This window comes from Zeus faber, assembly GCF_960531495.2.
Source record: "Zeus faber genome assembly, chromosome: 1".
Lineage (NCBI taxonomy): Eukaryota > Metazoa > Chordata > Actinopteri > Zeiformes > Zeidae > Zeus > Zeus faber.
The window spans coordinates 35,724,180-35,847,468 of record NC_137193.1 but is presented as its reverse complement, the minus strand read 5'-3'; the positions used below and the strand labels follow the sequence as shown (position 1 = coordinate 35,847,468).

The following is a 123,289-nucleotide window of genomic DNA, read 5'->3' as shown; positions in this document are numbered from 1 at the left end:
TTGTCACTGCACCATTTACAAAGTGTAGGGCAGTTCTGTTTTGACTAGACACACCTGCCCACACTGTAACTCCACCACCACCAAAGGCTCGTCTGGTGACAACAGTGGCTGATGCATAGCGCTCTCCTTGACGTGTCCAACATCGTTGGCGGTCATCATTTCTGATCAACGTGAATCGACTTTCATCAGAGAACAGCACTGAGGCCCACTGGTGCCTCATCCAGCGTATATGCTCCCTGGCCCGTGCAAGACGATGATGCCTGTGCCTGGTGGTGTGGTCAGGTACCCTTGCAGGTCGTCTATCATGCAGACCACACTGATGTAAACGGTTTTGAATGGTCTGGCGTGACACTTTGGTGCCTCTCACCTCCCTTAAATGTGCCTGGAGTTGAGTGGCATTCATCATCCGGTTCCTCAGGGCACTGTTCACAATGAAGCGGTCATCAGTGTGGGACGTGGCCAAAGGACGTCCACTTCTATGCCTTTCTGTGACTCTTCCAGTGTCTCTGTATCTGTGTTGCAACCTGCTAATGACACTCTGTGACACTAAGCTCAGTGGCCACTTCCCTCTGAGAACATCCTGTTTGAAGCCTCGCAATGTCGAGGTACTGTTGATCAATTGTTAGGTGTCATCTTGGTCTCATGATGTCAAAATGTGAACAGCATGATGAAGAGGACTGTTTAAATACCAATTCTAATTGAACAAGAATATTTATTGGTTGATTCAACACCCGTTGTGAATTTTGCCATTCAGCTCCTTGTTAGAGAACAGCAAGTTGTGCAAAAAGTACTGAAACATTGAACAGTTGGACATGTGCATTCAAAAGTTTAGTGAAGGTCAAATTAAGTTCACCTGTAAATGTTATAGTGCATTTAAGGTTCATCCTGAAATTTCACACGAAAGCCGAATATCCCTAACTTTTTGTGAGTAGTGTTTATATATATATATATATATATATATATATATATATATATATATATATATATATATATAATACCACATGCACCATCTTGTAGTCGGATGATCTACATTTATTTTTGTAACTGTATTTCTCAGACCGTTTGATAGTTTACATTTTAGCATCTCTGTCTGGATGAAGGATCGTCACCTCCAACTGAATCTCTCCAAGACAGAACTCCTCATCATCCCGGTAAGTCCAACCATTCAACACCACACAAATGTTCAGCTCGGCTCGTCATCATTGTCATCATAATCTGCTAGAAATCTTGGGGTAGTGATTGATAACCAGCTCACTTTTTCTCACCAAATTCCCTCTGTCTCCCGATCCTGCAGATTCATACTGTACAACATCAGGGAGATCAGACGGTATCTGTCGGAGCACTGCTGGACAAGCACTCCTTGTCCAGGTGCTTGTCATCTTACGACTAGACGACTGCAACGCATTACCGGCTGATCTACCAGCAGATTATTCAGAATGCAACAGTGCGCCTGGTTTTCAATAAGCCAAAGCGTGCACATGTCACGCCTCTCTTCATCTCTCTCCACTGGCTTCCTGTAGCTGCCCACATCAAATTCAAATCCTAGATGCTGGCCTACAGGGCAGTCACTGGATCTGCACCCACATACACTGCATCACTTATCAGGCCACACACCCCAACACGCTTTCTGAGGTCCACAAATAAGCAGGTGGTGGTGCCTCCACTGTATAGAATGAGTTCTCAATCCAGGCTCTTCTCATGCATGGTGCCCCAATGGAGGAACAAGTTACCCAGCTTGTTATGGTCTGCAGAGACACTCACAACCTTCAAGAAACACCTGAATACCTTCATATCTGATCCTATCTGAGCTAGGATTGACTGTTTCTGTATTTGTTAATGTCAACTTAATTTGTTTTTAAGTTGTTACTTATCATATTGCACTAACATTATATATATTATATATAGAAACAGGTGCTCAGGCACTTCAATTCCAGGTAACTCCTTAGTCGATGTGTGCTTGATTGTTCCTAGCCTTTCATGTAAATCTGCCTGGACAAAAGAATCTGATCAATATATATTAATGACAAATGTAAATGTAAATATATCTCTTCAGATTTTATGAATGTGTTTGATGTCCTTGCTATTAAATAAAACAAGTTATGGTGGACCTTAATTACTGTTGCTTTGTCCCAACGTTTTCTCTCTGTCCTGTGTGGGACCTAAACAGCACTTCCTGTTCGTAAAGACACAAATGAGGAATTATTTGAGCTGAGTTTCACCAACAGACTTTACACAGAGGTCTGGGTGTTCCTGGGATAGAGCTGCTGCTGGGGACACTGGGGCTTCACTGTGATCCAGGATCAGATCAGATCGTCTGTAAATATCTGATATTAGGAACTGCGGGTTCACGTGGGTTTCCTCTTGCTGCTGCGGTTTTCTCCCACATTAAAAGACAGTCCCCGTTGATGTCCCTAAGCAAGGCATTGGCTCTAGAACTGGCTGTCACTGTGTTCAACCACTTCCCCCAGGTTCCATCTTCTCCTGCTTTCACAGCCCTACCTGCAACGTCTCAAACCTCAAACCAGGTCACCTCAACCTCAGTATACTGGGATTCCTCAAAAATTCCTTTTTCACACAGGACTACTCTGTTTAGAGAAGGTGACATTCACTTTTTCAATTTACCAGGCAATGATGACCCATCAATGCATCCAATGTGTTGCTCAACTCACTCAGGGTGGAGCTGCACCACCTGCAGAAGTTCTGAACAGGTTCCACAAAGTCCGTAGCACTGAGTATTTTATGAAGTGATAGTTTCATGTCTACACACAGTGGATGAGGGAGAGCAGAAATGACTCAGTCATTTTAGAGAGTTAGAACCAGGGCCTGGTCCAGACCTGGAGAACCAAAAGAAAACTTAAACCTTCATTCTCCAGATGTCTCCACTGTCAGTCTATAAAGGAGCAAACTATGTGAACAACATCTTGTTACATGTACAATATATGCATAGTTATACTACAAAAATATACAGTGGTAGTATCTGTTGTTCCTGCTTATGTGTGTTGAACACCTGACCTTGAAGAGAACCTCCACAGAGGTGAGTGTTGACAACACAAACAACATTACATATATTTTTATAAATCCTTCACGTACATAAACACAACCAGAGAAATAATCTGCAATCACCAAATAAAAGAAAAAATAATTCAGGATTAATGGGCTTGAACAGTTTTCCATTTAGACAGTTACGAAACAGCACATGGCGACATCACCCTCCCCCAGCGCGCGTACGCGCGCGCACACACTCACACACACACACACACACACACACACACACACACACACACACACACACACACACACTGTTGGTTTCATTCAGCAGCCACAACGCACCACGTGACCTGGTTAAAAACAGCCAAACATTACATCAGCCCGGAAGTGGGCCATCAAAATACAACCCACGTCACGCTTAAAAGGAACAGTACATTTACGGGGTCGAGCAAGAAGCGTAGTAGTTTGTTTAAATATGATTTAAAAAACCCCATATGATAAAAAAAACAACATGGTAAAACCAAACAAAAACATAAACATAACAATTTAAAGAGAATTGAGATAAAAATATAAAAGAATAGTGAAAAATACAGACAAACAACCTTTGATTTTATTGTCTTATTTCTTATTTGAAAGAGAGAGCGAGAGAAAGAGGGAGCTCGAAAGAGTGTGTGTACGTGTGTATGTGTGTGTGCGTGTGTGCGCGCGCGCGTATAGAAGCGTGCGTGTGTGTTCTTCTTTCTCTCCGTTTAAAAGTGACATGTCCCTGTGGCTCGCTCTGATTGGTCCATGTGGAAATGGCGGGGCGTCATTCATAGTGACTTCGAGGAGCAACCGGGACTGTGATTGGCTGGCGGAGCCGGCACGTCACACTATAAAGCTATGTTAAAAATAGCACAGCTCTCATTCCAGTCCGCCGCTTACCGCTGGGAAGCCACGCGAGGGCCAACACCGCCATAACAAAGCGCAAAGCTGGCCGCGTTCCAGCCGCTTATCAGGAACCCACTGATTAATAAAACAAACAAACAAACAAACAAGCAGGATCTGAGAAAGAAACCCACACTGTGGATTACTTTCTGCTTCGGTGTGTGATCTCCCTGGGGTTCTCGGACGCGGAGCGGCATGGAGCAGCAGGCGGAGGCGCACCGCGTCATGGAGCGGCAGGCGGAGGCGCACCTCGTCACGGTGGAGCGCCAGGCGGAGGCGCACCGTATCATGGAGCAGCAGGCGGAGGCGCACCGTGTCATGAGCCTCTCCCTAGGGAAGATCTACCGCTCTCGGGTGCAGCGCGGCGGCATCAAGCTGCACAAAAACCTGCTGGTGTCCCTGGTGCTGCGCAGCGCGCGACAGGTCTACCTCAGCGAGTACTACAGCGCGCATGCCGCCGCGCACTGGATCGTCGACGGGGGGTGCGCCGATCCGGGTAAAGACAAGCAGTTTCCCGGAAGACCAGATAGCCGCGCCACCGACGTGGGGAGCGACAGGACAGAGAGCGACGAGCGGGCCGCGACGGAGCCGAGCGCGCCCGCGGCGCCGCAGCTCGGCGGCAGCGACGCGTTGTGTAGCGCGCGGCCGGCAGCGGAGGATGCGGGACACCCGGAGTCCGAGGCCCCGCAGAGCGCGGACAGGCGCACCCTGCTTTCTCTGGACGAGAACGGGGTTTTCTCGCTGGTTGAATCCGGCGTGGAACCTGAGGCTCCCGCCGCCTGCACCGCGGAGGCGGCGAAGGAGGATCCGCGGTGCAGCAGCAGGAAGCGCAGCGCAGAGGGCGCGGAGGGCGCGGAGGACGGAGTAGCCAAGAGGACAAAAGTGAACGGCTCGTGCTGCTCCGGTCCCGCGGAGACGAAGGACGGGGCCGAGGACATGGACACCGGGAACGTCACCAGCTTAATCACGATATTCGGGTCGAGTTTCTCCGGACTTCTTAGTAAAGACTCCGCTCAGAGCGAGGCGGAACCGGAGGATCCGGGTCCTGTCTGCTGCGAGCAGATGCTGAAAAGCCTAAGCACCTGGACCACCGCCATAGTGGCCTTCTAAGACTCAGGACCTTCCAAGACCAGGACTCTGGTCCGAGGATCCGGGAAGGAGGCCGCGGTGCCGGGGAACACTGCGGAGTCGGCGCGGGGAGCACATGGCCCCGGTAGGGAGACTCCCCGGAAGTCCCGTGGTGAGGCTGGCGGGACACCCCGCCGCCGGGTGGTGCTGCGCGGGTCCAGGACTGAGCCGGGGCCTGGGCCGGGACGAGGCCTGGTGACCTCAGCGGGACGGAATGTTTGCTGGCGTCACAAGGGACAGACTCTGTACATAGTGTTTTTACTGTTTGTTCATGACTACGTGTTGTGCGACAAAATAAACCGTTTTTGTACAAAAATCAACTTCTGCTGCTGTTCCTTCACTGTCGCCACAGGCGCTTAGTGGTGTAGAGCATAAACTGCAGTTTAATGGATCTGATTAGTGCTGGTTCTGAACCTGTTCCACATCCATTAGCCTCGGGTTGATCCATCTGATCAACCAACTGACAAAATGTTCAACTAGGAATCATTTTACTGGGGGCCCCCTAGAAGGACCCCTGTGGTTCCCAGGGCCTCAAGTTGAGAACTGTCTGACATTTATTTCTTCCTGAGGTTTGTGTGGTGTGAGCATGCTGTTAGTCTGGTTTGAAATCCGCTGTGCGCCAGGGCAAGGCAGCAGTCTGAGTAACGCTGGTTTTATGAATCACTGGACAGGAAGTGGAGCCCGCTGGTCAGCTAGAGTCACTGCATACTATATGTGTGGGTAGTACAGGCAGACCTTAGTATGCTTAGATAGTATATACAAAGTACCAGAATCATATAGTGTATCCATTATTGGATGTGAACAGGGCACGGTTGAGCTTATCCCACAATGCATTGTGAGAACAAGATACCAGTAACATGCAGTGTTGTCATGGCAACATCATGAGACCATAGTTATTCCTACTCATACTAAAGTACAAGGTGTAGTGCATAGTACACCGTTTGGGCCATGGGGCCAGTTTGGTTTCAGGTCACTAAATAGCAGTAGGACCCAACATGGTGGCTGTGTAGTGTTTAGTCTGGACAGGCCAGTTGCCCTGCCCACATTCCTCCAGGTGGCCACACCCACTGGTGCCTGCCCCCAGATGCAAAGCATGCTGGGAATGTGGGTCAGTCCCGCACAATGGGTTAATGGGAGGATTACAGCAGTGCCAATATAGGAGTATTACTGTGTACTGGATGTATAACAGTGGTAGTTTGTGAGTACTCCACTATGGTTGTACTGAGAATCTCCAGAACAACCTCCAGGATATTCAGGAGTTCGTCAGAAACACTTCCTTACACACACACGCAGTGTCCACATTCCCAACCCCCCCCCCAGCACGGAATGTGGGGCCCGCTACAGGGTCTTGTGGATCTGCCCCTGTAGTCCTGTCACATGACCCTCAGCATCACATGACCCCACCTGCCTGCAGCCTCCATTTCCTGCCTGCAGCCTTCACTTCTGCCTGCCTTACAGACACACCCAGAGGAAGAATGTTGTTCGGTCCCAGAGAGACAGTTACTCCGACGGTCAGAAAGACAGACGGAGAGACAGTCAGGTAGACAGCATGTCAGGACATGTCTCCCTGTGACCGACATGAAAACAACTGAACCTCATGTCTCACTTCCTCTCAATGGAGAGAGAAAACTCTCCTCTCCTTCCCCCTCTCATCGCCTTATGGGAACATTTCTTCTTTCTTTCTCATGAAGGGACAGCGTAGCCCTCCCCCTCTCTCTCTTTGTCCCTCTGTCGCTCTGATGGGGGGGGGGCAGACAGACTGGAGTCTTTGTTTATCCTGGGAAAGTGATGGGGGAGGGGCGCGCGCACACACACACACTCTGCATTAAATACAATGCACACGCTGTCTGTTTTTCTGTTTGCCTGCTTCATTGGATTACGTGACATTTTCTTAATGTATTTATAGCACGACAGAAAATGCAGTGACGACAAAAAAATAAATAGAAACACAAATAAGGATAAAACAACATGAATCTTGTGAATGAAAGGTCAGCGTGCAGGTGTGGGGGCGGCTGTCTGCTCCCATGATGCATTGCTGCACTCGCATTCCAAGACCAGGGGTCGGTGAGTTTACACCTCAATGGAACTCCCTCGCTCTCTCTCTCTCCCTCTCTGTGGTTTCCCTCCAGATGTTTACATCATCAGCCCAGTGGAATTATGGGAGCAGCAGACGTTTCCCTTGTTACCATGGCAACACAACAAGCAGGAACACACACAGACACACCCTCACCCGGTCGACATGACGACAACCAAACACACACATACACAGTTTGCCCTAGTGCCCTCCGCCGTGTGTGTGTGTGTGTCTGTGTGTGTGTGCAGTCTGGGAGGGGGAGGGGAGCCTGCCACCACGCTGGGTGTGTGTGCATAAATGTGTGTGTGTTTCATAAAACTGCAAAGTCACTGTGTTGTCCTTCCTGTTCTCTCTGTTTCTGCCCCTGCCTTGCTCAAGGGCATCAGCAGAGTGGGAAGCTGACATACAGTGACTCCGGACAGGTTCATACCCGCTTCCAGACGGTTGTGGGTATGAACCTGTTTAAATATATTACAATGAATATGAAAAAAAATACAATCGAAACACAAATATTTAGCATAATAATATATACAGATATATTATATATATACACTATATAATATAATATAATAATATAATATAATACTATATAATAATACTGTTGTTCTGCGTGTGTGTGTGTGTGTGTGTGTGTGTGTGTGTGTGTCACTCCAATCTACATTAACTGCTGCCGGACAGAGTGAGACAAGCAGTGAGACAGCAATAACAGTCATGTTTAAAATGTTATTTTTTTATTCCAGGAAACGACCAAAATTGTGTTTATATTTATATCTCACTGCAATATTTACAGTTTGCTGTTTTAATTTGACACTATATCTTTCTTTGTTTTCCATTTGCTTTGGCAACATAAACGTGCTTATGTTTTGAATTGAGAGACAGACAGTGAGACAGGCAGTGGATGTCTGTCTCTCTTCGCTATACAGCAGATATGAATGGAGTTTATTTAAATATTAAAGAACAGTTTTTGCCTGTCTGTCTCTCTGGTTGGAGTGGAGCAGTGAGACAGTGAAAACATGACGTCATCACGACAAGCAGGACGCACCCGAGGGGGATAGCGAGCTGCAGGGATGACGTACTGTTGTAGGCCAACCCGGAAGTTAGCATCGCCCTGGTTCTCACGACCAAGAGCCAATGAAATTAAATGTAAAAAAAAAAAAAAAAAATCCATTGGATTTTTGATTATTGCAGAAAATAAGTTCTGTGACAAACAAAAGTTTACAATACTTACATGTTCTGTTCAGCAATACCATCTTCACAAATGAACAGCACTTTTATGATTTTAAATACAATCGCCAGAAGTAAAAGGCGAACGTGACTATACTCGAACTACAACCCCAATATGGCGACCACGCAGACAAATCGGAAACGTGGTATCTACGTTTCTATGACTATTTATAACTATATATAACTCTCTCTTTCGCTCTCTCTCTCATATATATATATATATATATATATTAGACTAATGTATGTTCATTAACACATTCACATACATCCTCAAAGAGAGACAGAGGGTTGCAATGTTTTGATATTGCATTTTTTTTTTATCATTAGAGAGGAACAGGAGTTATGGATAATCTTGCATCTATTAAAATATTATGTTATATTATATTTTATAAACAAATATACATACATATAAAAAATAACCGTGTCACTTAAAAATAAATATATTCAAACAACATCTAAATAAATAAATGCAGCCATGTGCCCATGAAGTGATGAGTTGAACAGGAATGCCCACAAGCGACAGCGATCGCATCTGGTATGAGCTGCGGAATACCCCCCTCTGTCCACTCCCTGAAACGGTCTAATTCCTTTGAATTAGACTGTTTATTTTGGCAAAGCAAATGGAAAACAAAGAACATTTACATTTACATTTACATTTAGTCATTTAGCAGACGCTTTTATCCAAAGCGACTTACAAGGGAGAATAACATTCAGCTACATTGCGACAGAGAAAGAAAGAAAGAAATTAAAATAGTCAAATTACAACAGAAAATGTTTCGGTGATAAATGCATACACAGTATAATAATAATAATAATAATAATAATAATAATAATAAAAAATGTGGATACAAATGAGCTTCCTAGAATAAAAATCGAATATTTAAAATAAATAAAAATCCTTACAGATAAAAATGTTATCTCCTTCCCAGTGCGCTACTGAGATATGAAGGGTTCGCCCGGGCACCCCTCCCCTCCCCTCCCCCTCCGCGGAGTGGGGATGCATTACTCGGGAAATTGTTCTCACCACGGCCCGGCCCGGCCCACACGCACACGCACTGAGACTGTGTACTGGAACGACACTAACAGGAAGTGGTACTACTGGGTTTACCGGTTTGTTTAGCTCACACGCTTCCTGGTTCCAGTCTGGGAGAAGGGTTCCAACACACTCTATGCAGGGAGAGAACAATGTTTACATTTTTTTTCTGCTTTGGTTTATGCTTACCTCACTCTTGGTTTACGATGTGACTTTATTGCATCATTTTCGTTTTTTTTTCCCCCTCCTCACATTGTTTCCATGCTACGAAAGCGCGAATGGGGCGTGTCCTCCCGAGGCTCCGCCCTCTCCGCGTGGTTTCCTGTTCAGTCTTGTGATCAGACTGATGACGTGTTTACGGTCAGTAAACGTGTGAACAGGAAGTAGAAACCAGCCAGACGGAAAATGGTCGGTGGGGAGGTATCACCGCTCCCTTTTGACCTGATTTATATCACATTACGTTTTCAAATAGAATTAAATACATTTTGAGGTGGCAACTTTCATGTTAAATCCAACGTGAAATAAACTGTCTGTACTGCGGATGGATGCTGCCATCTGGTGTCCGCTCCGTGAAACTGCACCTGCAGGGCGCAATAAGCAGCAGCTGATCATTGCACAAAGGATAATTCATCATACAAATTCCTAGACGACGATTTAAAAAATGTATTTCATGTGTGATTATTATAGCTCAGACCTGATCAATTGGTCTGAAATGAAGCAATGAGAGGGCCGCCCAAATCAATTGCTCAAGTCTAGAGTCTGGACTGCAGCAGTTTGTGTTGAAACTGGAAAGAAGCAGATCAACTTTCACCTCCTGGTTCACTCTTCCATCTCTTATCTTGTTTTTATCTTGTGTGGTCAGTGATATGTGATAAAATAGATGAAACACATGGTGAAATAAAGGTTTAATATATAAAGCAAATGGAAATGTGATCCAGACCGTTTTCCTTTTGTGTTTTTGAACTTGTTTAAATAGGGCTGCAGATATTCCTCGATAATTCCATTCGGATTGTATGTTATATTATTTTTTTATATTAAAAAACGCTACGGACGGTTCCACAGCTCCGATCAATCAGAGGCCTCTTTTCTCCAAACAAAGCTACTTAAAAAAATCCATACGTATTTGATTCACTCTTTTTCCTGCTCCTGAAAAAATCTTGCACGTGTTTTCACGGACCGGTTGCCCAGCTGGTGTTTGGGAACCTCTGCACGAAAGGATATTCCGTCGGTGATGATCGGCTTTATTGCCACATCGGTGGAATTACTGGACATTCTCGTCGTAGACGCACTCTCCTTTGTACACTCAAACGCTGGAGGAAAGACGCTCGAGCGTCTCCCCCCACGCGGATTTTGCAGTTACCGGGAATGTTTCTCTTTAATGTGCGTTCATGTTGCAACAAACTGGAGGAACGTATATTTAACGTTATTGTGCATCCGTGTGAATTGATTCGCCAAAACATTTATAATCAATCACTCATAAAAAATAAACACCATCTAATCGCTGAAAACATGTGAAAACACGCTACAGTGTCGTACTGAATTGTGGAGTTTGTTTCTGATCCTCACCATTTTAGCTTTCTAGATATTTTGGGAGCGGACGTAGAGTGGTCGGTCATACTGGGCACGGCCCCTCCCCCGGCTCCGTGTAAAGAGAACCCCGGGAGCGCACGGAGCTGGGGGAGCCACCACGCCCCCCGCAACAAATATCCCTTTTTCGCATGTTCTATTTTTAAATCCATTATAAAATCAAAACAACGAAAAACAGCCCGTTATTGGTTTTAGAAATGGTACATGTATGTATTGGATCAGCGGTATTTGACACTTGAGAGGCTGCACCTCTCCCGCGATGGGGCATGGTTTCAGCACCTTTTTTTATTAACGATTTTGAAACCTAATTTGATATACTTTTATTTATTAATTTATTTGAATCATTGAAGTTTTGCTCGGTGGTTAATAACACTCGTCTGTGGCGTGACAAACTCAACACATTTATCATCGCTTTACAGGACTTCAACTTCCTTTTTCCAACAGAATGTGATTTTTTGATACACAGGTGCATTTGTTGTTGGTTTAATCAAATGAACCAAACAAGTTCCGATTATCAGTTCAAGTTTATTATTAGTTAATGTCTTAGGTCGACAGTCAACTCGCATTGTTCTTGTGAGAAATTCATAAAATAACTTTACGGTGGATGCAGATTGAAGAAGACGACAGCGTCCAATCAGAACAGTGTTTATTTGGCTGCTGAAAGGGCGCAGGGCTAAACAGCAGAAAGGTGAATTTACAACATTGTGTCTTGGCCAATCATAAGGAACCTCACAACCAGACAGGCATCAGAAATAAAATTACAAAGAAAAAACATGATCTCCATTAATAAAACGCAGCTGGCAGCAAACAGAACCTGGAGCTTATATACAACCCCCCCCCCCCAGGCATGGTGCCAGAACCCAGAACCATGCTAAACCCCCCAGTTCAGCTCATGGCTGCCTGCTGCTCAAAAACCCTCGGAATTCTGGGTAATAAATGCTCCAATTGAACCAAAACAAGGTTGTCACCCTTAACAGGGTGATGTCTTAACACGAAAAACGAAACATGTAAACTATGAAGCAAGCAGCAGGGGGCGGCTACTTGCCGTGGGCCTTGCTGGTCTTAAAGGAGACCTGCAGCGTCTTCTCACCCAGCCGGTAGCCGTCCAGGCCGCTGACCGCCATGGCCGCCTCCTCGTAGTTAAGCATGGTGACAAAGCCGAAACCTTTACACTTGTTGGTGTTGAAGTCTCGGATCACCTTGACGTTGGTGACGGCACCGAACGGCCCGAACAGCTGCCACAGGATCCCCTCATCGGCATCCTGGCCCAGGTTGTAGATGAAGATGCACCACCCCCCTGCGCTGCTCCCTGCCGCTGCTCCAACGCCCCCAACGCCACCCATGTGGTCCACACCCATGGGAGAGAACCTGCAGAGGAGAGGCAGCTGTTAGAACATGGAGGAAGAATCACATGATCCTTTTTCCTCCCTACGTTAACCCTTTCACAACTTTATAACCTATTAGGACTGTCGTAGCAGAACTATATTGCTACTACATTCTTTGTACAGGCAGTCCCCGGGTTATGAATGCTCATACTTATTAACCAACCTCCATAAAACATATTATAAAAACAAACAAATTATATATATATATATATATATATATATATATATATAAGAAATTGAGTTAAACATTTTACCCCCAGATTTCTTAAAGAGTACCCATTGCCCTGGATTCTTCCCTTTGTCAATTTTAATTTTTTTTTTTTTTTTAAACAGGCGACTCAACCCCTCATATAGCTGGGTTGGCCCAGGCTCATGGAGCCTGAGCTACCTGTCCCATCTCTAAGCGGCCACTGCTACCAAAATGCTGGCAAAGGTTGTTGCATCTCTCATCAAAATTGTTGAAGGTAATCATATCTTTGACTGTTTCCAATCCAGCTTCTGTAGGCAGCATAGCACTGACACTCATTGAAAAAATGTGGGTACGGTGGCACAGCAAGAAGGTCCCGGGTTCGATTCCCACCTGAGGCGCTGTTGGCACCACGCTCCAGCGGGTTATCTCCCAATAAGGGGCCTTCTGTGTGGAGTTTGCATGTTCTCCCCGTGCTCACATGGGGTTTCCTCCATGTAACAGTAAGGACCCCCACCAAAAACATGCACAACATCATCGTCTGACCAGCGATGGGCATTTGTAACTGGTCCCCGGGCACGTCGCTGTATGCTGCCCACTGGTCCTGGCTGCCCCCCCGGAGGAAGGACAAGCCAGGATGGGTCAAAAGCTAATTTCACCAGCCACCATTTGAAGCGTGCGTGTGTGTGTGTGTGTGTGTGTGTTGGTTGCCGTCGCTGCATGAGTGCATATGTGGAAAACAATCTTCTTCTGAATCAATGACTTTACAATAAATGGCTGCCACAACAAGACAAGACCAGTATTCGACGTATGTGCTTCTGACCCGAGCCCTGCCTTTTGACCCAATTAACCAAATTATTTTGTTAGAAAGGGTAGGCATTACTGATACTGGCCTTGATGGTTTACCTCATGTCCATCCAAAAGACGTTTTAGGGGGTCATCGGGGACAGAATCTAATTTTCTGCTCCACTGATGTGGAATCCCTCACAGGTCAATTCTTATACCCATATTGCTCTACTTGTACATTGTTGCTTTGGGATCTCTCATGACTGCTATGCAGACGATACACAGCTGTACTTATGTGTGTCTTCATGAGGTCAGTTTCTCCTAACCCTGCTTGAGTGATTGGTTACATTACATGATGACATTGATAAGACGCTTTTGTCCAAAGTAATGTAAATTAGTGCTGGGCGAAAAAGCGCTACGATAATTATCGCAATATTTTTTCCCCTCAAGGACAAAATAGTCTCAATAATTTTGACTGTTTCAGCAGATTTGTTAATTTATAAAAGTGCTAGGCAAGGGGCAACGAAAAGCTGATCAATTTGGATGATCTAAAGCGGACCTTCACCTCTAGCAATCATGTTTGTTGATATGGGACCATGAAATGTGTTGACTGTGGGGATTGCACCGTGGGGACCACAGCGAACAACCATACGACAGTCCTCTCCTGGAAATGGGAAAGGCATCAATTGCCTATTTTTAGTGGCTGCCCACTCTGATAAGGCCGAGCTGAGGGTAATATTCAGGAGACAGGGGTCTCCTGAAGTAGTTACTACTACTTGGAATAGGCTTATTAGCATGAAGGGCAGTAAGTTCTTCAGAGAAACACTAACTGGACTCTCTGCAGTAGATATTTCTGAGTCAGCATATCATTTATCTGGGTTTCAGTTGAGATCTGCCGTCCCATAAAGCGCATTCTTCGTTTCCATTATCAGATTATTCCAGCTAGGTTCTGATTTGATTGACTTACATGGGTTGGCTGGCCGTGGTCAGCATCTCTCAACCACTGCTGGAGGGCCTTGACTCCAGCGATGGTTGATAGAGCTGCAGCAGGGTTTTGCCTCGCATTATGTAATCGGCTGGATTATTGTTTGTGTCTACATATCTCCAGCTATTTGTGCTGTTCAATGTCTGAATCTTAGCTACACTTGTGGCCACAGACACCCTATAGTGATAGGAATCAGACTAACCAGGCTAGGACAGTTTTGGGGTCTGTCCAAAGAGTCACTGTCTCTATTGGCATAGTGAGTTCAGCAATAAGAAGTTTAGCCAGCTGGGCACCAGAGAGAGCTGCACATAATTCTAGGCAAGGCATTGATGGCTAACGTCTCGGGGGCTACACAAGACCTGGCCTTGATGAAGCTGCGCGAGTATCGGCATGTTCATTTTTGGTCAGAGGCATCACAGAAAACACGCATTTCTGACTGAAGTGGATGTATCAGCACAGGGGGGTACCTAGGAGCGAGGCATACAAATGCCAGGGAGAGCTTGCTAGTTCTGAGTCCCATTCCTTTAACAAGCCCTCTGGCTTTATGATGTCCCATCCACTCTCCTGCTTTCATAGATCCTGTACGAGGATTTTTATCGAGGATAGCTCAAGTCATGCTGGCTAGCAAGCAGTATGTATGTATACATTCCTCATGGTGGGTCCCTGGTATGAGATGAGCCTGTTTTTGTAGCCCATCATGTCCTTCAAGTAGTTCCACTGGAGGCCTAGTGTCAGCTCCTTCGGGTTGTCCCCTTTTCCTGAGAGCCACGTTTTAAGTTTAGACTATAACAGACTGTCAACCTGGCTCAGTGATTCTGCAGTACAGTGCCTCCTGCCAGTGTAAAACTCAAAAGCTAGGCTGTTGATGTAACACTCACTGCAGATCCAACATCTCACTGCTTTTATCATCTGTCAAGATATGTGCAATACACTTAGTACTATCTGGTTCCTATTTATGGTGATTTTTTTATTTTTATGTTTCTCTATTTTATATTGTTTATAGTGTGTATTTGATATGCTCTTTATTTTCTGCTGTCCCCTTTTTGCTGCTGGAACGATGTAACTTTCCCTGTTGAGGGACTAATAAAGGTTTATCTTATCTTATTTTTGATTGCTAGTTTTAGAATGGAAGTTAAGTAGTTTAAGATTGTTATTTTTCCTATTATTCTCATGGTTGTTCTTAAACTGCTGCATTTATTATATATTATTTTACACAATTGCCTTTGATCTGTGTCTTAGTTGTGTGAAGCATTTCAGACCCTTCGTGTTGACAAGTGCTATCTTAAGTTATTGTTTTAGGGCTTAATTTGCAGTGAAAGCATATGAAGGTCCAACTCAGTGCCCCACCTGAACCTCTGGGCCTGGTGGTGCACAGGGCCAGCGAAGCGTCTCGACTGGTTCTGGTACAGCTGGGACAGCAGCTGGCACTTCTTGATCTGGTTCGGGTTTGCAGCGAACTTCACTGTGATGGGCTCAGAGGATCCGGGAGGCACGTGGCCATTCAGGCTCTTAATGGCGTCCTCTGCCTCAGAGCGTTTGTCGAAGCGGATGAATGCCACGCCACGGGAGACGCCTGGCAAGCGCAGGAAAAAATCATTAGCAAGCAGTGTAGCAGCAAAACCATCTCAATCGAAACACACACACACACACCACACACCCACACACACACACAAAGTAAAACTGGATCTAAAACCTGCACTGAACTGTCCCGTACCCGAGGCCTGGTCCACCAGCACCCGGGAGTTGATGATGCGTCCATAGCGGGTGAACATCTCCTCTAGCTCCTGCTGGCCCAGCGTCTTGGGGAGGCCGCTGATGTACAGGTTGGCATCCTTGATGCTGTCAGAGCTGGGACGGGCGAACGACACCTGAATAGAGACAGCGTCAGAGGGAGCCAGATGCCCAAAACGACACGAAAAGTAACTCAACAAAAATGAAATACATACAACACGTTCTGTTGACATACACTCTTTAGGAAAATATAGGAGATTGCTGTAAATGTATAAAAAAAAAAAAAAAAAAAAAAAAAAAAAAAAGTAAAAGTCCCAGTCGCCATCCAGAAGTTTGTCACAGTACATGGAAAGAAAAATAAAATATAAAGAAATATAAAAATAATAATAATAAAAAAAAACAGTTTCAGATGAACAGAAAGTTCTGGAAATAAAAACATGGTAGAAAACAGAGAGGTGGCCTCAGAGCTTCGATTCGGCACAATGTCACACGGAGGCTGGGAACCAGTTGGAGCTCCAGTATAAATATGTGCCGAAGGGACAGCGTGTCACAACATTACAGGATTAGCTGCAGCAGACACCTTCATCTTTAAAAGAATAAAAATGACATTTTGCAGCAAATCAAAGAAATAAAAGCACCTTTTCACATTACCTTGATAGTTTTAGACTGTAGCCTCAGGCCATTGAGGGTACTGATTGCCCTCTCTGCATCACTAGGGTTAACAAAGTTAACAAAGCCGTAGCCTAAACTGTGGCCTAGAGAAACACAAAAACATAAAGAAAACAAGAAAACTGCAGCAGCTGCTCTCAGAGTACACACAGTACACTTTATGGACACCCTGGAAAATAATAAAAATACAGTACGTTTTGTTAAACAACTCCCATGTGATTGGCTTGTGTCACAGAAGACAAGGCAAAAAAACCCCCGCTGTGATTGTTAGTCAAGTAACTAAAATAAAACACAGTGTAAAATAAAAACCAAATAAAATTTTAATTACATAGAAAAAAGGCACATAAAAAAATGCAGATATAACTTTTAATACTGGAGCTAGATAGTTATAATATCTATCGATCTATATATATATATATCTATATCTCTCTCTCCCTCTCTCTCTCTACAATAATATTTAAAGAAAATTAAGCAGTTTGGAAACAGGAGTCACATGGAAACATCCAGAGTTTTTCCACACCAAACAATTTAGAAAGAAATCAAAATACATCTGGAGTAAAAGCAAACAACCAAAAAGGTTGGTGTGATGAAGAGGAGGACGAAGCAGCGACTTCCCACGCAGAGCTGCCATGGCCCAGCCGAAACTACTTCATTTGGCACAATCCTCAGCATTCCATAATAATAAAAAAACGTTTCCATCCGAATTAAAAAGGGGCATTTTAAGCAAAGAGAGAGTTGCAAAAAAAATTAAAAATAAAATAAAAAAATTAAAATGAATTTGCTACATTTCCATCAGTTGGGGGGGGATTTAAACCTCTACAGGGCTCCAGACTAACTTTTTCCCACGAGTAGCACTGGTGCTCCCCACTGAAATCAACATTCAACGCAACACATTCATATTTTTTCCATCTTAACTGTATAACTGATAAATGTTTTTGTAATAAATAGACAATTTAAAGAAAAAACAATGTGCTGTTTTAGTGTCAGTCACAAAGTGAAGTAGTGCTTTAACTGAAAAAATCATTAAGTGGTTAAGAGCTTTTTTCTTTTTTGTGGATCGGTGCTATTTTAGAGATTTTTTATGAACTAAACCCATTTGTCCTTCAATTACTTTTCACACACTTTTCACGTGTTGCATGTTAACAAATAACAGTTTGTATAAACCAGACATTATCGTAGTGAAATATTTTACCACCTGCCTCTTTTGTCTGATTGGCTAAGCGACCATAATGTGACATTGACTAAGCGTTACTGCTGTTTGGCTTCAGTCGCATGAGAGAGGAACGCGGCGGCGTGTCATACAGAGGATTTCAAGCCGGTACCGGGTTTCGGTACGAAACCAAACAGAATGTTTAAAAAGTGCCGTGCATGATCGTGTTTTGATTCAGAGTGTGCACGGAAAGGAGGGGCTATTCATAGACAGGTCCATTGTGTGTGTGTGTGTGAGAGAGAGATGCTCACAGCTCTACAATGAAATAAGATTTTACCCATTTTAAATCGTAAATAAAAATTCAATGCAGCACTTGATGTTGATATTGTGAACACTGCGAGAGCCTCAGCTCTCCAACACACACACACGCAAATTGCTGCTGGTCCTAGTTATGAATCTGAATTGCACCGTCTCTAAAAATGGTTGCAGTCTGGATCCCTGGTCTACCCAAAATGTGATCTTCCTGTTGACTGTTAATAAAAGTCTCTTCATCATAACCCTGCGATATTACACCGTGATAAGCTTGTACTGAGATAGTGGCATTAAATCACACAGACGACAATTTAATTGTTAATGGCAATTACTTATATGACAATTAACTCCCTCCCTAACTAGGACAAGTAGCTGTGCAGGAGTAGGACTGACAGCAGGATAATAGTATTTGAACCAGCAGTAGTTCTAGTAGTAGAACAGTAGTAGTAGAGCAGTAGTAGTAGAGCAGTACAGGTATGGTGGTAGTACCTGCTACTTTGTCCTTGATGAGCTTGGCCGACTCCAGCTCGCCGATACTGCTGAACAGGCTGTGCAGCTCCTCCTGGCTCATGTTCTGAGGAAGGTAGTTGACGATCAGGTTGGTTTTGGCGTCCGACGCCTCCTCGCACATCTGGTCGTCATAGCAACTGTCAAACACCTCGGGCTGCTGGGGGGAAAAAAACACACAGACTCAGAAACACAACACCTGTCTGGACCAACATGTGTGTGTGTGTGTGTGTGTGTGTACCTACCTTCATGCTGGCTCCTTTGCTGTGCTGGGACTCGCTTTGTGAAGACTGGACCTCACAAACCTGGAACATGACACATTTACATCCAATTCACTTGGAGCTATGGTTCTCAACGCGGGGCCCGGGGACCCCAAGGGGCCCCCAAGGGGCCCTTCCACAGCTTCCAGCGGATCCCCAGAGAAATGATCACTAGTTAGACATCACTGTTCTTTCATCTAAATTTTAAAATGTCCAGTGAAGAATGTCTCGATGTTGGTGTCACGGCTATCTCCCTGACTAGAGATGCTAAATCAGCTCTAATGATAAAAAATATATATAGATTTCAGTTTGAGTCCAGAGAATAAATCTGATCAAGCTGAGGCTCCTGGGTATGGAGAAGGTTAAAGATCACTGCTTTAAAGTGTTTTCATGGAGCTGGAGGGTCTGACCTTAAGATATCTGATGTGGCCTCGTCTCACAGCCATGAGGATCTTCCAACTGGATGGGCGATAATCTGCAGAAAGCACAAAGCAGCAGGAATGTTCAGCTTTTTACAGGATAACAGTCTGACATAGTAATTAACGCGACTCGCAGAAAACTCATCTATATTTATATATATATATATATATATATATATATAAATTAAACTTCATTCGTTCAACTTGGGGGTTTGTATTATTTAAGATATGTGACGTTTGAATCATGCCCGTGGTCGTGCTGCTCCCAGGCCGAGAAGCACAGGCCACACGGTGGTCCGCTCACACCGGGAGCAACCGCTTCTTAGCAGAAAAGGCTCCCCCACCCTGTTCCGCGGCTCAGAGGCAGCAGAACTTAGTATTCAAGCGCTGTATTCAAACAGTATTCAAACAGCATTTAGACGGTATTTAGACAGTGTTCTCCGCCACTCAGGCACATGCCGGACGCGTGCCGCTAGCTAGGCCACAATAACCAGAGCCAACGTGAAACAACTTAAACTACGCCAGTCGACAAACCGATGCGGGTTGAATTTTCCTGTGGGAAGAGTAGCGAATCAATGACCCGCTTTGTGGGATTAATTTGCGGATAACGGGACCCGCGCCGCGCGGTGCCGAGGGCGGGAACGGGAGCTAACGGCTAACAGCTAACCCCACGGATAGCTCCAGCTGTAGCCTCCCTAACCTGGCAGAGCGCGGCGCGGTCCTCGCGGTTCGGTCACTCACCGTGCGGTTCCGTGCGGTGCAGCAGATGGAGCTGGAACTGAAGCTTCGCCGCAAACAAAAGACCTGGAGCGAGGTCACAGCGGCACGGACACTTCCGGCCTCACTTCCGGTCCGAACATCACGTCATCGACAATCAAAAATACAAACTATAAATAATTTTAAGGATAAAATTAATAATATGTTTGTACCCTTGGATGATGACGTTTGAAAATGAAAATAGGAGTGACTTAATAAACGCTCTTTCTCTTAGATGTTGTGAAATTGCTCCAGATCACGGTGGGATACTTGTCCTTTTAGTTTCTCTTTATTTCTCGTCTCAATGGTTTGTTATTTTTTTATTTCAAACATTGAATATATGACATTTTAATATATTACATTTGTGATCTTTATTATTATTATTATTGTTGTTGTAACTATCAAAAATGTATTAAAATATTCATCAAATAACAGCAGCCTCATACTAATAACTGAGCAGCACATAAATTATCAGTTATATAAGATAAAAATAATAACATTTCAATAAATTGTTTCCGTATTCCATGATAAAAAGAGAATTTTTATGTTATTGCATTGCAGCGTAAGAACATTATTATAAAAAAAAAATCATCCAATAAAGTATCGGAAAAGCCAAGATTACTGATGTGTTTATGCACAGAACGGCCGCACGGTGGCGCACTGGAGAGCATGCAGCGGTGGGTTTTCGTCAAATAAACTGATAATGTTGTCAGGACAATGACTTCACGTCTTTATATTTCAAACGTCGCATACGTTATATACTTTATATAATGAAACCTCCCCAAATAAGAGAAGAGAAGGGGTGGGAAAACCTCATATCCATGATCAGCAACTCATTGTGTCTCTTAAACGTGTAAAATATTCAAATATCATAATGTTTCTTCTACCATAAGATCAAAGACATTAGGATCGCATGTAGAGGGCGAGGAAATGGAAGCTGCTTGTATTATTCATCGAGGACCAGATGGATCAGTACATACACTCATTTGCCGAGAAGCTTATTCACAAATGATTTATATTATTTATACTGCGGCTACATGAGAGCTGCAGCGCACAAACACACACACACACACACACACACACACACACACACACACACACACACACACACACACACTAAAACAGACTACGGTATAGAATACATTTGCATGTAGAAAGCTGTTGATTTCCGTATTAAAGCTAAACCGTAGGTCTGACATATATATCAATCACAAGAATGCCCATATGAAAATAATCGAATCAAGATCAAGAAGAAGACTAGTGTAATTCACATTCATTCACATTGGAAATACCCCCAAGATGTGAAACCTAAAACACAAAACCATCAGAAGTAATATTTTATTTAATAATAATAATAATAATAATAATAATAATAATAATAATAATAATAAAAACACTGTTTTCTTCGCACCATTCTGTGTTTATTCTCAGTACAAAGCAGCTGAACGTTTCGTCGCTGCAGCCAATCAGAGGCCAGGGTTCAGAGGGAACGACCCCAGCTCGAGCTCCTCCTCCAATCAAGAGCCGCCTCCAGCTGGCCGCCATTTTGTCTCTCTATAAGAAGCTGTTGTGCCGCTCGGCTTGTCGAACCTGTTGCGCCGCAGTTCCGCGTTGTGCGATGGACGGGTGAGTTCTGCTTTGCGGCTCCCAGGAAGCACCGGAGCTGGCTGTCTTTGTGCGGAGGGTGGGGAAATTCGGACGAAAATCGGCGACTTTCTGCTAGTGAGCAGCCCCGGGTGGACGCTGCTGCAGGGGGCAGAGATGTTGACGCGACGGACACCGAGCTAGTTAGGGGGTCGTTCCTGCTAGCCTCATGCTACTTCGGTGCGCCGCTAGTGTACCGCTGGCCCACCGCTTGTCCGCGGCTAGCTTGACGCTAGTGTGCCGCCAGCTTGCCGCTGCTAGCCCTTCCTTGTCGCGCTCTGCTGGCCAGCAGGCTCTGCAGGATGTGCGTGTTGTTTACAGCCTTTCAATGCATATTAAGACACCGTGGGTGGTAGGAGCTATTACCGATATATATATACACACACCCCCGATGTGTTTATATCCTGAACACATATGATAGCATTTTCCTACCCGTACGGCATGTCGGGCTCTTTACAGGCAGTGTGAAGTTTAGACCGAGCGATTTGTTGGTGGAAAAAGCGGACTGTCGGTAATTTATAAGTAGATCCGTTTAGTATACCAGGATATTTTAATGTATCAAACAGTGGCTGTGTTTCCCCAGTGCACAACCAGAAACCACACCCTGCTTAAGGAATTCCTCCACGAATGTAATCCACTGGTTCACTGTTAACCCAGTCCGATCCACTGGTTCGGTGTTAACCATTGCATGTCAATTCACATCTGAAGGGGTTGCAATGTATTCTTCGGGTTTTCGTGTGGTTTATTGTAATGGAGGTCCAGGACGATCCAGTGTCCCGGTGGAAGAATCCCAACCTGAGCATGGTGGAACTGTCACTATTACAGAATTTTCATCTTTTTTTTTTTTTTTTTTTTCTGTACCTTATTAATCCCAGTCGGTCTTCGGATTTCTCTGACTTCTATCTATTTTATTTAAATTGGGATTTAAGACCACGTTATAATTGCAATGCCTATAATGTTAATTGCTTGTATTTCCATCAGTTGATTGGCAAATTAACTGTATTAAATACGCAGTTCAATGTAAATGACAGAACTTAAGTTTGACTCTAAACCCCCACGAATGCAGAGCACTGCTTTGAGTTTATTTTTTTATGAAAGTGTGGATGTGTTTGCTTGATTTGAAGAATTTGTATCAGTGAACCAGGTCTGTGCAAGTTTCAATTGTGACTGTTTGCACAGTTCATAGCTGAGCATCTTAATGACAGTGTGACCCTCTATCCAAATCGACTCGTGCAGAGAGCTCGCCAACCCTATAAATGTCTGTGTATTGTTATATGATGATGAAGGCACACAATGAACCTGAAAGACAATTAAATATTTAATGGCAATTATTTCAAGACAAAATGTCCTGACTGTGACAGCTGTGAGAGGATGTTACATTAAAATACTTTGGAACTGGACCCTTGTGTGAACTGAAGTGTCCTGGACTTTGTGGTGGCCAGAGCAAACAAGGCTTGGTCGTCCACCATTTTGGACTTTGGAAGAGTCGGCTCGCCGCCCCCCCCCCCCCCCTTGGACAGATGTCACTAGGCGACTAGCGCCTCTGTGCTGTTACATCTAAGAAAAACTGAAACTGTCAGCTCTGAGTTGGATTTAAACGACATGATTGTAGTTTGGTTTGTTTAGGAATTGTTCGTAATGTCAAACATGGCCTTGTGTCTCTGGACCCCAGTTTTCTGTTGTAGCTCCTTACTGGTCCATCGTTCTTCTAGCTTCGCCATTCAAGCATCTCCAGCATCTAGTTTGGGGGTTTAGGAGGAAGGATTTCTGTATGGGATCAGTGGAGTGACTTCATGCCAGAGTTCAGGAACTAACTACTAATCCCTCTCATTCAGCTCCATCGCTTTATTTGGGTTTTCATGTTCTGTTGACGCGCTTTTTCTTTGCTTTTCAGCTGTTCATTTCTGTTTATTTTAATCCTGGTTTATTTTACTTTTCACTTTTTTTCCCCTGCTGCTTCTAACATGGCTGTCTTCTCTTCCCAGCAGTGTCCACCCCGATATTACAGTTGGTTCGAAGGTAGGCACCTCCATCTCCTCCCTCTGCTTTCATCCTCTCCCTCTGCAGGATGACAAATCACATGGAAGTAATGAGTTGATTAGCCAGTGGCTTCATTCGTCCGTAGGAGGGCATTCCTTCCTCTGATCTGTCGCTCTGTGAGGCCGCTGACAAACTAGTTGGTTTTGAACTGAGGACTGGCGTCGAGGGCTTGTGTTGATGCAGAACTGCTGTTTTCCTCTAACAAACCAATCAACCCCCCCCTTTTTTTTTTTCATTTTTTTCATTATGTTTCCCTTTAATTTCGCTTCCTCTTCTAAACCAATTTAAGATTCCCTGGCGCATTGTGCAGTGTATTCGATGCGACTAATCTGATGTAACGGATCAGTTTATTTCTGCTGTGATCAGAGGAATGTGTGCTGCCGCCGTAGAGAAATGGAAGGTGTTATTAAAGATGGTTTTCGGAGCGAATCCCTGGTGTCCTGGGGCAGGAACCAGTTGCTGTTGTGTTTCTGGAATGTTCTTCTCTGAGCTGCAGTTTGACTAAGAAGGACAAGTATAGAATGTGCTGAAAGACTAAATCTGTGCTTGGATGCAGGTAAATGCCATGTTTCCATGCAGTTTGCATACATGTTGCATGTAATGAAGTATAGGCTGTGGTTAACTGTAGTTTAGTTGATCTGCTCCCAGCACAGTGCCCTCAACACTTTAACTGCTCATCTGCTTGGCTCGTGGCTGTTGCTGTGGAAACGGTGATTATGGGGTGGCTTTGGTCCTTTTTGGAATGCTGCAAAGACATTCCAGGCCCGCAAAGTCTGGCACTGCTGTCTTTGTGTGTCTTTTCCCGTCAGCAGGCTCAGCTAGTTAATAGTTTAGTAGGACTGGACTAGATTACTTTCCAAACTCTGATGCTGGAGCCTCACTCTGTTCAGATTATTCTAGTGGAGGTCAAACACCAGCAGGGACATTAATTTATCATGTGCCCTGCCCCCTTTTTAAATGGCCCCTAGACTCAAGTGCATGCGGGGTCTGGTTCTGAACATTATGGAGGGTTTGTGTCCAAAGGGACAGGGTTGTCCTTGTGGCTTACTATATTATTTAAACAAAGTAATGGTAGGGTCACACTGCCGGCAACCAAGCAGCTCTCATTTGTCGCCGTACAATCATACCGCCGATGGCGGGGCTTCTGTCCCTTCGGCATTGGTGGGCGTGTCAGCTCAAAATCGACTGGCTGTTGTGGGTACGCCAAACATTTCAAACTTCTCCATTTCTGTATTTAATATACATTAGAGATGGTGCCATGTCTACTTATTTTTTATTAAAATGGTGTCGTTAATTGTCAAAATAACCTCTTGGAAAAATCACATTCTTGCCATCTGACCCTTAAAATAAAGAATTGTCCCTGTTGGTGAAACACAAAATGACATCTTCTTTATTTCATAGATAGTTTAAGTGACGTTTTTCCATTTCAAAAAAGATGTGTATGAGCAATGCAATGGTCCGAACATCTGTATTCCAAGTATCAGCGAGAGTATCTTCCCTCCTACTGGCTATCACATGGCACTGCTCATTTGCATAAAGTTAAAACCTGCTCGACTTTCCTGGTCACTGTGAGCTCGTTGTCACTCTGCCCCCTGCAGCTGGATGAAGTCAAGCTCTGTTTGAAATGCATTGCAGCCCCCCCCTGTTGCTGGTGGTGTGACCGTACCATAAGGCCAATGCAGGTTGTTTAACTGTAATACCAGAGCAAATCTGTCTCTATCAGAACGTCTGTAATGTGGATTCTGTTTCTGTACCGCCTGGATCTTCAGGAGAAGCTACAGATGCTTTCCACGTGAAGGCCGACAGACGGAGGTCCTACCTTGGGAAGGATGGTGTTTGTTCTGGGGTGCGTCCTCTAATTACTGTAACTCTCGGGCATGTTATTTAAAACCAACACGCTCAATGAGCTCCGCATCTCAGCAGCTAGGATTCTACAGATGCCGTTTAACAGTGTCTCGTGTTGACGCCAGATTAAGAGGTGATACTTCTGGAATGTGTTTTAATGCAACATTCCTCGTGGTGTTCTTTGAGGTATCTGTATTTAGGATAGGTATCTCTCATAAATGTGACTCTCTTTAAGCTGAACTTTAATTGCGCTGGGCCATACAGTTAAAATTTCATGTGATCTTTGTTTTCCAAGCAGTTTTACATTCTTAAATTTATTTTGTTAGAACTTTCTCTACTCCAGTTTTATACAACTCAGATTCTCATGATCAGTACCTTTTTTAGAAAGACAGGCTGTTCCTCCATGACAGCGGCAGCCATTTTACCTCTGGTCGGCCTGAGGGATGCTCTGGGGGAAGGGCTGCTTGCAAATGAAATTAGCTTCCTGGTCTGTTCAGTGCTGACGCTACACCAGGATTCACTGATTTGTGACTGAACCAGTATGTAACTGGTTGGAGCAGTCGGCTTACGGTGCAACATGAACCTGCGCAACAAGATCACGTCAAAACTTTATTTAAAATCTGAATGGGAAACAAGGTCAAGCAAACTATTTCCAGAATAGAAACTAATAGAACAAGAGGCAGCTGGGTATGGTTTTCCACTCAGCTCCTCTGACTAAACCTGACAGCCAACTAGCGTTTCATTATAAATGTAAAATGAATGTAAAGGTTTTCATTTATTTGAGATGAAGCTCGGGGTTTCCAGGCGACCGTATAGACGTGGCGTTACAGGACACCAACAGTGGCGTTTCTCCTCCATAATTAATGGATGGATCAGTAAGTTGAGCTGGCGGTTGTTCCTATTGCAAGAGGAACCTTCTGACTCCATATTATAATATTTAACTAAAGTCTTGTAGTACTGTAATTACAGTTTATTCACATTTCTCATGCTTTAAAACAGCACTCCGATCTAGAGTCAGATTCAGGTGGGCTCTAGGTTCACTTTCCATCTCCTGTGTTGTGAGTCGCTGTGGCTGTTGCATCATCTGTAGCAGTGGATTTCTGACCTGAATAATGTGATAAAGGTCAAATGCAGCTTCACTCCGTATTTGGCGTAGTGGTGCTTAAACAGTCGCTCGGACAATCATCTCTCTGTTGCTTCTGAGGACGTCCAGGTGTCTCACCTGGAGACTGGTGTTGACGTTGCCATGGCTAAGGAATGACATTCACAGCTGCCCCCGGCAACGGCCTCATTCTTCCATTGTCTTCGCTCTGGCCTTTTATCTGCCGGTTACAGGCAGAGTGCAGCGCCCCCTCCTGGTTGCAGCGAGTTCCACACCAACAGGGTAGTTGTCCAGTGGAGTAGTTAGAAAATCATCTATTTGGTCTGAAGATAAAAAATGTCAAACCGTAGTTTAGATCTAAAATTACAGTGTAGTTCAGTGTGAGCCTTAGCTGGATTCTTGAAATTACTCTTCTAGATCATGTCTTGGGTGAGGCTCAGTTCCCAAAGCTACAAACAAACGCTGTTTAAAACCGTTATTTTGCTGCAGTGAAGCTCCAGTGCAGATTGGTGCATATCATGGATCAAAACCTTTGTTCTTCTTGGACACACAGGCCCAGTACAGCCTGTTAGCATGTTAGCTGTGGACAAAGCCTGCTGTGTGTGTCTCTCAATGCTGTTACAGGCTGGTTAGAAACGCCACGGTGCTGTTAAACCGCCTCCCACATCTGGCTCTCATTGAATTCCCTGCAGAAGAATTCAGCTTGAAAGGAGGCGCTGAACCCCGCCCCCAGTCCTACCTGGTTAAAGGGGGGGGGTCTTACTTCGACAGGAGGCCTGGATACTACCTGAGTGGAGGGTGGGGGTTTTTATTTTTTTGTATAAATCACCTTGTAAGTGGCGCAATTGGAACTTGAGCATTTTGAAGGTGAAACTAGCACTCAGAGGCTTGTGCCCCCACCCCCACACAGCCTGCTTCTTTGATGAATAAGTCTATTTGCACCAGCGTAGTCTTCATGTTTCAGTTTGTTGCCAGTATTCAGAGTGTCCAAGGTCTTAGTTGCGCTGATATTTTAAAAGCTGTTATCTTATTGTGTCTGAGGTTTTGTTGAAATGCCTTTCGCTGTAAGAAATTGTCCTTGTCTTGCTGTTTAAACTTCACTGTGATGGAATAACTTATTTATTCCAGAGGTCATGGATGCAGATCTTTATGAAGCTGCTTTATTGTTTTCTTCTTTGTCTCTGCAGAGAGGGTCAGAAGAGCTTTTCTCCTGTGTTTCCAACAGTTCGTTTATCATGAGCACCCCAGGTCAGTGGTTTTTGCCCCCTGCTGCTGGATACACACTGAATGTTGAAATGTCAGATACTTGTAGTAGTAGTTTACATTAATCTGGGCCAAATGATGTGTTTTGCTTTACTGACTATCAGATTCATGCTTGGAATGTTGTGGTCTGGTTTGCTACACAGTGTTCATAACCTGCTTTCAATATTTAGTATGACTATTTATTTAAATTTGTCCTTTCATTTGCAGTAACATGTACATATTTGTAAAAATACTAAAGGTTAGCTGGGAGATGGTACAACGCTGTGTGTTCACTGTGATTTGTCCCACGTAGCAAATGGCAACGACAGCAAGAAGTTCAAAGGCGACCTAAGGTGCACTGGGACTCCCTCCAGGGTCCTCCACGTCAGGAAGCTCCCCAGCGACGTGACCGAGACAGAGGTCATCTCCCTGGGCCTTCCCTTTGGCACTGTCACCAACCTGCTGATGCTCAAAGCCAAAAACCAGGTGGGTTAACTACTTTATCTTTCTGTAATGTACGATTAGGGCTGTGACTATCTGCAGCACTACGGTATTGAGCTCATTACATTTTTTTATTTAATTTTTGCTGGTAAAAGTTGCAGGATATGAAATATATAAACACAATCATTTAGTTCTCATTAATGGTCTTCATCCTATGATCATGGGCTTCTGGAGAAACAAAGCTTTTCAGTTTCTCTGCTCATTTCAACTTTGCACACTTTTGTCAGATTATTTACTTGTAGGGCTGAACTGACTCAGAATTGTCCATAAAATCTGATTTGGCTCTTCAATGCAAATATTGTACTATTCAGCAGTCACAAATAAAAATGTATTTGATTTCCCCTTATTTCAAAATTCTTTGAAATTTTATCCTTGTGCATTTTGTCAGCTTCTGTTTTATCCTCTTATTGTAATGTTACCCCCCCGCAAGTCGGTAAACAGTTATACGTTGCATTTCACCACACTAATAACCATGCCCTGCTGTATGTCTTTGTAACTTGGACTGACAAAGTTTATGTCGGTGTTTGCAGGCCTTCATAGAGATGCACTCTGAGGAAGCTGCTCAGACTCTGCTCAACTGTTACTCCACGGTTCCACCAATGCTGAGGAACCAGCCGGTCTACGTCCAGTTCTCAACCCACAAGGAGCTTAAGACTGACAACTGTCCTAACCAGCTGGTACTGCATGCCAACACGTCTTATCACTCTGTGGAATACTGGAAATAGTGAATAGTTACTGCTAATGATGACTGTTGCCATGGGCAACCACTACATCTTAATGCTAGCTAGTGGTGCCCTCTTGTGATGCTACGTAGAAATTAAAGTGGAAGGCTCCAGCACAGGGGTGGGCAAACTTTTTGGCTCGAGGGCCACGTTTCGTTTTTAAAGCTGACCGGTGGGCCAGACCATTAGTAGATGAGGTGAAAAATGAGCAAGCATAAAGTGTAAAATATATTTGAAATCTTTTTCCTCTTATCCCATTTTTTTAATTCAATTCATTTTAAAATAAAAAATACAAAACTCCCCATTGATGGATTTAATGACAAGTGTTGCTGGTCGCTTTTTTTTTTTTTGCCAGCGTATCAAAACCTGGTGCCACTTTCGTTGTGGAATTTCGTAGGAGAGCGTTCAGGTGTTGATCAGTAAGCTGGGCTCTGTGGCGTGTTTAGTTTATGTTCATCACACTGAAAGTCTGTTCACACATATGTAGAGCCAAATAACGCCAGCATCATCTGTGCCAACTGTCGGATGTCAGTCAATTTTACCACAAAGGCTTTCACGTTTGAATACATGTCGTATACAAACTGATCTTTCCTTTGTAGCTTCAAGTTCAGCTCATTCATGTGTGCCAGTATTTCCACAGCCAACCCAAAATCAGTTGCAACTGTTTCTTGGCAAATCAGACACACAGCCTTTGATCGTAATTCAGAAAAATATTTTGCAATTCAATCTTTGTTGAAAACCTGACACTCGCTGTCAATTTTGCGCTTTTTTTTTTTTGCGCTTTCATTTTGTTGTGGACGACGCATACATGACGATCAGGTGAAGCGAAGAAGAGTGACTTGACATCAGAAGGCCCGGCATTGCACCGTCTGGTGGTATCATTACGAATTACAGAAAAATAACAGTGAAATGAATACTACAAATTTATAGGATTGTTGTTAATGTAAATGCATCCCTGCTCTAGCCCAACATCCCATTCTGCGTTGCATTTCACTGATAATTTAACAAACAGCGTAAATACCGAAAAGCCTGCACTGGCCCTTTAAGACTAAGACATCATCTCTGCTGTGCTCAGTCCGCACTGTAGTGTGAGGAGGCAGGGCACTTCAGTGTCCACTGTCAACTAGCAAAATTTATATTTTTGAAAACACTAGCTCTGTAAAACACCAACTAATACGGACGTTTTGTTTTTCGGCCTTGTGAGTGCAGGCATCAGCCAGTGACAATCTCAAAATGGCAGATATTGTCATGATTAATCGCTCGACCACTACTAGTTACAAAAATAGACTGTCTACTTTAAAGTTAGACTTAGAAGTGATAAAATAATTTCTGAGCAATATTATGTTATCCTTTACGTACCATGTGGTAATCTGGAAAATAATTGGAAGAAGTTATATTTGAACTACCAGCTGGTGAAATGCAAATTTAGACACAATTCAAGATCATGAAATATCTTCATCTTTTCTCTCTCGCAGAGGGCTCAGGCTGCTCTTCAGGCAGTTTCTTCCTCCCAGGTCGTCACACTTCCGATGGCCGTCGAGGCGCCCAATGCTGTTCTGAGGGTGGTGGTGGAGAACGCCTTCTACCCCGTCACGCTGGATGCCCTCCACCAGGTAACGCCACCCAAACTTATTCCCCCAAGTTCAACCAAGATATTGAAGCCTGAACCACTGTTCTGAGTTCTGACATCTGCTCCTCAGATCTTCTCCCGGTTCGGGACAGTTCTGAGGATCATCACTTTCACCAAGAACAACCAGTTCCAGGCTCTTCTTCAGTACACTGACGGCCTCACAGCGCAGCATGCTAAGCTGGTGAGTACTGCCACTGCAGGCCAAATGCAGCAGCAACCTGGCCGAACAGTTCTCAGCACAGTTGGTTACGGTAGTAACTACACACAGTTTGGCATGGAACGGTTCCTATTCCTGGATTTTCCCCCAATGGTAGAACATGCTTATTGATACGTCAAACAAACAGTGGGTAGCTGGTAATAAATGATACTTGCTGCATAGCTTTAACGGATGCTTCATACATAATTGAACAACAGCGATAAAGAATCCGAGAAACTGAGAACTGTTGCATGACATTGACCAACGTTGTCGCTGACACGTAGCGTCACTTGTTGTCGTCACTGTAGTTTTTCTTCAGGACTTCCTGGTGCTGATTCCAGCTCCGTTGCTGGTGGTATGCAAACCTTATCCGAGCACAAGAGGGCTAAACAGCACGACTCGGCTGGGTAGCACACTAGCCTCAGAACGGTCGTGGAAATGAGGCTTTTCATTTTGACTTGGCCGTTTTGTGAACAGTTTCTTCTGCTGTGAAGTCATTTCTAAATGTTTTGATCAGAGTGCTATTCTCCTGGGCTCGACTAATGGATGCCCTGCGCTGTTGTCAGCAAATTGTTATGATGTTATTGGGGGGGGGGGGACTTGTACTGTTTACCTCAGTCTGTTCAGGGAGACAGTCTGCATGTTTAAACTATTACTACAAACAGAATTGCCACGCCTTATGCGTAATTTACTAACATAGTAAAGTCACATTGTGTCTGTGGTCCTCCAGTCTCTGGATGGACAGAACATCTACAACGCCTGCTGCACTCTGCGCATCAGCTTCTCCAAACTCACCAGCCTCAACGTCAAGTACAACAACGACAAAAGCCGCGACTACACGCGACCGGACCTGCCCACCGGGGACAGCCAGCCAGGCCTGGAGCACGCCGCCATGGCAACGGCCTTCCGTAAGACCCAGCAGCCTCCACCCAGAGATACTGAACCAGGAAGATAGAGTAGAAAGCTGTGTGTTAGTCGGTGCTGGAGGGAAATGGACTACGTCACTTGTTATTCCCCCCCCCCCAGCTCCAGGTCTGATCTCAGCAACTCCATACGGTGCGGCAGCCCACACCTTCTCCCCCGCCTTCACCATCCAGCAGGCAGGTCAGTCCCATCGCACCATAGATCTAGAGACCTAGATCTACCAGACGTGCACACAATGCCCTGGTCTTGGCTCTTGGCTTGGTGTTTGTTCTGAGTCACTGAAATAATACGAATATTAAACATCATTCTGTATAAAATACCACAATGTGCAATCCTGTCTAGGTCTGTTGCGATAATTACATGTCACCTTATCGTACGATATATGGACATGACCTCGTAATTGCCTGTTGTGTTTACATGCGTGTTTGTTTACACAAGGGGGCCGGGGGCGTTCACAATGCCGGGGAGTGACGCCGCTACTCAAAGTATCAATATGACAAAACCTAAACGGTCCACTGAAAACTCAAAGATAAGAGCGGATCACGATTTCAGTGACCACAATCATAGTCCCTGCCTGAGTGTTATCTATGCTTAAATCCATGCAGTGACTTGCTGCCACTTTACAGATGCTGCTTTCTGCTGCTCATAGCGTCAATCATCTGTTTTCTTTTTTGTTTTATCCATAACTACTCTACTTATTGAACCAATGGAAATATATTTGGAAGTGGCTTTGAACAAAAGTGCCAGCTAAATTACATTTAGCAGACGCTTTTATCCAAACGACTTACAATTTGTTCAAACACCGGACGCAGCCATCAGGAGCAATTAGGGGTTAAGTGTCTTGCTTAAGGACACTAGATGCTAGCAGGAGGAGCCTGGGATCGAACCAGCAACCTTTAGATTACTAGACGATCAGCTCTACCGCCTGAGCTACCATCCCCTATAAATGATGTGATGAAGGCAAAATGTTGTACATTTCAAACTTAATAAAAACACGTTATGGAAAGAATTGTCACAATATACAAATGCACATAATGCAATAAAGATAAATACTACAGATCTTACGGTTAAAAAGAAAATCTGAGACAAACGTATTTCTTACATTGTGCAAACCATTTTACAAACGACTGAGCCGAATGAACCATAAACAACTAATTTCTGGGCTCGCTGTGTTGGCATTTCACCTTGGGTGGGGCTGGGGCAACTCACAGAACCAGGGGAAGATAACGTGTAACTTGAGCCTGAGAGTCCATTTTATTTGTTGGTTGTGTTTATTTAGAGATTATTACGATGTCTGAATATTCCTAATAATTAAACATTCATTGCTATTTGAAAGGGTGTACTTGTGTTATTATACTATCATATCAGTGGCTAAAATAGTCTTAAAATGACTCGTCCAACAAAAATCGACAGGCCTGACATTGTCCTACAGGAGCCAGTGCCAGATGGTGGCACTACTGACGAATCACGACAGGCACGTTGAAGTGGTAACAGTTGGCTCACACTGCTCTGTCACCCCCTGCAGGTCTGACGGTCCCCGCACTGCCGGGCACTTTGTCCCTCACACTGCCTGCGGCAGGACGCCTCCCCTTCTCCACCCTGACGCCCGCCAACAGCGTGCTGCTGGTTAGCAACCTGAACCCAGAGGTCAGTGTTTGTCTGTCGCCCTGTCTGTCTCTCTCATACCTGACTAGCATCACTAATCGTTTCACTTTCCCGTTTTTTAGTGGTGAAAGTGACCGATCAGAACCTGCAGCGCTTTAAAGCTCTCACTCGACTACTCCTCAGTACACGCTAGCATACGTCTTAGTGCATACTACTTAATACGCACTAGCATACTACTTGTTGCTACGATCAATATAACACTCCTTATTTGTCACTGTACATTTTGAGTTCTCTGCGCCCACCCCCTCCTTAATATATAACCCTTATCGCTTCTACTGTGTTGTTTTTTTCCCCCCCTGTTGCCATGGAAACGTCCTGGGCTGTGGATGTATGGTCGTCCCTTGCTGTGCTGCCCCCTCCCCCAGAGAGTCACTCCTCAGTGTCTGTTCATTCTTTTCGGTGAGCCGTTCATTAAGAGGGGATAATCAATCTGAGCAGACAGATGATCGATATGAACAGAGTGATGGTTGGTAACCATCAGTGTGTTCATATCGTTCCATCACTGTGTCGTTGTTCAGGCGTCTACGGTGATGTGATGAGAGTCAAGATTCTGTTCAACAAGAAGGAGAACGCTCTGGTGCAGATGGCCGACAGCACGCAGGCTCAGCTGGGTAAGGACCCTAGCACCACCTGAGCTGACAGTCAAACGGTGTGTTTTGGTTGGATGGAGTCTCTAAGCCCAGTAACGCCATGCTACACCTCCCTTCTCCTATCAGCCATGAGCCACCTGAACGGCCAGCGGCTGCATGGGAAGCCGCTACGGATCAGCATGTCCAAGCACTGCAGCGTGCAGCTGCCCCGTGAGGGCCACGAGGACCAGGGTCTGACCCGTGACTACAGCAGCTCCCCCCTGCACCGCTTTAAGAAGCCCGGCTCCAAGAACTACTCCAACATCTTCCCCCCGTCCGCCACCCTGCACCTCTCAAACATCCCGTGAGCCCCCACCCACCGTGCATCTGACCATATTATGTTTCTGTGAGATCCATTTTATTTTAGATTGTCTTATTACATTTGATTTTAAGTTTTCTGTCTTGTGTTGATGGACTGTCTGTCCTCCAGGCCGTCTGTTGTTGAGGAGGACCTGAAGATGCTCTTCTCCAGCTCAGGAGCGACAGTCAAGGCCTTCAAGTTCTTCCAGTGAGTTCCTCCTGGGGCTTCGCCCTTTAAAGCCTGCCCCAATCACCCTAACCCCACCCGCTTTTGTCAGACTGCACAGTTTCTTCTATAGGCCTGCCCTGCTTCTATAGAAACTCCCAGAAGCTAAATGCAGCTTTAACAATTGTTTCTATGACTGTAAATATATGGTTCTATAGCGATATATTGGGTTAGGGTTAGCCTAGCCTTAACCCTAACCCAAATTTTCAGTTTACCATTTCATCCTCGCTTTGTTCCTACCTACCTTTCATTATTCTATCCTTCTTTTCCTCAGTCCACGCTTCCTTTCCACAGCTGATGTGTATTTAAAAAAAAAAAAAAATTCCACAGATTAATTTGATCTAAAACAAATTAATTCCCTATCCATTGTGGTGCCCTAAGGAAGGACCACAAGATGGCGCTGATCCAGATGGATTCCGTGGACGAGGCCATCGATTCACTCATCGAGTTCCACAACCACGACCTGGGGGAGAACCACCACCTGAGGGTCTCCTTCTCCAAGTCCAACATCTGAGCTGCAGTCTGGCCGGACTGGCCTTGCCCCTGGCAGGCCCCGCCCACCGGCTGTCCTCGCCCCTGACTGGCTCCGCCTCCTGGATCTAAACTGCTCTCCACCATCTTCTCAGAGGAGCATAGGTTCTGGTCCGGCTCGGCCCAGACGCTCGCTGTGCCTTGGTTCTGGACCTGCATCATGTTTTAACTGGGAGGTTTCAGTGTTTTCTGAGGCTTCAGAAGTTTCAGGTGTTGTATCTTCTGGGTGTTTCGTGTTCTTTGGGTGATTGTAGTGTGAAGCCGATCGGGTGTTTTTAGGAACTTTGTTTTCATCTGCATTCCTTTTTAAACTTTATTTCCATGTATGCAATCATTATTTAAATCCAAACTGTAGCAAAACTTTTTAATCATTCCTGAACTTTTGTTTTCGAAGCTCCGCCTTTTCACAATCAGAGGAACGTGATTGGCGCTTCTCCTGCGGTGCCTCTGATTGGTCTATTTATCAGTTTGCTCCGTTTCAGCTAAAACCAAAAAGGCCTTGGGAGGCGTGGTCCGCCTCAGGTCTGGACTTGAACCATGAGTGCCTTCAACGCACAGCAGAGCCAGCACCAAGTTCTGACCAAATGTACTGCCAGTACACTATTGATTGTACTGTATTGCCAGTACAATACTTACTGTCTGTACTGCCTGTACACTATCTACTGTACTGCCAGTACACTACTTACTACCAGTACACAACTTAGTGATTGTACTGTATTCTGGTCCAAATTCTGCTCCAAACTGACGTTCACATGAAGCCCAGAACTCTTAAGTACCAGGATGTTCTCTCTGCCCCCTAAACATAGAGGGTGACCCCCCCCCCCCCCCCCCCCCCCCCCATTCTAAACATGGAGGGTGCATTGGCTGGTGACTGGACGGAGCCGGATTTCCCACTATGCATTTCAACAGTGACATGGTGACGAACTTCTTGTGGAAATTCTGGGAAACAGCACCACCTGCTGGATGGACAGAAGGACTGGACAGGAAGTGGAGGGAAGCCCTGCCCACTTCAGCATTCAGTTTGTCACATGCTGTATGGGGAGGGGGGGTGAACTGTATATAATAACTGTTTTTATACCATATTAGTTAAGTAGGAGAAATATTCGTTTTATATGAAAAACGTTTATTTTGAACATGGGACCAGCGCTGAGCCTTAGACTTTGTGTCACAAAAAGGAATTAAAGAACTTCCTGAAACTTGAGTTGTCACCTGTTTCTGACTTCATGTTTCAGTTGTACTTCAATTAGAGTTGGGTCATCGCCATGACAACCAGGGATGAACGGCAGATTCTCACCACCAGTGAGCGGGAGAAAGTACAAAGAGAAAGTTCTTCCTTATCCAACAGAATCTATAATACTTAAGGTATAAATGATGAGGCAGATCTGACTGTTTATAATAAAAGTAAACAGGAGTCCTAGCGATTAGCCAGTGACCGTTATCGATCAGCAGTTTGATTTTATAATGACTTCAAACTGTAGCGGAGCAAAGCGTTTTCACAACATCTACTTTAGTACCGTAACTAATGACTTGTGCTTTACTTTCCACTGTTAGTATTTTTTTTTTTTTTTTTTTTTTTTTTTTTTTTCCCTACTGACTCATGTGGGCGGCTGCTTGATCATACATTACTTTTGAACCTTTTTTAAAAAGCTAGAAATGTCCCTACTAAATGAGAAGCTGGAGCAGCTCCGGGTGGGACGCTAGGCGGCAGCAAAGGACATGATGTGCTCTCAGTTTGCTCAGAGGTGGAACGTTCATTTAAGGAATATTTGTCTCGGTAACTTGTGAGGACAATAAGCACGAGAACACAACGTAAACCCGCGTTCATTTGCTGGTGGGACTCCCAGTTTGAAGGTTGCCATGGGAACGCGGGGCATCGTTTGCTATCGGGTTTGATGCCGCTTCTTAAAGATTCAAGCAGGTGTAACTAAAATCCATAAAGTTTAACATTTTACTCCGACGTTTGGTTGAATTGCAGTTTGCGCCATTGAACATTTCAGTTCGCCATCGTTGATTATTGTCAATCTTTGGCGCAAACATTACACACGCACACTCCTGAGGATCGAAGTTTTCACATGATTCAGAAACGGAAAAGTGAGATCTATTTTATAGGATGATATAGGTTGTTCAGTTTATATTTCTGGCACGTTCTTGAATTAAACAGTTGTAACTTTTTTTTTAATTTTATAACCGCAAAAAAATAAGTTATTTTAATTTTCGGTTCTGTTCACATCCCTGTGTATATATTTTCACTGCAACACTTACATTTTTTCTGTTTTAATTGGAGGTTTTATTTTTCGTTGAGGCAGACAGACAGGCGGTGTAATATTAATGGGTGGTGCAGACGGTCACACAGAGTGTCAGCCACGTTACTTCCAGCTGAGAACTCTGAACCCTGTTCAACCCCACAAACGATTGTCTGTCTGTCTGGGAGGTTAAACAGTGTTCAGGGTGGAGAGCTGGGTGGAGTATGAGTTCAGGTGGAGCTTCAGTTTCCTGGTGGAGATGGAGACGTTCCGCCTCAGGAAAACCAGGAATCAAGCCGGCTCAATTACACCATGTAACCCCCAAACACCGTGATCTGACCCGGAGCTCCGATCCCGCACTGGAGCTGGGTTTTCCGCTCTTGGTCGGGGATGGGACCCCGACCAAGAGCGGGTTCTAACCCCAGAGTGGGACCCGAACCCGCGCTGTGCCCTGCTCTGCTCAAATCTTCACATTTAGTTCAAGTTTATGGATCATCGGGTCATTTTAACGATCGATGGACGTCGCTCGCGTTACGGCTGAGCGTCCAGGGGTCAGAGGTCAAACACTGAAGGGACGGAACCGGCCACTGCAGCGATGACACCAAAAGTAGAATCAAACTCAGAAACACACCATGTTCCACTTCCTGTTTCATTACGATGTCCAGGTCTATTTTGCGTCTTTTGTCCCAGACAGGAAGTGGTCGGGTGGACGTTTATTCCCCTGATTTTTCTAATAGCACCCCCACGGACGTTCCATGTGGAAGTCATTAACTGTGCAAGAGAGCTGCCCTTCAACCCCAAAGCTGTGGCTCTTCTACATAAAGTGGAAAAAACAAGAAAACCTTAAAGAAAAATGGTCAGGTTGAATGTTCTGAAATACAGACAGGAAGCTAACTGGTTAGCAGCATGCTAGTTTAAAAAAAAAAAAAACATTTTTAAATGTTTAACGCTTTAAAATCCGTCTCCGTCTTTTAGTGCCGTCTTGTGTCCTTTGGGCGCTAGATCCTTTTACGCTGATTCATGTTGCGTTGATTTAAACAGTTATTGTGTTTAAAACAGCGACACACACACACACACTTTGTAGCGTTTTCCTTCAAATCTGTCTGCTGAGGGGGTTTCTGCCCGACCTGGCGGTCCACACAGCCAACACACATCTGCTTGTACTTAACATCTGGATCAGAGCGATGGAGGAGTGGAGGAGGAGAGAGGAGAGAAGGGGGGAGGTGCTCCTGTTTTCCTTCCAGGTCCTGATCCCAGAGCAGTTTGTCAGTAACTCAGAGGAGTCGAGCGTCTCCCCGGGAAGAGTTGTTGTGTCGCACTTTGCCTTCACAACATAATTATGAAAAAAAAAAAAAAAGTATAAAACATTCTCTACCAAACACTTTCACTTTCTGACATTTCTCTGAAATATTTAACATTTCTCTTATTTTTCTGTTAATGTTTCAGAGTCGAGTGTAGAGTAGAAACTAGAGTATAAAGTAGAGTAGGAACTAGAGTAGAACCTAGGGTAGAGTGGAAACCAGAGTAGAGTAGCCACTAGAGTATAGTTTAAAATAGAGTAGGAACTACAGTCGAGTGAAAGCTAGAGTACAGTAGAAACTATAGTGGAGTGGAGAGTACAGTGGAAACCAGAGTAAAGTGGAAACGAGAGAGGTGTAGAAACGAGAGTAGAGTCAAAACTAGAGTAGAGTGGGAACTAGAGTACGAACTAGAGTAGAGTAGGGTTGAGACTAAAGTGGAGTAGAGTAGAAATTAGGAACTAGAGAAAAAACTGTAGTAGGGAGTAGAGTAGAGCGGAGACTAAAGTAGAAGCTAGAGTAGAGTGGAAACTAGGGTAGAGTGGAAACGAGAGTAGAGTCAAAACTAGAGTAGAGTGGGGTTGAAACTAAAGTGGAGACGAGTAGAAACTAGAGTGGAAACTAGAGTAGAGTATAAACTAGAATCGAGTAGAAAATAGAGTAGAGTAGGGTGGAAACTAGAGTCCAGTAGATACTAGAATAGGAACTAGACAAGAGTAGAGTGAAAACTATAGTAGAGTAGGGACTCGAGTAGAGCAAAAAAACTAGAGCAGGGTGAAGAGTAGAGTATAAACTAGAGTAGAAACTAGAGTAAGGTGGAAACTAGAGTAGAGTGGAAACTACAGTAGAGTAGAAACTAAAGTAGGGTGGAAACCAGAGTAGGACCGAGTGTTGGAACTAGAGTAGAGTAAAAACTAGAGTAGGTTAGAAACTAGAGTAGTGTATATATACAGTACACACCAATCAGCCATAAGGTGGAGGTACACTTAAAAAGAAGTAGAAGTTTTGGACCAAGACAACGTCTCCAGAACAAGATAAGAACGAATTGACACGGTGATCTGGCTTCTTGCTGTGCTCTTCAACCTCTCTTTCCAGGTCGTCCAACCTCTTTCCTTTCCTGGGTCAACAAGCATGTTTTATACAGTATATACACCATATTTCCTCAAATATAAACCGATACTCAAATGAGTCAGTGTGTGTGTTTTTTTTCTCCAGCACTGCACCAAGCTCCCTGCGTCCTGTTCAGTTCCTGTGTTTAAGTTTTACAGTGTTTTTTTCTTAGATCTTTCGTTAGTTTCTACTTGTATGACACAAACATTTTAAACCCAACTAGCATTAAAAACCACCGCTAATAACCACTAATATTGTGAAGCTGCCCCTCGTGCTGCTGAAACAGCTCTGACCCGTCGAGGCATGGACTCCACAAGACCTCTGAAGGTATCCTGTGGTATCTGGCACCAAGATGTTAGCAGCAGATCCTTTAAGTCCTGGAAGTTGTGAGGTGGGGCCCCCATGGATCGGGCTTATTGTCCCAGCACATCACACAGATGTTGAAGCGGATCGGACCCTAACCCCGGCCATCCACATGATGTAGGAGAAAACATGATTCATCAGACCAGGCCACCTTCTTCCATTGCTCCATCGTCCAGTTCTGACCCTCACCTGCCCACTGTAGGCGCTTTCAGCATTGGACAGAGGTCAGCAAGGACACTCTGACCGGTCTGTGGCTACACAGTCCTATACGCAGCAAGATGTGATGCACTGTGTGTTCTGACACCTTTCTATCATAGCCAGCATTAACATTTGCAGTAATTTATGCAAAAGTAGCTCTTCTGTGGGATTGGACCATATGAGCTAGACTTTGCTCCCCACGCGCATCAATGAACCACCGGTTGTCCTTCCTTGGACCACAATTGGTACGTACTAACTACTGCATACTGGGAACACCGTTTTATATATATATATATATATATATATATATATATATATATATATATATATATTGTAATACGATACAATTTTGGCTTTTTTGGCCCATTTAGATCCAGTCACCTGCTCACAGGCTTTATCACAACATATAGCAACTCAATTGTAAAGTGAATAAAATTAGCTTTAGGGTCTGAACACTCAGAGTCAAAGCCATTATTTTAAGTGGAAGTTTTATTTGTGGTGAAACTATTAAACACTGATTGAAACAGTTCATACATTGTCATCATATGAGTTCCCCGTTTGCATCTGATATGGTTTATGTCATGCAGCATGATGAACCTTGACCCCCTGCGGGTGCAGCTCATCAGGTTGGACCACCTCACCCCGCCCAGAAACCTGGAGCTAAATTCAGAAATTCAGTATTTAATGTTTTTTACAAGCGTTGATTTAGAAAATATATCATTAAAAAAAAAAAAGGTTTTTTTTCACATTTGTTGCGGTAAAAAAGCTGTTTGTCGGTTCTTTGAGGAGCTGTAAACATGAGCAGGAGCCTGGAGAATGTTGAGGCACCAGGAAGGAACTGCAGGCCCACGTGCACCAGAGGCGCTCGCTCACACTGTAACCGCATTCTGAGTGTGATATTATATATAAGTAAGATAAGAAGAAACTACAAGAGTATAAAATGGATCACATCATTCATCTATGTATTTTAACCATAATGTTAATTTACCGAAACCAAAGAATGAATGTTGACTGGCTGTCTCTTTGTGTTCTAAGGCTTCCCAAATCTTCAGAAACATTCAAATAAATTGACAAATGTCCTGGTTATGTGGACTGGAACTGGGTGGAGCTACTTCAGTTTGGGCTGAAGGAGGACACCTGAGGAGGCTCTGATTCTAAACATGAAACGTGATACTGGGAACGCAGTGGAGCACTTCTGATGCACGCTGACCTACAGACCTGCTGCAGACCTACTACAGACCTCCAGGCCGGCTACAGACCTGCTACAGAGAGGCTGCAGACCTGCTGTAGAACCTATAGAAACATACATACATACTGCAGATCAGGGGTATGTTGTGGTTGTTGTGACTGACTTGACGGTCCGTAAACATCTGTAGATTTGGTTCTGGGCGAACCCCCCCCCCCATCATGGATGCATTTCACTTTGTTTCTTCTTTTGCCAAAAACATTTTTCATCAAACCAAATCTTTTTCACTGCACATTAATTCAAATGAGATGAGCACCAACGTGACCTGCTGCAGACCTACTACCGCCCCATAAACCTGCTGCATAACTACTACAGACTCATAGACCTGCTGCCGACCCTACTACAGATCTATAGACCTGCTGCAGACCTACTACAGACCCATAGACCTGCTGCAGACCTACTACAGACCTATAGACCTGCTGCAGACCTACTACAGACCCATAGACCTGCTGCAGACCTACTACAGATATATAGACCTGCTACAGACCTCCTTCAGACCCATAGACCTACTGCAGACCTACTTCAGACCTATAGACCTGCTGCAGATGTACTTCAGACCCATAGATCTGCTGCAGACCCACTACAGACCCATAGACCTGCTGCAGACCTACTACAGACCTATAGACCTGCTGCAGATGTACTTCAGACCCACAGACCTGCTGCAGACCCACTACAGACCTATAGACCTGCTGCAGACCTACTACAGATCCATAAACCTGCTGCAGACCCACTACAGACCTGCTGCAGACCCACTACAGACCTATAGACCTGCTGCAGACCTTCTACAGACCCATAGACCTGCTTCAGACCTACCACAGACCTCGAGGCCGGCTACAGACCTGCTACAGAGAGGCTGCAGACCTGCTGTAGAACCTATAGAAACATACATACATACTGCAGATCAGGGGTATGTTGTGGTTGTTGTGACTGACTTGACGGTCCGTAAACGTCTGTAGATTTGGTTCAGGGCGAATCCCCCCCCATCATGGATGCATTTCACTTTGTTTCTTCTTTTGCCAAAAACATTTTTCATCAAACCAAATCTTTTTTACTGCACATTAATTCAAATGAGATGAGCACCAACGTGACCTGCTGCAGACCTACTACCGCCCCATAAACCTGCTGCAGAACTACTACAGACTCATAGACCTGCCGCAGACCCACTACAGACCCATAGACCTGCTGCAGACCTACTACAGATCTATAGACCTGCTGCAGACCTACTACAGACCTATAGACCTGCTGCAGACATACTACAGACCCATAGACTCCAGGCCGGCTACAGACCTGCTATAGACCCACTACAGAGCTATAAACCTGCTGGAGACCTACTACAGACCCATAGACCTGCTGCAGACCCACTACAGACCTATAGACCTGCTGCAGACCTACTACAGACCCATAGACCTGCTGCAGACCAACTACAGACCTATCGACCTGCTGCAGACATACTACAGACCCATAGACTCCAGGCCGGCTACAGACCTGCTACAGAGAGGCTGCAGACCTGCTGTAGAACCTATAGATACATACATACATACTGCAGATCGGGGGTATGTTGTGGTTGTTGTGACTGACTTGACGGTCCGTAAACGTCTGTAGATTTGGTTCGGGGAGAATACCCCCCCAACATGGATGCATTTCACTTTGTTTCTTCTTTTGCCAAAAACATTTTTCATCAAATCAAATCTTTTTCACTGCACATTAATTCAAATGAGATGAGCGCCAACATTAAGTCCACCATCAAAACAAGGAAACAACAAAAAGTCACAGAATTCACCGGGACACAAGGAGGAACAGCTACTGCTTCCGCAGGATCCACAACGTCACAACACGGAGAAAGAAAACTCAAGGTACATGTCCATTTCGCAGAATGCCTTGGGTCCCATCGGCCAACTCAGAGAAGCCCCGCCCCCTCTCAGGGAGCGATGGAGAGAGGTAAAGGAGAAAAATGCAATACGGAAAACACACGCCACCACCACATCACATCCTGGTTTTCCTGGCAACCGCACCATCTCACCAACCAGAGCTTTAGCACCAGAGGGAAAAAGGCAAGTTCTGATTGGTTTGTCTGGTTTGTGCACAACATTCTTTTTAGTTTGACAAAAAGATTATTTTTATTCTACATTTACTGCATGATGCACACACACACACACGCACGCACGCACGCACACACACACGCACACACGCACACACACACACACACACACACACACACACAGAATGCCCATTGAACATGAAGTCTTTGGCAGATGTACAGATTCAAGGCTCCTCTTGAGAGTTAGCATGGCTACCGCCAGGTGGGCAACAGACAGTGGGGGACAGGGAGAGGGGGAGAGAGATAGAATTTGAGTAGATAATAGTGCACGAGACAGACACGTGCACAGATCAACACCAACATGTGACCTGCTCCATGAAACACATCATGTCCTTTCACAGTTTGCCTTTACAGAGCAGGTCATGGTCCTCAGAAGGTCTGCAGGGTCCTCAGAGGGTCTGTGCAGCATCCTCAGGGGGTCTGCAGGGTCCTCAAGAGGTCTGCAGGGTACTCAGAGGGCCGTGCAGGGTCCTCACAAGGTCTTTGCAGGGTCCTTGTCCTGAGGCTGCTCAGAGTAGAGCATCTGGGTGAAGGTCAAAGGTTGGCTGGTGCACCATCTGATTCCTCTGTCCAGATGGCGGCTTTGAGCTGGAGCGCAAACCAGTCCGGAGCAGTCCAGACTGGTGTGTGTTCAGGGTATCTCCTCCGAGCACTGCTACGAGGAGGAGAAGAGGAGATAGAAGTGCTACAAGGAGGAGAGGGGGAGCTAGAAGTGTTACGAGGAGGAGAGGAGGAGCGTGAGGAAGAGGAGGGCGACCAGGGAGGCGCAGGGCAGACAGACGGATGCTCCTCCAGTGTTCTCATCTGTCAGGAACGGCTCTGGAGACTCATAGAGAGAGTCATCTGGCAGGGGGAGGGAGAGATAGAGCGGAAGCGAGAGAGAGAGAGAGAGAGAGAGGGAAAGAGAGAGAGAGGGACTCAGTGAGCACAGTCTGTGGAAAAGGGCTACCGCTACCCACCACCACCTGCAGCCCGACAGGTCAGACCTGGCAACCCAGAGATGCCAAGCCGTGCTCCTATTGCAGCCGAGGAGACGTGGAAACAGAGCTGCACTTTCTCACAAGCTGGCAAAAATATCAGAAAAGGAGGGAACTCACTTACAGTATACACCTACGTATATGTGATCTGTTCTTCACCTTTATTCTTCTTACATTTTTTGTCTTGGAGATTTCTGTCTATTTTTATTATTGTCGATTTCACTTATGATTTGGCCTGCTGGAACCTGTAACCTTATTTTTTTTCATCTGTTCAAAATGTACCTGAAAGGGATATTTTTAAAGTGTTTAATACTCTTGTCAACATGGTAGTAGACAAATATGCTTACTTTATGCAAATGTATGTCTATTAGAAATCAATTAAAAACACAAAGCAATGATAAATATAAAATATGCTCAAATCATATCATAACATCATAACATGGCAACCCCGAGCCCAACTCAATGTCTAAAATGTCTTGGTTTTCAACATTCATTACAAAATTGGCCCAGTTTTCACAACAATTAAAAATAATAATATACAGTGCTTACATAGATGTTTATCATGTTCTGCCCCCCCCACCCCTTATGTTAATACATGAACATACATGTTAATTCAAATGAATGGCGTTAAAACAAATTTGCGTTAACATTTTATTATCGCTTTAGCTTTGACAGCCCTAAAATTTATATTAGTACTTCAATATTAAGTAAAATAAGTACTTGGTAGTAAATAAGTAATGGTAGTCTACAATAAACTTTATATTGCATAGTCAAAGCCAGATTTCTTGCCATTAGAACAAGATTGTATTCCATTATAGACAATTAATTTGGTTATATATCTTGATCTCTTGGTCCCCTGACGTTGACTGGAAATTTGTCAGCCCTGACATACCTAAATACCCAATTGTAATTGTACGGCAGCCCCTTATTGTTAGTGTAAGAGGAAAAATGAGGGGAAATTATCAGAATTTTGAAGCCTTAAACTATCTGGAAATCCAACTTTGGCATAACAGACAAACACGGTTAATGTTTTGTTTGTCACAAAGACCTTGAAGTTTCATCCAAATTGATCCACATACGGAGCAGATATAAGTGAAAACCCAACCAAATCTTGAGCGATTTGACACAAACGTGCCAGTATGTCTAACGCCTAAATATACATAGCAGAAATTAGTGAAAAATCGAACTTTGACTGGAAATATTCAGGTGGTCTTGGTTAACTGTCAAACGTCTCATTCTAAAATGAATGAGATGAGATTTACACTAAGACGCTTTATGACATCATCATTTTATTTACTATAAATGTTTCCCATTCCGATTGAGAATGTCCAGTTACTCTGTAGTGTTTCGACGTGACCAAACCAAAAATGACTTTTGAGTGTCGCTCGAAAACACTGCAATGTGCGACTCTGTGATGAGTTCAAAATCCAAGGTGGCGTCGGAAAAATAGAAGTGGTGCAATGGTAATTACCCACAGTAATATCACAACGTTTGTCGTATTTCATGGAAACAGAACTTACTGAAAATGTAACCTAACTAAATAAATTAACCAAGCTTTACTAAAGAAATACATAAATTACACTGCTATCGTAAATCGATGTAAAATACGTCATAATTTACATATAGGACACACAACGTCTACCATCACAGAAACTCTGGATGCACTTCAGTGCAGCAAGATAAGCTACAACAACGACAACATATAGTTTAAAATAAGAAATAAAATACTTTATTGATAATAAATGTCATGTATAAACACTGTCCTCTAACTACACTTAAAAAAACTGTAATGAAATGGCAGAAACTCTTTTTGATCTTGATGAATTATTCAATAATATTTCTAACTGCAAATGAATGTTAAATTTACATAATGTTATCTTCCTTACAATATAGACAAATAATCTATTAAACTGAAAATCAAAGATAATAAAGAAGCCATTATCCAGAAATCCAGTCGTAAAGGTCAAGTTCAAGAGATTATCAGTCACAGGACAGTCACAATATAAAAAAAAAAATACTGAAGAAACTAGATGATCAACCAGGAGACGATAGACCGGGAGGATCCCATGCTGTGTTCAAGTAAAACTCGAAAAGAAATCATGCTACGATTCAGAGAACCCGGGAAAATGTTAAAAGCACCTAACACGACGAAACTGGACCCAGTGTATTGCTGCCTACAGCTACATCTGTTGTTGTTATTAATATGGGTATTTTTTATTCATAGATTTATAAATTTCATTACTGTCTTAAAATCTTTTCCTATATGTTGTGTTACATAATTGTTATAATTGTTATGAAATGTCTTTGGCTTCGGCAATTTAAGAATGCTTGACATGCCAATAGAGCTCATTTGAATTGAATTGAATTGAGGGAGGAGGTTCAGAGCAGTGCTTCAGTGATTCCAGACTCAGACCTGGTCTCTACTCACTGGAGAGTTTGATGTAGATCTTGAGCTTCAGGCAGGGCGGAGCAGGTGGAGCAGGGAGTGGAGGCTGGGAGGAGGCTGCAAGATAAAGATGAAATATCACCAAACTATAATTCTATTTGATGCAACATGTTAAATAATCAGATAGAGAGAAATATCAGATATGAAAACGGAAAACATCATTCTCATGTTTTAACAGTTTCTGTGTTTGTCAGAAAGTTACTTTAGAGTAAATGTTTGTTCGTTGCTAGTTTGATTCCAAGGCAGCGGCTCTGCATGGAAATAATATTTTAGAATCATAATCGATGGTCCAAGCGTAAAGACAAAGCTTTTATCTTGAAGCCTCATTCTGCCTCCTGTGACGATCAGCATCTGGACACTTTGAAATAGATTTTCATTTCTCTCAGCGCCTATTTCTTAAATGATTCTGGAAATACTACACACACACACAGACACAGACACAGACACAGACGCACACGCACACGCACACGCACACGCACACGCACACACACACACACACAGTCTGTCTGTCTGTCTGTCTATCTGGTGTTAACTCTCCGTTAAAAGGGCGATTAGAGGAAGCGTCCAAACATTCCAGCGCTGTCATTAAGACGGCGGGCGGCCCGTCTGCCACCCAGCAGGGGGCGTCAAGGGGCGTCAGGCTGCCCGTCACTGGTCCATTAGCAGGATCGGACCCCCCAGGAGGCTCGCTCCCTAGCCAACACTAATGGCTTCACGCTAGTGGCATTTCCAAAAAGGAACAGACCAATCAGCTGCCAGTCTGCCTCCAGCGGCCATCGCCAGCCTCCAATATGCTGCAGGCCTGTACAGCGCTGCAACATCAGAGACGAGCACATCCAAGGCTCTGCGTACAAACAGAGTGATCATGATCTACTGGTTCAGAAATGATCTACTGGTTTAACAGTGATCTTCTGGTTCAGCGGTGATCTACTGGTTTAACAGGGATCTACTGGTTCAGCGGTGATCGACTGGTTTAACAGTGATCTACTGGTTTCGCTGTGATCTACGAAAGTAAATCCTTCTTACAGCAGTATTAAAGATTCAGAAGTACTACAGCAGTACTCCAGCGGTACTCACAGATGTAGTAGTACTCGCGTCCTGGGCGGAACTCGAAGCCAAGGGAGAACGGTGTGAAGAGCTGGAACTTCTCTGAGAACTTGATGGGTCCATTGGGGCTGAGCGGCTGGTTGCACTCCCAGCGCTTGATGGCGGGTCCATTGGGGCTGAGTGGCTGGTTGCAATCCCAGCGCTTGATGGCTCCGCCCCCCGCGCGGCAACAGGTGGAGTAGATGTCATAGTTGACCATGAACAGGACGTAGCGCTCTAGCCGCTCTGACGGCTGCCCCGCCTCGTAGTGCGGGCAGTAGATGTCCAGGTAGTCGTTGATGGACACCTCCATCGTGTACTCCCCCTGCTGGAACCTGCAGACACAGCGGGGGGGGCTATAAGTTAATAAATTAATACAACAACATAAAATAACTGCATGGATTTGAGCCATGATGGTTGAGCCACGAATGTTGTTCTCATTGAACGCTTTCTAAGGGAGAAAGAGTCAGATCCAAACCCCTTCTGCCAACCCCCCTCCACACATACTGTATGCCCAGGCCCCAACTAGACACCTACGGGAGCCCCCCCATGTGACCTGAGCATACACCAGATGCTCAGTGCACTCTACTCCATCATGGTCCGGGTCTGAAACTATGGGATTACTACCAGAGACTATGAGGTACAAATATTTTACAAGAGACTTGGTACAGAGGAGGTGGTCCCACTGGCTACCCTCTAAACTACAGAGAGTACCATCCAACACACTGGTCAGAGACTTAGGAGGTATGCTCATTTGGTAAAAATCAGAATCCACTGATTTTCTCACTGCAATAAGTTATTTAAAACAGGGGCTTTTCACATCTGGTTCGAAATCAGGGGTGTCACGATTCCGATTTGAAATCGAAAATCGATCAAAATGAGCATTTGAATTTGAACGTCTAAATCACAAGCAGGTTCGCAATTCTCCCCGTATGGACGGTCAAGACAAAGGAAATGTAATCTCTGATGTCATGTTATAGGAAACTGCATACTGAATTGCTGAAGCGGAGCTTGGGGGGGGGGGTGGAGCACAAGCCAGAGTTCGCAGATATATTTTACAATATGTACACTTGATTTGTCAATTTGAGAGGGCAGAACAGAGACCGGCAGCTTGTAAATGCTTAGAAATAGTTCACTTTATGGATATGGTTTAGATTGTGATATCCAAGATGGGATAATAATGTTAAACGGAACATGATGCTGTCACATGAGGAATAGAATTAGGTTAAAAGTCAGACTAGAGAAGGATGCATGGAGCGGACACGGACGCAGTGGGCGGAGTAGAAGAGTCCTGTGCGCCACCTTCATCCCCCCAATGGAATCTCCATACGTCTCCAATCTCCATAAGTCTTAAAGACCACCAAACCACACACTATCAAAACATGCAACAGATGGAAGGAAAGTAGTGTAGAAATGCACCAAAATACTATGAGGCAACCATAAATCCACTCACTTTTAGACCACTTCCTGCTACATTCAAATGACGACAGGACAAAATAAAAAAACGCCAAAACAAGGAGGCCCGTGGTGTGCATGGCATCCTAAATGAAATGATGAAAAATACCGGCCTCAATTTCCAAGTGACCATACTGAAACTCTTTAACACCGTCCTTAGCTCCGGGACCCTCCCCCGTCTTCAGAACCAAAGACTGATAATCCCACTCCACAGAAGCGGAGACAAATTCGACCGCAACAACTACCATGGGATTGTAAATATAATATAGGAATAAATCCTCTACGATTACCAACCACAGACTGCTGCTCTTCCTCACGGAAAGTAGCGTCGTGAACAAAACCCCAAATTGGCTTTTTACCAGATTTTCAGACCATATTTCCACCCCCAGCACACTAACTGACAACCAAATAAACAATAACAAAAGGATATAATTCTCCTGCTTTGTCGATTCATAAAGAGCTTTCGACTCAATTTGGCACACGGTTCTTCTCTACAAACTGATGGAAAGTGGTGTCGGGGGGAAAACTTATGACATCATAAAGTCAGTGTATACAACAAATGTGCTGTTAAGATCTGAAAAAAGCACACTGAGTTGTTTCCCCAAAGCCGGGGCGTGTTGCAGGGATGCAGCCTGAGTCCCACCCTATTCAACATCTACACCAATGAGCTGGCGAGGGCTTTAGAACCGTCAGCTGCACCCAGCACCTCCCTGGCCCACGCCTAAGTCGAGCGTCTACTGTTCGCAGACGATCTGGTGAGAAGGGTTCCAGCGGCACCTTGATCTCCTGCACACTTTCTCCCCAACCTTGGGCTTGGCAGTTCATCTAAATAGGACAAACATCACGATATTCCAAAAAAAGGTCCAGTCTCCGGGATCACAAATATCAATTATTTCTAGATACGGTTAAAATAGAACACACTGTACCAAGCTGAACACCAGCTCAGCACCACAGGGTACATTTGGCTTAAGGGGGAAACATTTCAACCGGTTTGGGGCTTTTTTTTTTTAAATAAACTGCAAACATATATATTTTCCCTCCACTTTTTTATGTGCCTACGTTCGGAACTTCAACATGCGTCGCATCGCGCAGGTAAAGGGGCAAAAATTAGCGTGTCGACCCGGGTGTCCTGTTCACATCAGAGCCAATCGGAGGTGGAACCAATTAAAACCTGAGTTTAAACAGGGTCATTTGACCCGGGACTTAAACCTGTGTTTTACCTTTCCCACTGGTGACAAATGCCGGATGTTAGCGGGTGATACCGGTTCTCGCAGCACCAGATTAGCATCAGATTAGCACCAGATTAGCATCAGATTAGCATCAGATTAGCATCAGATTAGCATCAGGTTAGCATCTCGCTGATCATTTTCAGATTTAACCCAGTGGCTCCTCTGCTCAGTGTGGAGATTTCTCTCATATTTTCTTTTACTTTTTTACTCCAGTTTACATTTCCCTCTGTGTTCTGTATGCCCCCCTGTACTGGGTGGTTGTACTAACCCTCCCCTGTGTAATCTGACTCCATCTGAACAGTCGTCCTCTGTGTCGCTGGAACGCTGATACAAGCCGAGACACAAACATATCAGCTCCATCTGAGCTACACCCGGACCCCCCGGGGGCCGCATGGCATTCTGGGAAACACACACCCAACACACACACACAGTGCAGTACTATGTTGGTACTGCAGTACTGAGATTTCATGGTACTCGGTGTCAGACATCAGAACGTAGAGTCATCCATCATAACACCACACTGAACACCCTGAACAGACACACACGCACACACACGCGCACACACACACACGCACACACACACACACACACTGAACAAATACACACACACTGAACAAATACACACACCACACACACTGAACAGATACACACACAGACACACACACACACACGCAATAGGTCACCATAGTAACCAGAGACAGAATGGAGTCAGGTTACTAACATGTGTGTGTGTGTGTGTGTTCGATGTGTGTGTTCACTGTGTATGCGTGTGTGTGTGTGTGTTCAGTGTGTGTGTGCGTGTGTGAACATGATCTCTTGTAGATTGCATTGTTGAAGAGTTTTAGATCAACAGTGAAACCGTGGTAAGATTATATATCCGTCTGTCTGTCTGCCTGCCTGTCTCTCTGTCTGTCTGCCTGCCTATTCTGCCTGCCTGCCAGCCTGTACGTCTGTCTGTCTCTTTGCCTGTCTGTCGGTCAATCTGTCCGTCTGTATTTTTTGGTAGATTTGTCAGATTAAAATGCACAGTGTGTTGTATTAGTGTAGTACACCACACTGACGGCAGATCCACCTCCATTGTGAGTTTGTCTGAGAAGTTGAATGAGAAGCCCCGCCCCCTTGACCTCCCCAAAGACGCTCTATGACCCCCCTGTGGCCCCGGACCCTCCTTTGGATCCTTGCATTCTTAAGCCTGCTTCATATTCACCGCAGCTGTAGTGCTGTAGTGCGCATAAATGCACACTACAGCACTACGTATGCGGAAAATCGTATGCGGGTATACATCATTTACGCGCATACATAGTATGCGCGTAAATGACGTCATTGCGGTGCTCGCTACAGCACCGCATGGCAATTTGCTGCAAGGGCGCGCACCTCCTAATTTTTGGTACACCGGGCCGTGCACTTCAGGTAATTCAAGATGGATGCTTCCGAAGGAAGGTTGTGCGGAGGTCCACAGGTACAATCTGAACGATCCGTCCCTGCATGACCACAAAAATAACCAGATGGCGTTGAATTAATGGAGGGAGATAGCGCTGTCTCTGTCCAAAGATCTGGACTATTGTAATACCTCAGGGCTTATTTGTAATGTTTACACTGACAATTCAAACTAAAATCAAGACTAAATATATTAAATTAACCTGCACTAACTACAATAAATATACATACATTTAACACTTTCTATTTTAATTTTACTTCTCTTTTCTAGTTATTCCGATCGTTCCCTCAGGACTTCTTTCTAATGTTTACAGCCATTTTTTCAGGAGAACATCGCCACGACATCAACTATATGAGCTCGTGCTCTCTGGTAGTGGGCGCGCCATGAGCCGCATGGCTGGCTTGCAGCGACTACGAAGCAGGCTTGAGAGCTGTCACTCATCACCGAAACTACCCAGAATACATCTGGTGTTCACTCACAGCACAAATGTGGAGGAGAGGAGGAGCAGAGGAGAGAGGAGGAGAAGGAGGAGCAAGAGGGAGGGCCAAGAGAGCAAGTCAATAAACTTATCGGGTCTGATCGTCCAAACATTCGGACTGAAGCTCCAGATGGAGATGCGGCTTGTTAGCTCGTTAGCTGGTTAGCTCGGGGGCTTCTCCAGGAAATTTATTTTGGGAAAAAAGATCAAAGCTGCTGGCGGAGCAGAGTGAGGATTCAAACCCTCTCCAGGGAGGAAGATCGGCAAGATCTGCCTTTACATTCTGCTCCACGCATGGAAGCGTGGAAGCGAGCGTGGAGGAGCGCGGGTCACTCTGCCATTTGCTCCTCTTTAAACAGATGATTCCTTCTGCTCAGACTGAGGTCATTCACTGGTTCAGGTAATTCCAGCTTTTACTGTTTATTCTGAGCTCGCTCCATCCTTTTACGCCATTGCTCAATCCTTCTACGCCAGCACTCAATCCTTCTAAACCAGTGTGGTGGCTGTTCTTCTGGAGGGAACAATATGGTTGGAGCCAAGCCGAAGTCTCAAGAGCAAGAAGTATTCCAGAGAAACTGGAACGCTGGTGAGAAAGGGTTTTGGAAAGGCCATCACAGTCCCCACACTGAAGATCAGGGCAGGTCTCCAACACGGCGTCCATGCAGGAGGAGGACGTCTCCAAACTAGAAGAGTTCTGCTGGAAGAACAGAGAGAATCCCTCAAGGAAGAATAGAAAGACTTGCTAGAGGCTGTTTAAGGGCCCCACACTGTGGTGCTCTTCTTCGTGTAGCTTTATGACGGTGTCTGATCAGATCCAGCTCTACCTTCAGTTAAGCAGGAAATAAAGTTTAAACAGCGAACCAACATCCTCTCTCTGATTGGCCGTCAATGCTCATTTGCATACATTTAAACTCTGCTGAACTTTATCTGGTCGCCAAGGCTCCGCCCCGTCAGTGACCTCACCCCTGCCGTGACGCCGCCCTCTATGGGTCATTGGAATGGCTTTCAGTCGCTGGTGGTGTGAGCGTAGGATGAGGAGTGTACGTGTGTGAGTGTGTGTGTGTGTGTGTGTGTGTGTGTGTGTGTGTGTGTGTGTGCAGCGGTGGTGATTTATGGGGTCCTGGGGTCCTAAGAGGGCAGACTGCCTTTTGTTGTGCCTGACAATTAATTATCCCCCTGTTAATAATGAACTCTAACCTGCTGAGTGAGGGAGGCCCGGACAGGGAGTGTGTGTGTGTGCGTGCGTGCGTGCGTGCGTGCGTGCGTGCGTGTGTGTGTGTGTGTGTGTGTGTGTGTGTGTGTGTGTGTGTGTGTGTGTGTATGTGTGTGTGTGTGTGTGTGTGTGTGTGTGTGTGTGTGTGTGTGTGTGCGTGCGTGCATGTGCATACGTACATAGAATAAATTAATTTGTTTGAATGTTTCCGCTCCATATTGTGAATTCATGAACGTGTGAATTTATAAAACTACAACTACAGCTGCAAACTTTTATATTTAGTTCATTCATTCGAACTTTATTAACTTTTCCATTTTATTTATTTTTGTTGATTTTATTTATTTTATTTAGTTCATGTCCAAACACAATTTGCTCCATGGATCATTATGTTCAAACTCACACTGTGTGTGTTTCAGTGTGTGTGTTTAAGTGTGTGTGTGTGTTTCAGTGTGTATGTCAGTGTGGTCACACTCCACCAGTCACAGAAAACTGGGAAACAATACTGGTTGGAGTGAAGAGAACTGGGAGTGACAGGCGTGACACTCCAACCCCCCCCCCCACGCCAGACCATCTGCCTGCTGGACCAAAATGCAACACCAAGAGCCTGGTACAGTGTGGAGATGGGAAGCACCGCTGGACTCATCCAAGGTCAGAGGTCAGAGGTCACCCTGATCACCTTAGACCCCTCCACACTCAGATTGACATGTGAATGGGGTGGGGGGTGGGGTGGGGTCAGTGATTTGTTCGACCTTTAAAACTAAACTTAATGCCGCGAAGATGGAGAGAAATTTTTATTTGATATTGTAAAAAATACATTTATTTACAGCGAGCACTGCAGTTTGAAGCACAAGAACCACATTAAGCTACTTCTGTTCATGGAATATTTTCATGAAATGAAACTACGTTCCAGAAACGCTTCAGAAAACAACAGATGCACACACATGCATGCACGCTCAGGCACACAAACACACACACATTTGCTGATGCAATGACAGTAAAGAGGCTGGCCTCAGTGAACTGCAGTCAATGGGGCTTTCACTTTAGTCCCTCCGGGGATGAAAATATATCTAACACATGGACATTGTGACTGACCAGCAGAGCATGTAGACATGGACATGTTGGTAGGAGATGTTGGACATGATGGACTTGTTGGACATGATCCATCATGATGGACATGATGGACTTGTTGGACATGTGAGAGAAAAATGCATACGATCAACTATTTTGAATGAGGAAAAAGGCCTCTTCCTCCAGAGGGCGGGGGTTTAAAACATTTGTCTCTGTTTCCCTGGGAACCCCCCCAGAGTTTATGTAAGTAGAAATGTTTTTGCTCCCTACAATGTCAATTCTAACATGAAAGAATCAGATCACATTTGGCTCTGTTTACCTTCTATGGAGATGAGGAAACTCAACAGGGAAGCCTAGAGGTGCATTGTAAGGGATTGTAATCCGCATCTGCCAGGTCAAGTTTGCAAGTACCTGTAAATTTCCCTGTCGAGGGTGGCACCCAAGGAAACAGTTGGGGGGCACAGGCTTGTAAGTGACTTCTGACCCAAGCCACACCCTGTTTTTTTGTATAAAGCCTGCTGTCTTAAGAAATGATATCAGATTGATCAGAACGCTGCTTTGGAGCAGTACTGAATCTTTCTCTTTATTCTGCAGAAAAAATATCTTGAATATTCTCAGTTGTTGTTTTCATGTAGCGGGCAGATTAACCTCACTGATCTTTGTGGAAGAATTTCTTTCACAGACATGATCCATCATGATGGACATGATGGACATGTTGGACATGTTGGACATGATGGATATGGACTTTTTGGACATGGTGGATATGATGGTGTGGTGGACCAAGGAGCGTGGTCAAGCACTGGCTGCAGACGACAGTGCGGTTCCCTCTCCCGCGGCCGCCAGGCTACCTCGAATCGGCCAAATCAGCGCCCGCACTGCGCTGATTTGGTCCGACTCAAGGCAGGGAGCTTTCTTAATGTTTGTCTGTCCTGCAGAGGGGATCGGAACATGGGCTCGTCAGTGGACCAGGAGCCAGAGTGCGGAACACCATTCCTCCTGCGCCCGAAGTGATTATCATCATCATCATCATTATTTATTATTTATACTCGGGGCCAGCGAGCCTTTTGTTCATGATATAATAAAAACTCTCGCCCTGCTGGCAAACCACGGAAGAAAGGACTCCGTCTCCCTCCCTAAACCCCTACCTGTGGGCAGAGACTCCCACAGATGGACATGATGGATATAGACTTGTTGGACATTATGGACATGAAAGACATGAAAGACATGTTGGAAATGATGGACACGTTGGACATGATGGACATGATGGACATGATGGACATGATGGACATGATGGACTTGCTGGACATTATTGTGCGTTATCATCGGGTGTCATGACATTTCACTGCATATACTGTATGTATGACCGTATGTACAGTATATGTATGTGATAAATAACCTCTTGAACTTGAACTTGATGGACATGATGGACATGATGGACATGATGGACATGATGGACTTGTTGGACCTTATTGTCCGTTATCACCGGGTGTCATGACATTTCACTGCATATATGTATGACTGTATGTATATGTATGTGACAATAACCTCTTGAACTTGAACTTGAACTTGATGGACATAGATTTGTTGTACATTATGGACATAGACTTGTTGGACTTGATGGACATGATGGACATAGACTTGTTGAACATGTTGGACATAAGGGACTTGTTGGACATAATGGACATGATGGACATAAGGGACTTGTTGGACATGATGGACATGTTGTACATTATGGACACGATGGACATGTTGGACATGGTGGACTTGTTGGACATGATGGACATATTGGAAAAGATGAACATGATTAGGGCTGCCGCCTTAAAGTCGACGAGTTGAATCATCATTTGGAAACCCGTCAGTCAACTGAGATTCCTCAAATTGAGCAGTCGTTTTTTTTTTTTTCAATCAGTGTGCATTACAAAATGCACCTCGATCGCGCCCTCTCCATGCCCGCCTTGGTACGCTGCCCTAGGCGGCCGCCTGCTTTTTTCCGATTTGACTGACAAAATTCTGAGGCGGGTACAGCCGACATGATGGGAATGTTGCAGCCAGCGATGGTGTGGCTCTACAGGCACCAGTGAGTATTTATCATCAATATAATTCATACAACAGAGAAGACATTACATGAACGAAATAAAATGAAATAAACCGACTGATGGAGTTTTCACACGGTTGGATTCTGTTCTGTACCCAGCCAGCAGGGGGCTACAGCATGGGTCTGAAGATAATGCTCGTAATACCAAAAGCGCAACGAGAATTCCAACCTTTCAAAGATAAGAGTTTCTTTCTAGAGCAACGAGAGACTGGATTTCGGAAGAATGGAGAGAAAGTCCTTAAAAAGCAATAGACAATGGGGATAAAGAGAGAGAGAGAGGGAGAGAGAGACTGAGAAAGAGAGAGGGAGGGAGGGAGGGAGGGAGGGAGCTTACTTCCAGCTAATAAAACACTAATTGGTCACAGAGATGTTTCCGTGGCTCGGGCCAGACCTCGGCTCTCCACCAGAGAGGAAGCATCGGCACAACTACAAAGGGAAGAGAAGACAGGAGTTTGTTTTTAGACTGTTGAAAAGAAGGACGAGGAGGGGTAGAGGAGGTGCTCCGCTATCTGAATGAGCAAACTGTCAAACCCCAGAGGCTGGAGGTCTAGAAAGCACAGAATTTAAATGAGGAGAACAACAAAGTTGCAAACCTACACAGGCAAATATCATTTTTATTGGCAAGTACTCTAAAGAACGAGGAATTTAGGGAACGAGCATTCTAGGGGAATAAGGACTCTAGGGAACAAGACTTTGGGATCATGTGCTCTGGGGAACAAGGAATTTAGGCGACACAGAATCTGGGGAACAAGGACACTGGAGAAGAAGGGCCCTTGGGAACAAGGACTCTAAGGGTCATGTACTCTAGGGAGCAAGGAATCTAGGCAACAAGGGCCTCTAGCGATCATGTACTCACTGAAACCAGGACTCGAGAGGAACAAGGACTCCAGGCAACAAGTACTCTAAGGGTCATGTGCTCTAGGAAAAAAGGACACTAGGCAACAATAATCTAGCCATCATGTACTCAAGGAAACAAGGGCTCTAGGAAACAAGGACTCTAGGCAACAAGGACCTCTAGCGATCATGTACTCTCAGGAACAAGGACTCTAGGCAACAAGGACTCTAGGAAACAAGGACTCTATGCAACAAGTACTCATAGAGTCATGTACTCGAGGGAAAAAGGACCCGAGGAAACAAGGACTCTAGGAAACAAGGATTCTAGGGAACATGTACTCTAGGGATCGATGTGTTACAGTGTTTGCTGCACACTGTCCTTGCTTGGAAGAACTTTGAACTTCTCAAAGTCCTGAGTTAGTTTGGACCTTCAGGCTGGTTCAGTTCTGTCTGGATTGTACCTCGTCTACCCAGAGCTCAATGAACCGAGCAGGACTGTACCATTACATTCTGAGGGTGTACAGTCCATGCGGCCCCCGTGGCCCCCATTTACCCACAATCCCCTGCCACGCAGCGAGGGAGGCCCAGCCATGCGGTCCTGTGTGGAGTGACTTACTGCTTATTGAATGTAAATATAACACCCGTGCATGGCCATAAAACACGACACATAACGAGATGCAACATCTGGGGCTGATCCCACCGGAGGGGGGGGGGGGGGGGGGGTCTGTTAACATGAGGCTGTGACTGTCCCTTGAGGCGGGTGGGGGGCTACAGATCTGATGGAGTTATTCTGAGTAATGAGAGTTTAGGGTGTCTTCTAAGAGACAAGGCCTTGAAATGGATCCTCCTCAAGAACATCAATCCTCAGTCCGAGAAAGACTGGACCTCAAGTCATCTCTCTTTCTCTCACCCTCCCTCTCTCTCTTCTTGATCCAGGACTTTTCGGCTCGGGCCTCCTCGGTCGTATCGAATGCCGTTTGGCACATCGCCGCCTGGTGTGCTGGGGGTGGGGGTGGGGTGTGGGGGGTGTCGGAGCTTCGTGCAGTTTTGTGGTTGAGGCTGTGACTTGAAGTGATAAATGGTTCATACGCAACGTACTCAACATGCCTCTGACATGCAGAACAGCAGAACATATCTCGGGACGATGTGAAGACCAGCTTCGGCTTCAGATGTTCGTGTGAACAGATCAGGGATCAGCTTTCCGAGGCAATCCGTCTGAAGATCACCACGCCCACCCAGACTGTCCACCAGCTCCTCACCAAGCAACACAACATGGACTGCAGCGGACATGTTGACACACATGCTGTTTTCCAATCCTCAAGGAAAGAAAACTCCTGATTTAACCTAACCACTAGCAATGTCAGAACAGGAAATTAGATGCACTGTGTGTGTGTGTGTGTGTGTGTGTGTGTCTGTGTGTGTGTGTGTGTGTGTGTGTGTGTGTGTGTGTGTGTGTGTGTGTGTGTGTTTGTTGGGGGGGTGGGGTGGTGGGGGGGGGCTGTTTGCCTATGCATTGAACTTGAACTCGAAGCAGCAGTTAGGAGAGCTGCATGATGGGACACCATATCCTCTCCCTACTTCACAGCAGGGGCAAGCGAGAGATGGGCGGCCATCACACCCACTGTACCCACAATGCCCCTTGCGAGACGCTTCCCAAGCAGCGTGGGGCAGCATCCGCCCTGCGGCATGATGGGTAATAGAGAGCGGGACGCTGTATTGGAAGCAGGAAGTCCATTCATATTCATCGAATGAACATGAGGCTAAATACAACTGCACCACTACAACTACACAACCATAACTACACAGCTACACAACTACAACTGCACAACCACAACTACACAACTATAACTACACAACTCCACAGCTACACAACTATAACTACACAACTACAACCACACAGCTACAACTATACATCTACACAACTATGACTACACAACTACAACTACACAACAGCACAACCACAACTACACAACAACACAACTATAGTGACACAACAACAACCACATAACATTGCATTGTAGTGTTACGCTTCTTGTCGTACAGGAAGTGAGTCTTGTGTGGTCTTTTCTGATTGGTCGATCCAGCTAAATAATTCATAACGTTTACCTTGTGTCACACTAATGTGCATAATAACTGCTAGTGAGTCTGACACTCTCTCTCTTTCGCGCACGCACACACACACACACACACACACACACACACACACACACACACACACACACACACACACACACACACACACACACACACACACAGGCTTCACGTGCGCTCCCTTGTCCTCGACTAGAAACTAGAAACTTCTGTTTGTTGAACAAATCTCTGGAAAGTGTCTCAAGTCTCTGGAAAGACGATTTGGTCTGAAGTGGATAATGTACTGAACCCAAATCAGATTCCCGGTACGCTACACAACTTCAATTAATGTGTTTAATTAAATAGTAATACTCACTCTGAGGATACAAGGAATAAATATATGTATATATAACTTTCAAATATATAAGGAATATGTACAGATAACAACAACAACTTTAAGTGGATTAAACGGTTTTCTGTAAAAATCTAAAAAACATTACCAATAGTGAACCAATAATCACTCTATGTACTGTGTGCACTGTGTGTACTGTACTGTGTGTACTGTATGTACTGTGTGTAATGTATGTGCTGTGTGTATTGTATGTACTGTATGCAGTGTATTGTGTGCACTGTGTGTACTCTACTACGTGTACTTTGTGTACTGTGTGCACTGTACTTCTGTCAGTACTGAAATACTGAAGAACTCTGATGTTCTATCTCCACCCTAAACATGGAGGATGCATTAGTTGGTGGCTTGGCTGACTTGACTGACCCAGATATCCCAGCATGCATTTCAACACCAAGCACTGAGTTATTTCCTTGAGTGATTCTGGAGCCTGATGCTTTCTGTTTCTCTGAAAAGCATTTTCTTTGGCCAAGAAGCTTGCAGGACAACAAGGAGCTGCTCTCCAGATGTTCCACCAGGAACAGAAGGACCTCCAGTCTAGAGGAACCTCCACATGGTTCCAGGGGAACCTCCACGTGGTTCCACTGTGGTTCAGACTGTTTACAGCTCCAGCAGCCTAGCCGCCTGGAACCGCTCAGTGGTTCCACATGTGGAGCTCATCAACCAGACAGGAAATGGAGATCATCCAAACACACCCAACGTCTCCATGATGACGTTTACTCATCAGCCTCCTGCTTCCAGCAAGACAGACAGACAGACAGACAGACAGACAGACAGACAGACAGATGGAGTCCAAACCCTTTGCTCAAATTCATTTGGAAAACTAGAAAATATCTAAAGGTACACGATGCGCTAAATCGTGTTCTTTTTCACTCTTTGCCGCACCATGTACACCGCCTGCGGTTATTATTCTTAATTTACAGGCTAATGCTAGGCCAATATTGAATATTGGCGCTCAAAAGGCGTTCTAGCGGCGTCACCGGATGGCCTGCTTGGTGATTGAATTTTGCTGCCAGCATCAGTACTGCCTTTTCTTGTCTTGTTTTCTTGTCTTGTCATTTTCACGGCGTGTCACATGTCGGACAAAGAGGGGTAATACAAGGCTTAAAAACTCGCGTTTGTATAAATGGCACCTCGTGAACAGTAAAAATAATCCTATCATCATGTCTTAAATGTGCACGTACTAACATTGGTCGTTTAAACGCCTTGCAGTATTGTACGAAGTTCTGGTTATGATGATAGGATCACACTGAAATATGACGATAATATGGATGGACCGTCCAGGCTCTATTCCTGTGTACCCATCCAGCCCATCCCGACCCCTCCATCCAGGAGGTTTCTGGTCCTGTAGACCCCTCCAGCCCATCCCGACCCTTCCATTCATGAAGTTTCTGTAGATCCCCCTCCAGACCCCCACCCGCCAGCTTCGTCCTTTCAGCCGCGGTGAGAAGCTGCGACCCAGTGCCGCATTTCCATAATCTGCGTTAAACTCTTCTCATGGAGCTTTGAGACATTTCCATAATCCCATTAACTCCCAGTTCAGACTGGGAGCTGTGCAGCAACCAGCACGGACTGAACAGAAGTTGTGATGTTTGATCATTTTGCTCAATAAATTAATATCATGTTCAATTTTTTGCTTTATTTGGTCAACTTGGGTTTTAGTAAATTGTGGAAATCAATCAGTTGATTCCAAACAGTTCAGAAGATTTAGAAATGCTAATCAGGCGGCACAAGAGAAACACAGAGCATCAGAACTTCTATTTATATTTATATATATAATTTAGATTTATAATTTATATTTTACATTTATATTTTTTATTATTTATCATTTGTTTATAATGTATATTTTTAATTTATATTCTTAATTATTATTTATATTTCCAGAATTTTTGTTTTCCTAAATTGCAAAACACAAACTCATCAAGAAACAGCAACAAATCTAAAACAGAACAACACCCGAAATATCATAAACCATATGCAGTGTGTGTGAGTGTGTGTGTGTGTTCTGAAAGTAGGTCAGTTTTAAATTCTGTTTCGCTGCCAGGCCTCGGGCGATGCACCATCCAATCAGAGTGCAGCCTCGTCGGGCAGCAGCCAATGAGCGTCCAGGGATTTGAACCGTCACCTTGAGTTGCTGATTTCACATCACAAAACTATTAAACAAAACTCATTAATTTTGTATCCTAAATGAAAGATGAGCAGTGATGGATTGCTGATTTCTTAATATTAGAATTTGATTTAATCTGCTCAGATGGGGGAATCTTAATATTTAAAATATTTTATACTAAAAAAAGTTAATATCATGAAAATACAAAATACAATAAGAATCTCTACATATCTAGATAGATAGATAGATATCCAGTGGTTACTGTAGAAGAAGAAAGAAAGTCTTTATTTGTCACACAACACACCACACTACAACACATGCTTGCACACACACACACACACACACACACACACGCACATGCTTTGGATGGTGGCCGGTGAAATGGTTCCTCTGCATTTAACCCATCCTGGCTTGTCCTTCCTCCGGGGCCACAGCCAGGAGCAGTGGGCAGCAAACGTGGACGCGCCCGGGGACCAGGTGATAAGTGTCCATCGCTGGTCAGACGATGATGGGTGCATGTTTTTGAGGGGGGGTCCTTACTAACGTGAGGTGGAGGAAACCCCATGTGAGCACGGGGAGAACATGCAAACTCCACACAGAAAGGCTCCTATTTGGGAGATAACCCGCCGGAGCACGGTGCCAACAGCGCCCCAGGCGGGAATCGACTAATGGATACTACTCTGATGTAAATAAGGACATCCCAAACAACACTCTTGCACTCTGTGTTTTGCGGCTGCTAAATCGGCTCAAATAACAGAAAAAGTGAGAGTCTAGGGCGTGGTTGGGGCGCATTTTGCGCACCTGTGTCCCTCTCCGATGGTACCAACGATGCGCACGCCAGCGATGGGTTGCCCCCGATCGGCGCACCAGAACCAGAAGTGCCAGAACAGTCTGCTTATGGAACTAAACCGTGCGTAATGTGGACACTTTCTCCATGACTCTCTCCCCAATCACCTGCTCTCCATACGGTACACACAGAAAATAATCTAAACGAGTCTTCTAGTCGTGTCCTGTTCCTCCGTGCCCGGTCCCCACACTGTTTGTAGTTATCTGGAGGCACGGGGCACGGCGATCGGGGCGCACAGAGAGTTGTGTTCACGTCCGTGTGCGGACAATTCACAATTCCCCTTATTTATAATTCACCATTGAAATGTTATTCCATGTTGTAAGCTTCTGTGTTTTATGCTGTTATTGTTATACACATTGACTGACAGTCTGCGCGATCATTTCCAGAGAGCTGGTACAATTGAAGCGCATTTATAAGGGGTTTCAAGCCCAGACTTTCCAGTGATTTGTGAATAATATTTTGACATCATTATTATAATTACAGTATTATAATGTCACAGAATCTCAAGGTAGCGGAAGCGCAGCAGTCCGTGGTGGTTTTCAAAACGCACTCCAAAAGCAACTTGTTGAAACTGTGACTAACCTTTTGTACAAAAAAAGCCTTACTAACATTGACAAAAATGGTTCCATGAATCCTATTAACCTCAAAGGATATAGAAAAAAAAGCAACTCAAGGTTATAGAGAATAGAGATAAAATGGGCAAAATTAGAATTGAACCACAGATGGCATCGAACTTCACAGAACCATGGACAGCTCCACAAGCCTCGGCCTTTCGGGTGGAGTGGCACGGAACTTGGTAGAGTAAAATATATTAAATTAACTGTCATCATTTCTACATTGTAATATTACGATTCAGTGAGAACTGAATTGGGTGCAATTGTTGCGCAATCCATGGTGCTATTAGTGGCTGCAATCCATTCTTTGTGAATTCCCCCTTCACAGTGTAACCAGTAGAACCAGTGCAACCAGTGGGACTAGTAGAACCAATAGGACCAGTAGGACCAGTGTAAACAGTGAGACCAATGGTACCAGTGGGACCAGTGGAACCAATGGAACCAGTAGAACCAGTGGGACCAGCGGGACCAGTAGAACCAGTGGGACCAGTAGGACCAGTAGAACCAGTGGGACCAGTAGAACCAGTGGGACCAGGGTAACCAGTGGGACCAATGAAACCAGTGGGACCAGTGGAACCAGTGGGATCTGCAGCAGGTTCCACTGGCCAACTTGACCGACCGGGAAAACAATACCACATCCAGCGGTGGCTGAAATATTGAGATTTTCCATGACACACAGACAGAGATACAGACAGGAGGAGAACATGGGACTGAAGACATCTGGATGAGCAGGAGGAAGAAGGTTCCATGGAACAATTAGTGGAGAACAGGACTTTTATAAACTGAAATTAGACCAAACGCTGCATCGGAACACCAACATCCTGCCTCTGAACCTTCTGCATCCGCTGACAGAACAATGGATCCTGGATGGTTCCAGCAGGTTCTAATGAAGAACATCAGGGGGAACGTCCATGGGCTCCTGCAGCAGGATACTCTGAACACACCAATCAGGCCAGCAGAGAGAGGAAGGAGAAGGAACTGACCGGTCCAGACCTTGATCTGGCTTCATGTCGAGTCAGGACTTGAAGGTGGAGCTCCTCAGCACTATTACTCCCTCTGAGGTGGAGCAGTTCTGGAGGAGGGACAGTTCCTCGGCTCAAGGACTGATCATAGAGTGAAGAAGCTGTAGAACGTTTGGTTCAGTTGTCGCTGCTCAACTTTGACCTTGGATCATTTTTTTTTTGTTTTTAGGATCTGGTTGAAGATCTGGTCACATTTTTGTTCAAGTTCAAGCAGAACTTCAAAAAATGTTCTAACAGTTCTCTAGTATGTCCTCCACCTGCTTCCTCTGGGACTACACATTAAAACCTTAAAAAACCACCACGCCCTAATCCTGTTTCCTGGCGGGGGGAACACACACACACACACACACACACACACACACACACACACACACACACACACACACACACACACACACACACACACACACACACACACACACACACACACACACACACACACACACACACACACACACACACAAACACACACTGCCCCTTTGCCATGGTGACCAGCAGGATGATTGACAGGTTCAGACGCTCAGACTCGCCCCACTATTTAAAGGAACCAATCAGAATCCAGAATAAAATACAAAAAGTTGAATGAAACGCTGAATAAAAATCTGGATTGCTTGGCGTCAGATTGAGGAATATTTAGGGTTTATAATATTTAATAGACTGAGAAATGGGACAATGAAAGGCCTCGTGTTCACACCACGGCCTTGTTCAAGGACGCCTTAGTAAACTAGCCAGGAAGAGCGGAGGATTGAATCCAGCAACCCTCCAGTTTCCAGATGAGATCTCTATATCTGCACACAGGTTATTAATCAGCTGCAGCTTTGCTTCCAAAATGTGGAACTTTTTTATTTTCAATCTAAACTCAAACTGCATTAGAAAAAAAAAACATGTTGTAATATTCTGATAATATAATATAATATGATAAAAAATAATATAATATAATATAATATAATATAATATAATAAATATTGACAGTATCTGAGGTTCACTGAATTAATGTAAAATGTGATGGGGGGGGGGTTTACCCAGATAACAGACCTGGGACTAAATTCCCTTGGAACGCGGCATCACTTCCTTCTGTCTCTCGTCTCGACCTGATACAAACCAGGGGTGCTTTCATAACTTTTGATTGTGTGGGAAAGAGGACACACCTTTTGTAGACATACAACTTTTGCACACTGCTTTGCTGGGGGAAGATCCTGCACATATATACCAAATTGGATGATAATGTCACAAATCGCTCTGCTCCACTACTTCAGGTCCCTCCGCCCCATTACTTCTGGTGCCTTAACTCCGCTGCTTCCAGTTCTTTCCTTCCTTCCTACAGATATGGTCTAATGTCAGTCAAACTTGGACCACAGCATGTCTCTACCGCCCCGAATACAATTCTTAAGTTTCGGTTCCGTGGGTTTTACGGTTTCTGAGCGCCGATCACTTTCAGCTGGAGAATGTCTAGAGAATAATAAAAATCAGAACAAAAAAAAATAGGGTTCCCGGCCTTCGGGCTGGATGCCTTATTTTATTTCACAACTTCGTATAGGGAATATTAGTTCTTATCTTATAATTATTCCGTTTATTTAAATTAATGACATCATTCATTTGGATCAAATATAAAGTTTAAATATAGCTGCAGGCAGCAATACCCAAGGTCCAGGTTAGTCGTGTTAGATACGAATAACAGTTTTCCGAGCTCCTGTAAAACACATCATCACATCGAATCAACACAAATTACAAATTTTCAAGTTCCCATGGAACGTAGAATCAGTTCATGCTGCCGCTCGTTTTAACATCAGCATTACTACTAATCGGATAAAATGTTCTGAGATTCCATTGAACTAAGCATCAACTGACGTAATGACGCCATGTACGTAACACAGACTTACAAAACCATACATGTCCCTCAGAGGCATTTCATCAACTTTTTTAACTTTTGGGACTAAAATAAAATATACGAAAATAAAATAGACACGATTCAGATCCGTTGCTCTGCAGCTGCAAGCAAACTCCATGTGTGAGGACACAAACATGGAATATGTTTTGGACTGTTCTCAACTCCGACAGTTTGTGTGTTACGACGGGCTCGAATGCCGGAAAATAAGGAGGACATGGCACCGGGTTGGATAGATAGAACAGAATGCGTTTATTTACCAAAAGGGCAAAAGAGATAAAATATTGAACGAAAAGCCCCGCCAACGTCAAGCAGGTAAGACTATACACACACACACGCGCTCACACACACACACACACACACGCAACCACAACAGATCGATGGAGTCTACTCCACACAGCTTGCACGATGCGAATGCGCGCCCAGAGCCACAACCTGCACAGATACACCGATCAGCCACAACATTAAAACCGCTGACAGGTGAAGTGAATAACAATGCTCATCTCGTTCCAATGGCACCTGTCAACTTTGATAGGGGCCAAATTGTGATGGCTAGACAACTGGGTCAGAGCATCTCCAAAACAGCAGGTCTTTTGGGGTGTTGCAGTGGTTAGTACCTACTAGAAGTGGTCCAAGCAAGGACAGCCGGTGAACCGGCGACAAGGTCATGGGCGCCCAAGGCTCATTGATGCACGTGGGGAGCAAAGTCTAGCCCGTCTGGTCCGATCCCACAGAATGAAGACTGTCGCACTAATTGCTGAAAATTTCATTCATTCAGTTCATTCTGGCTATGATAGAAAGGTGTCAGAACACACAGTGCATCACCGCTTGCTGTGTATGGACACATATGAGCTCCACAATCTAATTTCGCTCCACGGCCTGACCGGAAGTTTTAGAATGTTGATGTATCGGCAATGCGCGAACGTTCCACTACTTCTGGTAGATATTCGTCGGTTTTTCACTCCCATATCCGTGGGTTCAGCGATTGTCGCATTGCAGACAATTTTAGCCCGAAAAATGCCAAGGAGAATAATAATAATAAAAATCCCAGCAATAACAATAGAGTTCCAGCCCTGTGGAATGGACACTAAATTATAACAGAAAAATACCTTTTAGAGAGCAAGGAACTCACAAACACATACACACGCACGCACACACACACACACACACACACACACACACACACACACACACACACACACACACACACACACACACACACACACACACACACACACACACACACTGTGCCGTCCAAAATCACCCATAAACTATTTTTGAAATATTTGAAATATAACAAATACTTGGAAATATCAGTAAATATTGTGTTTAATATTAAAATATACGTTAATTCGTTCGAACAACAAATAAAAAACATTCAAATTCAATCTTTATTGTTCTTCAGAAAAGTAGTGTTCAGATCTCACACAATTATGGTATAACAAATAATAAATTATATTATGATATTATAATATAATATTGTTATGTTATTAGAATTGAATAATTAAATACTACAGTTTTTAGAGGGCAAACCAAACTCAGAAATTTGAATTTAACGTTTTCAGTGTTAACGAATAATAGTCAAACCAATAATATTAATCTGACAAAAACATGAATATTAATATTTCAGTTAATGTACGTGTATAGCGTGAATATTTGGACTCTGGAAATAAAATACATTTTAGTTGACAATTCTCCATAGAGAATCCACAGCTTCAGCTGTTTATCATAAATAAATAAATATTATTACAATAATATCGCTCTTAAATTGTGCTAAATGACAAATGTCCCAAATTTTGAAATAAATCGAATTAAGATTATCAATTTTTATATTCATGAATTACGTTTTTCAAAACGCTGCTTAAATCTACGGATTTCCATGTTGGTGATTGAAGCTAAATTGTTTATAAATATTAAATTAAACATATTAATGTAGATTTACTATTCACTAACAATTTATCGTTAATAATTTATCACATTTTCTGAAATTCAAATGTTTTCATTTTTTACCATGAAAAAATATTTCATGACATTATAAAAAAATCTAAAGCACAACCGAACAAATGCTGCAGGGTTATACAGTGTTGCTACAGTGTTTTACAGTGTTTTTACGGTGGTTTTACAGTGTTTTACAGTTTTTTACATTGTGTTTCCTGCTCCTTCACTCAATCAACATCACTGAAAAATCGGAATTTCAGCATCAACACAGCGACGACAAGAAGAGGAAGGAGAGGAAGAGGAGGAGGATGAGGTAGAAGACGAGGAGGAAGAGGAAGAAGAGTAGGAGGAAGAGGAAGAGGAAGAGGAGGAACGAGAGGCGGGTCTGCCTAGCAACCAGCTACCATGATGCATTGCTGCTCTGCGATCAGGCCGATCACTAAACACTGACTTTTCAGAAAATTATAAAATAATTATAAATAAATAATTATAAATAAATATTAATATTAAATATAGATATTAAACATGAAATACTAAATATAAAGGAGGAAGTCGCTATGATCTGCAGCAGAACACACTGTGCTAGGTATTTTTGTTAATATTTTATCTTAATATTACAGGGTTTCGTTTCTAAAGGTGAAAAACTTCAAAGGTTGTTACATAGCTTCATGAACGTATAGGGAATGTGGGTCAGATATTAAAATGCATGAGGGAGGGGTAGATGATCCATCCACCTATCCATGGAACCTTTTTCCTTTTTTTGTCAAATTAAAATATCGATTAATCTTCTTTAAATGTTCACACACACACACACACACACACACACACACACATACACACACACGTTTGCATCTCAACCTTTTTGTAGAAATTTTGCTCCAGTTTTCATTTTTAATTTGATGCTGAAACAGCGACAGAACAATAAGCGTTGCAATGACATTTCACTGCATATATGTATGAACGTATGTATATGTGTGCGACAAATAAACCTCTTGAATCTTGAATCTTGAATAAATATTAAAAAATTTTGATTTCAATCTTTATTCATTTGAAATATTTCAAACCAAACGAAAAGAGAGATGGAAGATTCTACTGCAGGAAATACATCACCTTGAGAAAATAATAGTTGCAATTTCATAAAATTTCCTTAAAAAAAAAAATTAATATACAAAATCTCTTAAAACAGACAGACAGACAGGCAGACAGACAGACAGACAAACAGACAGACAGACAGAAAGGCAGACAGGTAGAGAGACAGACAGGCAGGCAGACCCGTCTCTCTATCCGTCTGAAAACAGCCGGACGTTTCTCGAGAAACAGAGTCGTTTTCCTGACTGTTATTTTTAAAACTATATTTATATTTTATAAGCTGCTCCACGTCACGCGTGGATCATCTGTAGAAGCTGCAGCTACCAACACTAGGATACTAGAATTATAACAAAAAGTAGAATTTTTTTTTTTTTAATTATTAGAATTATAACGTCACAACGGAGAGAAGAGTTTGGTTTGTCAACGAACGATGAATCGGATAATAATTATAATCAGATAATAATCAGACAATTATCAGAATAATCAGCTGATAATAATTTCCCGCATCACATACTACGACTCGTTGTCACTGATTTGTTTTAACCTGTTCGTTCCAAGTTGCCCAAACGTGAAGTTCAGTTTTGGAGCGGAAGAAAATGGCGTCCAGACGCTTCAGACGCCATTTTGTTTTTCTGACTCAAGGTCACAGCCTGTACGTGCTCAACACAGTTCTACAGACTTTCAGAATTTAAGATTATAATCCCAAACCGCCGTGTTATATTCAATACACAAACAGAAGAAGCTGAAGTTTTCTGGCGTCGCTTCCGATTCCGAAACACTTCAAACGTTTCAGTGTGAAACAGAAGGAAGCGATTGAATAAACAAGGCAGCGATACTTTCACACAGAAATGGATGAGAAAAAAGAACGGTCAAATGGCTTGCTACGATTCCAAAAATGCAATTTTTAAAGAAAAATTAAAATTAAATTATTACAATTAAAATATCTGTAGAATATTATTAGAAACAGAGGAAAAGTAAATCTGCTTTCATTTGCTTTTTGATGCTTCGTTCCCAAACTCCCAGAATGCTTTGCAGTTGTGGTCTCACGTTAAAGTAAAGTAACACAGCATGGAGCGGGTCCGCAGCTCTGCAGACAGTCCTGTCGTGGCTGATCCTGCCATCTGTGTGGGTGACGTTTTGCCAATCTGGACCCTCAACAGGGTCACCGCTCGCCCACTTGGGCCCACTCGCTCCGATCAGAAGGTTTTACATCAAGCGACAAACAGCCACTACTGCAACACTAAGACCGACTGGGTTCACTGCCAATACACCCTAAAAACACCCTGAAAACACACCCTACAAACACACCCTGAAAGCACACCCAGAAAACACACTTTACCAACACACCCTGAAAATACAGTGAAATCACACCCTACAAACATACCCTGAAAACACCCCCCCACAAGCGCAACCTGAAACACAACCAAAATAACACCCTCAAAACACACCCAAAATAACACCCTTAAAACACACATAACATAACACCCTGAAAACACACCCAACTTAACACCCTGAAAACACACCCAACTTAACACCCTGAAAACACACCCAAAATAACACCCTGAAAAGACACCCAACATCACACCGTGAAAACACACCCAACTTAACACCCTGAAAACACACCCAAAATAACACCCTGAAAACACACCCAACATCACACCGTGAAAACACACCCAACTTAACACCCTGAAAACACACCCAAAATAACACCCTGAAAACACACCCAACATGACACCCTGAAAACACACCCAACATTACACCGGGAAAACACACCCAACTTAACACCCTGAAAACACACCCAAAATAACACCCTGAAAACACACCCAAAATAACACCCTAAAAACACACCCAACATTACACCCTGAAGACACACCCAACATGACACTGTGAAAACACACCCAACTTAACACCCTGAAAACACACCCAAAATAACACCCTAAAAACACACCCAACATTACACCCTGAAAACACACCCAAAATAACACCCTAAAAACACACCCAACATAACACCCTCAAAAGACACCTAACATGACACTCTGAAAACACACCCAAAATAACACCCTAAAAACACACCCAACATTACACCCTGAAAACACACCCAACATGACACTGTGAAAACACACCCAACTTAACACCCTGAAAACACACCCAAAATAACACCCTAAAAACACACCCAACATTACACCCTGAAAACACACCCAAAATAACACCCTAAAAACACACCCAACATTACACCCTGAAAACACACCCAAAATAACACCCTAAAAACACACCCAACATAACACCCTCAAAAGACACCTAACATGACACTCTGAAAACACACCCAACGTAACACCCTGAAATCCCGCCCTAAAAACGCACCCTACAACAACCTACCTTGATACTTGGTCACTAGTATCTGGAGCAAGTATAGAGGTTCACTGATTTTAAATATAAAACACCCTCCATAAACCGCCTGAAAACACAGATCCGTGTCCAGCCGCTACAGATCCAGACCCAGGTATCCTAACACCCTCACTGCTATAAACTCAGCAGAACATCTGTCTCAGCAAACAGCTCAAAGTGGAATCAATAAATGAAATCATAATTATTCATCATATTAATAACCAGGAGAACTGAACTGACTTCATTCCAAAGGCTGCATCAGAGAAGTTATGTCACCATCAAACAGAACGTCCTGCTGAACTATATGAATGTGAGTATAAAGTCTAATGTTAATATTTCCTTCTGCAGAGTCCGAAGAGGACATGTGAACATCTGCAGGGAGTTCTGGTTTGTGCTCTGTCCAATTGTAAGGTTTTTACCGGATCCAGTCTCCTACCGCCACATGCTTTCTGGAACACCGACTATAGGGTCCTAAAAAGAACCTCGAGGCAGAACTTCTGCACGGATAAAGACAATGGAAAACCAAGAGATCGGGAGATCACCGAGACTCCTGTCAAATGTCTGCCCTTTCTAAAATAACGCTCTTCATAAGGTTTCCTTTCATCACATCATGGATGAAACTCTTTTGTCCAAAGCAACTTGCTCGCAGTTGCGGAGCCCTGCTACACGGAGAGGTACCAGCAGTACCACCCGGAGGTTCTTACCTCGGGTTGCTGCTGTTCCAGTAGACAGAGAACCTGTCTGAGACCAGCCTGCTGTCCTCCACCTCCAGGGACCCGCAGACCAGGAGCAGGACCAGCAGGACCAGCTCCATGCGATGCACCGGGGACCTTCTGTCCATCATCCGTGCGAGGCCGGAAGCTGCTGGAAGCCGTTTATCTTACTGGATGTCCTGGACGCTGGGTTGAGTGTTTACAGCATGGAAGTGCGGGGAGCGCATCCAGGCTCCCGGTGGAGAAGCGCTCAGAAGAGAGAAGGTTCCCGCTCTCAGCTCCTGCAGAGGAGGGACTGGTCCAGCTGCGGCTCAAACCCACAACTTCCCCACAAACTCTCGGAATCCATTTGCTGGAGAGCCGCCGAATCTTGCAGCTCCGGATGCATCCACAACTCTGAAGAAAGTCCATCCATCAGCTCCGCCGCTTTGTTCCAAACATGTGAAAGTTCCCAGGGGCCACTTCGTCCGCGGACCCAGGGGCGAATAAAAGTTTGTCCTCGGCTCGGGCTCCAGTGGACCGCGAGCCAGATGTTGGACCTCCTGACCCGCCCGCTCCTGCCGTGCGGCTGGCAGCTCGCTCAGCAGCGGAATGGAGACTTTCTGCCGCAGCTTCGCGCTTCGCTCCCTCCGCTCGCCGTGCGCCGCGCGCGTGCGTCGCGCTCCTCGAGGCGCTTCTCGCACCGCACGGGACCGCGCGACGGGGCGGGGCTACTGAAGAAAGTCCCGGCCCTGGAAGAGGGGGAAAAGTCACTTTATTATTATTATTATTATTATTATTATTATTATTATTATTATGGACTTGTTTGGTTTCCTCGTTACGTAATCTCAGAGTCCTGAGGTCCTGTTTCTCTCTCCTCTCACTCGCCCCCTCTTTATCCCTCCCTTTGGCCCCCCACTATTGTAAAAGTGAAGGATATAAATACAATAAGTGTGTAAGTGTGACTTAAGAATATATATGTGTGTGTGTGTGTGTGTGTGTGTGTGTGTGTGTGTGTGTGTGTGTGTGTGTGTGTGTGTGTGTGTGTGTGTGTGCGTGTGTGTGTATGGAGAATACACCCCCCTCCGCATAGGCGTGTGTGTGTGTGTGTGTGTGTGTGTGTGTGCTGTTCTGAGGACCTCAGGGAGGCCACTCTCCATCCAGTGATTCAGCACTGTTAAATATTTCAGTTTCATTTAGAACAGAATTAAAGTTTAAAATCTGCAGAGGAACTCACTGTTCCAAGCCATATTGTGATATTATTTGTGTTATAACCCTCATTCTGATCATTTGGATATTTTATCGAAGATAATAATTCAATAATAATAATTATCATTGCTGTGTCATGTGGATAAAGAGTCTCTCGCTCTCACACACACACAGACACGCGCACACACACACACACACAGACATGCAGACACAGCAACACACACACACACACACACGCTGTATTCAAAGAAAAATATTTAAAATAAAATACATCGATTTTTTAATTTTTCTTGTTTCGCAAAAAAATTTGTTGATCATTAGATCATCAAGATTATATCACACAAAGATACACATACACACACACACACACACACACACACACACACAAACACACACACACATGCACACACGTTAACAAAGCACACACGCACACATTAACAAGGCACACACGTACACAAACACACACACACGTACACACAATAACAAGACTCAAGAGGACACAAATACACACACTCACACACACATTAATACATATGTAGACATCAAGGTACACACACACATTAACAAACACACACACATTAATAATACACATACGTACACAAACACACACACTTGTACACACACATAAAAACCAACACACACGTAGACATACATTAACACACACACACACGTATACACAAGTACACACATTACAAAACAAACACGCACACATTAACAACATGCATACGTACACAAACAAATACATGTAAACACACATTAACAAACACACACACGCAAACATTAACACACACACATTAACAAGTACACAAGGACACACACACACAGATGAACACACTAACACATGCACACACATATGTACACACATTAACAAACACAAACACACGCATTAACAACACACACGTACATACACATACGTACATTAACACAGGCAAACACACTATAACACACACACACATATTGATTAACACACACACTCACACAGACGTACACACACACAAATCCACACACACGCAAACATTAACACACACACATACACACAAATTAACATATACACACGTACACACATTAAAACACACGTACACACACATGAGCATACATTAACAAACACACACACACACACACACACTAACAAACACACACGCACGCATTAACAACACACATCGTACACGCACGTACACACACATTAACACACACACAACGATTAACCCAAACACTATCACACACACAGACACACACACACATGTAGATACATTAACAAAAACACACTCACACATACAGACACACACACATGTACATACATTAACAAACACACACACACACACACGCATGCATTAACAACACACACATACATGCATATTAACACACACACACACGCCAGTTAACCCAAACACTTGCACACGCACAGACACACACAAACACATTAACAAACACACACACACACATTAACAAACACACAAACGCATGCATAAACAACACACACATACACACATTAACACACACACACAGATGAACACACTAACACGCGCACAGACACAAACACATGTGCATACATTAACAAACACACACACACACACACACATTAACAAACACACCCGCATTAACACACATGTACACAAACATTAACACACACACTCGTACACACAGATGTACACACACATTAACAAAAACACACACACACGTACACACACATTAACACACACACCGATTAACACACACATACACGTGCCCGCATGCACAGATTAACAACACACATGCGTACACAAACACACACACACATTTACACACACGACAAACACACACACACACACATACACACACACACACATTAAAAACCACACACACATGCACACATTAACACACACACACGCACCAATTAACACACACACTCACATGCACACATTAACACACACACACACACACAGACACAGACACACATACACAGACACAGACACACACACACACACACACAAACACACACACACATACACACACACATTTATTTGGTTGAAAATATGTTTGTAATTGATATTAAAGTTCAGATTTTTTATCATTTAAAACTATCATAATAATAGAGAAGAGAAGATAAGAATCTTCATTTGTCACACAGCACACACACCACAACACATGAACTCATGCAGTGACAGCGACCAATACACACACACACACATGCTTCAAATGGTGGCCGGTGAAATGAGATCTCTGCTTTGACCCATCCTGGCTTGTCCTTCCTCTGGGGGCCAGCCAGGAGCAGTGGGCAGCGTACAGCCACGTGCCCGGGGAATAACAGCCGTAATTAATGTTAAATTAATATTTATTTAAAGTGCAGCATTATATGTAATATATTTGATTTAATTGAATTAGTCTTGTAAATAAAAATTATTATTAAAAAACGTCGTCTTTAATAATTATAATATATTTGTATCGTTATTCCAGAATGAATTGTGTGTTAGACAGTTTTAAAAATACACAAATTACAATGCTTAATAGATATCAGGCAACTGTAGTATTTTATGAGAGGAATATAGTATTTGTTTTTAAATGTATCGTTTCTGTTCTTACAGGAATATTTACTTTTTGTTGTTGAATTCATTTAAAATATATTTATAGTGAGAGATTGGCGTGGGTGTGTGTTCATCGTTACATATATTGTAGAGTGCCAGATTTCTCTCATTTTTTAAATGTATTTTATTGTTATTGACTGTTGTTTTGACGTCTACAGTATCCATCTATCTGTCCTCTATCGATCTATCTATCAATGAGTGTTGCGGTTGAGATACATCCCATAATAGGACCATGGCTCAGCTTCACTGCGCCCCCTGCTGGCGGCCAAGACCCTGAGCTTCCTAATGCCATGGACATGAATTCATATTATTCATCGAATATATTATATTTGATTTATGATCAAACAGAACTCAGAGATTCATGAGGTCCATACACCTAATGATGCTGTTCTGTTATGAACATTTAGCAGAACGGTTGTACTGGACAGCAGAGTGGGCGCTCCGGGTGTGAAGGAGACGCAGCGGTCGCCCTGCGGGGGGGCAGCTTCAAGGAGGCGAAGAAAACAATTTAACAGACGAATAGTTGATAGAAGAAACAGTTTAATTGGCCTGAGTGTGTGTGGGTGTGTGTGTGTGTGTGTGTGAGAGTGAGTGTGTGTGTGTGTGTGTGTGTGTGTGCAGTTAGCAGTAGCGGCAGGAGACAGGAAATGGATTATTCATATCAGAACGCCTGATGGAGGCTCCACCAGGCGGGAGTGATGGAGGCAGTGACCCAGGTTCGGGTGGAGCTGTCGGGACACATGTCAAACATCCTACACGCTGGAGGGGAAGATGAAGGGAGAGATGGAGGGAGTGATGGAAGCAAGGATGGAGGGAGCAATAAGGGAAGGATGGAGGGGGCGATGGTTGGGATTGATGAAGGGAGGCTTGTGTAAAGACTCAAATCCACGAGTCTACCTGCGCGGGTCCACCAAGTGAGGACACAGAGGAAACCCTGTCTCAGCGAAGTACACATTATCTTCCCTCACACGTGACTCAAACATAATAGTACACCATGTGCTTTCAGCATATTCCTGTTGTTCACTGCAAGCGCACACGTCATTCCTTTCCCAGAAGAACTTGTAACCCTGCCTACCTGCGTCCGCTTCAGAAAGCACTTACTGCCGCCATCTCCTTCTCCGTGGGACCGTGGAACTGCCCGTCTGCGGTCAACAAGGCCGACTTCATTCCTGCCTTCCCTACCCACTCCGCCCTCCGCACTCCAAGTTCTGGCACTCGCCAAAACTTGGATGCGCACAGAGAACACAGCAACCCCTGCTGTCCTCTCCTCCCCACTACTCCTTCTCCCACACCCCTCGCGCAACCGGGCAAGGAAGAGGGACAGGTTTGCTCATCTCGCAAAAGGGAAATCCCCTCCACCCCTCTCCCTCCACAGTAATACCTCGTTTGAATATCGTGCAACAAGTATGACTGATCCTGTTTAAAATCCTGTTCCTATTTTAAATGCACATTGCCGTTATCCTGTTAACCACCATGTTCTCCTGTCTAGCCTTTCTGATCTTGGCATTATGCGGACTGTGCACAGATGTTTTGAGTCTTACCTCTCGGTTAGATCCTACAGGGTGTAATGGAAGCGAGAGGCATCCAAGTCTCACCAGGTGAAGGCCGGTGTCTCACAGAGATCTGTGCTCGGCCCTCCTCTCCTCTCACTGTACACCTCCTCGCTGGGATCAGTCGTCCAGCGGCGTGGTTTCTCCTACCACTGCTACGCTGACAGCAGCCAGCTCTACCTCTCCTTTCCTCCAGGGGATACCGCTGTCTCAGGCAAGAATCTCGGCATGCCTCGCAGGACATCTCTTTCTGGATGAAGGAACGCCACCTCCAACTGAATCTCTCAAAGACAGAACTCCTCATCATCCTGGTAAGTCCAACCATTCAACAACGCGCCTGGTTTTCAACCAGCCAAAGCGTGCACATGTCACACCTCTCATCTCCCTCCACTGGCTCCCTGTAGCTGACCGCATCAAGTTCAAATCCTAGATGCTGGCCTTCAGGGCAGTTACTGGATCTGCACCCACATACACTGCATCACTTATCAGGCCACACGCCCCAACCCGCTCTCTGAGGTCCGCAAATGAGCGGTGGCGGGTGGTGCCTCCACTGCATGGAATGAGTTCTCAATCCAGGCTCTTCTCATGCACGGTGCCCCAGTGGAGGAACAAGCTACCCAGCTTGTTATGCTCTGCAGAGACACTCACAACCTTCAAGAAACACCTGAAGACCCTGCTCTTTCAGCAATGCCTGATCCTCTCTTAGCTATGACTAACAAGAACTATTCTTGTTTCTGTTGAGGTTGATCAACATTAAGTTGTTATACTGCAAATACACTAACACATGAGTTGTTGATGTTGACTGATGTTGCTCCAATGGTTGATAAACGATTTGATTGTTTTTAAGCCTCCCATGTAAGTCGCTTTGGACAAAATCATCTGCTAAATGATTAAATGTAGATGTAAATGTGATGGAGGGTGTGATGGAGAAGATGGAGGAAGTGATGGAGGGATGGACAGAGCGAGTTATGAAGGGAGTGATGAGGGAGAGATGGAGGAAGCGATAGAGGTCAAAATGGAAGAAGGGGAGGGAGTGATGGAGGGAAGGATGGAGGGAGTGATGGAGAAGATGGAGGGGGTGATGGCGACAAGGATGGAGGGAGTGATGAGAAGATGGAGGGAGTGATGGATTGATGGATGGAGGGTGTGATGGAGTAAAAGATGGAGGGAGTGATTGACAGAGCGATAAAGGGAGCGTTGGAGGAAGCAGGACCAGGCCAAGATGGCTGACTGGAGCTTCGTAAAGCACATCGCACAGCAAACATTGACATGATGCTAAACTTCTAGAGGTCCGAGGTCACAGCGAGTGGTAGAGCGAATGCAAATCGACACCCCAGTGAAACCGACAGCGCTCTTCCTGCTTCCTGTCACATGATCAGGTGCGGGAGGAATGGGGTCCAGCGGCCAGATGGCCTGAAGACGTCCTCCCCACCCACTTGTCAGAGATCTTTCATCAGCAAATGAAGCTTTGCGAAGAAACCTGTGAACTGTCCATCAGCCTTAGGGGGGGTGTGTGTGTGTGTGTGTGGGGGGGGGCTAAGCAGGAAACAAAGCTCTGTGCACTGAAGCAACTCATGTGAGACTGAATATTCCCACAATCCTCCTTTGTTCACTTGGGGGGGGGCACCTGTCTGTCTGCCGGTCTGTCTCTTCCCCAATTTAAAGCACCCTGACACACAGGACTAGTTAGGTCTCCATGGTAACGGTAACCACAGAGTAGTTACAGTAAAGGAGTAAAGGGTTAATTGGTTAACGAGGCTCGTACCCCACAGCTCACATTTTAAAACAGAGGAATTGATTTGATGCTCCAACTGATGCCCCCCCCCCCCCTTCCTCCCTTGTCAGTGTTCAGATTAGATTCTCTCGCTGCTCGTTCTCTTTTCAATTTCCTGTGAAAGCACAGATCACCACACACAAATATTCTATATACATTATACAGTATTAACCTTCTCATAGGAAGGTTTGGACTGACCTCTGGTGGATCGTCTAGGGAACTACACTGTCAGTTAAAAAAAATGTAAAAGCGTCGATGAACAAAATGTAGATTCTAATAATAAGTAATAATATGTCATAAGATATCACTTGAACTCAATGTTTCCCCGGCAACACTGACCAACAACAGACACACGGGATCTTTTAGCTTTTTTATTGGAAAAGTTTGGCATCGGCTGTGTACACACACACACACACACACACACACACACACACACACACACACACACACACACACACACACACACACACACACACACACACACACACACACACACACACACACACACACAAGGCACAAGGGGTCATGTGACAGATATTGTTTCACTTTTCTAACTTTGGCTTCAAATTCTAACAAAACAAAACTCTGGCAGAACTTCAGGAGCCTGAACAGCAGAAACGCAGTTTGGCACCAGGAGCCCCCAGGGACAACCTGGGACACTCGGGGACCCAAATGGACGCCCATGGCCACAGAGAACCCCATGCGGTCCATTTCAATTCCAAAACAGTGCATCATGACATGGCAACAATGAAAGATGGTTGATGACAATCATATTCTAAAGTATTATACTAATACTATAGAATATCGTATCATATCGCCCAGCTGCACTGTGTATTTCTACTGCATTTGTACTAAATCAAACCGAAGCTGCAGTAAAACTGATTTCACTTCAGAACCAAACACAGTAAATAAATAGAAACTACAACAGTAGTACTAGTAATACTATAATACTACTATAGTACTACTCAGTGTTTCATCACTTCTTGGAAAAATGAAGCAGAATGTGCATTTTAATACTGGAATTACTGCAGTTTTATTTGGTTTGGAATGACAATGCAGTATTTTGTGTACTGTAGTACATTGTGTAATGTGAAGAGGAATTATTCAGGTTTTGCAAGGTTGGTTTATGAAAAAAAAAAAAAAAGACTAAATACTTCCAAGTTAAACTGCTGTTTGTGTTTTAACTCATTGTCTTCTGGTTCATCTGCCTTGGAAGTATTTTTATAGTATTACAGCAGTGTACTAGTAGTATTACTGCAGTGTACTACTAGTTACTGCAGTGTACTAGTACTTTTACTGTGGTGTACTACCAGTTTTACTGAAGTGTAAAAGTAGTTTTCATAGTGTATACTAGTAATTTCAACTGCAGTTTACTCGTAGTTTTACTACAGTATACTCTTAATGTTACTGCGGTTTGAACTCAGTAAACAAGGTAAACGGTGTAGTACAAGATTCTGTTTGAAATAAGATGAAAAAAAGATGACTGACCCAAGTCCAACTAGTGCATTTTGGGAATTTTCAGCGAGGCACCTTCAACCAATCGGGGTGAAGCCTCGTCAGACAGTTAGTGATGTCAGTGGCGGGCAAAGGCGGAGCTTAGAGCAACCTTTAAAGGTGAAAGAATCCAAACGCTTCTGGTTCTATAACGACCTCAGAATGCCCGTCGACTTCGTCCCGTCATGTTGTCACAGTTCATAGGAAAAAGAACAGACTATCAGGAAGTGATGAGATGACACAGGAAGTGATCGCTCCCTCGTGCTGACCTTGGCGCACCGCAGAGCATGCTGGGAACTCACCACCCGTCCTATAGTCCGTTTTCAGTCGTTTGAGCTCAGGCGAAGTAAAGAAAAGAAGAGAGCGAACGACAGGAACAGGAAGGAAGTAGAACCAGCTTCAGGATTAGAGAAACAATCAACGTGATTGATCCATGTGGTCCAATTGGCACCGGGATGCTGCGTCGCAGGTCAAAGGTCGCAGCTCCAATGCAGTCTCCGTCCACACTGAGTGGCGTCTCATCTGAGACACAGAGAGAGAGAGAGAGAGAGACACTGATCCCACTGATTGATACAGAGCCAAACCTAAAGTCTAACAGCTTCTACGTCCTCAAACATTGATGCAGAGTAAAAAAAATCAATAACCTGAGTGATACAATTAATATGATTCAATTATATCATTGCAATTTCGGAATCGATGTGAAAACTGTTTGTTGGGAAGATCGTTCTGGAAGATTGTTTACATTCAATACACAATAAAGACACTGATCCTGGATAAGACTGGATTTTAAACACACCCTGAGGAGTGAGACGCCCTGGGGGGGTGAGACGCCCTGGGGGGGTGAGACCTACCTCCTGAGGCTGCGGGCTTCGTACAGCGTGTTGTCCTCGTCACTGTCTAGAGCGTCCATCTCCACGCCGTCCTCAGCATTGGCCAGGAGACCGTAGCGCTTCCTCTGGGGGGGCTGCTTCAGCCTGGGAGAGAGACACAACACACTGCCTGTCTCACTGCAGCCCATCTCAATGCAACCTGTCTTTCTACCTGAAGCTTGTCTCACTGTCTCCCTCCAGCCAGTCTCACTGTCTCCGTGGCACCCTGCAGCCTGTCTCGACACTGCCCCTCCAGGCTGTCTCCCTACAGCCAGTCTCACTGTCTCCGTGGCACCCTGCAGCCTGTCTCGACACTGCCCCTCCAGGCTGTCTCCCTACAGCCTGTCTCACTGTCTCCCTGCAGTCTGTTTCACCGCTGTCTGTCTCGCCCCCTCCTCCAGACTGTCTGTTCCTCTGCTGCCGGTCTCACGCATCCTCCAGCTGTCTTACCGCACGGCCCGCACCAGGAAGTAGAGCATTCCCACCGTCGTGATGCCGATCAGGACGTACAGGGCTCTCTGGATCATGTTGCTGTCCACGTCCAGGCCCCGGACCCGGACATGCGCCGTGGTACTGTTCACCCCGGCTGGGGTGACCTGCTGGCCGGGCACAGCGGGGCTGGTAGCCAGCTGCGCCATGGACACAAAAAGCCCCAGCGCTGGAAAAACAAGCGCCGACAGGACTACCCGAGCCGACATTTTACCTACAGGAATCCGGACTGAGCTAACTGCTAGCTGTTTGTTGTGGAAAAATAAAGCCAACCCGGAAGTGCTGACGTCACCACCCCGTTAGTGATGACGTGCTATATTGAGCGGTGGGCGGGCTGTTTGTGCGACATGTGACCTGCGCATCCAGCCAATCAGCGTGTAGCTAGACGCTGACGCGTTTCCTCTTCCGGGTTCCGAGCGAAGTGATTTCGCCCACCCCTCTTGGAAGGGGGACTTCCGGCAAGACGCCGGACCAACGAGTTGCCCGTTCTGACCTCTCTTAACTGTCCTGAAATGTACATGAAAACTTCAAATTGTATCAGTAAAACAAGATAAAAAAGAGTCAATATCAAAGTTTGAAAAAGTTACTGGACCACCTCAAAGTACAAATTGGAATATAAAAGTACTTATACTTTTTTACTTATCAAGCTGAGCGGAAGGGCTGTGGAAGCGTAGTCTCGGGCCAAGCAAGCCCGAGTGATCGCGACAACTCGCAGATCGACGTTGCAACCGATCTCCTGCTTCTACAACGAAAACCAAAAGTAAAAACCTCACAGAAACCCAATGTAGTTCCAAATGCAGCTGTCGTTAAAGCTATAGAAAAGCCAACCTCAAAAATGGAAAACTTCGGTGACCAGTTGAGAAGGCAGCCATGGTGGCTAAAACCACCCGACTAATAGCGACGAATGCTGCTGAGATTGGTCGATCGCAAAGTCAAGATATAAACAGTGGAAAAATAAATGCCCCAAGGAAAATGACGAACTGAAAGAAGAAGTAAAAGTCACGGAATTGGAGCGGTGCGGGGGACGCGCCGAACCTCAAAAAAACACGGTCTGGAATGAAGACGACGAGAAGGAGAGAGGAGGAGCGACGCCGTCCAGACATCATGCAGTTCACCATGAGATAACGTCGGGATTCCTTTTGGAAGCTTTTTCCAAAACTCCAGGATCTTCAAGGACTTGGCTGATTCACTTCAAGCAAGACTTCTGCAAAGCCGACAGAGAGGCTCGCGCTTGCTGCATGGTCTAGGACGGAGCAAGCCAGGGCGGCAGGAAAGAATGTGTTACTACAGGACATGCGGGAGGCATCATTGGTAACAGGGTTGCTCTGGATTCCATAGGCTAAAGGTAACAACGTATGTTTTATTTTTGACGTGAGCGTCCCACCTCAGAGGTTCTAAGTTAGTTAGGTGTTCTCTTTTGACGCTTAACGCTTTTCTACGGTTTGTACTGAAGATCAAGAGAGGAAACAGATTGCATTTCGGAATGCGCTAACTTTAGATTGTATTTGATGGAAGAATTGAGCACAGATCGATGCGATGCGACTTGTTTGCAACTGGATGACATTGTGAAACGACAACATTTCCTATAAGTTCGGTAATCGCTGGCTATATAATATAATATAGGGATATATATATATATATATATATATATATATATATATATATATGACCGTCCATAACTTTTGAATGCACATGTCCAACTGTTCAATGTTTCAGTACTTTTTGTACAACTTGCTGTTCTCTAACAAGGAGCTGAATGGCAAAATTCACAACGGGTGTTTGATCCATGAATTGACCAATACATTTCCTGGTTCAATTAGAGTTGGTATTTAAACAGTCCTCTTCATCATGCTGTTCACGTTTTGACATCATGAGACAAGACGACACCTAACAACTGATCAACAGTACCTCGCCATTGTGAGGCTTCAAACAGGATGTTTACATTTACATTTACATTTAGTCATTTAGCCGACGCTTTTATCCAAAGCGACTTACAAGGGAGAATAACAGTCAAGCTACATTGCGACAGAGATAAGTGAACAACAACATTAGTGTAACAATTATGTTCTCAGAGGGAAGTGGCCACTGAGCTTAGAGTGTCACAGAGTGTCATCAGCAGGTTGCAACAGAGATACAGAGACACTGGAAGAGTCACAGAAAGGCATAGAAGTGGACGTCCTTTGGCCACGTCCCACACTGATGACCGCTTCATTGTGAACAGTGCCCTGTGGAACCGGATGATGAATGCCACTCAACTCCAGGCACATTTAAGGGAGGTGAGAGGCACCCAAGTGTCACGTCAGACCATTCAAAATCATTTCCATCAGCGTGGTCTGCGTGCTAGACGACCTGCAAGAGTCCCTGACCACACCACCAGGCACAGGCATCATCGTCTTGCACGGTCCAGGGAGCATTTACGCTGGACGAGGGACCACTGGCCTCAGTGCTGTTCTCTGATGAAAGTTGATTCACGTTGAGCAGAAATTATGGCCGCCAACGATGTTGGACATGTCAAGGAGAGCGCTATGTATCAGCCACTGTTGTCACCAGACGAGCCTTTGGTGGTGGTGGTGTTACAGTGTGGGCAGGTGTGTCTAGTCAATACAGAACTGCCCTACACTTTGTGAATGGTACAGTGACAAGCCCATACTACCTGAATAACATCATTAATCCAGTCATTGTGCCCCTGCATGAACAACACAGGCCTCATTTCATCTTCATGGAGGACAATGCTCCAGCTCCTCAAGGTCGCATCATTAGGGAACGGCTGCCGGAGCCTGGGGTACCTCAAATGGAGTGGCCTGCACTTTCTCCAGACCTGAATCCCATAGAAAACCTATGGGATCAGCTGAGTCACTGTGTAGAGGCTCGTAACTCTGTACCCCAGAACCTCAATGACCTGAGGGTCGCCCTTCAAGAAGAGTGGGGGGCCATGGCTCAGCAGACAATAAGTCGACTTGTGAACAGCATGAGACGTCGTCAAGCTGTAATTGATGCTCAATGCAATGCACATGACAAGTTATTGAGACATTGACATTTTTTGTTGTGGTGTACCCACCACTGTTGTTGGCTTTTGTCTCAATAAATTGTTTGAGATGAGGAAATCACCATTGCATGCTTCTACTTAAATGCTCTACTTTCATGATATAATAACTGTAGCGTGAACTTTTTACATTTTCCATAAATTTCACCCGAAAATTATGCTCCGTCCCGGGCCGAGCACTGGTTCTCACCGGCCGCAGCGTGGGGATACAATTAAAAACATCTTTTAATTAAGCGTTTTTAAAGGATACCAAAATAAAAGGATCCGATCGTGCAATTATGCCCGTCACGGTGATCACCAAAAAGTGATCGTCTGCCAAAAAGTGGGTGGTATAATTTGGACACCTGTCTCTCCGACACTCTCCAACAAGGTGCCTATGGCGTGGCAGCGATGGGGCGCCTGCACTCCAACCGCTGCCACCCCAGGTGCAATCAGCACGCCAAAACAGTTTATTTTTATTTTAGATGTAGGTTATTTTCTTTTACTCTATTTCCTTATGGAACAAAACAAGTACCATGCATAATAGGGGCACTTTCTTCGTCACTCTCTTACAGTATATAACCAATAGAGAACAGGATAGCACCGAGGATCGGCCCCTGAGGGACTCTACACAGTAGAGGACACATGGTTGTTAATATGAAGTATGAGGAGAACCAAGTGGGTGCAGTTCCAGAAATACCACAACTGCTTACTATAGCTTTGTCCTGTGGATGACCTGTGGCGTTTCTGTTATACATGACCCCACCAAACCCTCTCTTTGGGGAATGATTTGGCTATGTTTTGACCAATAAAGTTTGGGAGTCCATTTCAAGAAATTCTGTCTTTTCTCTCTGTCTGGTGGATGAAGAAGGGATGATGGATGGATGGATTGATAGATGGATGGATTAATAGATGGATGGATTAATAGATGGATGGATAGGTTGGATGGATGAATGCAAGGCTGGCCGCTGGCATAAACACTCTATGCAGTTGTTTAGGGCCACAACCGCCAGGGGGTGCCACACGATCAGTGTGGGGGACCCTCACGTTGGACTAGCCCAAAGGGCTAACATGGCTGGCAGAAAAGCAATCAGCAAAACGATCCGTTGCGTGTCCTAGTTGTTGTTTCAACTAAAAACAAAAAGATTGTTTTTAATTTAGATGTATTTAATTCCTAATTGAACGAAACACAAAAAGCCCTGTGCTTCCAGGCCCCACTTAGGGCCTGATAAATTGGCCAGCACTGGATGGATGGATTGATAGATGGATGGACGAAGGATGGGTTGTGGATGGGTGGGTGGATGGATGGGTGGGTAGATGGATGGTGGATGGATGGATTGTTAAATGGATGAAGGATGGATGAATGGATGGATGGATTGATAGATAGATGAAGGATGGATAAATGGATTGGTGGATGGATGGAGGATGGATGGATGGATTGATAGATGATCAAGGATGGATGGAACTCATTCTTCTTTCTCATCCCCTGTTCTCCACCAGGAACGAAGGAAGAGACAGATAGCGGTGGAGAACAAGAAGAAACAGTTGGAGGATGAACGGAGGGAGCTGCAGCACCTCAAGGTAGAGATGATGAATAGAACCTGAATACATCAGAGTGATTTGGGTTATTGATCAGTTCTTAACAAACTACAGAGTACTGCTATTCCAAACAGATAATAATACTTGCAGTTTATATACAGGAGTACTGCTATTCCAAACAGATAATAATACTTGCAGTTTATATACAGGAGGTCAAATATTTACGTGATTATAGGCTATAGTACTGTTTCCAATGTTTATGTGTTATTTATAAGTGGTATGTCTAATATACTTGTTTTGTGAATTAGACTATGATAAACATGATTTACGGGTGGGTTAGATATAAAATAAAGACGTTATTTATTTTACACTTATCCTTATGCCTCTGCATTATTTTACCTGCTGTGTGCCCTAGATTAGAACCAATTCAGTCCTTCGTACCGTCGTACTTAAAATGCCTTTAAAGTGTCAGTAGCTGAAGTGACTTTGCCGGGCTTTGGGAATCCCGAAACCAGCTCGTCGCTGTTTGCGGCTTTATTTTTAGGCGATTGAGCTGCAAAAAAGTTTGAACCTGTCAATTGCTGCTTGCGGCTATATTTAATTTTTATTTTATTTTATTTCTCCTCTTTTGTTTTATGTGATTGTTTTATGGTGCTTGTCTGATGTCTGGAAAATAAGTGTTTACTATTGTACCATGCCATTTATGTTGGTACTTTCCACAAGTTTCAAAAGAAATTCCTCATAAAAAAATAACCTAATGGAAGGGAACAGGATCATATGGCTCCGTTTGTTTCCGAGAGCGTGGTGTGTGGGGTAGGCGGTCAATCTGCGTATTGGCAAATTACATAAATAACATGTGAAAATATGATACTCCAAGTGTGTTTTTTTAAATATTTCATTACTATGTATTTATTAAGATAATATTTAAAAGTGTCACAATAAAAAAATGAATAAAACAAGTACCATAGTGAGCTATTTTTGTGCAGAACATAAAACATATAAAACAGAAGTTTTCACACAAATAATGGTTGAAAAAAACATATTGAAATAAAATGTTCACGTAACGACTCATATACGAAAAGCAATGACTAAGGGAAAGTCTTCCCCCCAAATTGCAGGCCTAGGAGAATAACTTTTCCCGAAATTGAATTAGGAACAATATGGTCGGACCTGAACAAATTCCTTATCCCAAATACACTCGAAGTTCACCTTAAAATATTACACAATTATTATCCCTGCAATCAATTTGGTAGCAAATGTCTACCTCCTTTATGTTCATTTTGGAATTCAAAACCTGAATAAGTATCTCATTTATTTGAAGACTGTTGAGAATCTCAAGAATTGTCCAAGAATTCTGGATGTTTCTTTGCTTTTATTTAAGAGCTTCAATGTTTTGACCCCACAAAAACAATGGCCTTGTTTTTGGAATGTAATACTAAATCACCTGCTCTAAATAATACTATTGTGCTCATATATATGCTTGACGAATATCACATCCATGAAGCTAAAGTATCTTTTTAACACATTTCTATTTCTCAGTGTCTTTAGATTTCACCAAATAAAAAAGCTCTCCTTATATCAAATTAAGAAAAAAACAAAACTCAATTGCTGATTGAACAATTATTAATAGTTTCTTATGTAAACATGTTTCTCTCCCATCTGTAATCTATTTATTTTTCTTTATTGTATTGGCAAACTCTATGTTTGTTTTGTTACTTTTCCTGATCTTTCAAATGTTGTATCAAAATAGGATTTGGATATCCATACTTTTGTTGACGTTAAGTTTCAAATAAAGTAAAAAAAATAAAATAAAAGTCACCGGGGTGTGGCGGATGCGCATTAAAATATTGATGTTTACAACAACTAATATTAATTAATTACAATCTGATTATACTACAGGATCATGGCAAAACTATTTGAATGTATATTATTGATGTATTGTTTTTATTAGTCAGCCTATATCCTAGAGATATCGCTCTGGAACGGAAAAAGGGAGCAAGTGTAAATCCATTGTAAATTATCTGGCATTTATTCTTATTATTAGAGGTCCATCCCACGTGGATGAACCCCTAATTGTTATTTTTCTGATTTTTATTATTCTCCTTGGCACTTTTCGGGCTAAAAGTGTCTGAAACACAACAAATGCTGGAGCTACGAGCATGGTTGAGGTAGAACTGGGACGTGCTGGATGACATTGTGAAACGACAACATATCGTGGTTCAAGTTTGATCCATATCGATCCACATTTGGAGCAGGAATTTGTGAACAAGTGATGAAATTTTATCGGAAGTAGCAGAACATTTGTGCAATGCCCACACACGGGTTCTCAAACTTCAGGTAGCACAACACAGTGTAGACCCCATTGCTCTGCAGTGGATGCAAACTCTGTGTGTGTGTGTGTGTGTGTGTGTGTGTCTGTCTGTCTGTCTGTCTGTCTGTCTGTCTGTCTGTCTGTCTGTCTGTCTGTCTGTCTGTCTGTCTGTCTGTCTGTCTGTCTGTCTGTCTGTCTGTCTGTCTGTCTGTCTGTCTGTCTGTCTGTCTCGTCTCGTCTCGTCTCGTCTCGTCTCGTCTTACCTGCTTGACGTCTGCTGAGTTTTTTGATTGATATTTTATCTCTTTTGCCCTTTTTGTAAATAAACGCATTCTGTTTGCGTCTAACCCGGTGCCATGTCCCTCCTTATTACGCGGCATTCGAGCCAGTTGTAACACACAAACTATAGGAGTTAAAAACAATCCAAAACATATTCTGTGTTTGTGTCCTCACAAAATTCACTTGCAGCTCCAGAGCAACGGGTCTGAATCGTGTCCCTTTTATTTTAGTCCTGAAAGTTAAAAAGGTCTCTGAGGGACATGCAGTGTTTAATTAGTTTGGATGGAACCATGTTGTTGGGAACTTCTACACTGAGTTGTTTCCTTCCACAGAGACACCATGAGGCAGGAATCTGTGGACTACAGGCGTGGACTACAGGTAGTAGTAGACAGCCATCTTCTAATTTTTAGGATAAAGTCATAACATGCAACAAGTGTATCGGCTTGTAGTAGGAATTGTGTGTGTCACCAGGATTCGAAAAACTTGCAACACTGCATGTCATCCGATGCTGCGTTCAAAGGAAAGAGGAGCTACAGCACAAACTGACCCTACACGCTATGGGAACTCGAAAATGTGTAATTGGTGTCGATAATGGACCCTGTGTATTGCTGCCTGCAGCTATATTTTTTATTGTTATCGTTATTACTTGTTTATTATTAGTCGTCTTAACTGTTTTAATTATATCGGTATTTTTATTAATTCTTTCATTATAGCAGACCTTGTTCTACTAACGACTTGAGGTCCTTAATTATCTTACTTTTGTAGCACAACTTTTCTTCTGTTTTGTATTCACAAATGTTGTTCTGACTTTGTGCATTTTGAACGGTAAATTGTAAAACAGAATTGTTCAATAAAATCACAACACACAAAATGTATTTGTTGAGTTTATTCAACGATCATGTAATGAAAGAGTACAGGGATTTTACAGATTTATACAGATGGTGCTGAGAAACCCGAGACAGGAGAGACAGGATACGAGGTGGCAATAACAGCAAGAGAAGAACAGTTGGCAGTGTTGGTTGCACTACGATGGGTGGAAAAGACTAGACAAAGATAAAGTGTTCATACTGTATGCTCAGATTCATCCTCAGCCCTAGCAAGTTTAAGGTATTTTCATTCAAACAGCCCTCAAGATGTACTACTGTATATTAAATCTTTCAGTCAGTCCCAAGAATAGCAAATCAGTGAGGTCAGGTGAAAATTCTGTGGGTTCCAGCGCAGTTGGGAAAGAGGGCTTTAAAGAAAGGAAATATAGAAATGCAAATTAGTATCAGTAAAGCTGGGGTAAAATGTGTGACCTTTGAAATAAACCAACCAAATGTGGTGTGGGAGGTGGGACAGAGAGGGGAAAGGGAGGCATCTATATCAAATTTAAAATAGTTTCAAAGTTACTAGGATAGGTAGTGGACACAGGAGAGAGGAAACTGTGTTGTTAAGAAAATGGTAGAAAACATCACACCCGCTTGTGTGAGGGATGTTAAGAAGAAGAGTCAGTGGAGCGTGAAATTCGTTCTAAATTGTAGGAAATGGGACACAGAGCGATGAGGAATAATCTGAGGGAATTAGGGGTGCAGGAATTAACATTAAAAGGATTACTGAGCATGGGTGAGAGCACAGGTCAGGGTACTGGTAAATTTCTTAGGGGATACAGGGTTTTATTATAGGATATGATGGATAAGCAGGAATAGGGTGTTAGGGTGACTGATATGGATAGGGATTTTATAGTAGGACTAGGTTGTAAAGTATGGAGGATAAATTGTAGTTTTGTGTGTGTGTGTGTGTGTGTGTGTGTGTGTTTTATGGATTTAGATTGTTAGTCTAATGTATAATTCACACTCCGGAGCAGGTGGCGGCGGTAATGCACCAATAGGCTGGATGCCAAACGCCGTAAAAGAGGAGTAGAAGAAGAAATAACAACACTTCATATGCGCATGTGCGAGCTCTTCGTCTCCTCTCAGGAAGCTTTGACCCCGCAGCCCGGACCCCGGTCCGTCCTCCAGTCCCTTCATGGCCGCCTTTGCCCGGAGCTTGTTCCGCGCTGATAAGCTGTCCCGGTTCGTGCAGATGAAGGTAAACCTCCACACCGCGGGTTGTCCGGCGATGGCCGCCTCAGTGGAGCAGTTCAACCAGGCCAAGAGCAAGCTGTCCTCCCTGCAGCAGGACCCGGGGAACCGGGTCAAGCTGCAGATCTACGCCCTGTTCAAGCAGGCCACCCAGGGGCCCTGCGACACGCCGAAGCCGGGCATGCTGGACTTCGTTAACAAGGCCAAGTGGGACGCGTGGAGCTCCCTGGGCTCCACGTCCCAGGAGGAGGCCCGGCAGCAGTACTGCGATCTGATCGACTCTCTAGTGGGGGCGGGCTCAGCCCAGCCGGCCGCAAAGCCTGCTGGGAGCGGGGCCGCCTACACTCACCTGCTGGTGTCCACCCTGGACAACATTACTACCATCACCCTGAATCGCCCCACCAAAAAGAATGCCATCACCACTGACATGTACACAGAGATAATCCGAGCGTTAGACCAGGCCGCCAGGGATGACTCGGTGCTGGCCGTGGTCACCGGCGCCGGAGACTTCTATTGCAGCGGCAACGACCTGGGCAACTTCACCAAGATCCCGGAGGGCGGGGTCCAGCAGATGGCCCAGGACGCCGGAGAGCTACTTAGAACCTTCGTCAAAGCCTACATCGACTTCCCCAAGCCACTGGTGGCCGTGGTGAACGGGCCAGCTGTGGGGATCTCGGTCACGGCTCTGCCCATGTTCGACCTGGTCTACGCTACCGAGAGGGCCACCTTCCATACACCCTTCAGCCAGCTGGGCCAAAGCCCCGAGTGCTGCTCCTCCTACACCTTCCCCAGGATCATGGGTGGTAGCAAGGCCAGCGAGATGCTGCTGTTCAACAAGAAGCTGAGTGCCACCCAGGCCTGCAGCCTCGGCCTGGTGACCGAGGTCTTCCCTGATGCCTCCTTTCAGACGGAGGTGTGGAGCCGCCTGCGGGCCTACGCCACGCTGCCGCCCCAGTCCCTGGCATTATCCAAGCAGCTGGTCCGTGCTGTGGACAAAGAGACGCTCCACGCTGTCAACGACGCAGAGGTGGAGAGGCTGAAGGAGAGGTGGCTCTCTGACGAGTGCATGGCGGCCATCATGAGCTTCTTCCAGGGGAAGTCAAAGCTTTAGAGAGGGGGACAGGGAGGGAGGGAGAGAAATTCGGATGAGCATAAAATTAATCTAAAATAAATCAAATGTCTACTGACGCACTCTATCCTAAACACAATCCTTCCGATTTTTGAGATTTTTCTTCCTGATTTGAAAAGTTTCGAGTGTGAAACGTGATTTGAAGTGTCTTCATGTCGATCATGTTTAAAGAAGCTGAAGGAACATCTGCAGCACCTGGTCTAACTTTTCTGTAATTATTTGTTTATTTCACCACTGTCTGATTAGATGTGTTAACCCAGGGCGTGGTTCTGCAGCTCTCCGTCCGGCTGTGAACCCGTCACACTGTCACCGTGTCAGTGTAGAGTGTTTCTGTGAAATTCCTCGACGGCTCGTGCCTTGTGGACTGACTGGACTTCTGTAGCGTCTGTAGTTCCAGAGAAGCTCCCGAGTGGAAAATAGTCAGATCGGCTGTTGTGTCGTGTGTAGAATGATCTGTAGCCTCTAAAGTTTTAATGTTTTTTATAAAATGCCAAACTAATGTAAATGGAATGATGTTAACAGAATATTGTAATAAACTGCAGTTTTAAAATGGTCTATTTATTCTTCCACTTATCACTTGCCAGTAGTAACTGAAGGAGATTCTGAAAATTCCATTTATCAATACTGCACAAAGAAAATATTTAAAATGTGAACTTATGAAAGTAACCTGAATGTAGAGCAGCCAAGTATGTCCACTATTAGCAGCAGTAGTATTTGTAGTTTAGGAGTAGGGCTACTACTACTACTACAGCACCACAGTACTACTACTACAATACTATTACAGTACCACAGTACTACTACAACACTACTACTACAGAACCACAGTACTACTACAGTACTACCACCACAGCACCCCAGTAATACTACTATAGAACTACAGTACTACTACAACACTACTACTACTACAGCACCACAGTACTACTACAGTACTACTACTACAGCACCCCAGTGCTACTACAGTACTACTACTACAGCACCACAATACTGCTACTACAGAACCACTATTACTACAGTACTACTACTACAGCACCCCAGTACTACTACAGTACTGCTACTACAGCACCTCAGTGCTACTACAGTACTACTACCAGATAGTGTATCACCATTCTGCGTCTCTTTGGTCATTGATCAGTTGATAATTTATTGATCTTTGATTTTCTGAATCCTAAGTCAAACAGACATAGATAGATGGATGGATGGATAGACTGACAGAAAGATAGATAGATAGATTGATAGATAGATAGACAGACAGAAGGATAGACCGATAAATATAGATAGATGGATAGATAGATGGATAGATGGATAGATAGATGGATAGATGGGTAGATAGATGGATAGATAGATGGATAGATGGATGGATAGATAGATGGATAGATAGATGGATAGATAGATAGATGGATAGATAGATGGATAGATAGATGGATAGATAGATAGATGGATAGATAGATAGATGGATAGATAGATGGATGGATAGATGGATGGATAGATAGATGGATAGATGGATGGATAGATGGATGGATAGATAGATAGATAGATAGATAGATGGATAGATAGATAGATGGATAGATAGATAGATAGATAAATGGATAGATAGATAGATAGATAGATGGATAGATGGAAACATGGCCCATATAAGCCTCTGACTGACTCGCTCTCCTCCAATAGGAAAGCATCGTCCTGATGCGAGGAGCCGATTGGGCCGCGCGCTGAGGGCGGAGCAGCATCTCCTCCACCCGCAATCCCGTCTCATCTCTCATCCCACCATCCCTCCATCCCTCCATCCCTCCATTTCTGATGGGAGATGAACCGAGCGCTGCCGTGGTAGAAGTTCCAGCTCCTGTAGCCCGAATTCCTCCGATTAAACAGAAGCTGGATCCTGACGCGGAGCTTCTCCGGTGGGAGACGGTGGAGCAGAAGGTGGAGGCTGGTGACGGAGCGGAGTGAGGATCCGTTTCCAGTTCGGGTGGAGGAGCTGATGTAAACAGATCACATTTCTCATCCTGGAGGAGCTGAAGGCCTGGGAGCTGGAGGTCCGATCGGTCTGTGAACCCCCGACTCCTTCCGACTCCTCCAGACTCCACCTGACCAGGATTCTTCCAAACGGACATAGTGTTGGACCTCCATCCTTCTCTTCCATCCTCCTCCATCCTAATCTGAGCAGATTAAAGACCATCGCTTCCCGGAGGGGAGTCGGGCATTATCATGCATCATCCCCTCTTCCCTTAATCTGGATTTACGGTGCAATCTGTGCAGCTGCGGGGCTTCCCTGCTGTGACCCGGCGCCATGCCCACCTCCCGGCCCGAAGCCCCCCCGGCGGACTACTGGGTGGAGGGCTCCAGGAGGGACGCGCCGGTGGAGGACTTCTACTCCATGGGCTCCGAGCTAGGCAGGTAGGTCCGGCTGGGGGTTTTACAGGGAGTCAAATGGTGGTCTGAGTGGGGGCCCGACTGAAGGGTTTGCAGGGAGTCTGACTGGGGGTCCGACTGGGGGTGCGATTGATAGTCCGACTGGTGGTCTTACTGTGGGTCCGACTGGGAGTCTGACTGGGGGTCCGACTGAAGGGCTTACGGGGAGTGTGACTGGTGGTCCGACTGGAGGGCTTACAGGGAGTGTGACTGGGGGTGCGACTGGAGGTCCATCTGGAGGTCCGTCTGGGGCTCGACTGATAGTTCAATTGGTGATCGTACTGTCGGTCCGACTGGGAGTCAGTCTTCTAGTCCGGCTGGAGTCTTACTGGGACTGTTGATCCAAGTCGGGGTCCGACTGGGAGTCTTACAGGGAGTTAACTGGTGGTCATACTGGGGGTTGTACTGGGCGTCGTGCTGGGAGTCATACTGGGAGTCGTATTGGGAGTCGTACTGGACGTCGTACTGGGAGTCGTACTGGGAGTCTTCCTGAGCGTCGTACTGGGAGTCGTACTGGAAGTCGTACTGGGAGTCGTACTCGGAGCTGTGGCCTGCAGCAGCTGGTAGTGGAGGATAAGCACAGATTTATTTATAGTTTGTGGTCTGAACAACAGTCAGATACAGATTCATTCAAATAAAACACTGTTCTGTCTGAATGATAAAACAACATAAAAAAAACCAAAAGTTAAATTCATCATAGTGTTAAATATTGTAAGATAAAACAGTCGTAGTACAGTATCCTCCCATTGTGCAGGACAATAACACCCCCGCCCCACACACACATGCATAGAGTCAGTGTGTTTGTCTGTGTGTGTGTGTGTGTGTGTGTGTGTGTGTGTGTGTGTGTGTGTGTGCGTTTTCAGGAAACGACTGATTAGGCAACGGCCCATCTGCCATCAGCGGAAACCACAACCTGCTGCTACTCACACAATAATAACAATAAAAGTAATAAATGAAGCTGCAGGCAGCGATACACAGTGTCCATTTTATTCGTTTTAGGTACGTATTACAGTTTTCCAGGTTCTGCAAAACGCAGCACAAGTTACAAAAGTTACAAACACCAGTGCCTGCTTTTTGCTCTTCTTCCGCTCCATTTAAATATCCTTGAAGAACAGTGTCTTAAAAATTACGATCGCTCCTGGATGACGCAGTGTGGACACAAATTAAAAGGTCGGTTCCTCCAATGGTTCTCATAACTTCCTGTGATGCGAAAACATCTTCTTTGAATGATTATAGTTTCTAGGGTTTTGTAAAACGCAGCAGAGGTTGTCCGAGATTCCTTTAAACGCAGCCCCGGCTCAAGCTGTGTGTCTAGAGCTGCAATATGCAGGGTCTAGTTTAGTCATGTTAGATACACATTACAGTTCTCTGGATTCTGTGCAGTGTAGCAAGAGTTACAATTTTTCGAGCAATGTAGCGCAAGTAACAATTTTTAGATTTTTACCACTGCTCAGAGACGAACCGTGGATTTATATGGCATTGGTTCATAATGTAACAAAGTGACTGTGCTCTCAATATAACGTCAGTTTTCATGCACTTTCAGTGACTTTTTAAAGTTGTATCAATTTTACTTGATACAAATGTAGATGGATCTGAATCAAATTTGGACGATAAAACATATGAAAGGTTCCCATTTCAACAAGACCTCAACCAATGATAATAAGTTCTAATGTGACATAATCAGTGATTTTTATGACAAAAAAAATCTTTGATAGGTCAGTGATAAATAACAGTTATAAATAACTGAGCTAGCAGCCCTAATTTTGTTTATAACTTGTTAAATAGAGTGCATTTGGACATTTTGACAAGAAATTACAAGACGTGTAAGACAATTGTTTTATTAAAGACTTGTCCAAAACATCTGGACAAAATAATCAAACAAATATCACAGTATTTATAAAGCTCACAAGACAATTAATAAGTGTATATTATTGCAATGGCAATCTTAAGTAATGCAAAATAAAGAAAAAGGACAACTTGTATTAAGTTGACAAAGTAAACAGTGTTTATAAACATTGTGTTATATGTAGTCGTTTAACAAAAAAGACCGAGTTTGGGATGCACATTTTTATAAGGACAGCTTGACATTTGTGACGTATGTACTGTTTGACAAAAACAAAACCATCTTAACAAACGTAAATAAAGAAATCATTCACCACAATTTTACCTTTTTTACCATTTTCTTTCACTTGGTAATGTCGGTCACCACATTGTTGTTGGTGTAGTTCACACGGAAAAAAGCCACCTGCGATAAATTGTCGTTGGATGGCGGAAGTGTCTGCATTAAATTGGTAATTTTGTATTTGACCAGGTAACAGTGCATGAAAGACATTGTAATAGTTACTGTAAAATCCAGATTAGGTTGCATTGCATCATTGGTGACTTCTAGAGTGCCACTGATGTTGCCATTGTAATTCTGATTGAGTTGGAATCTATTACAGTTTTGGCAGGTGTGGTCGTCATCGTCAGTGTTTACATTTTCCCTCACACTAAGTGCATCCATGTTTGTTTGTCAAATTAGTGGATGTTATTGTCAAAGGAAGTAATTGAAAGTTTGTATTGTCAGAATCATTTACTATGATTACATCAGTTGAATTTAAATGTGTTCCATCTTTCGTGCTGTGAGCAATATTTGAAGGATTAGCCCAATTTGGTTCCTTGCATGTGAATCAACAATTGCATACCACAATCCCTGCTTGATAATTGCACATGTATTACCATAAATAGTAAATAAACATGCATCATTATTATTTAACAGTGATTTCTTAAGTGCTTTATCAATTGGCATAGCTATATTATACAAAGCAGAGTCATAGTGATCTACACTAATTCAGCCAGTAAAAGGCTCAGCATACGTTATTTGAAATGTTGTATTAAACATAGTTTGTCTTGTTGACAATTCTGTTATTGCAATATAAGCTCTTCCTACAACATTATCATTTATTCTACCAGACTTTTTTATGTCATGATAAAGATTATTTCCTTTCATCAAAACATCATCATGAACACAAAATGTTGTGTCCATGTGCAAACACTCAGGATCTTGTTCTTGAGACCTGCTATTAAACTCATAGCAGCACACAGTTTATTTTTGGAGTCTCCAAACTATACATCATCCTGAAGAAATTACCCTCTTTACGCTGAGAGATATGGTTAATTAACACTTATATTGAAAGTTTTTTCATTTGTGTTTTTTTCACAGTATTTTTGTTTCGTACTTTTTTTTTTGAATATTGTGACTGACCTTGAGGACTGGATTTTGGACAATTACTTTTTTATTGTCTTAGACTTTCGGCTATTTTTCAGGATCTGGAACAATAAAAAACCACACTTTGTAATTACTTTGTATAACAATAATAAATATAGCCGCAGACAGCAATATACAGTGTCCAGTTTATTCGATTTAGGTACGTGTTATAGTTTCTTGGTTTCTGTGAAATGCATCACAAGTTATAAAAGTCTAACATTGTGTAGTTATGTCGTGGAGTTAGTGCCATAGTACTTTTTTTGAGAATATTGTGACTCCATACTGTCTTAGATTTTCAGCTATTTTACGGCATCTGGAAATATGAAAAAAAAACGTTATGATTACTTTTCATTACAATAATAATAATAAATACATTTAATTTTATAAATATAATAAGTAAATCTCAGTTTAAATTAGTACTTCACTGTGTTTTTTTCTGTTCACATTCTACAATTGGAAAATTCTGTTTAATAGATTACTTGCCTATATGTAATGCAGAGAACAACAATGCAACATTTATAGAGCTGTAACATTAATTTGGCCTGAGAATGATTATGGAAGAACTTGTCAATACTTAACACATTCCGCCTTTTAATTTAAGTTTGCTAAGTTTAGCTGTAGGAAACTGTTTATACATGACGTTTCTTTAAAACAGCCGTTAATCTTTGCCTTTTAACCAATCTTTGTCTTGTTAGAACTGACCTTGTTGTATGGTATTGTGATCATACGCTCTGTGATTATATGTGGGGACGTTTGGAGCGGACAGACAAAGGGACTCTTTCTGACTGTGTTGGACCAGACATCACTGAAAATCGCTGATTCTTTCTTTAATCACTCTTCTATTGCGAAAGCCGCGCCGGGCTCGGGATGGGAGGAGAGCGAGTTCAAGTTCCAGTTGTTGTTTGAGGAAGACCCGCCGCACCAGCTCCGGGGGGCCTCATCCCTGCTGCGCACTGCCGATCGGAGATCAAAGGAAGCACCGGCGCTCCTGCTGTATGATTGGCTGTTCGTGTCACGTGGTTGTTTCTCTGCGCTGTACGACTGGCTGTTTGTGTTGATAGATGATTTGGCTAGATAGTTTTAGCCATAGACGTAGCATCTGTTTGTGCTGTTGCTCCTCCTAACATCAGCATTACTACTAAAATGAGTTATTTTTAGAGTTTCCATTGAACGCAGCATCAGCTGACGTAATGACGCAGTGATGTGAGTTTTCAGAGTCCTGGTGACATGCAGAATTACTAGTACAAGCTGATATACTTGTTGCGTGTTATGACTTTATCCTAAAAATGAGAAGATGGCTGAAGAGTCCTGCCTCACACTGTCTCTGTGGAAGGAAATAACTCCGTGTGGAAGTTCCCAACGACACGGTTCCATTCAAACGGATTAAACACTGCATGTCCCTCAGAGACATTTCATCAACTTTTTAAACCTTTGGGACTAAAATAAAACAGACAAGATTTGGATCCGTGGTTCTTGAGCTGCAAGCGAACTCCATGTGTGAGGACACAAACATATGTTTTGGATTGTTTTGGACCGTGTTTGATGCGAGCAGAAGGCGTTTATATTATAAAAAGGGAAAAAGAGATTAAATATCAAATGAAAAGCCCCACCGATGTCAAGCAGGTAAGATGATACACACACGCTCACACACATGCAGTTTGTGACTACTACAGAGCGATGGAGTCTACGTGTAGCTTGTACGGTGCGAATGAACTTTCGCTGTTTGGGGCCACAACCTGCACATTTATAACAAATTTGATGATGATGTTACAAAGCGTCTTACTCCACCAACTCATCTCGCTCCACCACCTGTGTGGGGGTTGTACTGCAAATAATATGTTAACTTACACAAACTCGGGCGAACATTTTAAGGCTTCACTCGGGGATGGGGGGGGGGCAAGATAACAGACCTGGGGATTACCAACATGAATTACTGTTTTCAGAGTTCCCGTAGAAAGCAGCATCACTTCCTGCTGTCTCTAATCTCGACCTGAGTAGTTCAGAGCGCACCGCGTCCTGTGTGAAAGCCCCTTCAGTCATACCTTGCACATACTACCAAATTGGATGGTGATGTCACAAAGCGCTGTGATGCACTAATATCCAGTGCTTCGGCTCTGCTACTTCCGCTTCCTTCCTTTAGAAAAGGTTTTTTTTATGAACTCCTCTTACTTATATAGACGGATGTTCATCAAACTTGGACTGCAGCATGTGTGGACTGCACTGCATACAATTGTTTAGTTTCGTGTCTATGGGTTTCACAGTTTCGGCTGGAGAATGGCTAAGAGAATAATAAAACTCCAGGAGAATAATAAAAATGATTAGGGTGTCCCGAAGGGCAGGACCCCTAATAATAATAATAATGATGATGATGGTATTGGTAATGGTATTTTTGCAGGGCTGTACTATCTTGGTTTTGTTCTCTCATATTTTCTGTGTGTAACCATGGAAATACTGAAAAACAGAAATATAGTGTAATTATAATAACCTGAAAATGATAAACTGATTTTATCGATTAAGTGATGAGTGATGATATAAAGATATAGATACAGACTTAAAGATATTAGATTCGATTTACATTAATATTGATATATAGATATTGAGATGTCAATATTGAGATATACTGTAGATATTAATATATCAAATTTCTGTATAGATATTGAGATAGATATTGAGATATACAGTTGATATAAGTATTGAGTTATAGATATCGATTCGTAGATATTGAGATATACGTAGCTATTGAGTTATATATATTGAGATATTCACAGCCACAAATTTAAACAGCCACTAATTGCCACATGTTGTGTAGTTTTCCCTCATGCCGCCAACCCCGCTCTGACCCGTCGAGGCATGGACTCCACAAAACCTTTGAAGGTGTCCTGTGGTATCTGGCACAAAGACGTTAGCAGCAGATCCTATAAGTCCTGTAAGTTGCCCATGGATTGGGCTTGTTGTTCCAGCACATCCCACAGATGCTTGATCGAATCGGATCCTAACCCCAGCCATCCACATGATGGAGAAGAAAACGTGATTGTGGGAGTCTTTTTCAACTGGTAGAAGTTTAGGGAGCGAGACGGAGTCTTTCTGGCTGTGGGTTGCCGACACGGCAAGAGTTTTTATTACAAAGGATTAACAAAAAGGCTCGCTGGCCAAAAGGATAAATAGCAGACAATAATGGATTGGGCACAGGAGGAATGACGCTTCGCTCTGTCTCCTGGTCGGCTAATGAGCCGGTGCGCTGATCCCCCTCTGCAAGACAGAAAAATATTAAGAAAGCTCCCTGGCCTGGATCGGACCAAACAGCGCCGCATGGGCGCTGATCCGGCCGACTCGGGGCAGCTGGGCGATCAAGAGAAGGAAGCCATGCTGCTGTCTGCAGGCGCGGCTTAACCACGCCCCTTGGTCCGCCACAGTGATTCACCAGACCAGGCCACCTTCTTCATTGCTCCATGGTCCAGTTCTGACGCTCACATGCCCACTGTAGGCCCTTTCAGCGATGGACAGAGGTCAGCATGGACACTCTGACTGGTCTGTGCCTACACAGCCCCATACGTAGCAAGCTATGATGCACAGTGTGTTCTGACACCTTTCTGTCATAGCCAGCATTAACCTTTTCGGCAATTTGTACTACAGTAGCTCTTCTGTAGGATTGGACCAGATGAGCTAGGCTTCCTCCCCACACGCATATTTATATTAAATCATAGATATTTAGATACACAGTATATTGAGCTGTATGTATATAGATATTGAGATATTGAGTTATAGATTTGAGTTATATATATATATTGTGTCATAGATATTGAGTTATATGTATATTGAGATATAGATATTGAGTTATAGAAATTGAGTCATAAATTTGAGTTATATATTGAGATATCGATATTGAGATGGATATTGAAATATTGATATTGAGTTATATATATTGAGATTTAGATATTGTGTTGTGTCTTGAGTTATGCTATTGAGTTATGTATATTGAGTTTTAGATATTGATATTGATTTTAGATATTGAGATACAGTTATAGACTGAGTTAAAGATATTGAGATATAGATATTGAATTATAGATATTGAGTTGTAGATATTGATATATAGATATTTACTTATATATATTGAGTTATATATATCAAGACAGATATTGAGATATAGATATTGAGATAAAGATATTGAGTTATAGATATTGAGATATAGATATTGAATTATAGATATTGAGTTGTAGATATTGATATATAGATATTTACTTATATATATTGAGTTATATATATCAAGACAGATATTGAGATAAAGATATTGAGTTATTGATATTGAGATATAGATATGGCGATATCGATGTTGAGTTATAGATATTGAGTTATAGATATGGTTTATATATATTGTGTTATGGATGTTGCTTAAATTTGGAAGCACGTCAATTGGATTCTTTCTACTTCCGTCCTTCTGGTCCGCACAGTTTGCCAGCCTGTTGCCATGGAGACCAAGCTACACACACACACACACACACACACACACACACACTGACCACTCTCAACCCCCACCAGCCTCTAAGGAAAGAGACAGACGTACAGACAGATAGACAGACAGGTAGACAGGCAGAGAGACAGGCAGAATTAAACAGTATACTTGAACTAACCTAACTTTCAGCGGTCTCCCTGTCTCTCTGTCTCTGTCTATCTCTCCCCCTCTCTCTCTCCCCCTCTCTCTCTTTCTCTCTCTCTCTTTCTCTCTCTCTCTCCCTCTCTCTCTCTTTCTCTTTACCTGTCTGCCTGTCTACGTGTCTACCTGTCTCCCTCTACAGAGGAGCGACATCCATCGTGTTTCGTTGCGAAGAGAAACAAACCCAGAAGCCGTTCGCCACCAAAGTCCTCAAGAAAACTGTGAGTGTTAAACTGGTTGAACAATTAGACCTTGTTGGTTATACTGGTTATACTGATCATACTGGATAGGCTGGTTATGCTGGTTATACTGGTTTTACTGGTCATTTTGGTTAGACTGGTCATTCTGGTTAACTGGCTGAAGGGGTTGAAGGGGTTCAACTTGTTCAATGGTTGAACAGGTCATACTAGGGTGGACTGATTAAACTGGTTATACTGGTTAAACTGGTTATACTGGCTGTACTAGTTGAATTGGTTATACTGGTTAACTTGATTTTACTGGTTGTACTGGCTAAACTGGTTAAACTGGTTACACTGGCTATACTGGTTGTGCTGGCTAAACTGGTTTAACTAGTTATACTGGTATTCATTCTCATTCTACTTATTCTATATTTCACAGATCGATAAGAAAATTGTTCGAACGGAAATTGGAGTTTTACTGCGACTTTCACACCCGAACATCGTAAGTGTTTACATCAGCGCATGAATATTATCATGTAATATATGGTTTTAAAGTACAATGGTACTTTGACTTACGAGTTTAATTTGTTCTGTGACAGAGCTCGTAATTCAATCTGCTCGTATAGCAAATCAATTTTCCCTATTAATTAAAATGCCATTAATCCGTTCCAGCCCCCAAAAAACCTACCCAATTTTTTTTTGTTACGTGTTCTTCAATAAGAAAAAATTATTTATAAATAACAAATATTGTATAAAAACATAATAAAACATAATAAAAGAGAATGTCGAGGAGAATCGCTCATGTTTTTCTATTATTTGTTCTCAGTACTTACTTTCTTAGGACCCATGGTTAGAAATTTATTTTTGGCAAAATAACTGCACAAAAAGCACAAAACGCGAGCACAAAACGCGAGGACAACAAACAAAAGAGATGCTTCCACGGTCAGGTAACCACGTGAAGTGAACGAGTGAGACGCGGGATGCTGGCCAGATTCGCTCAGCACGCCAACTAGCCGCGGCGTATCTGAAGCTCGCTCCTCGTAACTCACATTTTTGCTCGCAAATCAATACAAAAAATCGACAGAACGATGGCTCCCAACTCGGAAAACTTGTATGTTAGTGCACTCGTAAATCAAGGTACCACTGTATATAAATATCTTTAAATATACTGTATATATATGATTGAACATAAGTGTGGGAGTCTCTACCCACAGGTAGGGGTTTAGGATAAGAGACCAGCCGTGGATTGTTGACGTGGCGAGAGTTTTTCTTATAAAACTGAACATAATGGCTCGCTGGCCAACAGGATAAATGATAAAGAATAATGCGTTTTGGCAGGAAGAATGACGCTTCCCTGGCTCCTGGACTGCTGACGAGTCTGTGTGGTGATCCCTCTCTGCAAGACAGACAAACATTAAGAAAGCTCCCTGCCCCGGATCGGACCAATCAGCGCAGAGCGGGCACTGATTCAGCCGACTCCAGGCAGCTGGGCGGCCGCGAGAAAGGAAGCCATGCTGCCGTCTGCAGCCGCGGTTTAACCATGCACCTTGCTCCACCACATACCCCCACCGCCCAACTTAGGCTGGGAAGCCGTTCGGCAGCCAACCACCCCCCCCCCCCCCCCCCCCCCGAGTGGAAGAGAAAGCCAAGACCATCTGCGCTGCCAGCCTATTGACCACCCGGAAGTTAAAGGGCTGGAGAGCCAGGTGCCACCGAGTGATCTGGGCATTTATGTCCTTCATGCAGTGGTCAGAAAGACAGATGGTGAAAGCGGGTCCCAGGAGGTAGTAGCAGAGGGAACTGACGTCCTGCCTGATCGCCAGACACTCCTTCTTCACTGTGCTGTACCTCGACTCCCGGTCTAAAAATTTACGGCTGAGGTACAGCACCGGCTGCTCATTCCCTTCCACCTCCTGGGACCGCGCCCAGCTGTCTGTCCGATGTGTTGATCTGCAGACAGAAGGGGAGAGAGAAGTGATGGTTTAACCACACTGGCTTCCCACAGAGAGCTGATTTTACTCTCGCAAATGCCTGCTGGCACTTCTCTGACCACTGGACCGGATCTGGAGCACCGTTTCGACTTAAGTCTGACAAGGGGCTGGTTAGCTCCGTAAATTCGAGTACAAACCTCCTATAGTAGTTGGCCAGCCCCAAGAACTGCTTCTCTTCCGAGGGTCTTGGTTCTCGGCGTGTTTGGGACCGCAGCAGTTTTATCAAGCTGGGGTAGGACCAGGCCTTCACCCAAGTGGTACCCCAGATACCGAGACTCCCTCCATCCCATGTCACAGTTCGTTGGGTTGGCGGTGATCTCCGCCCGCCTCAGGGGCTCAAACACTGCGCCCACATGCTGCATATGCCCCATCCCAGGTATCCCTATGATGATTACGTCATCTAGGTAGGTCGTGGGGTATGCTACATGTGGAGGCAGGACATGGTCCCTGAGTTTCTGAAAGATGGCTGGGGCACCGAACAACCCGAACGGAAGTGTGCAAAAGTGGTACAAGCCGAATGGAGTGGAGAACGCGACTTTTCCTTGTAATCCTGAGACAAGGGAGCCAGTACCCCTTGGTTAAATTCAGTGCCGTGAAAAAACGAGCCATACCTAACCGGTCGAGAAGTTCATCGACCCGGGGTATCAGGTAGGCGTTGAACTTTGACACCGCATTCATCCTTATAGAGGCAGAGGATACGGCCGAGAGCGCTCCTTCAACCCGGGGTTATCTCCACGTGGTGGTGTATGAGGGACCTGAGGCCTGGCAGGGAGGAAAAACATCAGAAAAGCGACGCTGAAGTGCAGCCACGTCCTTCCTCCATTCTTTTAAGAGGTTCAGGTGATAAATCTGTGTCGCCCCCTGCCTGCCAGACAGTTCAACCTCATAATCGTCCTCTCCAACCCGCTGTGTGACCACACAGCGGGCTTTAAGAAAGCTCCCTGCCCCAATCAGCGCTGCATGGGCACTGTTTCGGCCAATCCGACGCAGCTGGGTGGCCGCAGGAAAGGAAGCCATGCTGCTGTCTGCAACCACAGCTTAACGACGCCCCTTGGTTCGCCACAATCAGATTTTAAAGGGACTTGTAACAGCAAGTTACTACTCAGTGCAAGTTACTGGTACAGTAGTAGTACTGTACAGTACTGATACAGGATCAATCGTATGCTCCTCAGCGATCATTTTGTTTTTCCAGATACGACTGAAAGAGATTTTTGAAACTGAGACGGACATCGCCCTCATTCTGGAGCTGGTGACGGGAGGAGAGCTGTTCGACAGGTGGACACACACACATGTGCACACAGACGCACACACAAACATGCACACACAGACGCACACAGATACACACATCAACCAGCACACACAAATACGTGGCCGTCCATGTGGTGTTCGACGGGTAGACACACACACACACGTACACAAACACAGACGGACATGCACACACACTGACCCACACATGCACACACACACGCACTCACACACACACACACACACACACACGTGCACACACAGACTCACACACCTATAGGCATACACACACACACACATGCTTTTATTAGCAGTCATTATCAGGTCGGTGCGGAAAATCGAAACAAGAAGCAGCAGCTGCTGTTGCTAGGCGACAGTAAGGAGGGCTGTGATTGGCTGAGAGGCAGGAAGACTGGACTGGGGACCCCAGGATAAGATAATATAAAATAAGAGTTTCGTCACTAAACTAAATACAGTATCCTCTTGTCTGACTGCAATAAAACATCGTAGAACAGAAAGGGTTTGGTGGCCGATCACCACAAGAACTGTGTGTGTAAGATCTCACCTGTAGGGTCTCAGGTCTCAAGTCTCAGATGTAGGGTCTCAGGTGTCAGGTGTAGGGTCTCAGGTGTCAGGTGTTGGCAGGTGTCTTACAACATGTGACCTAGCCAATCAATATTTCTTACTGCCCCCCAATCAAAGCAGTCTATAACAGGACGTAGTTTGTGTTGTGATCGTCCTGTTCTGTTTCAGGATCGTGGAGCGAGGATACTACAGTGAGAGAGACGCTGCGCACGTCATCAAACAAATCCTGGAAGCTGTGGCGGTAAGACACTGCACTGCTAGCACACATTGCTGGTTAGGCACCGCTAGTTACATGGCACCGCTAGTTACAGCACACCGCTAGTTACACCACACTGCTAGTTCCACCACATTGCAACTGGCTGTGGCGGTAAGACACTGCACTGCTAGCACACACTGCTGTTTAGGCACCGCTTGTTACACGGCACCGTTAGTTACACAACACCACTAGTTACACCACACTGCTAGAAACACCACACCACTAGTTCCACCACACCGCTAGTTCCACCTCTAGTTACACTGTTGGTTGCATCACACAGTAGTTACACCACTGGTTACACCGCTAGTTATACCACATCGCTAGTTACACTTCTGGTTGCACCACACTTCTAGAAACACCACACCACTACTTGCACCACACCACTAGTTACACTGCTAGTTAAACCGCTGGTTGCACCACACCACTAGTAATGCACTAGTTAGACATAAGGTTACACCACACCACTGCTTAGACCACTTCTTACATCACAAGTTACACCAGGAGTTACACCACTTGTTACACCACACCACTAGTTACACCATGACTTACACCGCTGGTTAAACCACACCACTAGGTACACCACAAGGTACACCAGTAGTTACACCACTAGTAAGACCAATGGTTACACCACATCACTAGATACACCACGAGTTACACGGCTAGTTACACCACACCACTAGTTACACCACACCACTAGGTACACCACAAGGTACACCAGTAGTTACACCACAAGTAAGACCATTGGTTACACCACATCACTAGTTACACCACTAGTTACACCACACCACTAGTTACACCACACCACTAGGCACACCACAAGGTACACCAGTAGTTACACCACAAGTAAGACCATTGGTTACACCACATCACTAGTTACACCACTAGTCACACCACTGGTTCTACCACTACTTACACCGCTGGTTAAACCACACGTCAATTTTGCACCACTGGTTCCACCACTAGTTACACCACAGCTCTAGTTACACCACTAGTTACACCATTGGTTATACCACACCACTAGTTATGCACTAGTAAGACCATTGGTTACACCATACCACTAGTTACATACCGCTTGTTGCACCACACTGCTAGTTACACCACTACTTACACCGCGGGTTAAACCACACCACTAGTTACACCACTGGTTACACCACACCACTAGTTATGCACAAGTTAAACCACTGATAAGACCTCTAGTTACACCTCTACTTATACCGTTGCACCACACCACTAGTTTCACCATTGGTTCCACCACTATCTACATCACACCACTAGTTACATCATTAGTTACACCGCTGGTTACACCGCTAGTTACACCACACCACTAGTTACAACACGAGTTACTTCGCTTGTTACACCACACCACTAGTTACACTGCTAGTTAAACCGCTGGTTGCACCACACCACTAATTACATGGGTGGTTGCACCACACCCCTAGTTACACTGCTGGTTGCAACACACCCATAGTTACATTGCTAGTTACACCACTAGTCACACCACACCACTAGTTACGCCACTAGTTGCACCGCTGGTTGTACGGCTGGTTGATCCGCACCACTAGTTACACCACTGGTTGAACCAGACCACCAGTTGCACCGCTAGTTACACCGCTGGTGTCAACACACCGCTACTTACACCGCTAGTTAAACCGCTGGTTGTCACACACCGCTAGTAACAACACTAGTTACACCACTGGTTGCACCACACCACTAGTTACACCACTAGTGACACTGCTGGTTGCACCACACCACTAGTTACACCGCTGGTTGCACCGCACCACTACTTACACCGCTAGTTACACCACACCACTAGTTACATGGCTAGTTACCCCAGTGGTTGCACCACACTGCTAGTTACACCGCTATTTGTACCACACCGCTAGTTACAACAGTAATTACAGTGCTAATTGCACCATTAGTTAGACCACTGGTTGCACCACACAGCTACTTACACCGCTAGTTACATAACACCACTAGTTACACGGGTAGTCACACAGCTGGTTGCACCACATCTCTAGTTACACCACACCACTAGTTCAGCCATTAGTTGTACCTCTGGTTGTACCACACCACTAGTTATGCACTAGTTACACTACTGGTTAGACCTCTGGTTACACTGCTAGTTATATCTCTGGTTGCACCATTAGTTACACCACAAGTTACACCACTCGTTGCACCGCTAGTTGCACCACACTGCTAGTTACACTGTTAGTTACACCAGTGGTGTAACTAGTGGTGTGCACTAGTTACACTGTTAGTAAAACCACTGGTTACACCACTAGTTACACCACTAATTTCACCACTGGCTACACCACTACCTACACCACTAGTTAGGCCACTTGTTACACCACTACTTACACTACTAGTTACACAGCAGGCTACACCACACCACAAGTTACACAACTACTAACACTACTAGTTTCACCACTATTTACACCACTAGTTACACCGCAGGTTACACCACACCACTAGTAATCCACAAGTTAAACCACTGATTGAACCTCTAGTTACACTGCTAGTTATACAGCTGGTTGCACCAAACCACTAGTTCCACCACTAGTTCCATCATTGGTTACACCATAGTAACACCGCTAGTTAAACCACTCGTTGGTTTAACCACATCGCAGGTTACACCATATCGCTGGTTACACCACATCGCTGGTTACACCACATCGCTGGTTACACCACATCGCTGGTTACACCATATCGCTGGTTACACAACATCAGTCGTTACACCACAACGCTCGTTACACCACACCACTTGTTACACCACACCGCTTGTTCCACCACACCGCTTGTTACACCACACCGCTCGTTACCCCACACCGCTCGTTACACCACACCGCTCGTTACACCACTAGTTACAGCGCTAGTTGCGCCACATCGCTCCTTACACCACCAGTTACACCGCTGGTTGCACCACACCACTAGTTACACTGTTAGTTACACCCCACCACTAGTTACGCCCCTAGTTATACCCCTGTTTTCACCACACCACTAGTTCAGCACTAGTTACACCCCTGATTAGACCGCTGGTTACACCACACCACTAGTTACACCACCACTTACACCACTAGTTACATCACAAGTTACACCACTAGTTACACCGGTTCTAACACCGCACCACTAGTTACACCACTAGTTACATCGCTGGTTCAAGTTACACCACACCACTAGGTACACCACAGCACTAGTTACACCACTAGTTACACCACAACTTACAACACTAGTTACACTGCTAGTTACACTACACCGCTAGTTACACCGCTGGTTACACCACACCACTAGTTATACCACTAGTTACACTGCTAGTTACACCACACCACTAGTTACACCACACCACTAGGTACACCACAAGGTACACCAGTAGTTACACCACAAGTAAGACCATTGGTTACACCACATCACTAGTTACACCACTAGTTACACCACACCACTAGTTACACCACACCACTAGGTACACCACAAGGTACACCAGTAGTTACACCACAAGTAGACCATTGGTTACACCACATCACTAGTTACACCACTAGTCACACCACTGGTTCTACCACTACTTACACCACTGGTTAAACCACACGTCAATTTTGCACCACTGGTTCCACCACTAGTTACACCACAGCTCTAGTTACACCACTAGTTACACCATTGGTTATACCACACCACTAGTTATGCACTAGTAAGACCATTGGTTACACCATACCACTAGTTACATACCGCTTGTTGCACCACACTGCTAGTTACACCACTACTTACACCGCGGGTTAAACCACACCACTAGTTACACCACTGGTTACACCACACCACTAGTTATGCACAAGTTAAACCACTGATAAGACCTCTAGTTACACCTCTACTTATACCGTTGCACCACACCACTAGTTTCACCATTGGTTCCACCACTATCTACATCACACCACTAGTTACATCATTAGTTACACCACTGCTAGTTACACTACACCGCTAGTTACACAGCTGGTTACACCACACGACTAGTTACACTACTAGTTACACCACTATTCACACCACACCATTAGTTACACCACTAGTTACACTGCTGTTTACACCACTTGTTACACCACACCACCAGTTACACCACTAGTTATATCGCTGGTTGCACCACACCACTATTTACACCACTAGTTACACCGTGAGTTACACCCAGATACAGAATTCCGACTTGAAGAGACGATATTTTCACAATTTTAACGATAATACAATTTATTTTAAGTCAAGGTAAATGTATTAATGTTGCACTTTACTATGTAATATTAGAATGACTTTCAATACTTGATACATTCATGCGAGTATGTGGAGCGAGCAGTGTCAAGAAACAGCCTTCAGCCTTCACAATATGCGAGAGAGGCATGCTGGTAAATAGGAACCAGGAAGTAACTTACTGCGCATCAATAACAACACAATAGTACATATAACAGTCTGTGACTCAACTGACCGTCCAGAGTGATGAGCCTGGTCCAGATGATGTTCAGCGGCGGGCGGGACTTACATCGATGGGCAGGGCTTGTAGCTGTGGCCGGGGCTTACAGTCCTGCTGGCTCCGGATTGGACGATGATACAGAGAATCACATTCCCAGTGAGATGAACGTACGAAGTGAGATGTGACTACACACATCTTCTGTAACACACACACACACACATACTCACACACACACACACACGCACATATGGCAGCCACAAAAGTGTATTTCTCTCCATAGATGTAGGTCATACACAAAGAGAGCGTGTGTGTGTGTGTGTTGCTCTAATCCTCTCAGAGCAGTGTATGTTTGGCTTTAATCTGTTCAGTGGAGATGAAAGGAGAGTGTTCTCCTAGATCTAGCGTGGAATGCCTCTTTAGTGCTCTCTAGAAGAAGAAGAAGCTTTAATCGTCACGCAATTAAATTTAACACGACAACATGCATACCACGCACATGCTTTGGCCATGCTGGTGGCCGGTGAAATGAGGCCTCTGCATTTGCATTGGGTGGGCAGCATTGGGTGGGCAGCATCTGTCGACGTGCCCGGGTACCAAGTGTCCATCGCTGGTCAGATGATGTCTGCATTTTTTTGGTGGAAGTCCTTACTGATGGTAGAACATGCAAACTCCACACAGAAAGGCTCCTATTTGGGAGATAACCCGGCGGAGCACAGTGCCAACAGCGCCCCAGGCGGGAATTGAACCCAGGACCTTCTTGCTGTGAGGCAACAGGGCAATGCACTGCGTCACCACCGATGCATCCTCGATAAAATGGGCGGAGCAAGTCCACATCCGGGCATTTGGGCTGGACTTAGCGTGATGCATACTTTGAATTGGAACAGTACTTGGGCTGCGACTGATGACGTTTCACAAGTCCACAAGAACACAAGTACAGACAAGAATACAGATTGAGAAATGGCCAGCGTCCAACCAGGACACACATACAAAGCGCCAGCTTCCTGTGTTAGGTTGTTAAACAGGAAGTGAATCTTTTGACCAAACAAAGAGGCAAATTGTTCCACTGCTTCCATGGAGACACCTGAGGATGTAACTCACACCTGAAACTGTCACTGCCATCCCATATTTAACACAGGACTTCATGTATTTACTGGTTCAGAATGTAGTCTTTACTCAGACCGCGGGAGGAGCTATGATAAAATGAGACTAGATAAAATTAGATAAACTGAGATGAGATAAAATGAGATGAGATATGACAAGATAAAATGAGATAAGATTAGATAAGACAGGATTAGATGAGATGAGATAGGACGAGATAAGATAAAATGAGATGAGATGATGAGATAAGACAAGATAAGGTAAAGTGCTATAAGATGAGATAAGACAAGATGAGATGAGGTAAAACGAGATAAGGAGAGATAATGTAAAACTATATGAGATGAGATAAGATGAGATAAGATGAGACAAGATAATATAAGATAAGACAATATTAGATGAGATTAGATAAGACACGATGAGATGAGATAAGACAATATTAGATGAGATTAGATAAGACACGCTGAGATGAGACAGGAATAAGATTAGATGAGATAAAATGAGATAAGGTGAGATATGGTGAGATAAGATGAGATGCGTTATGGTAAAACAGGATTTGATGAGATTTGACGAGATAAGACAAGATTAGATGAGATAAAACAAGATAAGACAAGATTAGATTAGATGAGGTAAAACAAGATTAGATTAGATGAGATAACAAGATTATCTGAGATGAGATCATGTAAAATGAGATCAGATGAAATTAGATTAGATAAAGAGAGATGAGATGAGATAAGGTGAGATAAGACAAGATTAGATTACATAAAACAAGATGAGATAAGGTGAGACAAAATTAGATTTCATAATATGAGATGAGATTAGACAAGATAAGATGCAATTAGATAAGATAAGACAAGATAAGACAAGATTAGATGAGATAAGGTGAGACAAGATAACATGAGATAAGATTAAATGACATGAGATAGGACAATACTAGATGAGATGAGATACGGTGAGATAAGATGAGATAAGGTGAAATAAGATGATGTACAATTAGATAAGACAAGATGAGATGAAATAAGATTTGATCATATGAGATGAGAAAGGACAAGATAAGATGCGATGAGATAAGATAAGACAAGATTAGATGAGATAAAGTGAGACAAGATAACATGAGATAAGATTAAATAAGATGAGATAGGACAATACTAGATGAGATAAGATGAGACGAGATACGGTGAGATAAGATGAGATAAGGTGAAATAAGATGATGTACAATTAGATAAGACAAGATGAGATTAGATAGGGTGAGATATAATTAGATAAGACAAGTTTAAATAAGAATAGCTGAGATAAGATAAGGTGCGATAAGATGAGATTAGATGGGATAAGGAGGTGAGATAAGATGATATGAGATGAGATAAAACACGATTAGATGAGATATGATGAGATAAAATTTTATGAGATAAGATGAGATGAATTAAGATAAGGCAAGGTTAGATGAGATAAGACAAGATAAGACAATGAGATAAGATGAGATAAGGTGAGATAAGATAAGATGAAATAAAGTGAGAAGATGAGATGAGATAAGACAAGATGAGATTAGATATATGTGATGTGATGAGATAAGATGAGATAAGGGTTAACGTGAGATAAGATGAGGTAAGGTGAGATGAGATGAGATAAAATTAGATAAAGTGAGATGAGAAAAGGTGAGATGAGATGAGGTGAGATAAGATTATATGAGGTGAGATAAGATTATATAAAATGAGATAAGACAAGTTAAGGCAAGATTAGATGAGAAGGGATAAGATGAGATGAGATGAGATAAGGTGAGATGAGATAAGGTGAGATGAGATAAGGTTACATAAGATAATGTGTGTGTGTTTCAGTACCTGCATGAGAACGGAGTTGTACACCGCGACCTGAAACCAGAAAACCTGCTGTATGCTGACCTGTCCCTGGACGCCCCACTTAAGATAGGTAATACCACTTAACTCCACCCCCATGGACTCCTAGTCCTTAAACCCTTAACTCCCCCTCCCTGAGTCCTTCCAACCCCCTTAGTACTCAATCCCTTAACTCCCTCCTTAGTCATAAACCCTTAACTCCACCTCCCTTAGTCCTAAAAACCTTAACCCCAACCCCCTTAGTCCTTTAAGCCTTAACGTCTTGCTCTACTCTGGTTTTCAGCCGACTTTGGTTTGTCCAAGATCATTGACGACCAGGTGACCATGAGGACGGTGTGCGGGACGCCGGGGTACTGTGGTAGGTGCAGCACTCGGCAGGCAAGGGGCACCAGCCCGGGGTGCTAAGAACACCCTGAATACTACAAAGGACTCATACTTAAGTACATTTTTCTAATACCTAGACTGAAGCATATTCGGTTTCTGATTTTCGGCTTTTACTTCACTACAGTTCAGAGTAAATATCTATACTTTTTACTGCATTTCTAACTCACGTTAGCTTAGTTTTAATCTAATATATTTAAGGTACAGTATTACTTTACTTTCCAGGCTCTGTTATATCAGGACACTGTATATGATAAGTACTTTTTATTTTAATACTTTAATACTTAAGTACATAAAGAGAAAGTACATACAGTATATACTTTTACTTTAGGAGAAAAGTCAATGTGATACTTTCACTTTTACTTGTCATTTTCGACAGGGTATTTGTACTTTTACAGCAGTAAAAGTTCTGAGTAGTTCTTCGTCCATGTGTGTGTGTCTGAGTGTGTGTGTGTGTGTGTGTGTGTGTGTGTGTGTGTGTGTGTGTGTGTATGGATGTGCACGTGCACAGCTCCAGAGATCCTGCGTGGAAATGCGTATGGTCCAGAGGTCGACATGTGGTCAGTGGGAGTGATCCTGTACATCCTGTGAGTTCATCTGAAAACATTCAGATGAGATAAGATTAAAAGATAACATATTAAACTTTATTAATTCCCATAAACTCACTCATTCTCCTCATGGCGCCATTCATTTGGATCTACTGATGAACAGAGAAACCTGAATATACTTTGTCATTAACAACCAGAACAAGACACTGCACTGATTAGTACTCACTACTATACTATGTCTTATATGTACTGTATATATGCTATCTGTAGTAGATCATTCATCACTGTACTGACCCAAACGCTCAGTTCTGACAGACAACAAACCGCTGATAGAATCAATTTCATTAAAAATATCTTTATTCTTATGGTTTGCGTTTGGGTTGCACATAAAGGAGGGATGATCCGATCCCCGTTGGGGGAAGAATAGAACTTGATGGGTGGATGCAGGAAGGTGGAGAGCGAAGCAGCAGAGCAGGAGGGAGTGGCTGCTTAAATAGAAGTGAAAGGTGCCTTCAACTTGTCTGACAGAAGTAACTCCTCAAGCTACACATCAGTTTAATAAGTATTTTATCCATATTGCAGAGCTCAGCTCGTACCTCAGCCAAGCATCGCGTTCTACTTCTTTTTTTGTGGGGTTCTGCTCCGACCTTCTTCTTCTCTGTGGTGTTCTGTGCTGACCTTCTTCCTCTGTGGTGTTCTTTACCTGGCCTTCTTCTTGTTCTGTGGTGTGCTGTGCTGACCTTCCTCTGTGGTGTTCTTTACCCGGCCTTCTTCTTCTTCTGTGGTGTGCTGTGCTGACCTTCCTCTGTGGTGTTCTTTACCTGGCCTTCTTCTTCTGTGGTGTTGCAGGCTGTGCGGCTTCGAGCCCTTCTTCGACCCGCGGGGTGACCAGTACATGTACAGCCGTATCCTCAACTGCGACTACGAGTTTGTTTCTCCGTGGTGGGACGAGGTTTCCCTCAACGCCAAGGACCTGGTCAGGAAAGATACTTAAATTCATTATATTAACCTTAACTTTATATGAACTACTTTGTATTAACTTTAGGTTATGTTAACTCATTTATATGAACTATATTCACAAGTTTTTGTCCAATATAAGCATAGGGATATCCTTGGGGGATGACTCTCGGATGTTTTCAGAAGATATTTACACACTTAAAATCATTGAGAAACCGTCATTAGTGACATGGTTACTCCGTTGGGATCTCATCATCTGCCCGGGGGGTCTCAGGGGTCTCTAACCCCCACCCCGGCTCCACTGAATCATTTCCATTATTTTCAAATCCCAATCGCCGCTAAGGGGGGGCTCGCCGGTGCTGTAGCCCGGCCAGGAAATAAATTAAAAATGTTTTTATTATTTCAGAAGTATTTATTTCACTCCTTTTCCGAACAAGATACATGTTAGGGGTAAATACCTGACCGAGGCAGAAAGAGCTGGATTGAGTCCCCGGGCGCTGCACTGCGACTGCCCACTGCTAGGGTGTGAAGGATGGGTCAAATGCAGAGCCCTAACTTCTCTGCGCAATTCATTGTGCCATTAGAGGCCGTAATCCATTCTTTGTGAATTCGTCTCCTTCTGTCCGTTCAGAATGCCAGACTCCTCCCACTCTGACTCCTCTCACTCGGAACCTCCCCCTATGACTCCTCCCAATCTGACCCATCTCTCCTCTCACTCTGACCTTACTGCTCTGACTCCGCTCCCAGGTCAGTAAGCTGATCGTGCAGGACCCTCTGCAGCGCCTTAGCGTGCAACAGGCCCTGCAGCACCCCTGGGTGCTGGGCAAGTCCATGCGATTCTCCCATATGGACACCACCCAAAGGAAGCTGCAGGAGTTCAACGCCCGGCGCAAACTCAAGGTCAGGAACACAATCACATTTATTTTACCAGTTAATTTATCATAAATTAACCAACAATAATACAGATTACATGGTCTCATACCGTCTGAAGTGTTTGTTATTCAGGATCAAGTGACTCAGCAGCTCCATGTTCTGGTCACATGAAGTAGCATCAGAGCTTAATTTGTGCCTGCCGGAACATGTTCCGGGGCCTCCCAGATTGGGACCGGCACAACAAGCTGTGGAGCTGTGGCTAGAACTGCGAGCTCCATGTTCCCTGTTTCTCCAAACAAAACCAATAAATATTTATTAAGGCTGTACCCGACTCAAAATGTTGTCAGTCGAATCGGATCACACCTGTCTCCCTCCGGCGGAACAGGCGATGCACGCGCCAGATGGGATGCCCGCAATTGGCGCGCTAGAATGGTGTTTTTATTGTACGTCTCCTTATAGAACAAAACGTTTGGGCATGGAGCGAAACCGTGCGTAATCAGCACCCTTTCTCCATGACTCTCTTCCGGATCACCCCCTCTCCATGCGCTATGCACAGAAAATAATCTTAACAGTGTATGAGTCGTGTCATATTCCTCCGTGCCTCGTCCCCACACTGTTTGTAGTTGCTTCATTTGGAGGAACAGGGCCATGTTCGCCTCTGTGTCCGGAGATGGTCGATTCACACATGTAAAAACATATATATGATTCCCTTTATTTATTGTTCCTCATTGAAATGTTATCCCTGTGCATGTTGTAAGCTTCTATCTGTTTTATCCTGTTATTGTAATGCACACTGACTGGAAAATAAAAACAACAAAAAAAACAAAAACTGTTTGACTTCAGGAATCTCAGTCGACTGACTGGTTTCCAACTGATGATTTGACTCGCAGACTTTCAGGGGGCAGCCCTATTATTTTTTATTTACGGATCGTAATTGAACAAAACGAAAAAAGCCCCGTGCGTCCCGTGCTGTGTTAAGCATGGCAGCTTAAGCCTCCCCGTGTGATCCGTGCATACGTTCCGTGACTTTTTTCTCCCCCCGACCCACCAGATCAGCAACCCCTCTGGGTTCCGGCACCTCCTGATTTACATATTAAGCACCGAGTAGCATGTAGCATGTAGCCTGATGAGTTAATGTTTAACTCATCAGGCTAAGTTAAATGTAAAAAAATACATTTAATTAAACCCTTAACTCCACCTACCTTACCTTAACTCCCTCCTTAAGACTCATTGGTGAAATGCATGCTGGGATATCTGGGTTATTAGGTACAACATCCTAGTACTTCCCAAGAGAGTTCAACAGAATGCAGTGCAGACAGTACAGTAGTGTGTGTTTAAATGTGTTTATCTATGTGTGTGTGTGTGTGTGTGTGTGTGTGTATGTGGGTATGTGTGTATGTGTGTGTGCAGGCGGCCATGAAGGCCGTTGTTGCCACCAGTCGAATGCACGAGGGATCTCGGCGTCGCACTGACAGCTGTGAGATGCCTGGGTCAGGAGCATCCCAGCAGGGCAGCATGCAGCAGGACCCCCCTGAGGCTGCAGGCCACGCCCCCTCAGAGTTGACAGGCCACGCCCCCTCAGGACCAAACGCCCCGCCCACCAGACCTCCCCTGAAGGCCGACGGGCTCAGACAGGCGTCCGTCCAACCACGGCTCCCGTCTCGGAGCTGCTCGGCAGCAGACCCCGCCTCCTCACTGGCCACGCCCCCAAGTCCCAAGAGCCTTGGTAACGGCTTCCCTGTGGGCACAGAGCCTAGTGGCAAGACCGCCCAGTGCCAATGACTTCTAATAAACATCAACACAGACAAACAGCGCAGCAGGTTGAGTGTTGCCCTGTTGACTGTAGATCTCAGACTGTAGATCTCAGATTGTAGATCTTAGACAGTAGATCAGACTGTAGTTCTGACTGTAGATCTCAGACTGTTGATCTCAAGACTGTAGATCTCAGACTGTAGATCTGACGGTAGATCTCAGACTGTAGATTTGATTGTAGATCTGACTGTAGATCTCTCAGACTGAGATCTCAGACTGTATTTCTGACTGTTGGCCTGACTGAAGAACTCAGTCTGTGGATCTGACTGTAGGTCTCTGACTGTAAATCTCTCAGACTACAGATCTCAGACTATAGATCTCTGACTGTAGATCTCTGACTCGATCGCAGACTGTAGATCTCTCAGACTGTAGATACCTGGCTGTAGTTTTCTGCTTCCTCGGAGTCCAGACGCTGAAACAGACTGATTGTACTTAAACCTTCGCAGACGTTCTGCTCTGATCTACTCTGCTTGTTTTTAAGATCTACAGCCTTCAGTATGCAACTATATCATTACTTAGGATGCTGTCCTTGCTTAGTCTAGCTTAAAGGTCATATCTTGTATTTGTGAGCTTCTAGTGAAGGTGTATTGTACAACATATACTTTACAGTAAGGATACTAATCTACTCTTTGCACTGTAAATAGTTTGATTTGAGATCGACTCGTCTCCGACCCAAACAACCTCTCCTGGTTTTGTAAGAACAGACAGAAAACATCCTCTCCTGTCACCGTTACCCAAATTTACCCTTTGACCTTGAATGAAAACACACCGACCCTTTGAGTTGACGAAACCACACCGTCTACCTCTTTTTGTACAGGAGCTTCAAAAATGCCCTAGAAACTTGTGGAAAGTATGTGAGCTTACAGACCTTAGGTCCGACCTCCCGGACCAAGCAGAGGAACTTCCACCGCCCACGGGCTTCTCCCTCAAACTGCGACCAATCAGACACTGCATGTCATATCAGTTTATCACAGTAACTTGCCAAATAGTGAGCACAGTTAACGCATGTAAATATTTGATTTACTCGTAGAAGGTTATGTGCAAATATGAATATTTTACTTAGATTTGTCATTGTTCTGGGGAATATGTCACGGGTTTTGGGGATAAAGGCTCGTGGAAGTGTTTTTGCGTTTGGTCGCCTAGATCTGTAACCTATTTGATTTTGAAGAACTTCATATTCTATACATACGCTGACAGTTATCAGCCATTTAAAGACAAATTTATTGTTGCATGTGTTGGATTTATTCTTTAATTAGTTCAATCATATCAAAACTCTCACCAGGAAAGAGACTGTATTTCTGGTTTCAAACAAATAAAAATCTGACTGGACATCCAACCCAAACCGTCTCCTGCAGCTTCTGTCTCTACAAACTGACTTCACATTTAAACCCTCTGGAAATACAGTTAATATTAAAGATCGTGTCCTCTCTTTCAAGGCTTTACAAGGTGTTTTCTGCTATGTACTGTACATGAAAGTATGCATCTTTTTTATTGATTTTATATCCAAGGTTAAGAAAATGAGACCTTTGTATTGACAGTTATTCAAATCAGAGATTAAAAATGTTCAGATGCTCAGTTTTGTCCACGTCTTGGTCCCTGAAAGATGAAGGTAAGAGGAGATGCTGGTTCTGTCTCATTAGCAAAGCTACTTCCTGTCTCTGTGCTTTTCACTGAATCTGGCTAAATCTTCTGCTTACTCGCTTCCTTCTGAACAAGTGTCGTTGCTAATGAGCCGTCGATTCCTCAACTAGGAAGTCAGGTTGTTTTGAGTCCGATGGTTCCTGGTTCAGCTGAGGGGGTTGCAGGTGTCCGGTGCCCAGCAGGCGGACCACCCTGCCTCCGCCTGCAGGGTTCCACAGCAGTAGGCGTGGTCGTTCCACTCTGTGTCAGCGAAGGTCCAGACCGAAGCGGCCCTGTGTGACCTATCTGGGTCTGGTTTGGCCCAGACCAGCTGGGTCGCTGCCGGTACTGGCTTGGTGCCGTTGATCCACCAGGAGACAAGCACTGGACCGGGCTGCAAAGATCCCAGAAGACACACCAGAGAGCGGGAGCCTCTCTCACCCTGTCCATTAATGGAGGACATAATCTGGACCGAAGGAGGAGAGGGACTCAAACCTGCCGGGGAAAGACCACAGGTCACCAAACCACCACGATACAGACGGGAAGCAGAAATACAGACAAATCTGATGGACCTCTGAATTGGTCTGTTAGGTACTGAATCGTTAGCGATTCAGTACCTAACAGACCAATTCAGAGGTCCTGTTGTCTTCCTGCTAGACCCAAAAGTTTTGGATTTGCACTTTAATTAACTGCAGATGGAATTGTACTGAGCCTAATGCCCTGAGGTAAACTGTATGTCGACATGACCTGTAGATTGTTATGACCAAAAAAAGACCTAGTGCTATCTTGGTTATCACAACGTTCCTGTTCTACCCTCACCGCCAAGGCTATCTCTGAGGGAGCATTGTGGGAGTGCCCCAGCTGCTGTCAGGGGAAAGAACTGTATAACTGAGACACCTCGCTAAATTCCCTTGGCTGCAGCCATCTCAAATAAACTTTGGCTTAAGACAAGAAGTTGTTGTGTATTCAATACTTTATTGATTTGTCTCACAACTTGAGTAACATCGTGCTACGGAATGAACGCCACCACCGCCACCACCACGCCTAACCCCAACACCACCTGGATAACAACTTTTCCAAACTAGAGCCAAACTGGGACCAAACTGGGATCAAACTGGTTGTTCGTTTGATGCTCACCTTCTACAAAGAGAATGATTCTGCTGCTGAAAACCACTTTTCGGGAGGTGACTTCTCTGCTGAAAACCAGTCTGAGAACAAGATGATAGAATTACACACGGTACTAACAACAATAGCGCTAACAACAATCGTACAAACATGGTACCACAGTACACACTGACACACATGGTACAGGAACAGCATGACCTCTAGTGCCTTCTGCGTATAGATTATAATTCTAAACAAAATAATTCCATCATATAATTATATATAATTTTAATTTATACCCATACTAATAACCAATCCTGTGTGTATATTTTATATATTTGACCATTCCTCTTTTGCTTTCTTCCGCTATTTATGTGTACTTGCCAATTTTGGAAATTACTTTACTTTTTATTCTATTTTATCATTTTTATTGTTATTGCTCAGACTTTTTTTTAAATTTAAATCTTCTTGGTGTTTTTCAGGCTAAAAGTATCATGACATCCACAGAAAGACGACAACCACAGCACAAA

The 123,289-nt window shown here is 44.2% G+C and overlaps 7 protein-coding genes and 1 long non-coding RNA gene across 14 annotated transcripts; 5 read left to right on the top strand and 3 right to left on the bottom strand.

Moving 5' to 3' along the window:
* Positions 1–3,909: 3,909 nt before the first annotated feature.
* Positions 3,910–5,359, top strand: ier5 (immediate early response 5). The gene has a single exon (XM_080014797.1). The coding sequence runs from the start codon at positions 4,111–4,113 to the stop codon at positions 5,023–5,025; it is 915 nt and encodes a 304-aa protein (XP_079870923.1). The 5' UTR covers positions 3,910–4,110; the 3' UTR covers positions 5,026–5,359.
* A 6,119-nt stretch (positions 5,360–11,478) lies between these two features.
* LOC307235503 (ELAV-like protein 1) lies at positions 11,479–20,193 on the bottom strand. Of its 3 annotated transcripts, none has more exons than XM_080007626.1 (8): positions 20,094–20,193; positions 19,344–19,408; positions 18,919–18,978; positions 18,656–18,833; positions 16,687–16,790; positions 15,998–16,172; positions 15,652–15,877; positions 11,479–12,329 (listed from the first exon to the last, which is right to left on the bottom strand). In XM_080007626.1, the coding sequence occupies exons 2-8, from the start codon at positions 19,377–19,379 to the stop codon at positions 11,999–12,001; spliced, it is 1,110 nt and encodes a 369-aa protein (XP_079863752.1). In that variant the 5' UTR covers positions 19,380–19,408; positions 20,094–20,193; the 3' UTR covers positions 11,479–11,998. The 3 variants fall into 3 exon arrangements, with proteins under 3 accessions (XP_079863752.1, XP_079863753.1, XP_079863754.1); XM_080007627.1 differs by having other exon boundaries at positions 16,019–16,172; XM_080007628.1 differs by having other exon boundaries at positions 16,019–16,172; positions 18,656–18,830.
* Positions 20,194–21,699: 1,506 nt separating this feature from the next.
* On the top strand, positions 21,700–36,490 carry ptbp1b (polypyrimidine tract binding protein 1b; the record flags this gene model as incomplete). Of its 4 annotated transcripts, none has more annotated exons than XM_080009990.1 (14): positions 21,700–21,734; positions 27,927–27,987; positions 28,295–28,467; positions 29,013–29,159; positions 30,680–30,817; positions 30,905–31,015; positions 31,761–31,938; positions 32,057–32,134; positions 33,480–33,601; positions 33,985–34,018; positions 34,138–34,230; positions 34,336–34,552; positions 34,679–34,756; positions 35,156–36,490. In XM_080009990.1, exons 2-14 carry the CDS (start codon positions 27,975–27,977, stop codon positions 35,286–35,288), a joined length of 1,515 nt encoding a protein of 504 aa, XP_079866116.1. In that variant the 5' UTR covers positions 21,700–21,734; positions 27,927–27,974. The 4 variants fall into 4 exon arrangements, with proteins under 4 accessions (XP_079866116.1, XP_079866119.1, XP_079866117.1 ...); XM_080009991.1 differs by lacking the exon at positions 21,700–21,734 and adding an exon at positions 23,746–23,771; XM_080009992.1 differs by lacking the exon at positions 21,700–21,734 and adding an exon at positions 25,611–25,638.
* A 7,941-nt stretch (positions 36,491–44,431) lies between these two features.
* LOC307230764 (ephrin-A2-like) lies at positions 44,432–73,426 on the bottom strand. Its single transcript, XM_080001200.1, has 4 exons — positions 73,248–73,426; positions 48,362–48,705; positions 47,267–47,341; positions 44,432–44,704 (listed from the first exon to the last, which is right to left on the bottom strand). Exons 1-4 carry the CDS (start codon positions 73,385–73,387, stop codon positions 44,577–44,579), a joined length of 687 nt encoding a protein of 228 aa, XP_079857326.1. The 5' UTR covers positions 73,388–73,426; the 3' UTR covers positions 44,432–44,576.
* A 7,295-nt stretch (positions 73,427–80,721) lies between these two features.
* Positions 80,722–84,178, bottom strand: fam174c (family with sequence similarity 174 member C). 2 transcript variants are annotated; one of them, XM_080013466.1, is made up of 4 exons: positions 84,010–84,178; positions 83,143–83,923; positions 82,675–82,797; positions 80,722–82,345 (listed from the first exon to the last, which is right to left on the bottom strand). In XM_080013466.1, exons 2-4 carry the CDS (start codon positions 83,388–83,390, stop codon positions 82,342–82,344), a joined length of 375 nt encoding a protein of 124 aa, XP_079869592.1. In that variant the 5' UTR covers positions 83,391–83,923; positions 84,010–84,178; the 3' UTR covers positions 80,722–82,341. The 2 variants fall into 2 exon arrangements, with proteins under 2 accessions (XP_079869592.1, XP_079869591.1); XM_080013465.1 differs by having other exon boundaries at positions 83,143–84,178.
* Positions 84,179–84,242: 64 nt separating this feature from the next.
* LOC307239879 lies at positions 84,243–91,091 on the top strand. Its single transcript, XR_013844489.1, has 3 exons — positions 84,243–84,526; positions 87,704–87,784; positions 90,665–91,091. It is a non-coding gene; the product is annotated as an uncharacterized lncRNA (long non-coding RNA).
* Positions 91,092–92,246: 1,155 nt separating this feature from the next.
* Positions 92,247–94,077, top strand: eci2 (enoyl-CoA delta isomerase 2). Its single transcript, XM_079999573.1, has one exon. The coding sequence runs from the start codon at positions 92,340–92,342 to the stop codon at positions 93,504–93,506; it is 1,167 nt and encodes a 388-aa protein (XP_079855699.1). The 5' UTR covers positions 92,247–92,339; the 3' UTR covers positions 93,507–94,077.
* A 1,731-nt stretch (positions 94,078–95,808) lies between these two features.
* Positions 95,809–120,005, top strand: LOC307247912 (calcium/calmodulin-dependent protein kinase type IV; the record flags this gene model as incomplete). The annotated part of the gene is made up of 11 exons (XM_080024055.1): positions 95,809–95,915; positions 103,971–104,049; positions 104,447–104,509; positions 107,191–107,273; positions 107,997–108,069; positions 115,447–115,537; positions 115,748–115,822; positions 116,357–116,432; positions 117,243–117,369; positions 118,098–118,250; positions 119,634–120,005. 11 exons carry the CDS (start codon positions 95,809–95,811, stop codon positions 120,003–120,005), a joined length of 1,299 nt encoding a protein of 432 aa, XP_079880181.1.
* Positions 120,006–123,289: the final 3,284 nt, after the last annotated feature.

Excerpts from the sequence above, each read along its gene's own strand:
- LOC307235503 (XM_080007626.1), bottom strand. The coding sequence starts at position 19,379 with ATGGCTGTGAGACGAGGCCACATCAGATATCTTAAG. Across the intron at positions 16,173-16,686 it reads TACAGTCTAAAACTATCAAG|GTGTCGTTCGCCCGTCCCAG; the intron begins GTAATGTGAAAA and ends GTCTCTATTCAG. Across the intron at positions 15,878-15,997 it reads TACGGGACAGTTCAGTGCAG|GCGTCTCCCGTGGCGTGGCA; the intron begins GTTTTAGATCCA and ends TGCGCTTGCCAG.
- eci2 (XM_079999573.1), top strand. The coding sequence starts at position 92,340 with ATGGCCGCCTTTGCCCGGAGCTTGTTCCGCGCTGATAAGCTGTCCCGG.
- fam174c (XM_080013465.1), bottom strand. The coding sequence starts at position 83,390 with ATGTCGGCTCGGGTAGTCCTGTCGGCGCTTGTTTTTCCAGCGCTGGGG. Across the intron at positions 82,798-83,142 it reads TTCCTGGTGCGGGCCGTGCG|GCTGAAGCAGCCCCCCCAGA; the intron begins GTAAGACAGCTG and ends TCTCTCTCCCAG.
- LOC307230764 (XM_080001200.1), bottom strand. The coding sequence starts at position 73,387 with ATGATGGACAGAAGGTCCCCGGTGCATCGCATGGAGCTGGTCCTGCTG. Across the intron at positions 47,342-48,361 it reads ACGCGAGTACTACTACATCT|CCTCCTCCCAGCCTCCACTC; the intron begins GTGAGTACCGCT and ends TTTATCTTGCAG. Across the intron at positions 44,705-47,266 it reads GATCTACATCAAACTCTCCA|ATGACTCTCTCTATGAGTCT; the intron begins GTGAGTAGAGAC and ends TCCCCCTGCCAG.
- ier5 (XM_080014797.1), top strand. The coding sequence starts at position 4,111 with ATGGAGCAGCAGGCGGAGGCGCACCGCGTCATGGAGCGGCAGGCGGAG.